The 144,179-nt window shown below is 45.1% G+C and overlaps 6 protein-coding genes and 1 pseudogene across 22 annotated transcripts in view; 3 read left to right on the forward strand and 4 right to left on the reverse strand.

The window, feature by feature from the left end:
* Nucleotides 1-13,090: 13,090 nt before the first annotated feature.
* LOC125546624 (uncharacterized) lies at nucleotides 13,091-20,955 on the reverse strand. 11 transcript variants are annotated; one of them, XR_015611257.1, is made up of 8 exons: nucleotides 20,465-20,955; nucleotides 19,376-20,383; nucleotides 17,891-18,014; nucleotides 16,043-16,109; nucleotides 14,415-15,962; nucleotides 14,014-14,156; nucleotides 13,839-13,924; nucleotides 13,091-13,765 (listed from the first exon to the last, which is right to left on the reverse strand). XR_015611257.1 is itself a non-coding variant. In XM_087536124.1 (8 exons), exons 1-5 carry the CDS (start codon nucleotides 20,801-20,803, stop codon nucleotides 14,462-14,464), a joined length of 750 nt encoding a protein of 249 aa, XP_087392250.1. In that variant the 5' UTR covers nucleotides 20,804-20,955; the 3' UTR covers nucleotides 13,099-13,765; nucleotides 13,839-13,924; nucleotides 14,014-14,156; nucleotides 14,415-14,461. The 11 variants fall into 11 exon arrangements, 4 of the variants coding, with proteins under 4 accessions (XP_087392250.1, XP_087392252.1, XP_087392251.1 ...); XM_087536124.1 differs by lacking the exon at nucleotides 16,043-16,109 and adding an exon at nucleotides 17,160-17,282 and having other exon boundaries at nucleotides 13,099-13,765; nucleotides 14,415-14,500; nucleotides 19,376-19,500; XR_015611255.1 differs by lacking the exons at nucleotides 16,043-16,109; nucleotides 19,376-20,383; nucleotides 20,465-20,955 and adding an exon at nucleotides 17,160-17,282 and having other exon boundaries at nucleotides 13,102-13,765; nucleotides 14,415-14,500; nucleotides 14,809-14,864; nucleotides 14,973-15,113; nucleotides 17,891-19,343.
* A 6,515-nt stretch (nucleotides 20,956-27,470) lies between these two features.
* Nucleotides 27,471-33,429, forward strand: LOC125523338 (premnaspirodiene oxygenase pseudogene; annotated as a pseudogene).
* An 11,395-nt stretch (nucleotides 33,430-44,824) lies between these two features.
* On the reverse strand, nucleotides 44,825-47,782 carry LOC125523635 (uncharacterized). The gene is made up of 5 exons (XM_048688680.2): nucleotides 47,631-47,782; nucleotides 46,625-46,839; nucleotides 46,300-46,535; nucleotides 45,975-46,119; nucleotides 44,825-45,040 (listed from the first exon to the last, which is right to left on the reverse strand). The coding sequence occupies exons 2-4, from the start codon at nucleotides 46,830-46,832 to the stop codon at nucleotides 45,994-45,996; spliced, it is 570 nt and encodes a 189-aa protein (XP_048544637.2). The 5' UTR covers nucleotides 46,833-46,839; nucleotides 47,631-47,782; the 3' UTR covers nucleotides 44,825-45,040; nucleotides 45,975-45,993.
* A 23,973-nt stretch (nucleotides 47,783-71,755) lies between these two features.
* Nucleotides 71,756-75,875, reverse strand: LOC125523410 (premnaspirodiene oxygenase-like). Its single transcript, XM_048688444.2, has 2 exons — nucleotides 75,377-75,875; nucleotides 71,756-73,017 (listed from the first exon to the last, which is right to left on the reverse strand). The coding sequence occupies exons 1-2, from the start codon at nucleotides 75,833-75,835 to the stop codon at nucleotides 71,950-71,952; spliced, it is 1,527 nt and encodes a 508-aa protein (XP_048544401.1). The 5' UTR covers nucleotides 75,836-75,875; the 3' UTR covers nucleotides 71,756-71,949.
* Nucleotides 75,876-100,928: 25,053 nt separating this feature from the next.
* LOC125524872 (uncharacterized) lies at nucleotides 100,929-107,189 on the reverse strand. 7 transcript variants are annotated; one of them, XM_087537376.1, is made up of 8 exons: nucleotides 106,932-107,189; nucleotides 103,528-103,620; nucleotides 103,369-103,441; nucleotides 102,595-102,684; nucleotides 102,293-102,507; nucleotides 101,973-102,208; nucleotides 101,675-101,796; nucleotides 100,929-101,212 (listed from the first exon to the last, which is right to left on the reverse strand). In XM_087537376.1, exons 5-7 carry the CDS (start codon nucleotides 102,498-102,500, stop codon nucleotides 101,680-101,682), a joined length of 561 nt encoding a protein of 186 aa, XP_087393502.1. In that variant the 5' UTR covers nucleotides 102,501-102,507; nucleotides 102,595-102,684; nucleotides 103,369-103,441; nucleotides 103,528-103,620; nucleotides 106,932-107,189; the 3' UTR covers nucleotides 100,929-101,212; nucleotides 101,675-101,679. The 7 variants fall into 7 exon arrangements, with proteins under 7 accessions (XP_087393502.1, XP_087393500.1, XP_087393501.1 ...); XM_087537374.1 differs by having other exon boundaries at nucleotides 102,293-103,441; XM_087537375.1 differs by lacking the exon at nucleotides 102,595-102,684 and having other exon boundaries at nucleotides 103,369-103,620.
* A 15,859-nt stretch (nucleotides 107,190-123,048) lies between these two features.
* On the forward strand, nucleotides 123,049-123,665 carry LOC147956810 (uncharacterized). Its single transcript, XM_087531461.1, has 2 exons — nucleotides 123,049-123,474; nucleotides 123,558-123,665. Exons 1-2 carry the CDS (start codon nucleotides 123,049-123,051, stop codon nucleotides 123,663-123,665), a joined length of 534 nt encoding a protein of 177 aa, XP_087387587.1.
* A 17,083-nt stretch (nucleotides 123,666-140,748) lies between these two features.
* LOC125525664 (sucrose:sucrose 1-fructosyltransferase) overlaps nucleotides 140,749-144,179 on the forward strand; it is a 4,260-nt gene continuing 829 nt past the window's right edge. The window contains exons 1-4 of the mRNA XM_048690662.2: nucleotides 140,749-141,263; nucleotides 141,460-141,468; nucleotides 142,080-142,918; nucleotides 143,896-144,179. The exon at nucleotides 143,896-144,179 is cut by the window's right edge and continues 829 nt beyond it. Of these exons, the coding sequence (XP_048546619.2) occupies nucleotides 140,840-141,263; nucleotides 141,460-141,468; nucleotides 142,080-142,918; nucleotides 143,896-144,179 (1,556 nt within the window). The 5' untranslated portion in view covers nucleotides 140,749-140,839. The remainder of the gene's footprint in view (nucleotides 141,264-141,459; nucleotides 141,469-142,079; nucleotides 142,919-143,895) is intronic.

The following is a 144,179-nucleotide window of genomic DNA, read 5'->3' on the forward strand; positions in this document are numbered from 1 at the left end:
AATGTTAATCAAGATTTTTTTAAAAGTTAAATAATGTTAATGAAGCATTTGAAAGATGTTAAATGTGTATAGAAAAAATATTGACAATGTATTAAAGAAAAGTTAATCAAGCATTTGAACAATATTAAATTTGTACAGTAGAAAAATGTTTACCCTGTATTAAAAAAATGTTAATCTTGTATTTGAATTTTTTTTTAATCGAGCATTGAAAATGCTAAAATGTGTTTATAAAAAATGTTGACAATGTATTAAAAAATGTTAATCTTGTATTTGAAAAATGTCTATCTAGAACTTATAAAAATACGTAAAATGTGCACATATTAAACCTTTATTTGGAAAATATTAAACGTGTATTAGAAACATGTTCTTGACGTAGATAAAAGTAATGTAGGATCAAAACCTAGCGATATCTGTCCCGCCGGCCGGCCCAACGCTTTGGCCTAACATCACGTGCGCGGGCCGAATAGTCTAACCTAGCCGCCCTAAATCACATCCACGCTACAAACACCGCTGACGCGGCCGCCTCTCCTCTCATCTTCTTCCGCTGCTCCCGAGCTCGGCCGACCACGAGCCAAACTCCATCGCCCGGCAAGCACCTCTATCCTCTGTCTTTCCTCTGTTTTTGATACAACGAGCAATGTTTTGATAAATGATGAGCTGATGACCCCTGTTTATTCAGATGTGCGGTAACATCTGAATCGACCCCTGTTTATTTCCTTGGTTCACTTGCCTTCTTTCTCTGAATCTGTAAACGCAACGGCCTGGCTAGGTGGTAAATCACGAAATTAAGTTCAGCGCTGTCTGCCTACATTGATCAAGCAATCATGCTTATGTGCTCATATGCTCTCTGCATGTTGTCAAGATTTCACAATACTTAGCACTAGTTGGCACAGGGGAATTGTATTATCGCAGGGACGAAGCTAGAAAAAATGTTTGATGGGGTCATCTCTATGACAGTGGGGTCATCTTGTCTAAATGGACAGTAATTAATACTAAACTAGTAAAGGACTAATGAAGGATTACCTAATTTCATTGGGGTCAATTGACCCCAATGCTTACATGGGAGCTCCATCCCTGTATTATCGGAAATGATATCCGGCGAACGTTCGTTGGGGACGTTTTCCCAGCGAACGCGCTGGTTACCGTCCCTTCTCCTAACGCAAATCATGGCGCAAGGCTTGTGCCATGTCAGCGATTCAGACTCTGTTCGCTATACACAGCGAAGTGGTGAACGTCATATCTTTTGTTCTCTTAAAAAAGACGAGCAATTTAAGTTCACTCTCAACTGATTGTATAGTTTCCCCTCTTCTATAGTACTCCCTATGTAAACTAATATAAGAGTGTTTAGATAACTAAAGTAGTGATTTAAACGCTCTTATATTAGTTTATGAAGGAAGTGGTAAAAAGCAGAGCTCCCGCTGATTACGGAAAACACAATCCAACACAAGAACAACATTACCACTACTTGCAAATAATAAATCAACAATGCACTAGCATATGCAGACCCAGGCCAAGCTACTATTCTTCACTCTTCAGGCATCGCATTACATGGAGAGGTATGCGATTCAAAGAAGGTGAACACTGGATTATCGAATAAGGATCGTCAAATGAAGGTTTCATCAAATTAAGTCTTAAAATATTTATGCATCAGAGTTCTTAGTAGAAGCGCGAATCAACGTGCAGATTTTTTTACACACCAAGGTTCTGAAATGAGGAGCGAAATAGATGCTAAAATATGCATGAAATTGGGGATTGTAACACTATTCAGCATCAGTGCCATAGGTAGCTAACATAGTAACTTTCTTCCATGCTTGCGAGTTGCCAGTGTTAAGTCATGGCCTACTAAGATGATGGCTTCCTTCCTCGCTTGCAACTGCTAGCACACGACCTGCGCGACTATAGAAGGTAAGTATGAGCTCGACGCGGAAACTTATGCAGCATAGGAACTCGATTCACAAGGCCAAATTAGCTCTCTTCTTTAGATAATGGAAGAGAAAACCTTCCTGGCCTGATATATGGCGTCATAAAGGTATTTATTAATATCAAAAGGTAATTGCGGCATACACAGAGCAAAAGGCACCAGAACCTGAAACTAGGATAGCTAAACACGCAACGCCTGCTTGCGTGTCATGTAATCCTTGCCCATAAAAGTAACATTCCTTTGATCCTTTTTAAGATAGGAAACCAAAAAGTATCCACAAATTCTACATGAGCCTACACATGAGCCTACATAAACCAGTTATCAAATCTAACTGGTTCTCATGTTGTTGCTTCAGACACCTACACATATTTTGTATCTCTACGGTCTATATTTTTGTACTTAATTAATACTCGCTCCATTCCATACTAGTTGTGGTTGATTTGGTACAAAGTTATACTAAATCAGCGACACACAAATATTCTAACTAGTATGAAACAGAGGGAATATTATTTTAGTTGTATATATATTTAAAATAATAAATGAATAGTTTTAAAAATTGAGTGATCATCTTTAAAGTAATGTATTTAATTAGTATGTATATAAGTATAACACACAAATATTCTAACTAACTTTTATTGTTGTTATAATAATTTATATATTTTCACAAATTTCTGTACACAAAGAATAAAAAAATCTAACATATCGATAATAGGCCGCACTGTGCACTGACATGTGGGATCCCAGCATTCTGAGCCCTTTTTTTTTTACCAAATTTAGTACTAATTCAGTGGGGGTTTCACAAAAATGCGATGCTCAGTCACTAACCATGGGCCAGCTGCCACGCTGGCACGCCAAGTAGGCACCGTCTATGGCTATAACCAAGAGTAGCAATGTATTTGCACCAAAAGACAAGTTTGAGCACCAGTTTTAATGTATTACTCCCTCCGTTCCTAAATACTTGTCTTTCTAGTCATTTCAACAAGTGACTACATACAAAGCAAAATAAATGAATCTACACTTTAAAATATGTCTACATACATACGTATGTAGTAGTCATTTGAAATGTCTAGAAAGACAAATATTTAGAAACGGAGGGAGTATTTAACTTTAAACACCAAAGTGTTCATCCTATGCAACTTGATGTACCACCAGTGTATTTGCCTCAAAAGAAAAGGAAGAAGAACTTACCTGTCGGCCCGGCACTGTAGTACGGCCCAGTCCAACTCCTCCTCGTCGTCTTCCTCAAGCACCTGCTTGGCGGGCGCACAGCTAGCCCAGCCGCGGCCACCTCCTGCTTCATTGCCACCGAAGCACCCCCGACCCTATCCTCCTCGCTAGGAGACATGCAGAAGCTCCCTCTCTCCTTCCCCTCCGCCTCGGGTTCCTCTCCTCCACCGTAGCCCCGATTTCGAGCTCATCCGAGAGCAGGCGGAGCATGACGTCGTCGTCCTTGTGGCCACCATCACCGCCTCGCCGTCTGAGAATGTCCAGTAGCTCCTAAGACGTCTGCAGCCTCTCCATGCCTATGAATGCAAGCCGACGAGCACCACGTCGCCCGCCATTAAGCTTGTCTTCCTCCTGTACGGCCGCCGCTCGTCGTCCTGGATTCGCAGGCTCCAGCGCATCCCCGACCTCTCCTTTGCCTCGTTTAGACTCGCGGTGAGCCTCTTCTCGTTTCCCCTCGCCGCTAGAGCTCATTCACGTGATGTAGCCATGATCCCCGCCATGTCCATGAGCTCGCTGCCGCTGCCACTGCCGCGTAGCCGCCGTCGCTGTAGCCGTGATCCCCGCCATGTCCCCGCCGTGATCCCTTCCAACTGAGCATGCTACCATGCTCCTGGAGCTCCTAGGAGGCCAAATAGCCCCTTAGCCAGCCTTTTTTTTTTTTAAAAAAAGTTAGCCAGCCTTTTCGTGCACCGCAGCCCCGCGCTCGGACAAGCCCGCACTGCAGCCGCCGCCAAACGTCGTCGCCGGCCGTATGTACGTACACAGACATATTTTGTTTCCGATGTTGCTTGTATGTTTGAGTGTAGGGTCACGTGACCTGAGAAATACACTTGTGTTCCTGGTTGTATATGCATCTTATATGGAATTTTTTTTAATATTTAATAAAAAGTCAAAATAGGTAAGAACTATTTTAACAAAAAACTTGACTTACTTTTGCACTATTATATAAATTTTCACGGAAAAAAATAAAAGTTGACTTCACAGCAAAAATGATAAAATTTATTTGCTATTATAAGTCACTATTGACACTATTTTAGTCAAAAAATTGTCTTTTTGAAAGGAAGTCAAAGGGATATTTTCTTTTTGTGGATTTTTTTTCTCATAAATGCAATAAAAGGTCAAGTTTATTTCAAAAATATTTTCAGAAATTTTGATTTTTTGTTGATCATTACTATTTTTTTCATATAGGGTGTAAACGTCCCCATAGACCACAAATCCGCCTTCCACGTGACCTTTGCTTTGAATGACTATGTTATGTTGGCTCTTCCAAGCCTTAAATAAATACTTTGAATCGTAAAGTTATATTGTGACGTCATTTTTTTAGAAAAGGAGGATGACCATCAGCCTCTGCATCTGGGCGATGCATACGACTACTTTATTAATTATTCCTACAAGAGATTACAAAGCCAAATAACAGCAAGACTAAAGCCACCGTCTAATGAACAACTGTTGCTACACCTATCCAGTTGATAAAAGGGGCGCAGATAGTCTGGGCCTAATACCAAACAGACATCGCAGCCAAACCTAAACATCTAAGACCCGAGGTCCCAACCAGGACGCCTGCCTGGTATGGGGCACCTACCAGTCCGGTGCACTCCTCAACCAGGACGCCTGCCAGGTATGAGGCTGCTGCAGCCACCTGCCACCAATCCATCTTCAGAGCTGTACTGTTGCATGTACCGTGCCAGGTCTCTCTGCCATCGACGCCACCACGACGCCCGACAACGTCGTCCTCCTGCGCGAGTCCATCCTCCCACAGCGAACTCCGAATCTGCACTGCGCCACGCCATCAAGATCCGTCGCCATCAGTGTGTAGGATGAATCACCGCTCCACCAAAGAATCCATCCTCTGGTCCCTCGATCACGTGTGTACCTCTAAGAATGACGCCCCCAAAGGAGGAACGACACCAGAGCGCCGCCGTCATCCGATCATCCGATCTAGGGTTTCCCCCGGAGGTAGCAGAGAGTGACCTTGAACTTCTCCACGACGATGCCTTCAAGAAGGGAACGACGCAGATAGCGCCGCCACCGCCGGCCTTAGCAGACGCCGAAGGCGATATTGTGACGTCATGACGTACCAACATATATCATATGTATATATGCTTTAATGCATGGTATGCATGGGTCTGACACCTAGTTGTACACTGCTGACGACTTCTCTTACATGGAAATACTTTGTTGTCCTTTCATTGAGCCCTAGTGGTTTGCTACTGTTCTGAAACACAGTGATTGACCGACATGCTTCTTGAGAGGTTCCTGTGTCTGTCTCTGTATGATAAGCCACCTTGGTTTACAACTAATCATGTCGAGCCAGGATCTTTCTTCATGTATTTGCTAGCGACATATTCATATAAGTTCCGGCCAAAAGACACAAATGGTCCTGACTCCTGACCGAGGTAAAGGAGCATCCGTTGTGTACCGTGCATGTGGAGTTGTGATGCTTATATGATATGTTGCAGACTATATGGGTTGAGCCAAAAGACAAACGGTCTGGCTAAGATAAAGGTTGCAACCGTTGTATGCATGAGGACTCATAGACTCATATGGTCTGTGTGGCTAGATCTACGTGCGTACACCCTGGATCTCGATAGAAGGATCCAACTTACAGACACACAGATGTAGGCGAACGAAGACCGGATCCAAACGGATCTACCAAAGACAAACATCAACCGGATCTATGAGATTCGCCTGAGACACATCTACTCACGCCCTTCAATGATGCTAGAAGAACTGTCGGGATGGGGGCTAAGCAGGGAGAGCCTTATTTTATCTTCACGGAGCCATCCCCGCCTCGTCTTTCTAAGCATGGCACAAACCATAACAAAACTAAAATAACATCTATAATGAAGTCCTTCCAAGGACCATAGAAGATGAGGCGGACCAGCGGTGGCGCCAGTTAGAGGCTGGAAAACACTAGCTGAGTGCCTTACCGCTACGACCACTCACGCATAGCTTGGGCGTGGTTCGACCCATCAAGTTACCGAGGGTTCGCCATTATGGGAACTTTTCGAGAGTTTCTTAGTCAGTTCTGCGAAGCTTCCAGGCTGTTTATTTATTTACTTTTTCATCCTGATTTTTAATTTAAATTTTTATTACTTTGCCTGTGTTTTATTAGTTTCCATTTTTTTCCACATTTGCAAACATATATTGATTTTACAAACTTTTTTGAATCTAAGAACTTCGTTTAAATTATGCAAGCAATTTTCTAATTCATGAACGTTTTCAAAATCATATATTTTCAATTGGTGAACATTTTGATTATCGTGATTTTTTTAATTCATGAACTTTATTAAAATTCACAAACATTTTCAAATTCATAATTTTTTTCAGCTCCCAATTTTTTGTATTTCTGTTTTTTTTACAAATTTACAAACATTTTTTAAATCTGTGCAATGTTTTTAAATTCATGTTTTTGGTATTTGAACACTTTTTTATGCATGAATTCTTTTAATTCGTATTTTCTGAATTATCTGAAAAAAATCCTGATCCACATTTTTTTAATTGGTGACTTTTTTTAATATCACAAACTTTTTTGGAATTCACGAACTTTTTCATTTCCTACATTCAGAAACAATTTTGTATTTGCGAAAGAAAAAATGTATTTGGGAAATTTGTTACGTTATTTTTTTGTTGGATTTAGGAATATTCTTTCTGAAAAAAGATGTTTAAAAAGGTAAAAAAATCTGGAGAACCACTCTTTGAAAACCTGTTTGAGGGATCCAAGCGCTGCCCGCCATTGGGCTATCGTCCCTGCCGCTAACACAAATAGTGTTGGAAATTCGTCCACAGAATTGATCACATCAAATCACACTAACACACGTATACAAAAAACTAATATCCAAAAAGTACATGTCGCATCCCTCTTTTCTTTTTCTTTATTTTTTTTCTCCTTTTCTCTTCATCTATCGGTTACAAAACTCACGGCTGCTGTTGCTTGTATAAATGCAGCCACGACCCCAACACAGGACCTAGTCGTAACGTTTACTACTAAACGTCTATAAACCAACACGGACACGGCTGCTACCTATTCCTAATTCAATTAGATGATATCCCCGTGCGTTGCCGCGGGAATTGTTAGTCTTATTCACATGATAATATATATATTGAATAACTTTACTTGCATATTAGATATCTCTTCTCTACTACTATAGTACACGATTTTTTGAATATTTGAATCTGCCCTCTTCTCTCATATTTTACCCGCCACTTCCAGAATCGAATCATCTGTGACCGTCAACTTATTAAATCCAACGGCCTGTGTCACTCGGATTCGCCACTCACGCACTCCCGCCAAACCTGAAAATGAGTCGCCCCTTCTGAAGAACTCCACAGCCCACGGTACCTCCACCCTCCAGGCTCTAGCAAATCGATTCCCTGCCAACCTCCCATTTTTCATCTCACGCTGGTCTTTCCCCTGGAATCTGGATGCTCCGTCTCCAATTTCTCTAGCCCGTGAGTCACACTCACACACCAGCAGCTCCATTGGTCCATCCCCGGTCCACACACCCTGCACGCCAGCACCTCCGAATCACCTGGCTTGCTTCGAAATTTGTTTCCGCCTGGTGATTAAAGGCTCATACGAGCTGGACATCCATCTACGGCCAGCTGACCATAGTGCCGTTGACCACAGGTGAGGTTGCTGATTCTTCTGTTCCTTTGAGATTTTGTTGCATGAGAATGTTGTGCAAGTGATTCTTCTTGCTGAGGATGATATGAAATACAGATCCACTGGTCTGACTGTAGCTTGCTGATTTTTCTACTTTTCTTGCACGCAAGGTGTTTGTGTTTATGTCCAAACAGTACACTATGAAAGGCAATGCAGCACATGTTCATTCTGTTCATCAGGGAATAGCTCCTGCAACACTAGAGTACTTGCAAAGCCAAATAAGGATATTGACCCATCAGGGAAAAGCACACAAAATATTGTCTACAAGGATGTTTTGCTATAATTCATGTGCGTGCTGTGTACTGCAGTGTGATGTTTCTAATATGGTTGTATTGATGTAAATAGTACCCAGGAAAATAATGTTATATAGGGCTTCAGTCATTAGCTTGTGCCTGTGAAAGTTGTAGACCAAAAGTTATATTTGCAGCGGTACTATTCTAGCATATACAATACTTTAACCATGTACTATTCCTTTTTCAGTTATTGCATATAGCAGAAATCCAGCAACAGAAGTGAGCAAATATCATTCTTTATGATACAGAGCCATTGGGCTTCAAATGTATATACAATATACTGACATTTTTCAGTTTTAACCTACAACAGAGACATCCTGTCAACCAAAGGGAGCACATACCATTTTGCTTTACTCATACGGAAACAGTTACAGAGTCATTGCAAGCGAACTCAACAATGGAGGGACATGCCCCATCCATAGATAGATTACTAATTCCAATCTGATGTGCCTTGGCAGCAAGACCATGAACAGAACCAGCGGATTGCCTACCAATTTTGAGAAATTACACAGGCGATAAACCCCGGCATATGTTGGGGACGAGGACGCAGGCAGCTGTTGTTGAAGAAGAGGTGGTCGCAGCAGATCGTGGTGCAGCAGCTTGAAGGCACGCCGGCAGGCGCTGTCTTCAAGGAGATTTATGCCCTCGCCGTGGTGCACGAGTTGTACAGGCTCTCCTCCAAGCTACAATGATCTCCTGTCTCCTATTGTGCACTCAAGAAGAGACGAACCAGCATGTTCTCACGAACATAGCTCTTTCTATGCCAAAGTTCAGATGTCTGTGGAGAAACTCAAGATTGATCCACCCAAAACATCTGTCGTACGTGGCCTTATATATTCTCCTTCTCAACTAGAAAATTTTATCCCTTGGCCAGCAAGTTTTCTTAGATAACAAGCTTAATTCGTTGGCCAAAATATCTTCTGAATTGCCGGATGGCCGGTCGTGCGCTGCGCCTGCGGCGTGGCAGTCCTCGGGTCAGCGGCACGAAGAAGGGGTGGCGGCGCTCTGCTCAACAGTCTTTTTTTTTATAAACTCCACTCGACAGCCAGAGGCAGGGAGCTCACCTGGTTCGCGTTTCTCAGTGGGTCTCCATACACGACAGTAAGGCATGACGCAGAAGGTCGAGTGGTCTCCCCTAAAATCAAAAAACAAAAATGTTTTTTTTAATAGAAGTTGAGTGGAACAGGCTATTCTCATGTTTTTGCATGAATTTTACGACATGCATTGTATATGGACTGATACATATCCATTTTCTTGCTCGCAAAAAAATATTGGATATGCATGGTAGAATGCATATTACATCCACCTACGTCCAAGTAATGTACGTAGAATGCGTGGAGATGATTATTTTCAGGACAAAATTTAATCCCATGACTTAACTTCTGTTTTGAGAATATTAACTGCAAGTTTGTCTTTTCTTTTTTTTTTTTGCTGGAAACTGCAAGTTTGTGAAATGTTAACCAAAATTACTCTTGATGTGTTTTGGAAATATAAAAAATCAAATTTTTCATGAACACCGTAAATCGGCAAGAGGTTGCGAAGCTAAAGCTCCATATAAAAAGTGTTTCATTTATACTTAAGAATTTTTTTTCTTGTATGGTCTTTTTATTAAGAATGCACACGTGCAAAGCACGTGCCTTCGACTAGTATGATATTAAGATGAAAATTTTGAAATGGACACATTATTACTGAGTATATTTTATAAAATTTGCAAAATGTCAATGATGCAATCTATTTTTTTACTAATATCATTTACATATATTTTAATGTTATAAACACATAAAGTGTAGGGATTCTGAAATGAAAATACTATGTGGGACTCTTATTATAAATCAACTTCATATCTGCATACTCTTCATACTGAGATCTACACAAAGAATGATAATTGCACTCGAATATTAGCCATTGTAATAGCTACATTTGAGTGATGGGGCTACAATATCAAAATAAGAACAAAACCAATTATGATCATTGGAGCAAAAGAATACCCATCCTTTTCTCACCTTGGAGCAAAACAGCATGATGACCTATACATAGATAAGCACCAAGGTCCAAATTATCATGTTACAGACGGAATTCATTTGCAACAAAAATAAATTACACATGACAATTTATAAGATACATTAAGCAAATTAAAATAGATATTGGACTATAGGCATATCCTGAACACAAATAGCATGAAGTTGGGCAATTAGATATTTACATGAAAATTACATGATTTGATCCGTCACATTAACTTCCCATCTATCTCTACTCCTAATGGAGCAGTTGGTAGTCTCGCTTCCAGGTTTTTTTTCGTCCCACCACTTTCGTCCGGGTTTTTTTCGTAGGTTAACCGTCGTAGATTTTTTTCGTAGCCTCCCCCACTTCATCGGTTTATTTTCACTTCACCCTCTCACACAACGAAAAAAACTGAACGGATCAGAACTTTCCATACTGACGCAAATTATTTAGTAATGTCTTTATGTAAAAGAATCAATCACAATCAATCTCTAAAGATCAAATCTAAATTAATTAATCTTCATAACGTTTGTTTCCTTCCGAATCATGTCCATAACTTTCCTTCCTTGTTTGGGCAGAAACTGTTTGGTAGCAGAGATTAGGAAGCTTCCTATGAGTGTAGTAATAGGAAGTATTCTTTTTCTTGATGATTCGTTTCCATGCATGATGATAGTAAATTAGGCCAACATTCACCACTATTTATCAACGTCATCAATCGTATCCATTCCTACCAGTTTTAAGGGAATCTGCTCGCTATGTCTTTTTTAAGGGGATCCGCTCGCTAAGTCGTCATCGCACGTTATTTTCACAAGCAATTCCCCTAAAAAAAAGGCGTGGGTATTGGTAGTTGAACGCCCGCTAGGTTTTCCGCCTGTCCCATCCTCGCGCTGTGCCGCCGCCACCCGCCGAATTTCCAGCCGTCCGAGCCCGTTAACTTCGCCAGCCATTGGGTCGACTGCCCCCGCCCCAAACCCCCATCCCCGAGCACTAGCTATCGCCGCGTTGCCGCCCCAAGCTCCACGCCACCGGGAACGAATCAAGCGCCGTCCCGACACCGCCGTCGCCGGCCCAGCACCTCCAGCCTTGCATGGACAGCTTCAATGTGCAGTCTCCCTTGCTGCCTCACCTTCTGCCAGCGCATGCAGCGGCGGGGTTGGACGCGTGCATGCTTGCTAGCTTGCTCTCCGTGTGTACGTACTTGCTCTGCGTGCGTCGCACCAGCCAATGCGCATGATGCGTGTGTGCCTGCTTTTCTGTATGTGTATGCCAGCGTGATGCGTGTGTGCGTTGCTGTGTGTGTATGATATAGATGGCCCGAGTGTGTGCATGCTGTGCTCTGCTCTCTGCTGATCTATGTGTTGGTGCTCCTGCTATATGTTCATGCCATACAAATGAAATTTCTGTTAATCTTCTGACATGTTGAGTTGGTTCTCTCTGTCTTCTGAGGGGGTGAATGCAAAGCAGTCTATTAAGCCAGACACTATTGCTGAGCTAAATTGACAAAAAAATATTGGTAGCCATAGTTGTAGTTTAAGTAGTACCAAGTTGTCTGATATGTATAAAAAGTCCGTTGCAACTGAGCCCGTTGCTAAATTGACAAAAAAGGTCGCAGTGTCACTTGATATGTATGAGAATATTAAATGTATTATTAACATGATTAATATTGAACTCTTAAAGTTAATGTGGCCCCGTTGCAACGCACGGGCGTTCTTCTAGTCTTGATCAATGTCCTTATGATCCTTCAATTGGTATATATACCATGGAAGTTTATCCCTACAATATACACTTGGAAAACAAAGTACCACCTGATTAGCAAATGAGTCGTCTCTATTATTGTGTCGGAGCAAACCTGTTTTCCTAAATTAACATCATGTCTTTGGAAAGCTCATCAAGTGCAGCTAGAGATAGTACCAACATGGCAACATTGAAGCAATGTGTCAATGTCATGTCCTAGTGGTGAACCTCCCAATATTCTTGTCTACTGCTGCATGTTTTCTTCATATAAAACATACTTTCTCCACGGCAAAGGTCGAATACTATGGAGACCATAATGGAAGCTTTCCCGTCCACAGATACACTATGAAGAATGAGATGAATATATTTTCTACTCTCCTGAATAAACTTCATGATATTATCCCTACAACACAAAAGGCAATAGAAAAGTTGTGTAAACATTTACTTATGACCACGAGCAAGGCGGAGAACTGCATATCCATCTTATTACTAATAGAATGCCCGTGCGTTGCTACGGGCTATAATACATATAAATAAAGAAAACAATGATAAAGTGTCTCTAAGACCGAAACTCATTTGTCTGTTGCTACCGGCTATAATATATATAAATGAAGGAAAGAAATGATAAACATTGTCTCCAAGGCCGAAACTCATTTATCCCTCATACGTCCGGATGTGTTCGGACGCCGAAACTCATTTATTCCTCATACATTCGGACGTGTTCGGACATCAAATGAGCACCCAACAGATTCTTCAAAATCCAACGGTCTGGACAGTCCAGACTACCCCAAATCCAGACCATACGTGAAGAAATACGTGGTTGTTCGGACGGGAAACATTTTCTATGCTTTCTTTGACTCTTTTGTTTCTTTATATGGGAAATTATCCTGAACACGAATGAATGGAGCAACACAAAACCCCCACCCTACGACACATCTTCTCTTTTTGCTACCTGACCCATCCCTTCCCGCTCCGTTTCCCACCGTAGCAGGACATTTCTCGCTGAAGCCCGCTCCTTTTAAAACCGGATGACCTCCACCTCACCTTCACCATGGCGTCCTCTCTCCTTTTCACGGTACTTCCCCATGGACCGCCGAGGAGTCCCCCGCCAACCGCCCACTCTCCACCATGATCCCTTCTCCACGTGTTTGTGTCGATCCTCCGGCCTTTATCAAGCGGGGGGGGGGGGGGGGGGGGGGGGTAGGCGTGCGCCAACCATGATGCCCCCAAGCAAAGAAGACAGATTCGATGTCTCCAGAGCCATTGCCACGGTCCGCTGTGTCCGTTATTAACCCTTGAAGCAACCAACCAATGCATTTACCTTTCTATCCTAACCAAACAAATTATACGACTTGATGACAAAAATATGAATCGCTCGATCATGCAATTTGCTATAAAGCCATCTCTAATGAAACATAAGTTGCCACGTTTTCTTGAGTAGGAAAATAATTCCGCTCAGACATAACTAAACAGACTAACCCCTACCCCCATCCACAACTGTCGCATAATATAAGTGGGAGGCATGCATGTGCCCTTGCCGCCTCAGCCCGCGCCGCGTGCTGGCTGCCGGCCAGAGCACCCGCCCGATCCAGATCTGGCCAGGACGCCCACAACTGCCACCCGCGTAGGCACGCCCCACCACGCCCCCGATGAGCAGCCGCCCGCGCCGCCAACCCAGGACGCCCATCGTGCTGCCCCGGCCGCAGCAACGCCGCACCGTCCTGTAGAACTGCGCGCCTCCGCTTCGAGTCGTCGTCCCGCGCCGGCCCACCATGAGGAAGGGGAAGATGCCCCGCCGCCACCGACGCCGGCAAGAGAGAGGGGGGGGGGGGGGCTGGAGGAGGCGCGCTAGGGTTCGCCTCGCCGCTCGCGGGAGCAGACGAGAAGGTGCACCAAAAATCACTTCCTTAGCTCGCAACCATCCTATATGAGGCATTATAAGTCGTCATCTTGGAGTATTAAAAAAATATAAAATTATGAAACAATGAATACTCACCCTGCAAATTGGTTGATTTAGTTCTTTCCCATGTCATGAGTGCATAAATTAAAAGAAAAATATCCCACTTTATGCATCGCTTTGGACTCCCTGCAAACTTGCACACAATCGTCAGAGGAAAAAAATATTTGCAAACATGGTGAAAACAATGATACATGATTGTAACAATAATAACTTACGGAAAAAATTAGGTCCAAGTAGTGATCAATGGTCTCTTTCAACATATGTTGCTTGTCGCATGCCACTACGCGCCCTGCCATGTTGAAAGACCCGTGGTCCATGTGCATCTTACGTATGTCTTGAATTTTCTCGAGACTTCTGCTAATTGGATAAGCTTAAACTTGAGAGAATATTATAATAATACCTAGTTATCTGCACTGAACACACATATAGAACTTCTACGGTTGATCTAACAAACTCCATCAAGTTGTATGTTGTACCGGCTACAGATATCTCACAAATTCAGTGGAGTTACTTGTTGTAGGTTCTTCTCATTTATGTCAATACATGATTTCTCACAAGCCACAGAGACCTCACCGATAAATATAAATCACAAGGGAAATTATGTAGGCTTACTTGCACAATCAAATCATCCTCGGGCAAATAAAGCTGTAGCTGTTCATCTAAGGCTGCAGACCTTGTAGTTTGGAAGGTGGAAGCACCTAGAAAATAAGCATAACATATTAGAAACACCAGTTTCTTTTCTAGCAGGTAACCGCACATCTCCACTACAGCAAAAGAAGATGGCATGCTAAAAAATCATTATTGATCACAAAAGGATGTATTTAACTAAAATGCCTAAGACCAAACAATACACCAAAATGTTAAATAGTAGGCATAATTGTTATTAGAGTAGTGCTAATCAGAAGGTAAAAATATTATGTTGATCATGCATACGTTAGGATATAATATAGTTTGGTCGAACCAAGATATAAAATGAAGAACATTTTCACTTATGCTATCATACTACCTTAAGTTTCCGTATTCACGCAAACTCGTGAATTACAGAATTGCTAGTTTCATTATCTGCACAGGAAAATAAAGAACCATTGACATATAATGTTTCCTTGTCTCTTCTCTTTGTAAGACTAATTCCCAAATTCTGGCTGGTAGTAATTAAAACATTTTCCAAACCTTCAGAATACTCGCATATTTCCATCATGAACTCAGTATATGTGTCTAGAATTCCAGTTGCAAACTGACCAAAGGCCCTAGTAGCGCAAGTATGCAAATTGGTATCAAGGCGAACTTATACAGAAATGGTGCAGGCTAATTCTGTATAAAGAAACAGTTAGCTTCCACTGTTCAGTACAATAAATAAAGTATCACGTTCAAGACAAATCTGATAGAGTGTGAATAAATCGATAAGTAAATCAATAAGCTGCATACTCTAAAAGCTCGGAGATCTTTGATGTCGTAGAAGTTATTAATCTTCTACTCGTTTCAGAAATCCCTCTAAGCTAGTGTTACAAAAAGGGAAAATCAGAGCTAACGAAGGGCATTGTCATATTGCAGTGCTCCTCTCTAGATCCCCTTGCTCATAGTCAGTAAAAGGCTTACAACAATCGATCTTGGCTCCGCATTTACTTTACCTTGTCAATGTTGAGAAAAACAAGGATTGAGCTGCAGGTGGTTCTCACCTACTTTAGCAGCTTTGTACAGCTAAAGGCCTAAAGCTTATCATGGCGCAGTCAACAAACAGAACTTGCAAGTATTATTTTACACTTAATCAGCAGATGTTTCTCAAACACAAAATGCAGGCAACTGTACAAGTAGGAACTAAAATTCGTGCAAGTAGTCAGAAGATTTCCAAAGCAAAATAAATAAAATGTAAATAAAGAATAGCTTATCTTCAGTACATGATTTCTCCTAAGAAGGCATGCGAGATGAACAAACTATGTAGCGCAATAAGGGGCCTGATGAATTAACAACCTAACAACAATGAGCGCATTGCGTGGACAGAGGAAGGGAACGGTGAGTCGACCAAATCGGTGAACTTATCGCTGGTGCCCTGCTTCGCCAGTCGGTCGCGCATCCTTGGGATGGTAATCAGCGAGAGGTCAATGCAGGTGATGCCGCAGGTGACGCCCTCCAGCAGATGCTCTTCCCAGAGTTGTGAAATTGCTGCACCCAATATTAACACAGCAACACGCAATAAACGTTGAAATTCAGGAACTTGCAGATCAGGTGTCCATCTCCTCTACCTTCTTCCTTGCTGCTTCCTTCTCCTCATCTGTTTGATCCCCATGAGGCTGACATGCGGCATATATGCTGCAATCGTGTGAAAAAACAGTCGTTTACAGTTAAATCAAATATCATATTAGATCAAATATGCTGACACATGACATGTGGCATATATGCAAGTATTCATGTTAAATCAACATTCATGACCATATCAGATAACCCTTTCCTGCCAGCATTCCCAGATGCAGAGGTTGTTGAGGATTTATAGTAGTAAGATGATCATATGCTTCCTCAAACTACCTGATTATTAGAGGGTGGAACTTGGTTCCAAGTTGATGCATTAGTTGGGGCTGCGACGCAGATTTCTACCAACAATAAAAGATCCAAAGAAATGAAAGCATCTTCAGAAATCATAGATATCTTCAGTTTGTACAAAATAAAATCCTAGAAAGAAAGGCTTGAATCACAGTACCTTAGCCTTGGCGAGATCCAAATGCACATAAATGTAGTACAGAAAGTGATGTGTAATATCATTGTAGTTGTTTACAAGCCTGACAAGAATTCATATAAAGTAAGATTAAAATGTAGCTAACCAATGTCAAATGGCTCATATAAAGTCTCTGATGGCACCGTCATCTTCTTCAGTTCTGTCTGACACCTTGAAGAAGACTAAGATCACCCTAACTTGGTACTGCATCGGCGACACCAGCACCGGGTAGAGAGAGAGAGAGAGAGAGAGAGAGAGAGAGAGAGAGAGAGAGAGAGACGAGTAGACCGCGACCAGATCTCATTCCCTGCTGCCACTGGTCCCCATTCCCGTCCGCCACCGGCCAGCGTTCTCCGGATCCCCCGCTGCCATCACTTGCACACAGAGAAAGGAAAGGCCAGGGCATCCCGGGCAGAGAGATGAGAGGAGGCGCCGACCTACATAGCTCGCCCTCACCACTGTGTGTCGCCACTCCAGAACGATTAGGAGAAGCTAGGGGAAATAATTTTGGTAGTGTGGGCTGATTTTCCAGGCGTTCGTTTTGGCAGGAAATCGGTAGGAAAGACCAAAGGCGGAGATGGGTTACGTTTGGAAAATATCAATGGAGTTCCTTCATTCAGAGGAACGAAACGAACGAAATCAAGCCATACCATCACCGCCGCAAACTCCCCTTTAGGAGTACAGATAATAGTTAATATTCCATAACAAACTAAAAACCGGACATGGGAGGATGGGCATCTGTTCCTAGAAAAATCGGTGGGAGTCAGGAATCGCTGCAAGGTTAAAAATAAAAAAAGAGGAGGTTAGGATCGATTGAGGTGGTGGAAACGACCTAGTAACTCCCCTTTAGTAACAGGCCATAAATTGGAAGGCAACCTTTTACAGGAAATATCACGTATATTTGTTTAAATGAATGATCATTAAATTCCATAAAATTTCTATCCTAAGAATATCTAACACATTAATCTTAAGAGCAACAGTAACTAAAGAACAACAAGCAGCTAGATGTCCTCAATGGTGACACAACAGTTGAGGTTGGGGATATGCAGCTTCATTTCTTTGAGAAGTCAAACAATCTGTACAACGACATGCATAAGCAAATAGGAATAATCTGAAAGGGGAAGGATTATACTATTTTGTCTTGTTGAGTTCGCTTCCCAGTTAAATATGTTCCATTTCTTTTTATTACAAAATCAGAGCCCCTCCATTTAGTAAGAGGCTCAAATTAACGCTGATAGTCTAGACATGCTACACAGAAATCATGGAAGGGCCTAACACTGATAACATTACCATTGTATATCTAGTCATAGTGTTCCAACTATCCCACCAAAAATAAAGGGAAGAAAATTAGAATACACATAGGCTAGAAAAAAATGATTACCATGATCTTAAATAAGCAAGCAATATAGCAGTGTCGTTCCCACAAAGGCAAATGAGAGAGTACAACAAAACTGGAAGTACCAATAATCATATCATGAAATGTGTTGTTTTCTTCATCAACGGATCTAACAAAAATGAATTGAGTTAGAAACCTGATCAGGTGCAAGCATGCAGTATAGAACAGTGGGTAAAAGAAAGGAATAAAATACAATATTGAATAATCTCCTCACTCATAAGGTGCTTTTGCAAGAAAGGAATTAAATTCAATATCGAAAAATCGATCTCTTGTTTTCAGCTTGACTTGATTCTATTGCTAACTGCATTCCCAAAAAATAATGCCCGCGTTCTAAAATTTGAGTCATCTAGCAAAACGTAGTTCAGTTTATAAAGTTGTTGGTGCAGGCATCCCATGATGGTCATATTTTTGCAGAATTTAGTTAGAACCATCAAGTGAGCTTTAGTTAACTCACAAGCTTATATGCATCTAGAACTTTAAGTTATACTCAAATCTACAAAGGTGCAAAAACATGCAGGAACTAAGAATAGATCATGTACTTCTAACAAAATCTCGAAACTGGCACATGAGGGGACATATCCCAATATTTAACGTAAGTCGGCATGAAGATGTCCCCAAGATACAAACTTCGTATAATTTATCATGAAAATTGTCCCTGGTAGAGTAAGTTCAAATTTTCATCAATCTTTATTATATCGAAAACTTTTGTTTTCTTCAATTAAATATGCATACCAGACCTCTCCAACAAGATGCACCTCTCCAAAATGCTTTATGAACCTGATAGATATAGAAAGCATGTAGCCATACCTATTCTTGCATGTGCATGTCGAGTTTGAAAAAAAAAAACAAGGTAGCAACATCTTTCCAATAGTTTGCTGAGTGCTAATCACCTTGCAGGCTGAAGAAACACGATGGTATGGGGTGCTAATTAATTCAAACACAAACAACATAAAAACCAAATTGAGATAGAAGCTACTGCACACATACTATTCTGAATTTGATGATCAATTAATTGGCGCCTTTCTATTTGTACACTTAGAGGGTGCTTGGATCCAAGGGACTATTTTTAGTCTGACTAAAAATAGTCTCTTTTAGAGGCTAAAGTTCCAAGCACCCCTGACTAAAGAGAGGCTAGGACTAGCCTTGAGGCTAAAATTTTTTAGTCATAGGAAACCTACTAAAATATGTATTAGCCCTCTCTCTCCTCATTTAATTCCTCTCCTTTAACACATGCGAGTTCTGGATTGGAGGGTTTGGAGGATAATAAATGCTCAATAACTTGATTTTAGTCTTTTTAGTATTTGGATCCAAGCATGGATGAGGCTAGCAAGTTTTAGTCCCACTACTTTTAATCATGGGACTAAAACGTATCCAAGCACCCTCTTATAGACATCTCAAACATCAAAAATCACAGTTCAGATTTTGTTCACATATAACCTAGTATGATCTTCAAAAAACAAGAAATAGAACCTGGTGTGTTGTCTCTTACTACAACGGGAAGCCATCTGCCTCCTTCCTGCTAGCTCTGAGAAACTGCATTTCCATTGTCGTTGAGCACAGGGCGCTTGATGTGGCCACTGCATCATCCATCCTCTCTGATCCATGGACACATAAAAAAGTCGCCATAAACACAAGTCAGTTTGTTGAGACAACATGAACAAATAAAAGTAGAAGACAACTCCATCACTCCTTATGCTGGCCTCGGCAAGTTTGCAGCCACATATTATAGCCACTTCGAACAATAACCCCTACATATTATAGCCACTTCGAACAATAACCCTGAATCACTCGCCTGCATTTCTTTTGGTTACAAAATTCAAATGAAGTAGCACTACAAATACAGTAGTAAATTGTAGGTACAACATGGACAAAGGGGAATTCTACAGATGCTGCTGTTTTAACCACCATGAATTATACAGACAGACTCTTATTCTGAAAATCAGATGGTAAGGTTCAGAATACCTGTGTACGGTCGGCAATGATGAGTGAACTCTTAATAAATTGAATACTTGAAAACACTTACTAAATCGAATATGCTTTATATGCATCATCTCAAATTGCTTTGCATGGTTCTTCAAATAAAATCTCATAGCTGCACATAACAGAACATTGGGGCATGAAATAAATCTGAACAAAATGAAGAAAAAGTACAGCAAAAGCTGGCCTAGTGACTTGGTGAGCAATATGATAACGTGATAATATCATGTAGCATAGCTTTGCCATCACGCACAGGAGGACCGGAGGAGTGTTGCCTTTGGAGTCAGCCATGACCTATGGATGAATATATAAGCTAGCTCTGATTTGCAAGAGGGGAGCAGCCTGGTGTGTTACAAATTCGGCCACCATAGGGGAATCTCATGAACTGAGACAGCCAGGGCGCCATATTCGTCATCGTCTACTACCACCTTGGCCCTGTCAAACTGTGGCGTCGAGCTTGCAGGCAGAGTGGCGAATGGCCACAGACAGTGGAGCCCTCCTCTAGTAACAGGAACGACACAAGCAACAACTATCTGAACACATTTGTGAATGATGAGAATAGGATGGTAAGGTTCAGAATACCTGTGTACGGCCGGCAAGTACTCCTTGCGACGATCGTCGCACCCTGCCCTGGGGTTCAGCGCAGGTGGCGGCGGCGTCTCCCCTCAAAGGTCGGCGGCGGCGGCGACGGCGTCTCCCGTCGGAGACCGGCGGCGGCGGCGGCTCCTCTAGGAGATTGGAGGCGGCGTCTCCTCTGGCAGGTCGGCGGCGGTGATCCCGGACGTAGGCAGCGGTGATCCCGGACGACCGCGGCGGCGCCTCCTCTGGGAGAGACGGCAGATCGTACCACGGCGGCAGCGAGAGACGGCAGATCGTACGTTGGCGGCGATCCCGTATCTCGGTGTCGGCGATCTCGTACATCGGCAGCGGGTAGATCGAACGGGATCGCGGCAGATCGTACGTCGGCGGCGGCAAGGAAGCTCTCCCGTACGTCGGCAGGGGCAACGAAGCTCTTCTTTCGATGAGATCGAGATGGGATCGAGAGAAGCGTTTTTTGTGTGGGGTGTGGGTTTTTTTTGGCTGCGTGGAATGGGGTGAGGGTGGGGGGAGGATGACGAAAAAAAACCAACAAAAATAAACCGCGCAGACTATTCACCAACTGCTCCATTAGAAGTAGAAGATTATGTATGAAACAATACAATCATTATCGACTTAGAATCAATATAAATGCAGATAGCTTACACCTAGATGATAATCACTTAGAAGTTCAATGTACACACATTACAGAACACTTGAGCACAAACACAATCAGCATGGATTAATTTATTTGGATTCATAACCAACATACATAAGCAAAAGAACACATGTAGATATACGACCCAGCACGGCTTAGTGAAAGGAGATGAGTGGCAACTATAAAAAAAAAATGCTTGGAACTTAAAGTGAGTACATGCCATAGATAACACGTGTTGCTGATGATATGTTCTATATCTACTTTTCTCTAGGAAGGAGCAAAATGATCGCACCCTCAGTTCCTCATGCATTTTTTTTGTAATTTATTTGAAGACATAAAGAACCACTTCCAATATGTGTGCATAATGTAGCAGCAACATAATAAAGGTCATATGCTAAGCAACATTAAGTACGTGAAGTCCATCGTAAGGATTTATATTCAACCTTCTTTGGACCTCTATAGAAATAATCTTGTCATGATTGTAGTCCTGGTATTAGAATCCTTCCATACAAATTATCAACTTCCAATTCTAAGGCGAGATTTCATAATCGTAAGGATGGACAAAAAATGACACTACATGGTCAACAATGATGCATTTTCATATTTCACAAAGCAAAGATACATTATGGGATAAAATAAACATATATAGCAGATCCACAACTCTCAAGAAAATCAGGGAAAATGACCATCTCATATCAATATCGTCAACCCTTGTCAAAAACAGATGTGTAGTCGTGTAGATAAAAGACCCCTCTGATTGCGGATGACCGGATCTTTGATCTATGTCCGGCGATGTATACCTTGAATCTGTTACCGGCAACGTCGTAAATCTTGGGCGGAACATCCATCCATCCAGATAAAATAGTCAATGGAGGATCATCATCCTGATGACCAAAGCCCAATGATGAGTCGGGGTGTGGCGACCAATTTGATGTTGGTTGATTACTACCAAACATAGAATAGACACCAATCGCCAGGGTCACCGATCGGGATGGGATGCAAGGGTTCACTTCCATAATTTTGAAACCACGCAGGCAAAGAAAAAACTCCAAATCTGGATTCCCAACTTATAAATAGAGTGTCCTCCCACCTTCCACATGAGCGATGACGGGCTGATGGCACCGCCGGCGACTTTTCTGCAAAACAAAAGAGAGGCTAATCCCAGATCCTGTTACTTCTCGTGTGGTGCTGTAGTGCCTACTAATTAATCAATCAAGCAGCTACATGTAGTGGAGCCGTGGAGCTGCGCCTGGATTATTGGCTTAGCTATATGTACGTACCTAGCTGGATTGAAGCTGCTGACCTTCTCGAGCATGACGTAGAACTTGTCCTTGAGCCTCTTGACTTTCGGCGTGTCCATAGCCTGGATCTGCGGCGACGAGACCTTGCCGTCGGCCTCGTCGTGCTGCTGTGTATGCAGCTGATTGGTGCGCTGTCGACGCGCGCGGACACTGCTGGAGTAGCGTGAGACGGGATCCCAGCCGCCGCGCCGGCCTATACAGAGGGGAAACGGGAATTGATGGGTACGACTATATCGAGGAGGTGGGGAGACGGGACGTTCTGTAATCTTGGTCAGGCTCTGGTCGGTCTCTCTTCCCCTGCTGGTAACGGGTCAATGACGTGGTTGTCAAGCTGATCAACCTGTTGTGGGTCCCACCTATAAGTGATTAATGGAACAATGATGTGGGAGTGTTGCTGATGTGGATAAGCTGCATGTTAAAGAGAAATACTATACTTTCTCTGTCACGGTTTAGAAGGCGCAGTTAAATTTGCGTGCATTTTCACAATAAACAAGGTTTATGGCGCATTGCATTTATTTCTAGTAGCTAATTAGTACTTCGATATACTATTTCTATATGCATGCGTAGTGTGAATGCTATTTTTTAGCCCATCCCACAACCAATAGATAACCACTTAGGTCCCAGAGAATTTTCAAGTGCGCCTTCTAAACCGTGACGGAGGGTTGAACTATTTAGATATTATAGATTATAGATTATAGATTAGAAGACTATAAACCGACTCAAGATAGCTTTCCTATTCTACGACTAACACACGTACACTTTTCAAACTAATTAACCCGCAACGTTGATCACTCTTAAACAAATCAGGCATTGTTTGGATTATTCTAACAATCATCAGTAATTCAAACATGCGACTCTTCATTTGACAAGACATGCAGACGACCTTCTATTTATCTTGTCATGTTGGTTGTTTTTGGTGACAATACTTACGAGATCACAACTTTTTTTTTTTGCAACGATGACCATCATATTATCATCATCTTTTTTTCATGCCGGCTGTCGCACTAGAACCAGCGGTTACCCGGACTACCGGCCACGTATCCACATCTTAGCGTGCTACATGCCGACTAAACACATAGCTTCATGTAGAAACTCAACTTAACTAGTGCATGTCCTCGTCACATTGATCTTCATCTTCTCGTCAATTGCTTGTGCATGGGGAGAAACATCTTTTTACCTGCCATATCTTCAATTTCTCATTGTCGTTGGTGGCATAAATTACCAAACGTCGCTCCCAGTTTGACCACATGCGAAAACGTAAGGCACAATTTCCTTTTTTCATCCGCTCTCACTCTTAATTCTCCTCTACCAGTGATGCATCTCAACTGCAGCAGACGAACCACACACCTAAGCTCTTGGACAAACCTTACAAGATCTCACATCCACAACTTGACGACGACTCAATTCTGTCGTCCCTTCCATGCTTCCCTGGACGACGATCTTGACGAGATCTTCTAGCGCCGCACCTCAGAAACTCCACCCCCGTCAACGATCTCTTTCCACCGACTTGCCGACGATAGCCTGTCGTCTCCCCAGTTCATTCTGCGGGACGACAATCACCTATCGCCTCGCTTGCGACAGAACGTCACCGCCTTCTTGTCGTCGCTCCGACGAACGACTACCACCCGATCCTCCACGTAACCGCTCGGACGAATCTTCCTCGTCGTTGCACCACCCAGCGACTATATCGCCCGCTCCTCCTCATTGCTATACCAGCGACTATATTGCCTGCCCCGAGGCGCTAGTCGGGTCGACACCCCAGGGCAAGCACAATTTCACCGTGACCTTGCTCTAAATATCAATTGTTGAAAATTCGCCCACAAGATCAATCACATCAAATCACACGAACACAAGTGCATGAAAAACTGATAGCCAAGGGCACGTGTGGCGCCCCTCCTTTCTTCCTTTTTATTTCTTTTTTCTTTTTCTCTTCTTCTCTCGGTTACAATACTCATGGCTGCTGTTGCTTATATAAATGCAGCCACAACCCCAACACAGGACTTAGTCGTACGTTTACTACTAAACCAACACGACACGGCTGCACTCTCTAAAAAAAACACGACACGGCTGCTACTGATTTCTAATTCAATTAGAAACCTGGCACACGTCCACGTACTAGGAAACTACAGACCGACTCAAGATAGCTTTTCTATTCTACTACTAACGAGTAAATTGCAAAAAATCACCACAATTATGCAAAAGTCATCAAACGCCCATCAATATGCATGTTTTCTAGTGGGTTTTTTCTAAAGCATTGAAAACTTCGACCCAATTATAATGGTTTTTTGCAATTTACTCACTACTAACACACGTACACATTTCAAACTAATTAACCCGCAACGTTGATCACTCTTGAACAAACTCAGACATTGTTTGGATTTATTCTAACAATCACCCCCTAATTCAAACATCCGACTCTTTATTTTACAAGGCACGCAGACGACCCCTGTTTATTTTATCACGCCGTTTGTATCCGGTGACGCGACTAGATTGCAAATTCTCTTTTTTCTTTTTGCAACAATGACCATCACTTTTCCATCATCTTTTTGTCATGCCGACTGTTAGACTGAAACCAACAATTATCCGGACTACCAGCCACGTTGCCATATCTTAGCGTGCTACATGTCGACTAAACGCATAGCCTCATGCAGAAACTCAACTTAACTGGGTGTGCGTCCTCGTCACATTGATGTCATCTTCTCATCGGTTGCTTGTGCATAGGGAGACACATCCTTTTACCCGCCACATCTTCACTTTCTCGTTGTCGTTGGTGATGCAACTTACCAAACGACGCTCCTTGTCCGACGGCATGAGAACTCGCCATTTACACACAACTTAACTTCTCCGTATATGAACTCGACGGAACTTCTTGATCAGGACGAAAATGTAAGGCACAATTTCCTTTTTCCATCCGCTCTCACTCTCAATTCTCCTCTGCCAGTGACGCATCTCAACTGCAGCAGACGACTCATACACCTGAGCTATTGGATGCACATTACAAGATCTCATGTGCACACCTTCACGACGACTCAACTTTGTCTTCTCTTTCATGCTCCCCCGGACGGCGATTTCGACGAGATCTTCTAGCACCGCACCTCGGAACCACGGCTCCAATCAACGATCTCTTTCCACCAACATGCCGACGACAGCCTGCAGTCTCCCCAGGTCGTTCCGCCGAACGACAATCACCTGTTGCCTCGCTTGCGACAGAAACTCACCGCCTTCTCATCGTCGCTCCGACGAACTACTACCGCCCGTCCTCCCCGTCACCGCTCGGACGAATCTTCCTCGTCGTTGCACCATCCAACGACTATATCTCCCGCTCCTCCTCGTCGCTATATTAGCGACTAATATCACCCGCCCCGAGGCGGTAGTCAGGTCGCCACCCCAGGGTAAGCAAAATTTCACCGCGACCTTGCTCTAGATACCAGTTGTTGGAAATTCGCCAACAAAATCGATCACATGAAATCACACGAACACACGTGCATAAAAAACTGATAGCCAAGAGCACGTGTCGCGCCCTTCTTTTCTTTCTCTTTATTTCTTTTTCTCTTTTTCTCTTGGTTACAAAACTCATGGCTGCTATTGCTTATATAAATTCAACCATGACCCCAACATAAACACACGTGCACGAAAAACTCATGGCTGCTATTGCTCGGACCTAGTCGTATGTTTACTACTAAACCAACACGGACACGGCTGCTACAGATTCCTAATTTAATTAGAAACCTGGCACACGTACATGTACTAGGAAAGTACAAACCGACTCAAGATAACTTTCCTATTCTACTACTAACACACGTCACTTTTCAAACTAATTAACCCGCAACGTTGACCATTCTTAAACAAACTCAGGCATTGTTTGGATTATCCTAACAATCACCTCTCAATCCAAACATCAGACTCTTCATTTGACAAGACACACAGACGACCTCTTGTTCATCTTGTCGTGCCGGTTGTCTCTGGTGGCGCGACTTACCGGACCGCAACTTCTCTTATTTTTTACAACGATGAATATTCGTTCATGCATACATACGAATGTACGCATCCCTGTAAACACACGCAAGCACATCCTTCCCTTACGAGAGCATCTACACACACGTACAACAGATCTGGTCCCTCAAACATCCGTAGACTCATCTGGGCGCGTTCATGAGCAGCGACCGGGCAGCCCTCAAATTTCCTTCTTAGCATCCTTCTCAGCGCAGGTTGCCTCATGTTCGTCCAAGATTTGGGTTGGATATGAGGGGTACCGGCCAGCCCAGGCGTTTGAGATCCGTTTGAGGCGCCCGGATGGATCGTTTTTTTTGCCGGTCAGTGCCCAGGCAGCCCGCCCGGGTGTTTGAGACTGGTTTGAGATGTCTGGTTGTAGATGCTCTAAGCACATTCAAGACTTAAAATCTTGAGATTGACGAATTCACCACAAACATTTTCGTAGTCTACGGAAACGTCTACTCCCACTGAATACACATCATCATCGTCAGAAGGCCTAAAATAAATTTAGAAAAATGCAAACAACCAGTGTCAGATCTAAAACTTGAAACTTGATAGACTAGGGATAGCACTATCCTCCCAACAATCCAACAGCCACAGATTAGTTCGCGTCTCGAGCGTGTGTCTAATCTAAGACATTCAGTTTCCTCGTCTTCGTTGTCCACGTCATGGCCAGCAGTGGCAACAAAAAAAAGACTGAACTAAAGAAAATAAAATCGGTCGGCAGTATTAATAGCAAACGTGATTCGCAAAAAAAATATTAATAGCAAACATGAAAGAGAAATCACACCCCCAAACGCTGACACACAAAAAGGTAGAACGTACGTGCACCTCTTCGGATGGGGCTTGCCTGCTCCCGCCTGCGTGCTCCCATCGGTGCTCCGCATCGTTCCTTTGCATCCTACCGTTCCATCATTTTCTCTCTCCCATCATCGTTTTTTTACTGCCAAAAAGATAAATCAAGAATACCCATTTATTACTTCATGCCATCCGTAATACACGCACATCGTTGAAACCTCCTTTCACAGCAGCCATGGACTGGACTCCGTTGGGAGCAGCCATGCCGATGTCGACGTTGTCGGCTAAACTCCGGCCAAAGCTCCAAGCGGCAAAGACCATCTGCACCTATCCCACATCTTCCCCTTGCCCGTGTAGAACCACACGGTGGGGCCCGGGCTTAACAGTTAGCCAACAGCCCAACAGCTGACAAAGAACTGACGATGGCCCCGCATCACCATCCGAAACCGATTGCTTGCAAGCCATCCTCCATCGGCCATCGCCCTCCTTCCCTATATATTACTCCTACGACTACGAGCAGCAGAGCAACCAGCTCCATCTCTTGGCCTCAAAAACAATTCTGGCCCTTATAGGTAACGCAGCCATGGACCCGGTTGCGCTGCTGCAGGTGCTGAAGGTGGCCCTGATGAACCCGGCGAGGGAGAGGGCGCCGCCAGGGCCGTGGAAGCTGCCGGTGGTCGGCAGCATGCACCACCTGGTGAACGTGTTGCCGCACCGCGCGCTGAGGGATCTGGCTGGCGCGCATGGCCCGCTCATGATGCTACAGCTTGGGCAGACGCCGCTGCTGGTGGCGTCCTCCAGGGAGACGGCGCGGCTGGTGCTCAAGACCTACGACGCTAACTTCGCCACGCGGCCAAAGATCCTCGCGGCCCAGATCGTCACCTACGACTCGGCCGACATCCTCTTCTCCCCCTCGGGCGAATACTGGCGCAAACTCCGCCAGCTCTGCGCAGCCGAGATCCTAGGCCCCAAGCGCGTGCTCTCCTTCCGCCACATTAGGGAGGACGAGGTATGTATGTACTCCCTCATTCTAAATAAAATTAGTACAAAGTTGAGTCATCTATTTTGAAATGAAGGGAGTAACTCTTACGGTATTACGCGCGTCCGTGCATGCCGATACATAGTTTATCTTCGTTTTCTTAGCAAATAATCTCACATACAAGGATGGATTAAAACGGGTTCTCTACGCGTGTGTATGGGGTTTTGGGTCATAAAATATCCTGCATGTGATTGCTTTTTGAAAATTTGTACTCCCTCTTTCTATCTATATAGGGCCTAATGCGTTTTTTAAGACCGCCTTTGATTATTGACAAAATTAATAGTACTTCCTCCGTCCAGGTGCATAGGGCGCCTAAGAAAAAGCTCTGCGATTTAGGTGGGTTGAGATTGGACGAGAGCGCGCGCAGGTTTCCCTCAAAATCGAAACTGAATTTGGAAATTAATCCTGTCATTAGTGTTGGAAAGGAGCGCCATGGGAACATGCAGCATGCATGATTGCTTTCACACAGGAAAAGAGGCGGTACAGAGGAGAGAGAAGAAGCAACATACATGTTGTTTGCTTTCACACCGGAGATTACTAGGAGGTGGACCGGTGGGAGATTAGGAGAAGGAGCGCGTCTTGGTAGAGCGAACAGAAAAAAAACGAGATGGTTTAGATAAACGAGGAGCATTTAATTGAATTACGTCTAACACTTTTGGAATTTTAGGATTCTCTTAGGTGCCTTATGCACCTGGACAGAGGGAGTACATGACATGCACAATGTGAAAATTATATCATTGAAAGCTCCTTTCACACACGAATTTAACGGTGTGCTTTGTGTAAGTTGCATGTCATATATTATTGCTATAATATTTGGTCAAAGTTAGTCTCGAAAAACGCATTAGGCCCTATATAGATGAAAGGAGAGAGTAGTCTAAATACTCTCTATATATGATGCAGTAGTAATATACTAGTATGATACTTTTTGCAAGGGGTGCTCTTGAATATTGAACTTACTAGTTACTACTCCCTCAGTCCCACAAGTATTTTAGTTTGCAAAATCATCTTACATTGAGTCACGATCGCAACAAAATTAAAGACACCAGAGTAAGCTCTAAGTAACACGAGACAATAGAGTCACGTGCCCAACGGCTATATGTAAGTTGTCTGAATTTGTAATTTGAGTAAGTTGATTTCGTGGGAGGAGGAAGAAGAGGCGAGGTGAGGCGGAGCTCCGAGGTTGAGCCCGGAACGAGTCAAAACAGGAGACGATGTGGCATCTCAGGTGGAGGTGACTCCGAGGGTTGACATGTGCGGGTAGGGGCAAGGTTTAGAGTTTCGAAATGACAAATCAATGAATTTTTTGTTTGAATTTTAACGATTTTAAATTTGAACAGCTAGAAAGAACAAAATGTAGCGCAGAATGGACGTAACGACATTTTGGTCATGATGGTTAGTTTGTTAATCAGCTAGCAACCGACTCGAACTTTAGACGCTGAGTTATGAAGAAAATTGACCTATCGTTGTGCAGTACTGAAATATATGTGAATATTCAATGATCCAAGTTCTTTTTTACACATATATTTAAACCAACTGAATTATTTTGAGCATCATGTTCTTCCACCCTTGAAATCATCAAAATTTTGTTGAAATCTTTAACCTTGGTGTGTGTGCTTTTGGGGGGGGGGGTGTTGGAAATATGCCCTAGAGGCAATAATAAAAGCATTATTATTATATTTCCTTGTTCATGATAATTGTCTTTATTCATGCTATAATTGTGTTATCCGGAAATCGTAATACATGTGTGAATAACAGACACCAACATGTCCCTAGCAAGCCTCTAGTTGACTAGCTCGTTGATCAACAGATAGTCATGGTTTCCTGACTATGGACATTGGATGTCATTGATAACGAGATCACATCATTAGGAGAATGATGTGATGGACAAGACCCAATCCTAAACATAGCACAAGATCGTATAGTTCATTTGCTAGAGTTTTCCAATGTCAAGTATCCTTTCCTTAGACCATGAGATCGTGTAACTCCCGGATATCGTAGGAGTGCTTTGGGTGTACCAAACGTCACAACGTAACTGGGTGACAATAAAGGTATACTACAGGTATCTCCGAAAGTGTCTGTTGGGTTGACACGGATCAAGACTGGGATTTGTCACTCCGTATGACGGAGAGGTATCACTGGGCCCACTCGGTAATGCATCATCATTATGAGCTCAAAGTGACCAAGTGTCTGGTCACGGGATCATGCATTACGGCACGAGTAAAGTGACTTGCCTGTAACGAGATTGAACAAGGTATTGGGATACCGACGATCGAATCTCGGGCAAGTAACATACCGATTGACAAAGGGAATTGCATACGGGGTTGCTTGAATCCTCGACATCGTGGTTCATCCGATGAGATCATCGTGGAGCATGTGGGAGCCAACATGGGTATCCAGATCCCGCTGTTGGTTATTGACCGGAGAGTCGTCTCGGTCATGTCTGCTTGTCTCCCGAACCCGTAGGGTCTACACACTTAAGGTTCGGTGACGCTAGGGTTGTGAAGACATGTATATGCAGTAACCCGAATGTTGTTCGGAGTCCCGGATGAGATCCCGGACGTCACGAGGAGTTTCGAAATAGTCCGGAGGTGAAGAATTATATATAGGAAGTGCTGTTTCGGCCATCGGGACAAATTTCGGGGTCACCGGTATTGTACCGGGACCACCGGAAGGGTCCCGGGGGTCCACCGGGTGGGGCCACCCATCCCGGAGGGCCCCATGGGCCAAAGTGGGGAGGGGAATCAGCCCATAGTGGGCTGGAGCGCCCCCCTAGGCCCACCCCATGCGCCTGGGGTTGAAACCCTAGGGGTGGGGGGGCGCCCCACCTTGGCTTGGGGGCCACTCCAGCCCTTGGCCGCCGCCCCCCCTTGGGAGATCCAATCCCCAAGGGGCCAGCGCCCCCCTAGGGGCCTATATAAAGGAGGGGGGGAGGGGGGGCAGCCATACCCGGCATCCTTGGCGCCTCCCTCTCCCCTGCTACACCTCTCCCTCTCGCGCAGACGCTCGGCGAAGCCCTGCTGCACGTGACGACTGCATCCAACACCACACCGTCGTGCTGCTGGATCTTCATCAACCTCTCCTTCCCCCTTGCTGGATCAAGAAGGAAGAGACGTCATCCGCTCCGTACGTGTGTTGAACGCGGAGGTGCCGTCCGTTCGGCGCTTGGTCATTGGTGATTTGAATCACGGCGAGTACGACTCCATCATCCACGTTCTAGTGAACGCTTCCGCTCACGATCTACAAAGGTATGTAGATGCAATCTGAATACTCGTTGCTAGATGAACTCATAGATGGATCTTGGTGAAACCGTAGGAAATTTTTTGTTTTCTGCAACGTTCCCCAACAGGGGGGGGCTTATATTATATTCCCGGCCGGATTAGACAGCACACTCATCGAAGGCGGAGGCACGCCAAAGACAAGAAGGGGATGTGGAATGGTACGGGAACAAAGGAAGCTGGGGGAAAAGAAAGAAAAGACTGCCTGTTAGATCTTAATCCAACGGTCTAGAAAATCAACTTACTCCAAGAAAAATTCCAGGCTCGATTAGCGTAAAAGAAACTTATAAGTACCATAAGTACGGCATTTATGTTTATCTTTCAAAATGTTTTAGATCCAACTTTCTAGAAAATCAACTTATTGAACAGGCAACTCAAGTACGACTTTAATTATGTTTGTGTTGCGAAATGCTTTCGGTCACAACATGATTTATGACTGAACAATCTAGACGAACCCAATGTAGACGAACGCCTCCAGAACCAGTAGATTTGCATCCAACTGTGGCATTTAAAAAAAATCCCACAATTTAAACAAACTGCCATGGCAATTTGCAAAATGCCACCCAGCCTCTCCCAATATACGTGAAACTGTTGTGTTCGCAACAGCGGAACGTTTGCTGGGGATTGGCATCCCTGAACAATACGTTTAATTCAACGGGTCATTTACCTTCAGATGAGGATGCGGGTGGAGCAGATCCGCCAGGCAGGGTCGTCGACACCCGTGAACATGAGCGTCATGTTCCATGGCCTGACCAACAACATCGTTGCGCGGGCAGCATTCGGGAAGACGCCGAAGAAGTCACCAGAGTTCCTAGCCGCCATCAAGTCCGGGGTGCGCCTGGCGAGCGGCTTCGACATCCCCGACCTCTTCCCGGAGTGGACGACAGTGCTCGCCGCACTCACCGGCATGGAGCGCAGCCTCCAGGGCGTCCACAAGACGGTGGATGCATTCCTGGAGGAGATGATCAATGAGAGGAACGCCGCCCGCGCCGACAAGATCAAGGTCGGCGGCCCCGAGAACGTGGACGAGAACCTCATCGACGTGCTCATTGGCCTACAGGAGAGAGGCGGCCTTGGGTTTGAGCTCGACAACAGTAGGATCAAGGCCATCATCCTGGACATGTTCGTGGGAGGCACGGGGACAGCAGCATCGTCGATGGAGTGGGGGATGTCGGAGCTGATGCGGAACCCGCTGGTGATGAAGAAGTTGCAGGGCCAGATCCGAGAGGCGTTCAAGGGTAAGGCCGTGGTGACGGAGGCCGACCTGCAGGCGAGCAACCTTCGGTACCTGAAACTGGTGATCAAGGAGGCACTCCGGCTGCATCCGCCGGCGCCGCTGCTGGTGCCCCGGGAGAGCATTGGCAGTTGCGAGCTGCAAGGGTACACGGTCCCTGCCAAGTCGCGCGTCGTCATCAACGCATGGGCCATTGGGCGGGACCCGGTGTACTGGAAGGATGCCGAGGAGTTCCAGCCTGAGCGCTTCGAGGACGGGGCTGTAGACTTCACCGGCAAGAGCTACGAGTTCGTCCCGTTCGGTGCTGGCCGCAGGATGTGCCCCGGCATCAACTACGCGCTTGCCATCATGGAACTTGCCCTCGTCGGTCTGCTCTACCACTTTGACTGGTCGCTGCCGGTAGGCGTTTGCGAGGTCGACATGGAGGAGGCCCCCGGCCTCGGCGTGCGGCGCCGCACGCCGCTGATGCTCCTCGCCACGCCCTTCGTCCCGGCCGCCCACGAGTAACTATGTTTGCTTGCAATGCAACTACACATATAATAAGCGTGCCCGTATCATCCAGTCGAAAAATAACTGTGCCTGTATAATAAGTGTGTGTCGTGTGTTTATAGAAATGTGTGTATGTGCATATCTATGAGTGTTTATGTTTGTATTGTGTTTGAAAATAAGTGTGTTACAGTGATGTCACCATGTTATCGACAAGCTAGCCTGTTCCGTTTTCCTCCTCCGTGTGAACTACTAGCGACTATGTCGCCAGCCTCAAGGCGTTAGTCGGGTCGCCTTCCCGAGGCAAGCACAACTTTACAGCGACCTTACTCTAGATACCAATTGTTGAAAATTCGCCCACAGAATTGATCACATCAAATCACACGAACACGCGTGCACGAAAAACGGATAGCCAAGGGCACGTGTCTCGCCCCTCTTTTCTTCCTCTTTATATTTTTTCTCTTTTTCTCTTCTTCTCTCGGTTACAAAACTCACGGCTGCTGTTGCTTTTATAAATGCAGCCACGACCCTAGGACCTAGTCATACATTTACAGATTTGCTATTTTACAGTCGAGTGTTTTGCAATTGGCCGTCATTCAAATCTATGTCTGTCCATTCTCGCGCGGAGATTCGCATTGGGTCCTGTTGTCTTCGGGTTGGTTTTTATATTATCGGGCGCGGTTTTCTTCTCAACCCGTATCCGCCGTTCCGCCCCGCCCCGACAGTGTTGGTTTTTGTCCTTTTGAATTTAGGAGCGGGGGTGTCGTTTCCCTTTCATTTTGGGAGGCTCTGTTTGTGTTTGGATAAGGCCGAGGGGAGAGAGCTCGAGCGGCGGAGCGGAGTAGGTGATTCCATATGTTCATGGCGAGTCCATTCCTCCACCGCAGGATTTTGATTTCTCATCCCTTTCTCTTCGATCTCCGGCTTCCGTGGTAGGTTGTTCTTGTCTCTCGCCCTGTCCCGTGGTCTGTGTGTTGTGGTCGTGTAGTTTCCAAATCTAGGTGATCTTTTTGTTTTGATCCGTGGTGGTGTATGTTGCTGCCTTGTTGTTGTAGGCTAGTTTTGAGAGGAGTAAATTGCAAAAAAACACCATATTTGTGGACCCTAAATAAAAAAACCGCCACGTTTCATTTTTTTTGCAAAAACCCACCACCATTGTACAGACAAATTGCAAAAAAGACTGATCAGTCAATAAGCAGCGATTGACGCCAAAACTGACCGATCGGTCCCACTTGGCAGGCTGACATGGCACCAAGTTTTCACACCGTTTGACTAGCCCATTAAAAGGTTCCCAGGGCCCACCCGTCAGCTTCTTGGCTTCTTTCTCTTCTCCGAGCCTCTTATCCACGGATGCTGGCCTCGCCGGCGCCGCTCCCCCACGCCTCCCTTGCTGGCCAAGCCTCCCCTCCCTCCCCTTCCATTGCCGGCAGCCACGGCAGTTCCCGTTGTCCCCGGCGGAGGCAGGGCCGGACGGAGGCTCGGTGGTCACGGGCTCACGGCGGCTGGAGGTAGCGGCGGTGCTGTCGCTGGTCGGGTCGAGCTCCCCCACGCCGAGCTCGCCGATGACCTGAGACCAGCACGAAGAGCTCCCCGACCTCCAGTGCTCCTTATTTCCCAACCCCGCGACCCGCCCCATACTCGATTATCCCCGTCGCTGTTGCAAACCTCGGCCCGCCATCGACGCCGTTCATGGTTGTCGCGGCCAATGACCACCGCAAATCACTGAAACTAGCCGAATAGACTTGTCGTCGTCTGAATACTCTCTTCCCCAGAGGAATCGGCGTGAGGAGCCAGGAACGGAGGAACCGTCGGCGTCGCTTTCATCTTCTCTGCCTCCGGTGGAGCTCCACGACGCGCTGATCTCCTCTACAACTAACCCATGTGATCTGCCTCAACTACATCTGCTTCGCAAGGACGTGCATAAGGCACTAATGCCTCTTCCTCGAGCTCTCTGCAAGGCCGCCCCCGCCCTTCACCTCTGCTATGTCATCCGCCGCCGACGTCGCGGCTAACTGCCGTGCTCCGCTGCTGTCCCCGTGTCCTGGACCCACCTAGGCGTGCTAATCCATTGATTTCCGCCTGCACATCGGCAGCTCACAGCCCCGACAGCAAACACACCGCGCGGCGAAGCTTCAGATTTGCTCTAGATCCAGCTCGTCGCCGCCCTCGCAGTTCATGTCGATGGCCACCTCCGGCGCCCGTTGCTCCTTCCCATCGCGTGCATGGCCACCGCCACGGCATCGGGCGGCTCGACTAGGAGCAGGTCGTGGCGGCGCGTCCAAAAGAAGAAGGCTGCGGCAGCCCAGCAGCGCGGGGCGGCGGCGCCGACAAGCGTGCGGGCGCGGGCGCGCTGTGGCCTGCGGGGCAGCGACTGGTTCGATTTTGACTGGTCAAACCTGACTAAGTTAGCGCCGTTAGTCCCTTCGTGACGGGCGCCGTCTCCCCCTCCGCCAGGTGGCATCTGACAGTGGGACCCAACGGTCAGTTTTGCATCAAACGGCTCTAATCAACCAATCAGCGTTTTTTGCAAACTGTCAGTACAATGATGGTGCGTTTTTGCAAAAAAAAACGAAACGTGGTGGTTTTTTGATTTAGGGTCCCCAAATGTGGTGGGTTTTTGCAATTTACTCGTTCTGAGAGTGTTCTATGTCATCTGGTGCTTGTGGTCGTCTGATTTTGTTTCCTCTGCTGTAGATGCAGGTGTAGCGGTCGCCTGATTTTCTGCGTGCATTTTATATCTGTTGTAGATGGCTTGGCCTGAGTTTCTGCTAGCTTGCGATGTAGATGTAGTGCTTATTTTTGTGTATCCTTCCTCTGAATTTGTTGGCTCCTGATGTGTTCAGTTGCCTGCTCATATTTGCTCTTGTAGGTCTTGAATCCCTCTTATATTGTTGTAGGTGTTTAGTTCCCCTGGTTTTGTCAGTCTTATATCATCTCTCTGAATTTATATGTGCTAGCCCTGTAGTGCTGATGTAGTTTAGTGTTAGTCCACGTTGTAGTCCCCACGCTTTTTTTATTTGTAATTACAGTGTAATATACTCTAGAATTATAGTGTAATTTAGCCCAGATTTTCAGTGTAGTCCCCATGGTTCTTTCTTTGTAATTCCAGTGTAATATGCCCTAGAATTATAGTGTAATTTAGGTCCGTTTTTTCAGTGTAGTCCCCATGGTTCTTTCTTTGTAATTCCAGTGTATTATTTCCTGTAATTACAGTGCAGTATACCCTATTTACTGTGTAATCCCCATGCCAGTGTAATTCCTGTGCCTTTTTAGTGTAATTTGCCCTACTGAATTGCCCACTGTAATTCATGTGCTATTCCACTGTAATTACCCTATATGTATACTGTCATTTTACTGTAATTTGCCCAAATGGCCCGCTGTAATTCCTGTGCTTTTCCTCTGTATCCCATATTTATTCTGTAATTTATATTCAGTTTTTAGCCAGTGTAATTCTTGTGCCTTTTTACCCTAATTTGCCTAATTTACTGTGTAATTTGGCTCAAAGTTTCACTGTATTTATAATGGTTTTTACACTATTTTTAGTGGTACTTTCAGTATATTATACCTGACATACTTACACTGTATTTCATCAGTTTTACGCTGTAATATGCCCAATTTGGCCTTGTAATTGCACAGACTTTTTGCACTATAATTTGTGTGGCATGCTCTGTAATTTTCCGCTCCCTTACAGTGTTTTTTGTTCTGAGATTTAGATTGTACTTCAGCCACATTGCTCTATAAAATTTTATTTATTTGTTTTGCTGTAAGATCAGTGTTTGTTGTTTCTGTTGCTGCTCTAGGATCAACATCTTCAGTCTCCTACTCTAAATTCATGTTCTCAAACAGGGCTTCTGCTGCTGCTTCTGCGGCTGTTGTATCTTGTTGATGCATTTCTTGCCATGTCTGCAGAGTAAGTTAATTTATTCTCTGTTATTTCTTTTCTTTTGTCCTTTGTATCTTTAGTGGAGGGTCTTTCCGGTGTATTTCTGCTTCTTGTTGATGCATTTCTTGCCACTGCAGATTAACTTACAATTCTCTGCGGATATTGGTCTTTTCGATGTATTTTAAATGTTCCTGGGTATTTCTAGCGTAGATTCTTTGGTGATTCCCACTGTATTTATTATGTTAGTATCGTTGTAGTTACTCTGTATTTTTAGTCTGTATTTACACTGTAAGTTCAGATGCTTTTACATTGTAATTCCATGGTTTTTCTAGTGTAAGTCCATGTGTTTTTACATTTCCCAGGAAGTTACAGTGTAAATATAGGGGCACTTTACACTATAATTCCTGGGTTATTTCACTGTAAACCCTGGATCATCAACATTCTTGCACTGTAGATGTTCATTTTTAGAGTGTAATTTACACTGTATATTCTAGGCGATTTCCACTGTATTTTTTGTGCTGTTACACTGTAATTCGTAGGTATTTTACAGTGTAAGCTGACAAGTTTTGGCAAGTTTAAATCTCTGGTACTTTTCAGTGTCAATTCTTGTGTTAATGTGGACTATAATTTCTAGGGGATTTACACTGTAAGTCTTGGACTATTGCAATGTTATTGTTAGGCAGTTGCAGTGTAAGTTGGCAAGTTCTGTTAGTGTAAATCTTGGACTGTAATTTGTAGGTGTTCTTGGACTCTTTTGCACTGTAATTCTTGATAATTTTCAGTGTCATTTACTTTGTCAACACAGTGTGTAGGCTCTGATTTTCTTTTTTCTACTCTTTGCAGCCTTGTTTTTGTATTATACTTTAGAAATGAGTTCCTGTCATTTTTTTTGAATGTTTCTAGGCTATTAGGTGCACACATTCTTTTGTATTTTTCTGCATGCTTTCACTAATATTGAGTCTGCAGTGTAATTTTCAACTACCTCAGGATTATAGTGTAGGTTCTATGATTTTTTGCCACTGTATTTCTTCATTCTAGACTTCAAAGTTTCTGTAATTTCGCAAGTTTCAACACTGCTAGCGATCACTCATTTCTAGAGTATCGTGTTTGTTTCTAATTTTTGTATCTAGTTTCTCTGATGCTTTTCTTTTTCAGATTTTCAATGTAAGAAGGTGAGGCGGGTGAAGGGGTTGAAGAATATGGGTACAAGTAGAAGTGTTTCTGACCTGGTGATCTTCCTGGGTTTTCCCCCAATGTTTTGGCTGTTTGGTGGGTCGCAAGCTGATGGGCAGTTGTTCGCTATGGTCCAAGGTATTGTGGTTCAGGTTTAGTTGAAACCGGGTAACAGTTTAGCCCGACCCGTTTTTTAGAAATAGAAAACATACAGTCGCCGGGATGGGGTTTTTTGGACATACAAGTGTCCTCTGTTTATCTGTCAGGAAATGTGAATGTTACCGAATTGAAAAACAGTCAAGTGCTAAATAGACACTCCCTACATTTACTACTAAACCAACACGGACACGGCTGCTACAGATTCCTAATTCAATTAGAAACCTGACACACATACATGTACTAGGAAACTACAAACCGACTCAAGATAGCTTTCCTATTCTAGTACTAACACACATACACTTTTCAAACTAATTATCCCGCAACGTTGATGACTCTTAAACAAACTGAGGTATTGTTTGGATTATCCTAACAAACAGCACGAGGCAGCCAGCAGGCTAATCCATGGGGCCCAGCCCGGCTGCGGCAGCATAGCCACTCGTAATTCAGATCAAAATATGACTTGATATAAAATATGGCCTGATCTAGAAAAAATGTTTCATTCATGTGACCTGAAGCATTATCCCTAGCAGCTGACTTAAACCTACGCCAGATCATTATTGCATTAGATGCATAATCGGTTGTCAAGCACATCAATGAAGCAAGCAGATGTATCTACAACCCAATTCTTCAAGAGATTAAACTGAGACGGCAGGAATTTGAAGATGTCCTGATCACCTTTGAAGGTCAAGCGTATAATATGAAGGCTCACAATTTTGTAAAAAGCGACCTTTCATTGTCTAATGGTTGAGATAAATGGCTGATGCAGCCTCATGATATACATTGTTTGTACCTTATATTTTATAGCGACCTGATCCTGATATTTTGGGTTCGCATATTGTTTGAGATATTAACATTCTGAACAATGCAAGTCTATGATCCAGAATACTACTACTTGGACAATACCAGTTGTTGTACATTTATTCATTTGGAAACCATTGATTTAGGTTACTAGGTCATGAATTAAATATTAAAGAACTGAATTCAAAAAGTTAAACTATAAATAAGAATAGTACTATAGTGAAAGTAGACCATGAAATTGACTTGAAGCAGGAAGGTTTTCAAACAACAATTATTTTGTTTAGAATAATGTAGAGCAATAATTATCTAAAAAAATCCGTGGTGTAATGTACAAGAATAAATAAGAACCCTAAAATTCAACGTGAATTCAGAAACAAAACAATAAACATGAAACAACGCCTCCGTTTACACTATAATCCGAACAGTCTAACCACTAAGGACTAGAGAATATTGCTGGTATTGAACATCTCACTGGTGTAAACCCTAAACCTTAACCCCAAACCCTAACCCTCAAAGGCCAAATTAGATTAACTGACAATATAGCGAATAAGTAGAAAGTTCTAAGGAATAAACCTTGAACCCTAAACCTAAACCCTAAGCTATAAGCCCTAATCCCTAAGCTTTAAACCGTAAGTCATAAATCCTAAACTCCGAGCCATAAAGCGTAAGCCGTAAACCTTAAACCCTAAGCCCTAAAGCTTGAACCCTAAACGCTTGTACTGTAAATAGCAAACAATAGGCGCCTGATAACAAAATTATAAACAAATGAAAACAGTAAAAGGAATTATGATTTAAGGAGTATATATTTGAACATATAATAAATATGTGTTGGTCGAAGTAGAGCATATGTATAATCAAATTTCATGTAATTGTGTATCAAAATGATTTGACTACAAATAGATAGATCGAAAGATGTGCATATATGGACAGAAAAGAAAATTGATTGGATATTTATTTCAAGAGTGCATGTTACAAGATGATAGAAATTAATTTCTTTATAAAATATATTTTGAAGCCTAAATTAAGATAATATGTGACATGAGAAGAACGATTGATTTGAATGAAATATAACTTCACTTGTGGAGGACACTGATAAGATAACAATATACAGTTACTTCACTAGTGCAGAACCGGGCAATAGCACCGGTTCGTAAGGCCCTTTTGTGCCGGTTCGGTAACCGGCACTAAAGTGTGGGCACTAAAGGTCCCCCCCCCTTTAGTACCGGTTCAGCACGAACCGGTGCTAAAGGGCAACCACGTGGCACGAGCCAGCTCCTCCCGCCTAGCCGTTGGAACCGGCACTAATGGACACATTAGTGCCGGTTCTGTTACAAACCGGGACTAATGTGTCGCACATTTGACCCTTTTTCTACTAGTGCTTAAAGAAAACAATACAAATTAACTTTAGCGCAATAAATAGAAAACATATTCAAAATAAATGCTGATTATAAGGATGAGAGGCAATTTGTTTGTAACTTTAGAGTTGCTCAAAGTGCATATGACTAGGACATATTAAACAATAGGTATCGTAATATGAATGGTGGATTTACACGTATGAAGAGATAGGGAGCCATTAAGTTTTGACTGTAAGTTTTTAAGAGGAAGTTTGGTGGAAACGAACCGAATAGGTATCGTAGTATGAATGCTGCATTTACACATGCGCACAATCCAAGGTAGTGTGGGAAGACATGATGTTTGGCCGGTCCACCTGCCTCTTGTAGTTAATGACCTATCACATATAATTAGAGTACTTTGTGGGGTAGTTCCTCACTTCATCACCGGGCCCTCCCTAATGCACTCTCCACTTGTACATCAATGGAGGACAGTGGCGAACATGGGGTTTCGCGAGATGAGCCTCTTTCAGAATTTTGGTGGAGTTGCATCTGCTATTGTAGGAGATTTGTCGGCTGCACGCCGAGGAGGAGAAGGCTCAGTCAATGGCTGAGTTTCGGGAAGACCTGGGCGTCGCAGGAAGAGAACATCAATGACATCTTTGGAATTGGTTTACGGTACTAGTCGGATTGAACACCGGGGTCCTGGGTGTGAGTGCGGAGTTGGTGTCGCTGGGGTCACACATGCTAGCATTGTTGCTGAGGATGAGGGGGCTTAGCTGGTGCCACCGCTGCCAGTCGTGGCGGTGGGGTCGACGGTGGCAGTGGCCGAGGTAGAGAGGTGATCTTGGTAGTGGCCGTGGCTGTGGAAGGCATTAGTGGTACTGTATGTACCTATCTATCATCATTTTATCTTTTCTATCAATGTAATTTGCTTCGTGAGAAGAAAATGAATGATTTGAACGTGTTCATGTACTCAACTATTATATCTTTGATTATTCTTGGTTTTTAAATACATTCGCATGGGATGAGGACTGATAGTAGGTTGAAATTTGTACACTAATCTAAGTTCCGCAAGATGAAACTAAGAGATTTATTTACATTATACAAGACGAAACTTACGGTAGACATATAGATTGTAACATAGTTTTATGTCAATGCAACATAAAGAATGTATTCAAATAGATTGTATTCCAGTTTTGAAAGTAAACAAATCACAACATTGGATTCCAATAGATTGAAGAAGAGAACACATCTTAGTAAAACAATGGTCGATAACAATTCACTGTTATGCAAATAGCACATCGCAGAACAGACATAACTAATATGAAGGGTATATCCATGCAAACAAAGAGAGAAATGATTCAAGAATGGCAGCGTTTTTGGCTGTTGTCGCACTTTAAAACTAAAAGTACTATAGTACTCCCCCCGTCTCAAAATGTAAGACGTTTTTCCATACTACCAAAGTGTGAAAAAACGTCTTACATTTTGGGACGGAGGGAGTAGAATCATATATAGCATAGTTTAAAACATTGTTTAGTTTATGAAATCTTTAATGTTTAACACTTACAGATAATACCATAATAACCCCATACAATATATTTGTCAAATACACTACTAGTACATTACAAGTATGCGCACAACATAACAAATTTTTGATCATTTTCTAAAATCTAAAACATTTTTAAAATTCATGAACATTTTATACTATTTGCAAATATTTGTTTTAAAACCGTGAACATTTTTTAACAATTTTATTGAATAGGCGAACATTTCTAGAATTGTTGAACATTGTTTTTGAAATTGGTGGGACAATTTTTGAAATTCAAGAACATTTTCTTGATTTGACAAACATTTTTTTGACATAACAAACCTTTTCTGAATCAGCAAACAATTTATGAATGAATAAACTATTTTGTAAGTCACAAACAATTTTTAAATTTTCAGATATTTTTCCATTCATGAACATTTTGTCAATTCATGAAATGTTTTTCAACTTCATTAATATTTTCAATAAACGAGGTTTAAAACAATCATGAACATTTTTCATTTCCCGAAAATTTGATTTTAAAATTTCGAACATTTGTTGAATAGGTAATTTGTTTTTACATAAAATCACAAACATTATCTGCAACAACATACATTTTATGATTTATTTTAAAATTTGATTTCATTTTTTAAATTTTCTGAATTTTATATCTCTAAATTATTTAAAGTATAACAAAAGGAAAATAAAAATAAAACTAAAACTAAAAAATGAAATATAAAAACAGGATGCCCGGACAAGGGCCGGCCCATATGGGCATGCTGAGTCTTCTCCCAGCATGCAGTGCGTAGTATAGAAGGTACCTACTGCATGTGCCGGCCATGGCAGAGAATTCCACTGTGTGAAACATTTTTTTAATCACTTATATATGGCATTGATGTGTAATATTTTGTAAATTTAGGGGTAATTTCGAAGATCTACCGCAAGAAGGAATAGCCCCATTAGTATTAGGTATAGCCCCTCTATTCGTTGATAATTAAAAAGTTTCGTGGACTTGAAGAAAACATTATGGATCAAAAAAATATTCATGAATTTGAAAAATAAAAAATAAAATAAAATGAGAAATAAAAACATGAAAATAAAATGAATAAATAAAAACCAGATAAAATAAAATGAATTAATAAAAACCAGATAAAATAAAAAAATAAGGAATTTGTTTTTGAGACAACAATAGAAAAAATGAGGGAGCCTCCTTGGAAGGTTCCCAAAACCAGTAATGGAGACAGATACATATGGGTTGGCCCAGTCAAGGAAGGGACGTTGGAGTCAGGTGACTTTTCCGCCTAAGGGGCCTCTCACCCCTGTCGACTCTCCCGGCGGCCTAGTGGGCCAGGCTGAGGATTCCATGTCGATTCCATCATGGGCCGCATCAGGCGGCCCACGGCATATACAAGAAAGATTCTAGAGAACTTGGCGTACAAGACAAGAGGCAGGAAGAAATTCGATCATGAATTTAAAAAATGTTAATCAAGCATTTAAACAAAGGTTAAAAAATTATTTGAAAAATGTTAATCAAGCATTTGAATTTTTTTTAAATGTGTTATCCATGTATTAAAAATAATAATCAAGCATTTGAAAAATATTAAATGTGTATAGTGGGAAAAATGTTGACCATGTATTAAAAACATGTTAATCTTGTATTTGAAAAATGTAATCAAGTATTTGAAAATGTTAAAATGTATTTAGAAAAATGTTGACTATGTAGTATAAAAAATGTTAATCTTGTATCTGAAAAATGTTAATCAAGCATTTAAAATATGTTTAAATTATGTATAGAAAATTGTTGACCATGTATTAAAAAAATGTTAAACCTGTATTTGAAAAAATTTAAACGCTGTTCCTGGCGATGTGGGCGCCTCTCCTCTCAGCTTCTTCTGTTTTTTATACAACGAGCAATGTTTGGATTGGCATGGATAAATGATGAGCTGATGACAGATGAGTCGATGATGTATGAAAGTAGCTCCATCTGACTGATTCAGATGTGCAGTAACATCAGAATCGACCCCTGTTTATTTCCTTGGTTCATTTGGGTTCTTCCTCTGAATTTGTCAACTCAACGGCCTGGCTAGATGGCAGATGCAAACATGGTAAATCTAGTAATTAAGTTCAGTACCTACCATCTGACTACATTGATCAAGCAATCATGTTTATGTGCTGATATGTTCTCTGCATGTTGTCAAGGTTTCACGATACTTAGCAGTGGTTGGCAGAGGGGAATTGTATTATCGGAAATGATATCCAGCGAACGTTCGTTGGGGACGTTTTCCCAGCGAACGCGCTGGTTACAGTCCGTTTTTCCTAACGCAAATCATGGCGCAAGCGTTCGCTATAGACAGCGAAGTGGTGAACGTCATATCTTTTTTTCTCTTAAAAAAAGGCGAGCAATTTAAGCTCACTCTCAACTGATTGTGTGGTTTCCCCTCTTCTATAGTAAAAAAGCAGAGCTCCCGCTGGTTATGGAGAAAACAATCTAACACAAGAACAACATTACCACTACTTGCAAATAAAGCAACAATGCACTAGCATGTGCAGACCCTACTGTTCTTCACTCTTCAAGCATGGCATTACATGGAGAGGTATGCGATTCCAAGAAGGCGAACACTGGATTATCGAATAAGAACCGTCAAATGAAGGTTTCATCAAATTAAGTCTTAAAATATTTATGCATCCGAATTCTTAGTAGAAGCATGAATCAAAGTGCGGATTTTTTTACACACCAAGGTTCTGAAATGAGGAGTGAAATAGATGCTAAAATATGCATGAAATGGGGATTGTAACACTATCCAACATCAGTGTCATATAGGTAGCTAACATAGTAATTTTCTTCCATGGTTGCTAGTTGCTAGTGTTTGTCATGGCCTGCTAAGTTGATGGCTTCCTTCCTCGCTTCCAACTGCTAGCACATGACCTGCGCGACAACAGAAGGTAAGTATGAGCTCGACGCGGAAACTTATGCGGCATAGGAACTCGATTCACAAGGCCAAGTTTGCCCTCTTCTTTAGATAATGGAAGAGAAAACCCTCCTGGCCTGATATATGGCGACATAAAGGTATTTAATATGAAAAGGAAATTGTGGCATACACAGAGCAAAAGGTTCAAGAGGTCAGGTCGAGGTTTAGAAGCTAACTGCTGTTCAGCTATGTAACTTCACCAGAACTGAAACTAGGATTCCTAAACCTGTACCGCCTGCTTGCATCCAAAGGTTTCTGTAATTCTTAACCATAAGTCACATTAAGATAGGCGTCATACCTGAAACCTATCAATTCTACTTTTGCTACTAATTCTTTTGATCCTTTCTCAGATAGGATCACACCAAAATGTATCTACAAATTTCACATGAGCAATTCAAGTCTAACAGGGTTCTCGTGTTGTTGCTTCAACCACCTACAAATATGTTTTCTATCTACGGTCTATATTTTTACTGTGGGAAAACAAAAATATTGACCTATTTTTGCTGAGCATATATACAGGTTGTATAGACAGAGACTATGCAGTATGTACAAAGAGAATAACAAATGGTAATTAGTAACAGCTTGGTGTTTTAAATAATTAAGGATAAGCTAATGCTCAAGCCAAAAGCGGCGATAAAACTAGTCCGATGCTCCAATCAGGAGCAAGGACTAACTTAATTAAATGTTGGCGTGCTCATATCATCTTATACTCCAGTATAATAGAATCAGCGAGATGGTTGTACTAAATTCAGAATCGCTGAAGCCATACCTGTATGTCTGTACAATGTATAAGCCACATCTATCTATATGCTCACAGCGAACTCATGGACATATAGTGTATGTAATCTGTAGGTAGATGATCAGTACAAATTCAGGGATTTATGATTAAACCTGGATCAGCTTTGCCTGATCACCTCCAAGTCACATCTTGGGTTGCATGCTGATAGGCCCTATGTTTCTTTTGGCGATGTCCAGCCGCATCGTTGCTCAACGACCCTTGGAGCACCATTTGCCGCTTATGTGCAGATCTTGTTACCTGCTTACACAGAGATAACGGTAATCAAAATACGACCCAACAAGAAAACAGAATACTAAACATAAAGTTATGCCTTGATTCTGCAGAAAAAATAAGCTTAAGCGTGCAGTATAAAAAGGTTGACAAGGCTAAAATATGAATGTGGCTTCCATGGAGAAGGATATATGCATTAGGTTTTACCCTTGTGGAAGGTACAGGTTCACTCTCTTGAAGCTTCTTCCTTAAATCCTCCAGCTCTTCGCTCCTTTGAGCAAGTTGTTGTTCTGTCGCCGCAAGGTCCTTCTTTGTTGCCACATGGCCATGTTTTTCTTCCTCAAGCTCCTTATTTGCTGCCACATGTTCATGTTTTGCTTCTTCAAGTTCCTTTTTTACAGTTTCAAGTTGCTCCTCCCTTTTTGTCATCTGCTCCTTGATTACTGCGCTACCAAATGAGTTAGCATAATAGACCAGGATCCTAGTAAATTAATTTTGGAGCAGAACTTGGACTATATGAAAGATCACAAACCTTGATAGTCATGCTGTAAATTTTCCTTTTCTTCCATGACCATATTAATTACATCCTGGAAGTCCACTTTCTCATCCTTGAGCTTTTTGTTCGCTTCTACGAGTTTATCAACCATTGTCTTGATTTCCAGGTAGTCGACATTGGCATCCCTATGATAGCATATCTTTGACTGGAGCTTAAGAACCAATGCATCAACAATATCATCCATATATAACCTGGAAGTTCAGTTGCTAACAGAATATCACAAAGATAGAATAGGTCATTTCGAAAGGATAGTTCGCATAACCAGTAGCAGAGCTTGTGCCAACATTTGTGACCCTAGCTCAGTAGTTGAAACAGAGCAACTACACTCTGCTTTTGTACTAATAGACAACAGTGTCACTGATGGATCAAATTCGGACTGTCAAAGATGGTAGCAGAATGGGCATGAAGCATAACAACAGAGTTTTCATTTGGACCATCCAGAATATTTCGTGTGCATGTTCATTATTGACCATTCCATGAATTTTAATTGACAAAAATGGCAAACATATGTCCTAATAACAGATTTGGGGGATTCGGACTAAATGTGTCCTTATCTAATTTACACAATATTAATGGAAATAGAGGAATCAATGTCATCTTGTGTTCACGAAATTATTATCTAAAAAAATTGATATTCAGAAAAGTAGCCAAGGCATTAGCACTGATCCGAACAATTGCAGGGCTACAAGCTAGCATGTTGTGCCCTAGAAACAGAGCCTGCCCAAGCAAGTAATGCGACCCAACAACAATCCACATGAACAAAAACAGTCGCACAAGTATACAGCCGAAATCTAGCTGAAATAACAAGAAATGGCAGAAAGCTAAGGGCGGAAGCCCGAGCAAAGGCTCGGTCTGTTAAAAAAACAGGGGCCAATCTTTACCCTCTACCTCTAGGAACAGCTAAGGAGTGAAAGAACTAATTATCTAGAAAACAAACTGAATCAGAGGCTGGGATGGTGCAACCAGAGCAGAGGAAGCTAACCTTTCACGATGCACAAATTGACGAGACCTAGACGTGTTACTAGAGAGCTTGGAAGTCTCTTGAACGCAGGAGCAAGACGAAGAGATGCAGTCAGTCACTCACCAACCAAGGGACAGTGTTGTGAAGGCTACCATATATTTTTCAGTACTAGCTCACCTCATCTCGTACTCAACGTATCAAAGGTGTGATGGCTTCTTTTATTGAGTGAATAATAATGGTGTGAAGTACGGAGAGAGATGACAGAATGGCATGTTGGTTGGTTCTTCAAAGGAAATACTCATTCATTAAAAAAGATCTGCGTCTTTTTAACCACATTTTTATACAGTATTTGCGCTTGCAAAAATCATGTGCCATATGCAAAAATGGAGGACAGGATGAGGATTTGCAATTAATTGTGCACCAGATTATTTTTCTCATGGCATTCACACAAAAGAGAACATTTTTAAGCGAAAATTAGCAATGAACATCGTTTTACAAACCAGGATGTCTTCGTTTATTCATACCGATTTTAAATGGCAAATAAAAATTTCAACTAAGTGGAAGCCAACTAATTTGTTTTTTTTTTCGAGAAAACTTCCGATTTATTTATCAACTGTCAAGGTAGTACAAAGAACACTAGAAGTAAAATTTATATCCAGGTCCGTAGACCACCTAGCGACGACTACAAGCACTGGAGCAAGCCGAAGGCGCGCCCCCGTCATCGCCCCTCCCTCGTCGGAGCCGGGCAAACATTGTTGTAGTAGACAGTCGGCAGGTCGTCGTGCTAAGAGCATCTCCAGCCGCTGGCCCCCCAGGAGGCGCTAAAAATCGCCCCCCGGGGACGCACCGGCGCAAAACGCACGCTGGAGGCGTGATGCCACCCAGTCGCGGCGCCCACGGGATTTTTTTGAACGGCGCAAACACGACGAGTTAATGCATATTTCGGCCACTTCAAACCAAATTCAACCAAACACGGCGCAAACACGCCCGCTCATACATATTTAAAGTATTTTACAAAAAGAAAAAACACACTACTAGGCCCGCCCGCCGTCTCGCTCGCCTCGCCGCTCCTCGCCGGCTGCCGCCCTTGCAGTTCTACATGTCGAGGAGGCTGTAGAACCGCGTGTAGTTGCCGCCGCCGTCGTCGTCATCGCCGTCCCTGCTGCAACCCTCCCCGGTTGGCGCGGCGGGTTGGACGGTCCGGCGGCGTCCTCGTCGTCGTCGCTGTCGAGGATCACGATGCCGTGCTCGTCCTCGCGCCCACGCTTGCAGGCGGCGATCTCCTCCAGGGCCCGGGTCTGCCGGGTCATCTCCGTCCGGAGGTAGTCATCGCGCGCCCACCGCAGGGCGTCCGCGTCGGAGAAGCCGCGCTGGGCTATCTCCTCGTACTCCGGGGGGAGACTGGGCTCCGGCTTGGGCGCGACGAGGACGAGGCGCCCGGAAGCGGGGGTAGAGTCGGCGATGCGGATACCGGAGCTGCGGGTGCGCCGATTGACAGGCGTGTCTTGGGGCTCCACCTTGACGGGCTTGTCCTGGGGCTCCGGCTTGACGGGGCGGAGGCAGGGAGAGCCGGTCGACCGACCGGACGAGGAGGAGGACGCCCCGGGGTCCATGCGCCTCGGCGTCCACGAGCTCCCACGGCGGCGAGAGAAGGACGTGGGGGAGGGGTACTCCAGGCTCGGCGTGTTGCCGCCCTCGATGTACTCGAGGACGGCCTCTAGCCTGCAGCCGGGCACGCCCCACCATCGGCGCCGCCCCTCGGAGTTGAGCCTGCTGGAGGGCACGGCGCCGTTGGTGGCCTCGAGTTGCTCGGCGTGACGGCGGCGGAAGTACGGCTCCCAGAGCGGGCTGTCGGGGACGTAGCGCGGTCCCTCCCTCGCCGCCCGCGGCAGAGAGGCGCGGATACGAGTGATCTCCGCACGACACACCGCCCCGGTGGGCGGTGGTGGCACTGGGACCCCGCCGGCGCTGATTCTCCACACCCCGGGCACCCGCATGTCCGGCGGGACCGGGTACTCGGCCTCGAAGATGAGCCGAGCTTCGTCCTCGTGAAGGTGGCGGCGGCCGAAGCCGTTCGCCGCCGCGCCGTCGCCTGGGAGTCGTTCGGCCATTTCCTTGAACTGGGGCGGCGAGGGGAGAGGGAGGAAGGGGAGAGAGGGCGCGTTGGCGGTGGGAGACTCTGTGCGTGCCACCCGCGTGCTGGGGTCGGCTTATATAGGCGGAGGCGGCGCGAGCACGCGTGGCCGCCTCGTCTACGCGTGGCATGCGCGGGGACGCACGTCGTCACGCCTTCACTGCCCCGCCCGTGAGGCATCAATGGCGGAGGCTGACCGGCGCGGCAGCGCGCGGCAGTTTTGGCATTGATTCGCCACGGGAAACGAGGCGATGAGGACGACGAAGCGACGAGAAGCGAGCCGAGTCGCTGGCAAGGAGGGCCCGCGGCTCTTTCGCGCCAAAAACGATTCGCCCGGCGCCCCCGAGCGCCCCCCAGTGCACCGGGTTCGGGTTGGGTCCGCCGATACCAATTTCGGCCTGAGCCGGTTAAAATTGGGCCCTTGGGAGCGCGTCTGAACCGATTTTTTGGCGCCGGCGGCCCAAAAGTAGCCGTGGGGGCTTTGTTGGGGGCGCGGCTGGAGATGCTCTAAGGCCCCATAAGACCAGCGCATCAGAACAACAACCGCCGCCGATAAAGAGAAGCGTAGACCAGAAAGATCCAACCTCCAGACACACAAACGTAGACGAACGAAGACCGCATCCTGTCGGATCCACCAAAGACAAACGCCAACCGGATCGCACGAGATCTGTCGGAGATAAACCTCCATACGCCTTCCGACGATGCTTGAAACATCACCGGGACGATGGCTTGATGAGAAGGACCTTATTCCATCTTCAAGAAGCCGCCGCCGCCTCGTCTTCTTGAGCATGACACAAACCCTAACAAAATTCAGAAAAGCATATAAAAACGGAGCCCTCCCGCCGGCGAGGGCTAGGATCTACCATGCCTTCATGGTCCAAAGATCATAGAAGATGAGGTGGACCAGCGGCGCCGGCGAGAGGCAAGGAAACCTAGACGAGAGTTTCGCACGTCTCTCTAGCTTTCTGTGCTTTGCTCGTGTTGGGTGGCACTCATGTGTCGCTCACGAGCAAACAACACGAGAGTAACCCGTAGGTTGTCGTCATCGCTTGCATGCACCATGCTAGCAGCAGGGATGAGTGGTTCCCGGCCTGCATGACGAAGTCCCAGGGCGGCTTCTCAAGGCATGGCAGATATCAGTGACAATGAGACAAGGGATCCAGAGAGCATTGTTCTGGCGGCTCGGGTGACGGTGCATGGGATATTCCAAAAATATTCAACGTCTATCTAAAAATATGTATAAGGTGCATTAAAAAATATTCACCGTGTACATGATTTTTGTTTTCAATGTGTGTTTGGAAAATGTTTAACATGTATTCAGAAAAAGTTCAAAGTGTAAAAAAATGTCCGTACACTAAACTGGACGGATTAAAGTAATTCATGGATTTTAAAAAATGGAAAAACAAGCCAAAAATAAAAAGAAAATACAGAAACCGGGAAAATTGGAAAGACCAAACAAAATTAGAAAACAGAAAGTAGCTAGGCCCATTTTTAGAATTGAGTGGTCAAATTGAGTGTTAAAGTTAAACCTCAAAAGGGGGGTGTGCCCTCGTTTTAGAATCAGAGGGAGTACATGATAATAGTGCAACTAAGCACATAGCTCATAGTATATCTTTGAAATACCTTCATATTTATATGTAGAATTCGATTTTTTGGGAAAAGAAATTACCCCCCCCCCCCCCCCCCCCCCCCACACACACACACCTCGCAACCGCCGCGCCCGGCTCCTCCACCCCAAGCTCTCCCTCTTCCTCCCCTCTCTGCCACCGGGCTTGGCCCGGGCGACCCTTGCGGCGACGGCCCTTGGCCATTCCCCTGTCGGTGGCGTTCTGGCGAGGGGTGGTACGGCTCCGGGGGGTGTCCATTGGCGGAGGCGGTCCAACGCGGCGACGAGGTGTCCTGGCGGCGCGCAGGGGACTTGCTGGGTGTCGCGGTGGCGCCCGCTCGGCCTAGATCTGGGCCCTTTGGGCCCATCTGGGTCTGGGCGGGCCGACAGCAGGGCGTGGTGTCTGCGTGGCTCCCAGGAGGCAGAGGAGGTGCGTCGGGCTGGTGGAGGGTAGCGGCGCTGGTGCTGTTGGTGCCACAACGCAGTGGCCGGAAAATTTGCTGGCCTGGCCGGGCCCGGGTGGCCTGGTATGCCCCGACTACCGCGTACGGCTGGCGACCACGACAGTGCTGGAGGCACATGCCTCTTGCGCGACGGCGGTGGAGGTGGTTCCATCCCGCGCGACTCCGGTGCTGCCGCCCTTGCTCCCTGACGCTGCATGTCTCTGTCCTCTTGGCCTCGTGTTGGCGTTCTCAGCGAGGCGGCGTAGATGATTTCAAGACCGTGGTGGCGCGCCCTGGCGGGTGGCAAACTGGTTGGGTGGCTCCGGATCGGGCGGGTAGTGGTGTTTCGGGTGCGTGAGAAATCACTGCCGGTTCTTCCGTCTTCGATGCGGTGACGCCTGCGGCTGCCGCCATTCCTTCCAGAAGGGTGTTTTTGTTATCTTCAACGCAACAAATTTGTGATACACACGGATCAGAAAAGCCTAGTTCATGTTGAGGAGCAGCGATTGTCGACACCGTGGCAACAAAAGGCATTCAATAAGCTCATGGGCCTCCCTTACACCACCAAATTTAAGAAAGGAGTTGAGAACAACGCACCTGATGCTTTGTCTCAAGCTACTCACACAGACCTACTACACTCCGCTTCCTCTTGTCGCCCAACATGGATGGAGGATATCATTACCAGTTATATCACTAACCCCCAAGCACAGAAACTTTTTAACTCGCGGTGCGCCCAGACTCCAAAGGCTGTTTTGCTCTGGAATAGGGTATCCTACACTTAAGAGGGTGTTTTTGGCTTGGTGGCAGCATCGCCATGTAACATCAAATCATTGCTGCCTTTCACCACACGCCCATTGGGGGCGGCTTTTTTTATTATGGGAAACTGTCGGTCTATTCATCTTTAACCATAGCAGTACAACGAACACCAGAAAATATAAAAATTACATTCAGATTCATAGACCACGACTACAGACACTAAAGCAAGCCGAAGGCGTGCCGCCATCATCGCCACCTCGCCGGAGCCGGGCACAACTTGTAGTACTAGACAGTCGAAAAGTCGTCGTGCTAAGGTCCCATAGGACCAACGCCCCGGAACAGCAACTGCCGCCGATGAAGAGAATTTTAGATCGGAAGGATCCAACCTGAAGAGACACGAACAAAGATCGGATCCACCAAAGACAACCATCGACCAAATCTCGCAAGATCCGCTAGAGACACACCTCCACACGCCCTCCGACGATGTTAGACACACCATTGGGATGGGGGCTTGGCGGGGAGAACCTTATTCCATCTTCAAGAAACTGCCGCCGTCTCGTCTTCTTGAGCAGGACACAAACCCTAACAAAACTTGAAGAAGTACCTGAAAATGGAGGCCTCCCGCCGACAAGGGCTGGGATCCACCGCGCACGCATGCCCTAAGGCCACAGGAGACGTGGGAGATCGGCGGCACCGCCGACGGGAGGCAGAAACCACTAGTGCAGAACCGGGCAATAGCACCGGTCATAAGGCCCTTTAGTGCCGATTCGGTAACCGACACTAAATTGTGGGCACTAAAGGCCCCCCCTTTAGTACCGGTTCAGCACGAACCGGTGCTAAAGGGCAACCACGTGGCACGAGCCAGCTCCGTGGGCGCGTAGGATACCGGTTGGTAACACCAACCGGTACTAAATGTTTGGGTGTGTTTTGGTTTTATTTTTTATTTTTACTTTAATTTTGTGTTTTTAATTTAATTTAGTGATTGTTTTACATATAATGAGTTGTTAAATCATTAGGTCAATGTACCGCAGATTAGTTTGACTGGATGCGTGGATCCTAGCTAAGTCATCAAGTATATGTCATATCCATATTATATATACTTGATCACCTAATTAAGTGATCGATGTAATATGGATATGGCATATACTTGATCACTTAGCTAGAATCCATCCAGTTGAAACTAATATGCAATTTCTTTCATAAATGATATAATAACTCATCATCATCATCATCATCATCATCATATTAATATAAAAACTCTTGCATCATATATATCATCACCAACAACAGTTTTCATAGCAAAGATATCATCGAGTTCAACATGGTAATGATATTATAAGCGTTCATAACACCACAAAAGCAAATCACTCTTTGAGATTAAGTTCAGGACGAAGAACACGGACATAAAAGGACAAGCACTAAGAGCATGAACTAGCTAATTAATCACTCCTGCTGCTCTCTCTCAGGTAAAATAGCATAGAACATGTATAGCTTTGCTGATTCATCATATTGGAGCATGTAGATGAACCTGTCTCCTAATCGTGGGTTGCGCTTCTGATTGCTGCCCCCTAGTACTTCTCTGTGATCGTTCACAATTTTGCTTCAGTCTTTTACTATTAAGCATTCCTCGCTATTAGAAATCCCGAATGCACTAAAGTGCATTGTAGGATATCTTGGCCGTAAGCTAACAATATTCATGATACCTTTAGTCTCGATCCAATCAGGCACAACATTCATCGGGAGTCCCTGTTGAAGAACATCGTATAGTAACATACTTAGCAATGCAGTTTAGCTTAAAAAAATAATGTATGCAAAAGATGCACTGAGGAGAAATAGTAGAAATCTTACCATCTTTCCTAAATATATGTGACCGTAGTTCAGTACAAACACTATTGGTCGCACGTTTTGTGTACTAACATTTCTAAATGCAGGAAGGAAATTTGTCTTGACAGTATCAAGATCCTCAAGCCATGAAACATAATGACTTGTCTCTGTAGGGCAACGTAGCAGAAATTCAAAATTTTGTACGCATCACCAAGATCAATCTATGGAGTAATCTAGCAACGAGGGGAAGGAGAGTGCATCTACATACCCTTGTAGATCGCTAAGCGGAAGCGTTCAAGTGAACGGGGTTGATGGAGTGGTACTCGTCGTGATCCAAATCACCGATGATCCTAGTGCCGAACAGATGGCACCTCCGTGTTCAACACACGTACAGCCCGGTGACGTCTCCTACGCCTTGATCCAGCAAGGGGAGAAGGAGAGGTTGGGGAAGACTCCATCCAGCAGCAGCACGACAGCGTGGTGGTGGTGGAGGAGCGCGGGACTCCAGCAGGGCTTCGCCAAGCACTACGAGAGACGAGGAGGGAGAGGGGTAGGGCTGCGCCAACAGGGAGATTGAATCGCGTGTTGGGCTGACCCTTTGCCTCCACTATATATAGGGGGAGAGGGAGGGCTGCGCCCCCACCTAGGGTTCCCACCCCAAGGGGTGCGGCAGCCCTAGATCCCATCTAGGGTGGCGGCCACAAGGGGGAGAGGGGGAGGTGCACCTAGGGTGGGCCTTAGGGCCCATCTGCCCTAGGGTTTGCCCCCTTCCCCTATTGGAGGCGCCTTGGGCCTTGGTGGGAGGCGCCCTAGCCCACCTAGGGGCTGGTCCCTTCCCACTATTGGCCCATGTAGGCCTCCGGGGCTGGTGGCCCCACCTGGTGGACCCCCGGACCCCTCCGGTGGTCCCGGTACACTACCGGTGATGCCCGGAACACTTCCGGTGGCCAAAACCATACTTCCTATATATCAATCTTTACCCCCGGACCATTCCGGAACTCCTCGTGACGTCCGGGATCTCATCCGGGACTCCGAACAACATTCGGTAACCGCGTACATACTTTCCCTATAACCCTAGCGTCATCGAACCTTAAGTGTGTAGACCCTACGGGTTCGGGAGTCATGCAGACATGGCCGAGACAACTCTCCGGTCAATAACCAACAGCGGGATCTGGATACCCATGTTGGCTCCCACATGCTCCACGATGATCTCATCGGATGAACCACAATGTCAAGGACTTAATCAATCTCGTATACAATTCCCTTCGTCCAGCGGTACAATACTTGCCCGAGATTCGATCGTCGGTATCCCGATACCTGGTTCAATCTCGTTACCGGCAAGTCTCTTTTACTCGTTCTGTAACACATCATCCCGTGATCAACTCCTTGATCACATTGTGCACATTATGATGATGTCCTACCGAGTGGGCCCAGAGATACCTCTCCGTTTACACGGAGTGACAAATCCCAGTCTCGATTCGTGCCAACCCAACAGACACTTTCAGAAATACCTGTAGTGTACCTTTATAGCCACCCAGTTACGTTGTGACGTTTGGCACACCCAAAGCACTCCTACGGTATCCGGGAGTTGCAGAATCTCATGGTCTAAGGAAATGATACTTGACATTAGAAAAGCTTTAGCAAACAAACTACATGATCTTGTGCTAGGCTTAGGATTGGGTCTTGTCCATCACATCATTCTCCTAATGATGTGATCCCGTTATCAACGACATCCAATGTCCATGGTCAGGAAACCGTAACCATTTATTGATCAACGAGCTAGTCAACTAGAGGCTTACTAGGGACATGGTGTTGTCTATGTATCCACACATGTATATGAGTTTCCTATCAATACAATTCTAGCATGGATAATAAACGATTATCATGAACAAGGAAATATAATAATAACCAATTTATTATTGCCTCTAGGGCATATTTCCAACAGTCTCCCACTTGCACTAGAGTCAATAATCCAGTTCACATCGATATGTGATTAACACTCAAGGTCACATCCCCATGTGACTAACACCCAAAGAGTTCTGGGTTTGATCATGTCATGCTTGTGAGAGAGGTTTCAGTCAACGGGTCTGCAACATTCAGATCCATATGTACTTCGCAAATTTCTATGTCATCTTGTAGATGCAACTACTACGCTACATTTGGAGCCATTTCAAATAACTGTTCTACTTGGAGCTATTCTAAATTGTTGCTCCATTATACGTATCCGGTATCTCTACTCAGAGCTATCCGGATAGGTGTTAAGCTTGCATCGACGTAACTCTTTACGTCTAACTCTTTATCACCTCCATAACCGAGAAACATATCCTTATTCCTCTAAGGATAATTTTGTCCGCTATCTGGTGATCTACTCCTAGATCACCTTTGTACCCTCTTGCCAGACATGTGGCAAGGCACACATCAGGTGCGGTACTCAGCATGGCATACCGTATAGAGCCTATGACAAAAGCATAGGGGACGACCTTCGTCCTTCCTCTTTCTTCTGCCGTGGTCGAGCTTTAAGTCTTAACTTCATACCTTACAACTCAGGCAAGAACTCCTTCTTTGACTGATCCATCTTGAACACCTTCAAGATCATGTCAAGGTATGTGCTCATTTGAAAGTACCATTAAGCGTTTTGATCTATCCTTATAGATCTTGATGCTCAATGTTCAAGTAGCTTAATCCAGGCTTCCCATTGAAAAATACTTTCCAAATAACCCTATATGCTTTCCAGAAATTCTACATCATTTCTGATCAACAATATGTCAACAACATATACTCATCAGAAATTCTATAGTGCTCCCACTCACTTCTTTGGAAATACAAGTTTCTCATAAACTTTGTATACACCCAAAGTCTTTGATCATCTCATCAAAGCATACATTCCAACTCCGAGATGCTTACTCCAGTGCTTAGAAGGATTGCTGGAGCTTTGCATACTTGTTAGCATCTTTCAGGATTGACAAAACCTTCCGGTTGTATCACATACAACCTTTCCTCAAGAAAATCGTCGAGGAAACAATGTTTTGACATCCTATCTGCAAGATTTCATAAATAATGCAGTAACCGCTAATATAATTCCAACAGACTCTTAGCATCGCTACGAGTGAGAAAGTCTCATCGTAGTCAACTCCTTGAACTTGTCGGAAAACATCTTAACGACAAGTCGAGCTTTCTTAATGGTGATACTTACCATCATTGTCCGTCTTCCTTTTAAAATCCATATGTACCTAACAGCCTTACGACCATCAAGTAGTTCTTCCAAAGTCTACACTTTGTTTTCATATATGGATCCTCTCTCGGATTATATGGCCTCGAGCCATTTTGGAATCCAGGCCCACCATCGCTTCTCCATAGCTCGTAGGTTCATTGCTGTCTAGCAACATGACTTCCAAGACAGGATTACGTACCACTCTGAAGTGGTACGCATCCTTGTCATCCCACGAGGTTTGGTAGTGACTTGATCTGAAGTTTCATGATCACTATCATAAGCTTCCACTTCAATTGGTGTACGTGCCACAGGAACAACTCCCTGTGCCCTGCCACACACTAGTTGAAGAGACGGTTCAATAACCTCGTCAAGTCTCCACCATCCTCCCACTCAATTCTTTCGAGAGAAACTTTTCCTCGAGAAAGGACCCGATTCTAGAAACAATCCCTTATTGCTTTCGGATCTGAGACAGGAGGTATATCCAACTGTTTTGGGTGTCCTATGAAGATGCATTTATCCGCTTTGGGTTCGAGCTTATCAGCCTGAAACTTTTTCACATGAGCGTCGCAGCCCCAAACTTTTAAGAAATGACAGCTTAGGTTTCTCTAAACCATAGTTCATACGGTGTCATCTCATCGGAATTACGAGGTGCCCTATTTAATAGTGAATGTGGTTGTCTCTAATACCAAACCCATAAACTATCGTGGTAATTCAATAAGAGACATCATGGTATGCATCATATCCAATAGGGTGCAGTTATGATGTTCGGACACACCATCATACTATGGTGTTTCAGGCTGTATTAGTTGTGAAACAATTTCCACAATGTCTTAATTCTGTGCCAAACTCGTAATTCAGATATTCATCTCTATGATCATATCATAGATATTTTATCCTCTTGTCACGACGATCTTTCAACTTCACCCTGAAATTACTTGAACCTTTCAATAATTCGGACTCGTGATTCATCAAGTAAATGTACTCAACATCTACTCAAATCATCTGTGAAGTAATAACGATATCCACTACACATCTTAGCACTCATTGGACTGCACACATCAAAATGTATTACTTCCAACAAGTTGCTTTCTAGTTCCATTTTACTAAAAACGAGGCTTTCAGTCATCTTGCCCATGTGGTATGATTTGCATGTCTCAAGTGATTCAAAATCAAGTGAGTCCAAACGGTCCATTTGCATGGAGTTTCTTCATGCATATACACCAATAGACATGGTTCGCATGTCTCAAACTTTTCAAAAACGAGTGAGCCCAAAGATCCATCAACATGGAGCTTCTTCATGCGTTTTATACTGATATGACTTACGTGGAAGTGCCACAAGTAGGTGGTACTATCATTACTATCTTATATCTTTTGGCATGAACATGTGTATCACTACGATCGAGATTCAATAAACCATTCATCTTAGGTGCAAGACCATTGAAGGTATTATTCAAATAAACAGAGTAACCATTATTCTCCTTAAATGAATAACCGTATTGCGATAGACATAATCCAATCATGTCTATGCTCAACGCAAACACCAAATAACAATTATTTAGGTTTTAATACCAATCTCGATGGTAGAGGGAGCGTACGATATTTGATCAACCTTGGAAATACTTCCAACACATATCGTCATCTCACCTTTTAGCTAGTCTTTGTTTATTCCGTAGCCTTTTGTTTCGAGTTACTAACACTTAGTAACCGAACCGGTATCTAATACCCTGGTGCTACTAGGAGTACTAGTAAAGTACACATTAACACAATGTATATCCAATATACTTCTATCGACCTTGCCAGCCTTCTTATCTACCAAGTATCTAGGGTAATTCTGCTCCAGTGGCTGTTCCCCTTATTACAGAAGCACTTAGTCTCGGGTTTGGGTTCTACCTTGGGTTTCTTCACTAGAGCAGCAGCTGATTTGCCATTTCATGAAGTATCCCTTCTTGCCCTTGCCCTTTTTGAAACTAGTGGTTTTACTATCCATCAACGATTGATGCTCCCTTTTGATTTCTACTTTCGCTGTGTCGCGAATAGCTCAAGGATCATATCTATCCCTGATATGTTATAGTTCATCACGAAGCTCTAGTAGCTTGGTGGCAGTGACTTTGGAGAACCATCACTATTTCATCTGGAAGATCAACTCTCACTCGATTCAAGCGATTATTGTACTCAGACAATCTGAGTACAAGCTCAAGATTGAGCTTTTCTCCCTTATTATGCAGGCTAAGAAAATCGTCGGAGGTCTTATACCTCTTGACGTGGGCACGAGCCTGAAATCCCAATTTCAGTCCTTGGAACATCTCATATGTTCTGCGATGTTTCAAAAACGTCTTTGGTGCCTCAATTCTAAACCATTTAGCATTACGCACTGAACTATCATGTAGTCATCAAAACGTGTATGTTAGATGTTCGCAACATCCACAGACGACGTTCGAGGTTCAGCACACTGAGCGGTGCATTAAGGACATAAGCCTTCTACTGTCTGCATAATTGCCACTATCAACTTTCAACTAATTTTTCTCTAGGAACATATCTAAACGGTAGAACTGAAGTGCGAGTTACGACATAATTTGCGAAGACCTTTTGACTATGTTCAGGATAAATAAGTTCATCTTATGAACTCCCACTCAGATAGACATCCCTCTAGTCATCTAAGTGATTACATGATCCGAGTCAACTAGGCCATGTTTGATCATCACGTGAGACGGACTAGTCAACATCGGTGAACATCTTCATGCTGATCGTATCTACCATACATGCTCGACCATGTGTTCCGAGGCCATGTCTGTACATGCTAGGCTCGTCAAGTCAACCTAAGTGTTTTGCATGTGTTCCGAGGCCATGTCTGTACATGCTAGGCTCGTCAACACCCGTTGTATTCGAACGTAAGAATCTATCACACCCGATCATCACGTGGTGCTTCGAAATGACAAACTTTCGCAACGGTGCACAGTTAGGGGGAACACTTTCTTGAAATTTTAATGAGGGATCATCTTATTTACTACCGCCGTTCTAAGAAAATAAGATGTATAAACATGATAAACATCACATGCAATCAAATAGTGACATGATATGGCCATGATCACTTTGCTCCTTTTGATCTCCATCTTCGGGGCTCCATGATCATCATCGTCACCGGCATGACACCATGATCTCCATCATCGTGTCTTCATGAAGTTGTCTCGCCAACTATTACTTCTACTACTACAACTAACAGTTAGCAATAAAGTAAAGTAATTACATGGCGTTGTTCAATGACACGCATGTCATATAATAAATAAAGACAACTCCTATGGCTCCTGCCGGTTGTCATACTCATCGACATGCAAGTCGTGATTCCTATTACAAGAACATGATCAATCTCATACATCACATATCATTCATCACATTCTTCTTGGCCATATCACATCACATAGCATACCCTGCAAAAACAAGTTAGACGTCCTCTAATTGTTGTTTGCATGTTTTACGTGGCTGCTATGGGTTTCTAGCAAGAACGTTTCTTACCTACGCAAAAACCACAACATGATATGCCAATTGCTATTTACCCTTCATAAGGACCCTTTTCATCGAATCCGATCCGACTAAAGTGGGAGAGACAGACACCCGCCAGCCACCTTATGCAACTAGTGCATGTCAGTCGGTGGAACCGGTCTCACGTAAGCGTACGTGTAAGGTTGGTCCGGGCCGCTTCATCCCACGATGCTGCCGAATCAAGATAAGACTAGTAAGCGGCAAGTAAATTGACAATATCGACGCCCACAACAACTTGTGTTCTACTCGCGCATAGAAACTACGCATAAACCTGGCTCATGATGCCACTGTTGGGCAACGTAGCAGAAATTCAAAATTTTTTACGCATCACCAAGATCAATCTATGGAGTAATCTAGCAACGAGGGGAAGGAGAGTGCATCTACATACCCTTGTAGATCGCTAAGCGGAAGCGTTCAAGTGAACGGGGTTGATGGAGTGGTACTCGTCGTGATCTAAATCACCGATGATCCTAGTGCCGAACAGACGGCACCTCCGTGTTCAACACACGTACAGCCCGGTGACGTCTCCTACGCCTTGATCCAGCAAGGGGAGAAGGAGAGGTTGGGGAAGACTCCATCCAGCAGCAGCACGACGGCGTGGTGGTGGTGGAGGAGCGCGGGACTCCAGCAGGGCTTCGCCAAGCACTACGAGAGACGAGGAGGGAGAGGGGTAGGGCTGCACCAGCAGGGAGATTGAATCGCGTGTTGGGCTGCCCCTTTGCCTCCACTATATATAGGGGGAGAGGGAGGGATGCGCCCCCACCTAGGGTTCCCACCCCAAGGGGTGCGGCAGCCCTAGATCCCATCTAGGGTGGCGGCCACAAGGGGGAGAGGGGGAGGTGCACCTAGGGTGGGCCTTAGGGCCCATCTGCCCTAGGGTTTGCCCCTTCCCCTATTGGAGGCGCCTTGGGCCTTGGTGGGAGGCGCCCTAGCCCACCTAAGGGCTGGTCCCTTCCCACTATTGGCCCATGTAGGCCTCCGGGGCTGGTGGCCCCACCTGGTGGACCCCCGGACCCCTCCGGTGGTCCCGGTACACTACCGGTGATGCCCGGAACACTTCCGGTGGCCAAAACCATACTTTCTATATATCAATCTTTACCTCCGGACCATTCCGGAACTCCTCGTGACGTCCGGGATCTCATCCGGGACTCCGGACAACATTCGGTAACCGCGTACATACTTTCCCTATAACACTAGCGTCATCGAACCTTAAGTGTGTAGACCCTATGGGTTCGGGAGTCATGCAGACATGGCCGAGACAACTCTCCGGTCAATAACCAACAGCGGGATCTGGATACCCATGTTGGCTCCCACATGCTCCACGATGATCTCATCGGATGAACCACAATGTCAAGGACTTAATCAATCTCGTATACAATTCCCTTCGTCCAGCGGTACGATACTTGCCCGAGATTCGATCGTCGGTATCCCGATACCTGGTTCAATCTCATTACCGGCAAGTCTCTTTTACTCGTTCCGTAACACATCATCCCGTGATCAACTCCTTGATCACATTGTGCACATTATGATGATGTCCTACCGAGTGGGCCCAGAGATACCTCTCCGTTTACACGGAGTGACAAATCCCAGTCTCGATTCGTGCCAACCCAACAGACACTTTCGGAGATACCTGTAGTGTACCTTTATAGCCACCCAGTTACTTGTGACGTTTGGCACACCCAAAGCACTCCTACGGTATCCGGGAGTTGCACAATCTCATGGTCTAAGGAAATGATACTTGACATTAGAAAAGCTTTAGCAAACGAACTACATGATCTTGTGCTAGGCTTAGGATTGGGTCTTGTCCATCACATCATTCTCCTAATGATGTGATCCCGTTATCAACGACATCCAATGTCCATGGTCAGGAAACCGTAACCATCTATTGATCAACGAGCTAGTCAACTAGAGGCTTACTAGGGACATGGTGTTGTCTATGTATCCACACATGTATCTGAGTTTCCTATCAATACAATTCTAGCATGGATAATAAATGATTATCATGAACAAGGAAATATAATAATAACCAATTTATTATTGCCTCTAGGGCATATTTCCAACAGTCTCCTCGCAGTTTAGTTCAGCCCCGAGACAGTGGACGGTCTTGTGTACCAAGCGCCGGACATGTTTGCTTGATTGGAAGTAAGCTGTCAATATAAATTGAGATCTATTAATTATTCAACTGGTTCAAATAATCTCATATCGAAGACATAAATATGGTTGAGAAACTCACATAATGGTAGAACTGGAGGCGTCTGCACATCGACCCAGATGTCTCTATTACCTTCAATATCATCTTCCGGACGAATATCAAAGGTGATAACCATATTAGGCTCAAATGCATAAGCCTTGCATAGTGCTTGCCAAGTTTTGCATTCAAAATAGGTGTATGTGTCTACATTGTATAATTTGACGTTGAAGGTATAACCATGCTCGGTCTTCAAGTAACTCTTTTTACCTCCATAGTTTCGTTAGGACTGAAACCTATCTTATCCAAGACAAAAATTCTTGCATGGCAGGGGATACGCTAGTAGAATAGTGAAAAATTAAAATTAAAAGTTGAAGCAAATGAAGCATAAGTCATGCTTAATTACGAAAAAAGACTTGTCGTTGTGACTTACTGTATCCACTTCGAAGTTCTCATCCAGCTTGATACTGAAGCGTCTATCATCAACTAGAAAATTTCTGCTGCACAGGCCGCGCTGGTCTTCGCAGTATTCGCACATAATGAAATCGTGTTCGTCGTCAGACGACATTCCTATGTTCATAGGTGAAACATTAAACACTTATTAGTTCTATTAATTCAACTAATTTTGTTAATTCAACTAGTTCAACTAATTAATTGAACTAATTCAACTAAGCACTTACAAAAAATATACCTAATTAATTGAACTAATTTAACTAACTAGTTCAACTAATTAATTCAACTAATTCAACTAAACTAGTTCTATTAATTTTCTTACTAAAAATAAGGTAGCTAGTTCTATATAATGAAATGTTAATTAGATAATGAAATCTCATATAACTAAATTAAATATATATCTAACATATAATTTATATCTAATTCATCTAACATTTGACATTAATATCTAACATATGTTCATATATAGGTGAAACATTAAACACTTACTAGTTCTATTAATTCAACTAAATAAACTAGTTCTATTAATTCAACTAAGCATTTACTAAAAATAAACTAGTTCTATTAATTTCTTACTAAAATAAAGTAGGTAGTTCTATATAGTAATATTTTGATTAGGTCATCAAATCTCGTATATACCTAAATTTTCTTACTAAAAATAAACTTGTTCTATTAATATTCATACTAAAAATAAACTAGTTATATTAATTCAACTAGTTCAAATCTCATATATATACCTAATTAATATCTAGCTAATTCATCTAAAATTGATATTCATATTTAACATCTTTTCCATATAATTCATCAAACATTAACATTCTAACATTATTATCCACGTAATTTATCTAACATTAATCTAAACAACAGAAAATAGAAAATAAGTAAAAATAATGTGTGTGTGTATGTGTGTGTGTGTACGAGCGGGGGGCGACGGCGTACGGGCAGCGGCGGGCGATGCAACGGGGACGGGCGGCGGGCGAGGCGGCGGGGGCGACGGCGGTGACGGCGACGACGGGCGGCGAGGGCGGCGCACTATGGGCGACGGGCGCAGTGAAGAAGTTGGATCGAGAAGAAGTGGTGGTCGATGAAACTGATTTTTTTCGTAAGTGTCATATATATATGAGGGGTCTTTAGTACCGGTTGGAGCTACCAACCGGTACTAAAGGCCAATTTTCGCCAGGCCAAGGGGCGGGAAACGGCCCCTTTAGTACCGGTTTGTGCCAAAAACCGGTACTAAAGGCCCAATCGTTAGTACCGGTTGGAGCTATCAACCGGTACTAATGGTTGTGCGCTGCCACCGGCGGTGCACAATGTTTAGTCCCACCTCGCCGAGCGAAGGGCAGCCGCACTGGTTTATAAACCCAGCCGCGGTTGCTCCTTCGAACTTCTCTATATAGCAGGCTTCTCGGCCTAACTAGGGCGCGCTGCCCTGTGAGTCTGCTGGCCCTTCTGGGCCTGCATTTGCACATCCTAGGTCTGGCAGGCCCACTAGGCAGCGCCCCAACAAATTTTTTATATAGTTTTTTTCTTTTCTGTATTATTTATTTTCTTCTATTTATTTTTGAGTAATTTTTTATACAGTTTTTTTTCTTTTCTGCATTATTTATTTTCTTCTATTTATTTTTGAGTAATTTTTTATATAGTTTTTTCTTTTCTGCTTTATTTTTTTTCTATTTATTTTTCAGTAGTTTTTTTGTGACCCTCTCTACTCTTTCGCACATGCTATGCGGGTGAAATGATAATACCATTGCAAGTTTCAACATTTTCAGAATTCATTTTGTAGTGATTTTCAATTTCACGGTCATTTAGCTCTCTAAACAATTAGGTAAATGACTGAAAAACAACAAATGATGTCAGAACATGTTGGAAATTGATGACGTCGCTTTGAATGTTGCATACTGAACACAAAATAAGTCCGGAGTTCAAATAAGTTTAAGAAACATTGAAGTGCCCGTGTAACAGATGAGTTCTCGTCCGAAACACTGATACTCCGAAAGAGTTTGTCCAGTTTATACACGAAGTGCGTCCAGTTTTTGCCGTGACCCTCTCTACTCTTTCGCGCATGCTATGCGGGTGAAATGGTGATACCATGCCAAGTTTCAACATTTTCATAATTCATTTTGTAGTGATTTTCAATTTCACGGTCATTTAGCTCTCTAAACAATTTGGTAAATGACCGAAAAACAACAAATGATATCAGAACATGTTGGAAATTGATGACGTCGCTTTGAATGCTGCATACTGAACACAAAAGAAGTCCGGAGTTCAAATAAGTTTAAAAAACATTGAAGTGCCCGTGTAACAGATGAGTTCTCGTCCGAAACCCTGATACTCCGAAAGAGTTTGTCCAGTTTATACACGAAGTGCGTCCAGTTTTTGCCGTGACCCTATCTACTCTTTCGCACATGCTATGCGGGTGAAATGATGATACCATGCCAAGTTTCAACATTTTCAAAATTCATTTTGTAGTGATTTTTAATTTCACGGTTATTTAGCTCTCTAAACATTTAGGTAAATGAGCAAAAAACAACAAATGATGTCAGAACATGTTGGAAATTAATGACGTCGCTTTGAATGCTGCATACTGAACACAAAAGAAGTCCAGAGTTCAAATAAGTTTAAAAAACATTGAAGTGCCCGTGTAACAGATGAGTTCTCGTCCGAAACCCTGATACTCCGAAAGAGTTTGTCCAGTTTGTACATGAAGTGCGTCCAGTTTTTGCCGTGACCCTATCTACTCTTTTGCACATGCTATGCGGGTGAAATGATGATACCATGCCAAGTTTCAACATTTTCAGAGTTTATTTTGTAGTGATTTTCAATTTCACGGTCATTTAGCTCTCTAAACAATTAGGTAAATGACTCAAAAACAATAAATGATGTCAGAACATGTTGGAAATTGATGACGTCGCTTTGAATGTTGCATACTGAACACAAAATAAGTCCGAAGTTCAAATAAGTTTAAGAAACATTGAAGTGCCCGTGTAACAGATGAGTTCTCGTCCGAAACACTGATACTCCGAAAGAGTTTGTCCAGTTTATACACGAAGTGCGTCCAGTTTTTGCCGTGACCCTCTCTACTCTTTCGCACATGCTATGCGGGTGAAATGGTGATACCATGCCAAGTTTCAACATTTTCATAATTCATTTTGTAGTGATTTTCAATTTCACGGTCATTTAGCTCTCTAAACAATTTGGTAAATGACCGAAAAACAACAAATGATGTCAGAACATGTTGGAAATTGATGACGTTGCTTTGAATGCTGCATACTGAACACAACAAAAGTCCGGAGTTCAAATAAGTTTAAAAAACATTGAAGTTCCCGTGTAACAGATGAGTTCTCGTCCGAAACCCTGATACTCCGAAAGAGATTGTCTAGTTTGTACACGAAGTGCGTCCAGTTTTTGCCGTGACCCTCTCTACTCTTTCGCACATTCTATGCGGGTGAAATGATGATACCATACTAAATTTCAACATTTTCACAGTTCATTTTGTAGTGATTTTCAATTTCACGATCATTTAGCTCTCTAAACAATTAGGTAAATGACTGAAAAACAATAAATGATGTCAGAACATGTTGGAAATTGATGACGTCGCTTTGAATGCTGCATACGGAACACAAGAAGTCCGGATTTCAAATAAGTTATTAAAAATAAAAAAGAGGTGCAATGCTGGTTAATTTGCTTCAAGCCTTTCGGAATAGTGTAGACTGCACTGCACATAGCTCAGTGCAATCTATGCTATTCCGAAAGGCTTGAAGCTAATCAACGTGCAGGTGAGCATTGCACCTCTTCGTCATTGTCTTTGCACTCATGGCTTATAAACCGCTCATACTGCATGTCTCTTGGCGAGGTGGGACTAAAAATCAGCTTACTAAGAAACTCTAGTACCAGTTCATGCCATGAACCGGTACTAAAGGTCTTCGTGGGGGCCCTAGCCTGACCACAGCCGCACTGGCCTCATTAGTACCGGTTCGTGGCATGAACCGGTACTAAAGGTTGCCCACGAACCGGTACTAATGATGCCCGCCCGCCTAGCCGTTGGAACCGGCACTAATGGTCACATTAGTGCCGGCTCAAATTCAAACCGGCACTAATGTGCTTCACATTTGACCCTTTTTCTTCTAGGGAACCCTAACCGCCTTTTCTTGGTGGAGGGACAAAGGGAGGAGACAACAACTAATATGCACGTCAACTGTTCGCATGGCCCAAAATGAAAACTCACATCCTCTAATATGTGAAGTGTTGCCAGGTATGTCAACATGCCAATCCTGATAGAGCTGCCTACCCAGGTCTGCTCGAGCCCTTGCTTGTGCCCAAGGAGTCGTGGGAATTCATCAACATGGATTTCATTGATGGATTGCCTTAGTCTGGACACGCCAATTACATACCGGTTATCGTGGACAAATTCATCAAGTTCGCCCATTTCTTGGCTCTCTCTCATCCTTACACGGCATCAAAAGTGTCCCTGCTCTACATGAATCACGTCTATTGCCTGCACGGCTTTCCTGGGGCAATCATATCAGATCGTGACCCCATCTTCACAAGCCACTTTTGGCAAGAATTCTTCAAATATCCTGGCACCGGTCTGCCGATGAGTATTGGCAATCACCCACAAACAGACGGGCAGACGGAGTGAGTCAACCAATGTCTCGAGACATTCCTCAGGTGCTTCACTCAAGCCTGTCCTCGTCGCTGGAGCTACTGGATTCCTTTGGCACAATATTGGTACAACTCGTCGTTCCACTCAACTATTGGTATGTCTCCTTTCCGAGCTATGTACGGGCACGAGCCCCGGCAATGGGGGCTCACAACAACCTCGGCCTGCTCTGTTCCCGCTCTTCGCTCGTGGCTCGATGAAAGGGCTACGATACAACATCTCCTACAACAGCAGCTTCACTGTGCTCGCAATCTCATGAAACAGCAAGCAGACAAGAAGAGATCTTTCCGAGCCTTCAATGTAGGCGATCAAGTCTTCCTCAAGCTCCAACCTTACATACAGACGTCTGTGGCAAACAAAGCCAACCACAAGCTCTCGTACTGATTCTTTGGACCGTATCGCATCATTGCACGTATCAATGAAGTCGTCTACAAGTTGCAGCTACCAGAACACTCAAGTGCGCCTTGTCTTCCATGTGTCGCAGTTGCGGCGTGCACGGATCCTTACTTCTTCGACTACCGACCTTCCAGAGTGTTCTGACATTCCTTCTGTTCCAGCATCGATTATTGATTACCGATGGCGCAAGCACCGTGAAACTATGGTGGAGAAAGTCCTGGTGCGCTGGTCCAATCCTGCAGCAGTGCCGGACTCGTGGGAAGACAAGGAAGCTCTTTGCGCTCGGTTTCCTGTAGCAGAGGCTTGGGGTCAAGCCAGGAGAGGGGATGTCAACAACTCTGCCAATCAGGTCCCAGCAAACAGTGACTTACACACATCTATGGTAGACCTGCGCCCACAACGCACCAGGAGGCCCAACCCACGAGTCGCTGGATCGATGATTTTTGGTCGTGGGTTCATGAGAAAAATGAAGTTTTCACCATAAGGTCCGCCTACCTATGCTTGCTGAGACAAAAAATGCGGAGAGAGGCATGGCTTGAAGGGCGGTCAGATAACTCTAATAATGAACGGGAGTCTAAGCTATGGGGTAAACTCTAGAAGGTCAACGTCCCATCAAAAGTTAAGGTCTTCTTATGGAGACTTTCTCACCAGTCAATCCCTACATCGGATGTACGCCACCACCGAAACATGTCGACCACCACTATATGTGGGTTGTGCGGCTCCGAAGACTCCTGGCAACACTCCTTGCTGCACTGCACTATTGCGCGATGCGTTTGGGCTTTACAGGATCCTGACCTGGTAGAAGCTTTGAACAATGCAAGGGAACCTGATGCCAAAAGATGGCTATTTGCCTTGCTGTACATGCTATCCACGACTGAGTTTATTCAAGTTGCAGTAACCCTTTGTGCACTTTGGTACTCAAGGAGACAAGTCTTGCATGCAGATATTTTCCAAAGCCCATTTTCTACCCATAATTTCATTATGAAATACATCCGGGAACTAGAAGAGTGCAAGCCCAAGCGGGTTCATACAGGAACAGTGGCAAATCAGCGTCATGTCCCTCCAACATTGGATTCCTCCGCCACCTGGTTTTGTTAAAATAAGAGTGGATGGGGCTGTTGCTAGAAATCAGAATGAAGGTTCTTTTAGTGCGGTCTGTAGGGATTCGGCGGGAGTTTACTTGGGCTCATCTGTCATCAGAATTCATGGAATTACAGACCCGCCGACGCTAGAAGCTCTAGCTTGCTGTGAGGCGCTTGCTCTAGCTTCAGACCTAGCATTATCGCATGTGATTATCGCCTCGGACTGTCAGGGTGTCGTCACGGATATACATAACCAAACTGGGGGAATGTATACAAGCATTGTCAAGGAGATAGTAGAGGCGGCAAGAACGATTAATGATTGTTCCTTCATCTTTGAAGGTAGAGCCTCCAACCTCGAGGCATATAGCCTCGCTAAGCACGCTTTCGATCTAGATTTTGGGCACCATGTGTGGCTTTTAAACCGATCAGATCTTCGATGTATTCCTATGAACATTATTGAGTAATAATAAAGTGTGTTTAGACTCATAAAAAAAAACTACTTCTACAAGCAGGCGCGACGCTCTGGGCATCCAGAGGATCAGGCACGGCACTGGCGGCGGCTACCTATTGTTCTTTCCCCGTCTGCAACTCCCCAATGTCAGGCAGTTATTTTGTCACATGCAAGATGTAAAACAAACTAGGATGCGTCTAGCGGGCAAACAGCTGCCCTTTAGCGCTGCGTGGCGGCCGGCTATTTTAAAATTTTTTTGTCCCCTTTCCTAATTAATCATTCTAATTAAGAAAGTTTTTTATCTGGATTTTAAATGTCTGCACAACCATCCCTTCGGTGCATGCGTTTTATTCTTTCATGTATTTAATTCGTGGCTTCAAAAACTAAAAAAGCATAACTTTTAATCCGCTTGTCGGAATTAAGATTCATTTTCACCGCTGGAATCCACGCGACGTGCTCTTCAAAACTAGATACCGCATGGGGATGTTTCGACGAACTAGTCTTCCTGCCAACTAAACATCAATGTGTGTGCAACTAGATTAGATTGCCGCGCCAACTGAGTATATGCGTGTGTGCCAAAAAAAGTCCTGCCAACTAAACATCAATGTGGTGTGCAACTAGACTACATTGCCGCGCCAACTGAGCATATGTGTGTGCAACTAGTGTCCTGCCAACTAAACATCAATGTGTGCGCAACTAGACTAAATTACAAGCCAACCGAGCATATGTGTGTGCAACTAGTCTTCCTGCCAACTAAACATCAATGTGTGTGCAACTAGACTACATTACAAGCCAACTAAACATCAATGTGTGTGCAACTAAACTACATTACAAGAGGAGGTTACACATCGAGTTTCGTCGAGGCAATAGACTAGTTGCACATCAAAGTTGTCGTGGTTGCTAGGTTGCAACCTCATACGAAGGTGCAGCTTCAAACATTAGTTTTGAAAAAAAGTTGTACGATGTAGTAATAAAGTTGCACAATACAGTAATAGAGTTGCACAATATAGCATCAAAGTTGGCATCAAAAAAATTTCGTCAAAACATACCCATGCGGGATCTAGTTTCAAAGATCTCGTCGCGAGGATTCTAATAATGAAAACGGATCTAAATTCCGAAGCACGGTTTAAAAGATATGGCTATTTAAAAATTTGAAAACCCGAATAAATGGACATGCGCATCCATGGAATAATGCGGTGTCTTGCCCATATGACCATCCTAGTAGTACATGCCACGTCACGAATAAAGACAAAATTTAGACCACAAAACTACATGCATGCGTGCGTAAGACCGGCCGCTCGTTTTCTCTAATTAGTGTGTATGCACCTTTTAGAATTTAGGAAGACACGTACAGAACATGCTTACGAGCATCAGACCACAACCGAAATAAAATATTCGTGAATAATTTCTTTTAACAAGGTATAATAAAGATGCCTACATACACACACATATCACCGTTATGAACGCACCCACAAGCCAAGACATTGGATGCATGTGTAGTCGACAACATGGTGTCTCCACTGGAGGACGTCACTTGTCGCACACTTACTATACGGACGAACACACATGCATGTGTAGTTGCACTGCAAGCAAACGTAGCTACGCCAGGGCGGCCGGGACGAAGGGCGTGGCGATGAGCATCAGCGGCGTGCGGCGGCGCACGCCGAGGCCACGAGCCTCCTCCATGTCGACCTCGGAAACGCCTTCCGGCAGCGACCAGTCAAAGTGGTAGAGCAGACCGACGAGGGCAAGTTCCATGACGGCGAGCGCGTAGTTGATGCCGGGGCACATCCTGCGGCCGGCGCCGAACGGGACGAACTCGAAATTGTTGCCGGTGAAGTCCACGGCGCCGTCCTCAAACCGCTCGGGCTGGAACTCCTCGGCGTCCTTCCAGTACGCCGGGTCCCGTCCGATGGCCCACACGTTGATGACGACGCGCGACTTGGCAGGGACCGTGTACCCTTGCAGCTCGCAGCTGCCAATGCTCTCCCGGGGCACCAGCAGGGGCCCCGGCGGGTGCAGCCGGAGCGCCTCCTTGATCACCAGCTTCAAGTACCGGAGGTTGCTCTCCTGCAGGTCGGCCTCCGTCACCACGGACTTACCCTTGAACGCCTCCCGGATTTGGCCCTGCAACTTCTTCATCACCAGCGGGTTCCGCATCAGCTCCGACATCCCCCACTCCATCGACGACCCTGCCGTCCCCGTGCCTGCCGCGAACATGTCCAGGATGACGGCCTTGATCCTGCTGTTGTCGAGCTCGAACCCAAGGCCGCCTCCCTCCTGCAGGCCGATGAGCACGTCAATGAGGTTCTCGTCCACCTTCTCGGTGCCGCCGACCTTCATCTTGTCAGCGCGGGCGGCGTTCCTCTCGTTGATCATCTCCTCCAGGAATGCGTCCACCGTCCTGTGGACGCCCTGGAGCCTGCGCTTCATGCCGGTGAGTGCGGCGAGCACTGCCGTCCACTCTGGGAAGAGGTCGGGGATGTCGAAGCCGCTCGCCAGGCGCACCCCGGACGTGACGGCGGCCAGGAACTCTGGCGACTTCTTCGGCGTCCTCCCGAATGCCGCCCGCGCAATGATGCTGTTGGTCAGGCCGTGGAACATGACGCTCAGGTTCACGGGTTTCGACGGCCCTGCCTGCCGGATCTCATCCACCCGCATCCTCATCTGAAGGAATAAATGACCCATCGAATTAAACATATTGTTCAAGGCCGTCAATCCATAACATATTGTTTAAATTGTGGGCTTTTAAAAAAAAAAATCACCGGCGGATGCAAATCTTATTGTTCTGGAGGCGTTCATATGGATTGGACTCCTGACGAACATTCGCTAGATAACATTCCTGATAGTTCAGTTGTAAATCTTGTTGTGACCGAAAGCATTTCGCAACACAGATATAATTAAACAGTTTTACTAAAGCACATCTAGATAAGTCAATTTTCTAGAAAGTTAGATTTATAACATTTGGAAAGACCGACATAAAAGTCATACTTGTGGTACTTATAAGTTTCTTTTACGCTAACCGAGCCTCGAATTTTACTTCGACTAAGTTGATTTGTCCTCCAGCTTTCTAACAGCCAGCCTTTTGTTTTTCTTTTTCCTCCAGCTTTCTTTGTCCTCAAACCATTCCACATCCCGTTCTTCTCTTTGGCGTGCCTCGCTGCCGTCCGCTGCACCGTCCCCGCCTCCGACGAGGGCGATGTCTAATCCGGCCCGGAATATACTATAAGCCCTTCTCCCCCTACCAAGGTTAATTTTTTGATGATTTCAAGGGTGGGCGAACATGTTGCTCAAAACAATTTGGTTGGTTTAAATTTATGTGTAAAAAGAACTTGGATCGTTGAATATTCACATCTATTTCAGTACCACAGCAATAGGTCAGTTTTCTTCTTAATTCAGCATCTAAAGTTCGAATCAGTTGCTAGCTGATTAACGAATTAACCATCATGACCGAAATGGTGTTTCGTCCATTCTGTGCTACATTTTTTTTCTTGCTAGCTGTTCAAATTTAAAGTTGTTCAAGGTCAAACAAAAATTTCGTTGATTTGTCTGAAACAATTTTCAAAATTTCGACCTATCATTTCGAAACTCCAAACCTTGCCCCTACCCACACATGTCCACCCTCGGAGTCACCTCCACCTGAGATGCCACATCGTCTCTGGCTTCGACTCGTTCCCGGCATGACCACACAGAGCCCCGCCTCGCCTCACCTCTTCTTCCTTCTCCCACGAAATCAACTTACTCAAATTGCAAATTTAGACAACTTGCATATAGCCGTTGTGCACGTGACTCTATTGTCTTGTGTTGCTTAGAGCTTACTCTGGCGTGTTTAATTTTGTTGCCACGTTTAATTAACTAGTAATTAGTAAGTTCAATATTCAAGAGCACCCCTTGCAGAAAGTATCATACTATAGTATATTACTACTACATCATATATAGAAAGTATTATACTACAAATTTTCAATCTCTATATATTAGGGGGTCCGGGAACCTCAATCGCATGAAGGATATTTTTATGACCGAAAACCCCAAACACACGCATGGAAAACCCGTTTTAACCCCCAAATATCCATTTCTGAGCCCAGACTCATCTGCACCTGTGCTGGAAAAAATCAAAACAAACACTAGAAAAATTCAAAAAATTCTAAATTGTTTTGCATGGTAGATAATTTGGTACGTGAGGTCCGCTCCAATTTTTAGATCATTTGGACATCCAAGAAGCTCTCGGCAAAAAATAAATAAATCTGGGGTCTGTAAAAAAGTTTATTGTTCATGTACTGCTCTAACCCTATTTGTCTTTTTTGCTAAGAGCTACTCATATGTTCAAATAATCTCAAAAAATTAGTGGACCTCACGCAATAAATTATCTATCATGCAAAAAAATCAGAATTTTCTATGAATCATTTTCTGACCGGGTGCCGATGAGTCTGGGCACCGAATCGCTACACTCTTTTAACCCCTCCTTGTATGTGAGTTTTTGCTAAGAAGCCGAAGATAAACTATGTGACTTGTAGTAGTAGCCTCCGCAAGTGGGGGCGGAAGCATTGAAGGACTTCTTTGTTGGTGGTGCTCCTTTGGGTACTGAGGTGTGATTTTTCAGGTTGAAAACCCAAGGTCTGGTTTTTATTGGTTGTGCCTGGCAGTGACCTCATTGAAGGCATTGGTTTGTGAGCGCGGTCTTTCTTCAGGATCAAAACCTACGATTTTTGATCGGGCAACGACAACGCTTGTGCATTGTTTTCTTTTTGGATGCGTTGCTTTTTAAAAACTTTCTTTCTAGACGGGTTGTTGTCTTTTGTGGTGGTTAGAGTGTTACTACTGCGGGTGATTGATTGCCGTGGCAGGGTCATTTTTCTCCTTTTTCTATTTTTATTTTTTTTAGCTGTGTGCCTCCTGAATATTTTATGCATCTTGTTGGTGCAGAGGCTGAGTGTAATTAGTATCTAATTGACATCAATATATTTTATTTTTAAAGCAAAATTGTATCAGCATGCATGGGCGCACGTAATAAGAGCTACATACATACCTCGTCCTCCCTAATGTGGCGGAAGGAGAGCACGCGCTTGGGGCCTAGGATCTCGGCGGCGCAGAGCTGGCGGAGTTTGCGCCAGTAGTCGCCGGAGGGAGAGAAGAGGATGTCGGACGACTGGTAGGTGACGATCTCGGCGGCGAGGATCTTTGGCCGCGTGGCGAAGTTAGCGTCGTGGGTCCTGAGCACCAGCCGCGCCGTCTCCCTAGACGAGACCACCAGCAGTGGCGTCTGCCCAAGCTGCAGCATCATGAGTGGGCCATGCGCGCGGGCCAGATCCCTCAGCGCATGGTGCGGCAGCACGTTCATGAGGTGGTGCATGCTGCCGATCACCGGTAGCTTCCACGGCCCTGGCGGCGCCCTCTCCCTCACCGGGTTCAGGGCCACCCTCAGCACCTGCAGCAGCGCAACCGCCACCGCCGCCAGCACCAGCGATTGGACATACAGCTCGTCCATGGTTGTGTTACCTAGAAGTGCCGGTATAATTGTTGTGGCCAAGAGACCTTGGGTTTTCAAGCTGGTTGCTCTGCTGCTCGTAGTCCTACTCGTAGGGGTAATATATAGGGCAAGAGGGCGATGGAGGATACGTTGGAAGCAATCGGTTTCGGATGGTGATACGGGGCCATGAGTTCTTTGTGAGCTGTTATGTTAAGCCAAGGGGAAGATGTGCAAGCACGTTCTACGTTTTGTGTGTCATTGTGTTGGGGGCATTTCTCTTTCATGTTTGCTATTATTATTATTTTTGCGAATCACGTTTGCTATTAATACTGATGACCGATTTTCTTTTCTTTAGACGAGGAAACAGATTAACCCGAGCAGATGGAGGGCCCTCGATTAGACAGGCACTCGAGACGCGCACCAACCAGTCGTCGGGTGGCTGGGAGTACAATGGTATTCCCAATCCCAACTCACCAAGGTTTAAGTTCTAGATTTGACACTGGTGTTTGCATTTTTTTTCTGAAATTATTATTTCAGGCTTTCCGGCAAGGTGCGTTTAGTGGGAGGAGACGTTCACGTCGACTACGAAGACGTCGGTGATGACTTCGTCGGTTTTATAATGATGTACCGGTTCAATATCGCAAATATGCTCAGAGCATCTACAACCAGCCGGATGTCTCAAATCGGTCTCAAACACCCGGGCAAGGGGACCTAAAATTTTTTGGAGTTGTAGTCACATTGTTTGTAAACATGGACATTTTTTCCAGAATTTTTTGGGACACTTAAAATTGATTTATTTAAAGTTGGAGCATGGGGAGCACCCCAAGGATGGGAATACTCGATATTTCCCTGGCAAGGGGAAGATGTGCACGCATGTTCTAACTTTTTGTTTGAACATCAGTAAAGGCGCAAGCGCTCATACATACGTACATACACTCACTTCTATGAACGCACACTCTACCTTTATGAGCACCTCCGAGAGACTGAGTCGGCATGTCATCTTGAAATTTACGAAGTCATCGTAGGCGTCTCGTGGTCGACGGGAACATCTTCTCCCACTGAAAGCTCATCGCCAGAAATCCTGAAATAAATCCAGGAATAATGCGAGCACCAGGACTTGAACCCCCTGGTGGACTGGGGATACCACTGTCCCTTTAACCATCCAGCCACAGGTTGATTCGCCATTCTACCTCTTGTGTGTCATTGTGTCGGGCGCATTTCTCTTTCATGTTTGTTGTTACCATTTTTTTTTGCAAATCACGCTTGCTATTAATACTGACGACCGATTTTCTTTTCTTTAGTTTAGTCCTTTTTTTGCCACTGCTGGCCATCACGTCCTCGATGAAGACGAGGAAATAGATTAACCCGAGCAGATGGAGGGCCCTAGATTAGACAGGTGCTCGAGATGCGAACCAACCAATGGTCAGATGGTTGGGAGTACAGCCACCAACACTACTAGGAAAAGGCCTACTAATGGCGCACCTAATTTGGCCATTAATGGTGCATTAGTGGTGCGCCATTAGTACCACGCCATTAGTATATTTTACTAATGGCGCACCACTGATGCGCCATTAGTATTTGGTATATAATGGCGCACCTCGGATGCGCCATTAGTATATACAGCAGTACGCCATTAGTATGCCTCCCAGGGGGCCATGTATACCCAGGTGCTTTGGCATACTAATGGCGCACAACAACAAGATGCGCCATTAGTAAGTTCGGCATACTAATGGCGCACTGTTTAGTGATGCGTCATTAGTATCCTTTGGCATACTAATGGCGCACTATGATGTGATGCGCCATTAGTATGAATATTAGGGTTTTTTTATTTTTTTTATTTTCTGTTTTTTGCACAGGTTACAAAATGTATAATTGGACAAAATATAGACAGCACACATCAACAACAGATTCATCGAATAAAATAGAAGATTAGTCTCTGAATACAATTCATCATTTTAGTCTCCGAATACAATTCATCATATTAGTCTCCGAATTGAAAAGACCAAACAAAGATAGAACATTATATTACAAGTCTCGAGACCGCAAGTTTGTCTTGACATTACAAGTCGATATCGATCATCTAAACTACCATCACATAGAAGAGAGCTGCAGTCATCACAATGAGCATCATCACGATGAAACTCGTCTTCATCCGGTTCCTCCAACGCTCCCTCCCCTCTCCCGCTAGATAGCGGGCGTATCTAGATTCGGCCTCGGCCCTAGTGTTGTACCCTTTGTAACTGTTACCGCTGAATCGGTGAACCTGTCTCCGACACTCCTCCCAGTCGTTGTAGACTCCGGGAACCTTACCCTTGTACACGACATACCACGGCATCTCTATGCAATAGTCAAACGAAACGTTAGTACCAATTCACAGACAATACATAAGCAATATATAAGTATGCAACAGAACGATCGGAAGAGAAAAGCAAAACATTAATAGCATCGATTACATCTAAGTTGAACGACTCTCGAAACCAAAGAGACATACTACAAGTTCATTAAAGTTTAATTACAACATGAGCCAATCGATGTTTCAGAACTAGACACAACATCACTGTTTTCGACTCGACTCAAGGGGCCGGAGCGTGGATGAAGCCGCCGTCTATCGTGGGAGTCATGAAACAACGGGCGTTGTCAGCCTGCATTTGTAGGATTGTGTCGATGTCACTGTTGGACGGTTGATTTCTAAGGTTGAACTGCCCCGAGGTACGAAGGACATCTTGATGGATGATTTCCGCAAACTCCGACTGGATGCGAAAGAATTCTTGTCTGATGTTCGCGTCCTGGATTGCCGACACGCTCGCAGCCCAATCTTTGAGTCAACTCGGTAGCAGAAGTTGATGATGGTCCCGTACGATCGCCCGCATGTGATGGATGGCGTAGTAGGCACCCTTCTGACCGCCAGTTGGCTGCTTGACGCAGCAGAACGTCGTATTGTGGGAGAACACGTGCTTGCCGTACTTACGAATAGGCCTGGTGAAGGTGCCTCCAGATTTGACGTAGCCGGGGAGAACATCATCAAGAACCTTCTTGACATTTGTGTAGTCTACGTTCGACTGACGGTCCGGGTCGAAATATGTGGCCATGGAATATTTGGGGCTTAGGAGGATGAGCGTGCAACGTGTGTCACTGCAGAAAACACGGAATGTTAAAAGAAAAACGATCGAAATCTAAGAATTCATATGTTACGGGGCGGTTGAGGGGAGGACTTACTCGGGAAAGTAAGGCATGAGGAAATTATCCTTATCTTGGTTTGCCAGAATGACGCCTTCGAGGTAAGAACTCGCGACTTGCCGGTCCCCATCACTGCCCAAGATCTTGGCACGCATGTAGAAGGGGTCGACTATCACGATGTCCGGGGTCTTGTCGCGAATGATCCGCATCTCCATACTCAGCGAAAATAGCCGAACGAAGGTGTAGTGCAGCGGATGGAGGTTCAACATAGCGTGGATGTCATCAAACCGCAGGACGATCGTACCCCCGATGGAGTTATCCACAAAGCCCTTCCCCTCTGGCACCTTGGCCGCGAAAACCGGGTATGCCACATCCTTCTCTCCGAGACGCCGCTTCTCCAAAGAAAGAACACTGTCATGCAGACTCCGCATAGCACCGGTTGCAGCATCGAGCATATTTCTCGGTAGCATCGGCCTACCCGCCACATGCACCCTCCTCGAGATATCCTCAGGTGAAGGTGGCCCGTCCTGAGCACGGATCGTACTCGGTGCCGGTTGGCCCGCACCCTTGTTAGTCTTTCTTTTGCGTGCCTTCTTCTTCTCCTGTAATGGGACCGAGTTCTGCTCACAGACCGCCTTCTTGAGTGTGTTGGGGCTGATAATATTTCGCACCTCGCCTATCTGAGGCTCGGTGAAGTCGGCAGCTGGAGGCGTCTCCTGAGAGCTGAACGGCAGACGACGCCTGTTGCAACTTGGCTTCTCCGCGGTACCAGCTAGATCGCGCACGTCTTTTGTTGGGTTGGGTTCTTGAGAAGGAGGCCCCACGAAGTCGCCACCGTACCCATGATCGGCAAAGTACTGATCGACGTTGGCAAATGTATCGTCGTCATCGTCGTTCTGATCCTGTGCCATATGCATGTTTGGATCCAGTGGCATAGGGATGTCCGGCACCGTTGCGGCGGTCTTGCCATGGGGCCGACTTGGCGCCGGCACGACTGGCGGTGTTGTCTTTGGGGTGGTGTCCCCCGCCCCCAAACGAATCTGGCTCTTCGGCCAAAGCAGGGGCCAGCTCAGGCAGGCACTGAGGGTCATCACGTCATCATCGTCGGCCCCGACGGGTCGAATCGGAGGTAACAACTCGTCGTAGCCTGGCAGCACCCGAACCAGTTGAACCCTAAACAAGTTGGGTGGCATCTGGGTACCGTGGAACAAGGGGTTGCCCGGTTGAACGATTTTGCCCTTGGCGACATCGACCAACTCGTTGTTCACGAAGTGCAGGAGAGTGCACGGAACGTCGGCGGCGCCCTGCGAAAACATGTAGGGCGTCAGGGATGCCCAGTCAAAGGCAAGGAGATGAAGTCCTCGGCCGAGAGAGGCTTAATTAGTTACCGTGATGATGGCGTCGAGCTCGGCTAATGTCGAGGCACCGCCAACGGCGGGCGTGCAGTTGACGGAGGGGCCGCTTGCTGCAGAGGTGCCGGCCGGCGTACACCCGGGTGCATTAAGCTCCCGTGCCGGCGTCGGAGACACCAATGGCCCCGCCATCGCGTTCTGCGAGTTGCTGGCCGTGAAGCTAGGAATCGGGGGCGGCCCCTGTTGGCCACCCGCAATCCACGCACTAATCCCCTGGATCAAGGTAGGCACAATGGCGGTGATCGTCCTTCCGAGTTGTTGTTCCACTTGCTCTTGGACCATCTTCGGAATCCGTGCCACCTGTGCCCTGAGTTCTTGAACCTCGCGCGCCTAGCTTTCCGAGCTGGTCTTTTTCTCCTTTCGCCCACCAGTGTTATAGTATGACGACCATTTTGTCGACAAGCCTTTGCCGGCCACACGACCAGCTGACGTCGGCTTACTGAGCTTATCCTTGTTCTTCATTACATTCAACGCCCTATTTAGAGTGGTGTCCCAAGGGTTGCTCTTAGTCGACCCCGCGCTACTGCTTTCAGTCGCCTGTGGAAGGAATGTGAACCATTTAGAAATTTGGCTTCATTAATTAGAATGCAACCATATGAAGCTAATTACGCGGGGGTGTATTCCTTACCAGAACAAGCTCAAGCTCCCTGGTCTTCGGATCCGTGGTAAGCTCCTTTGTTTTCGGGTCCTTCTTGTACCGGGCCCTGACAAAGTTCCTGGTCTGCTTGTCAACGTATTTATCGAAGAGGGCGGTAGGCCTTGCTCGGCACGGTCCGCCTCCTCCTTGTCCCATATAGGCTCCGCCACTCTGTAACCGCCGGGACCGAGTGTGTGTTCCCCTAAGTTCAGCTCCCGCATTTCTTTCCCCCACTTACTTGATTCGGAGCTTGCGGTGCTCGAGCAATTGATCTTGAAGTTGTTGTAGTCATCTTCGGTGATCGAAGGATTTTTCTCCTTGATCTTCTCATAACTCTCACCTTTCTCGATCATTCTCTTCACATTGCTTTTCCAAGTAGACAGGGCCGTGCTCATCTTCGTGAGGGCAGCACTGTTCACTTTATTCCCTTTGAGGCTTGTGTTTTCAAATTCAGCGGGGAACTTGTATCGTTCGTGCAGCTTCGTGAAGAGGAGGTTGCGCAAATTCCCTCGGTCAGGATGCCTGAGGTTCTCGGTGTTGATCGAGACGGTGCTCCGGAGAATGCACCCGAGCTGAAGCGAGTACCCCTTGACTATTCGTTCGGGCGCCGTTGGATTCCTATCGGAGTCCACTTCAGTAACTTCCTCCTTGAGGGTGCGGAGCACGGTCGGGCGTCGGTCCTTCCGTTGCCTCTTCGGTTGGCTGCCATCTGTGCGTGCGCCGCCATCATCAGTGATGGCATCCTCGGCGGCACATCAGTGGTGGCATCAGTGGGGTCATCCTCGGCGGTACCATCAGTGGTCTCAGGATCGGTGGGGAAGGCGGCGGCCTCATACAAGTGAGGTTGTTCCTCCATCTCCTGGGACAGCTCCCAGAATGCCTTGACGCCCGAACCCCCGGCCTCATCGTTGTTGGCCATGTTTCTCTCTAAATAGGAACAAAGTTTGGTCAAAAAGTTGGTTATTGTCAAGGAACAAGATCTCTAAGTTGACCAAATAACCTAATTCTCGAGGAATGTCGCCAAAAAGTTGGTTATTGTCAAGGAACAATTGAGAGATGTTTGTGATATTGTCTAGGTGTTTTGGGATAGAACCTGTTAGTGTGTTGTTGCTAAGGTCCAAGTCCACGTTCTCAGGGTAACGTAGTTCTTGAGGGGTGTGTCTAGAAAGTTGGTTGCTGCAAAGATACAAGGTTGTGAGTTTGGTCAAATTGCCTATGATGTTTGTGAAGGAAATATGCCCTAGAGGCAATAATAAAGTTATTATTTATTTCCTTATAATCATGATAAATGTTTATTATTCATGCTAGAATTGTATTAACCGGAAACATAATACATGTGTGAATACATAGACAAACAAAGTGTCACTAGTATGCCTCTACTTGACTAGCTCGTTAATCAAAGATGGTTATGTTTCCTAACCATGAACAATGAGTTGTTATTTGATTAACGAGGTCACATCATTAGTTGAATGATCTGATTGACATGACCCATTCCATTAGCTTAGCACCCGATCGTTTAGTATGTTGCTATTGCTTTCTTCATGACTTATACATGTTCCTATAACTATGAGATTATGCAACTCCCGTTTACCGGAGGAACACTTTGGGTACTACCAAACGTCACAACGTAACTGGGTGATTATAAAGGAGTACTACAGGTGTCTCCAATGGTACATGTTGGGTTGGCGTATTTCGAGATTAGGTTTTGTCACTCCGATTGTCGGAGAGGTATCTCTGGGCCCTCTCGGTAATGCACATCACATAAGCCTTGCAAGCATTACAACTAATATGTTAGTTGTGAGATGATGTATTACGGAACGAGTAAAGAGACTTGCCAGTAACGAGATTGAACTAGGTATTGGATACCGACGATCGAATCTCGGGCAAGTAACATACCGATGACAAAGGGAACAACGTATGTTGTTATGCGATCTGACCGATAAAGATCTTCGTAGAATATGTAGGAGCCAATATGGGCATCCAGGTCCTGCTATTGGTTATTGACCAGAGACGTGTCTCGGTCATGTCTACATTGTTCTCGAACCCGTAGGGTCCGCACGCTTAAGGTTACGATGACAGTTATATTATGAGTTTATGCATTTTGATGTACCGAAGGTTGTTCGGAGTCCCGGATGTGATCACGGACATGGTGAGGAGTCTCGAAATGGTCGAGACGTAAAGATTGATATATTGGAAGCCTATGTTTGGATATCGGAAGTGTTCCGGGTGAAATCGGGATTTTACCGGAGTACCGGGAGGTTACCGGAACCCCCCGGGAGCCATAATTCCTTAATGGGCTTTAGTGGAAAGGAGAAAGGGGCAGCCCAAGGTGGCTGCGCACCTCCCCCCTCCCCTAGTCCTATTAGGACTAGGAGAAGGTGGCCGGCCCCCCTCTCCCTCTTTCCCCTCCGAGGAATCCTAGTTGGACTAGGATTGGGGGGGGGGGGGAATCCTACTCCCAGAGGGAGTAGGACTCTCCTGCGCCCTCCTCCTTGGCCGGCCAGCCCTCCCCCTTGGATCCTTTATATACGGGGGCAGGGGGCACCTCTAGACACACAAGTTGATCCACGTGATCTATTCCCTAGCCGTGTGCGGTGCCCCCTGCCACCATATTCCTCGATAATACTGTAGCGGAGTTTAGGCGAAGCCCTGCTGCTGTAGTTCATCAAGATCGTCACCACGCCGTCGTGCTGACGAAACTCTTCCCCGACACTTTGCTGGATCGGAGTCCGGGGATCGTCATCGAGCTGAACGTGTGCTCGAACTCAGAGGTGCCGTAGTTTCGGTGCTTGATCGGTTGGATCGTGAAGACGTACGACTACTTCCTCTACGTCGTGTCAGCGCTTCCGCAGTCGGTCTGCGTTGGGTACATAGACAACACTCTCCCGTCTTGTTGATATGCATCACATGATCTTGCGTGTGCGTAGGAATTTTTTTGAAATTACTACGTTCCCCAACAGTTTGTGATATTGCCTTGGATCTTGAAGGCACTGTTGCATGATGCCTTCCTAACCCCCTTCTTCTTGTCTCCTCTCACTATCTCTCTCACACACATGGCAAGCAAGGGTGTCTGAGTGTGTGAAAAAATTACTAAACTAATCCAACCACTAAAGCAAATTAATTTTTATTTCGGTTGAGAATCGGGCACCTTCTAGGTCAAGAAAATTGGGCATGACCTTTGCTAATTTTCTTGACCTAGGAGTGCCCCATTTCTCAACCGAAACGGAAATTAATCAACGTTTCAGGAGAAAGGGGTTATTTTAGAAGATCACAAGTAGCAGCAGCATCACTTGACAAAATCACAACTAGCAGCAGCAACTCGCAGATAGCAGCAGCAGCATCACTTGACAAGTTTCAGACCACATAAATAGCACAAGTGACATGAAAATTCACTTGTAGTGTACTGATAGCACAAGTGACATGAAAATTCCTTTTACTGTCAAAAAACTACTAATAGCACAAGTGACATGAAAATTCAGGAGTAGGAGATCACAAAGGCCATGTCATGCTTGGCAATATTTGTTTACTGAAACTAAATGAACATTTTACTGTCAATAAAAATGTTTTACATATCCTGCAGACAAGTGCAACCACCGGTAGAGGAGTTTCAACTGTTTCTTTGAACATTTTACTGTCATCACTTACTGAACCTTGTACATATGCACAGGTTTTAGCTAATTTGAACATTTCACAAGGAATGCCATCACTTACTGAACCTTTTACATATCCTGCAGACAAGTGCAACCACCGGTAGAGGAGTTTCAGCTGAGATGGCTCACGTATGGAACAAGTGAAGCACTACTCCCTGATCACGGCGTTGTTGTGCTAAATTAAGACACATGTGCTCTGCCATTTCTCAGTACCAATGGTTGATCATAATGCTTTCTTTTGCTTTAAAACTGCGTGTGGAGGACCAATGGCGCCCTCTTGCTACACATTGTCCCCAGATGTATCATGGATTCAGGGGCTACAACCTAACCCTGTTAAAATGTTTTATTGCTGAAGTTATTATCTGGTCTTAGTAGTACATCTTATAGTAAACAGGAGATGGCACCATCATCGTGATTTTGAGTGAAATGCACTTGCAACCTAACTGGAGATGGTACCATCCTTGTGATTTGAGTGAAATGCACTTGCAACCAAAAGGCCGAAAGGCAGGCCGGTTTGCTCTTCTATGAAAATGGCACACCTTTTCATGGCATATTGTACGAAAGACATAACTATGGGGGTTTTACATATCTGTTTCTTTGAACATTTTACTGTCAATAAAAATGATGTACTGCTGCTTTCAGTTAATTCAAATTAGCTAAAACCTTTTACTGTCAAATAGTGCTAATGTTTACTCTATGAAATAAACTACTCCTCCTCTCTTCTCTTCTTCAGTTAATTAGGAATAGTTTTAGAGGTAACTAACTGAAACTATTTATCATGTTGACAACAGTAGCATGTGGACCTATCATGGGGATTCCACTAAAAATGCCACTTGCAAATACAGAAACAGAACTGAATTGTTTTCTTTATTTTTATACCAACTATGGGAAGCACATAATACCAATGCTTACAGAAAAGAAATCTGTGTGCTCAACAAAACTTAGGCATTGATCCTATAACTCATCGCGCCAGAGAGAGAGAGGGGGGGGTCTGACCTGCTGCTGTGCGTCCGAGGCACGGTGCGTGGGAGGTTTGCCGGTGATGGATGTCGCCTGCCTGCCGGTGACGGATGCCGCCTGCCTAGATGCAAATGGGGGTTGAGTGAGTCACAACAGGCCAGGGGAAGGTACATGAATGGATAGAGAGAGAGAGAGGCTTACTGACCTGCTGCTGTCCGGCGGCGGCTGGTCCAGATCCAGGAGCCTCTGTGGCCGTGGTGAGAGGGCGAGGCGGAGGTGAAGAGCGGGATGGGGCGCGGGGAGGATGCCGGGGAGTGGGGCGCGGGGAGGATGTCGGGGCGGCGGGGCGGGGTCGAGGCGGCGTCGGGGCGGCGTCGGGGCGGCGTCGGGGCGGCGGGGCAGCGTCGAGGCGGCGTCGGGGTGGCGGGGCAGCGTCGAGGCGGCGGGGCAGCAGTGTCGGGAGAGGAGAGGGGAAAGGGATCGAGGGCGAGGGCGAGGGAGAGAGAGGGGCCGGGGGGGGAATATGGATGGGGCCGGGCACAGTACTAATGGCGCACCACCCCTCGGTGCGCCATAAGTACATCCATACTAATGGCGCACCTCACCGTGGTGCGCCATTAGTATTTTTTTTCTTATAGCAATGGCACAATACTAATGGCTCACCACCCCTCGGTGCGCCATAAGTACATCCATACTAATGGCGCACCTCACCGTGGTGCGCCATTAGTATTTTTTATAAGACAATAATAAATTTTTAAACTAGTTTAAATCATAACAGTAATATTTTTTATAAGACAGTAACAGTAATATTTTTTTATAAGGCAGTAATAATTTTTTTAAAAATATAATCAAATAGTAATGCCGGTGGAGCGGGGGAGGGTGCGCGGGGTGCGGGGGGTCGGCGGCGGCGGTTGAGTAGGGGAGGGGTGCGGGGGGTCGGCGGCGGCGGTTGAGTAGGGGAGGGGTGCGGGGGGTCGGTGGCGGCGGTTGAGTAGGGGAGGGGTGCGGGGGTCGGCGGCGGCGGTTGAGTAGGGGAGGGGTGCGGGGGGTCGGCGGCGGCGGTTGAGTAGGGGAGGGGTGCGGGGGGTCGGCGGCGGCGGTTGAGTAGGGGAGGGGTGCGGGGGGTCGGCGGCGGCGGTTGAGTAGGGGAATCGAGGGTGCGGGGGGTCGGCGGCGGCGGCCGGTGGACCGGGGGGTGCTCGGCGGCGAGGGGGGCCGGATCTGGCGAGGTGGGATAGCGATCGAGATGGAGGGGGATCGAGATCGAGTGTCCATGAAATTTAAAAATATTCATGATAGTTCAAAAAGTGCCCATGAAATATAATCGAGAAATGAAGGCTACGATTTAAATACAATCGATCTTAGCTAGCTATCTGTTCACAATCTTCTTGCCCTTCTTTTTCGCAAATGGAGTTCTTCTGTGGAACGGACGTCCTTTAGGTAGGGTGGTCCTGCTTCTTCTTGTGGTGTATGCTGCTACTTCATCATCATCGTCATGTTCGATCCTCGGGTCGCCGTACTTGTCGAAGTCTTGCTCATTGGCTACTCCATCCATTCCGATGATCTTCCTTTTGCCTCTCCTCACGACAACACGACTGGGCTTTGACGGGTCGGTAATGAAGAAGCATTGGTCCACTTGGGAAGCCAGTACCCATGGCTCATTTTTCGCGGTGACGTTTGCGCCCGCGGTCTTGGATTTGGTTTCGGGTATAACCATGGTGGTGAAATACCGGTCTTCTTTTAGGACGCTCTTGGCCCATCTGACACGGAACATCGGGACCTTCTCTCCAGCGTAGCTCAGCTCCCAGATCTCCTCGATCCTTCCGTAGTATCTGTCCTTGTCGTTACCGGTGTAGGATTCCATCGTTACCCCGGAGTTCTGATAACCATCGCTCTTCATGTCCTTGGCCTCGGTGTAGAATGTGTAGCGTTGATATCGTACGCCTCATAGGTCATCAGGTTGTGCTCGGCGCCCTGTGACAAGGCGAATATGAGTTGTTCTTCCGCGGAAGAATCCTCATGTAAAGGGTACGACAGAAGCTTCTGCTTGAATCAACGCGTGAAACATGAGTTGTGCTCTTTGAGTATATCTCCGTCCGTCCTCTGTTGGCCTCGGTCATTGTACGTCTTCTTAATAAAGGTTTTGTGCTCTACCACCCAAGGATCGACCACGTCTATGTGTTGTAGCGCGACTAGGTTTGCTCTTTCAAAGTCGGCGAGTCGACCCTCGAAGTCGACATGCATTTCGCGACGACCCTCACGGTGACCCCATCCAGTGAGCCTGCCGAGGTGCCTGTTGACGGGCAGACCAACGGGGTTCTCGATGCCTAGATAATTCGTGCAGTAGGAGATGCACTCTTCGGTCAGAAAGCCCCTGGCTATGCTTCCGTCTGGACGTGACATGTTGTGAACGTATCCTTTGATGACACCATTCATCCTTTCGAACGGCATCATGCTGTGCAGGAACGTCGGCCCGAGTTGGATGATATCGTCCACGATATGGACCAGCAGATGCACCATAACGTCGAAGAATGCGGGCGGGAAGTACATCTCAAACTCGCATAGTATCACCACGATCTCTTCCTGTAGCCTTCTGAGTTGCCTCACGCCAACAGACTTCCGAGAGATGACGTCGAAAAAGTTGCATAGGCCAAATAGGATTTCACGGACGTGCGCGTCCATGATCCCACGGATTGCAACTGGAAGTATCTGCGTCATCAGCACGTGACAGTCGTGAGACTTCATCCCGCTGAACTTCTGCTTCGCTGGGTCTAGGTATCTGCTTATCTTCCCCGCGTAACCGTAAGGAAGTTTTACTCCAACGAGGCAGGTGAAAAACTGCTCGATCTCCTCCTGACTTAGAGTGAAGCACGCGGGAGGGTAGTCATTTCCGGTCTTCTTGGCCTTCTTGCCTTTGCGACGACTTTCCGTGTCCTGCTTCGCCTCATCATCATCATCATCATCATCATCATCATATATAGCGTGAAGCTCCTGCCTGATGCCCATTGATTTCAAGTCTGCCCTTGCTTTCGGCCCATCTTTGGTCCTCTCTGGCATGTTGAGCAGGGTACCAAGCGGACTCTCGCACACGTTCTTCGTGATATGCATGACATCAAGGCTGTGAGGCACACGGTGGATCTTCTAGTACGGCAAGTCCCAGAAAACAGACCTCGTTTTCCATACCTTCAGCAGCGGCTCTGGCGCCTTTCGCTTCTTTCCCGGCTCTGGCGCCTTTTGCTTCTTTCCCGACAGTGGGCAGTCTTTCCAATTTTTCAACAGCTCGTCTATTTCCTCGCCGCTCCTCGTACGCGGGCGTCCTCGGGGTTCGGTTTCACCATCGAACAGATCCTTGCGTTTTCTCCATGGGTCATCGTCGCGAAGCCACCTTCGATGTCCCATGAACACGGTTTTCGAAGACCCGGGATCTCTATCTAGCTGGCGATACGTTGTGTCATCCATGCACCTGACGCATCCAGAAAATCCGTGGACCACCTGCCCCGCGACATATCCATAACCGAGATAGTCGTGCACCGTCGTGAGCAGCGCGGCTCTCATAGGGAAATATTTTTCTCTGCGGCATCCCACGTATTGGCTGGCGTTTTCCACAGCGTGTCAAGCTCCTCTTTCAGCAGCCCCAGATACAGATTGATGTCGTTCCCTGGTTGTTTCGGTCCTTCAATTAGCATACTCATGTGAATGTACTTCCTCTTCATGCACAACCAGGGGGGAAGGTTGTACATCCACACAAACACAGGCCAGGTGCTATGTGTGCTTCTCTGGCTGCCAAACGGATTGACTCCTCGGTGCTCACGCCCAGCACGATGTTCCTTGGATCGTTCCCAAATTCTGGGTATTCGAAGTTCAACGCTTGCCACTGGCTCGCATCCTTAGGGTGACTCAGCATCTTGTCTTTTTTATCTATCTCCGGATCATTTGCGTCATCTTCTCGCTTCTTCTCCTTCCTATCCGCGTGCCAACGCAGGAGCTTTGCTACCTTAGGGTCCGCGAAATACCGCTGCAGACGAGGAGTGATCGGAAAGTACCACACCACTTTTCGAGGAGCTTTCTTCCTCTTCTTGTATCGAGTGACGCCGCACACCGGACATATGGTAGACTCCGCGTGCTCGTCCCGATAAATGATGCAATTGTTCATGCACACATGGTATTTCACATGCGGTAAATCCAGAGGACACACGATTTTCTTCGCCTCCTCCAAACTGGTCGGGCACTTGTTCCCCTCGAGAAGACGTTCGTGCCAGAATGACATGTTCTCGTCGAAGCATGCGTCGGTCATTTTGTGTTTTACCTTCATCTCCAGAGCCATGAGCGTTACTTTCAGGCGGGTATCCTCGGGCCTGCATCCTTCATATAATGGAGTAACCGCGTCTAACTCAAGTTGATCCATCTTGGCTTTCTCTCGGGCGGCAGCTCTTGCGTTATCCGTCTGCTTGAGAAGCAGCTCTTGAATATGAGGGTCCTGCACCCAGCCCATCGATGGTCCAGCGTCGTCTGCTCCGCCGGCATCATCATCTTCATGATCATGCCCGTCGTCTGCTCCGGCATCTTCCTCATCATCATGTCCTGCATCTTCTACATGATGACTGTGTACAGCATCACCGTCGTGATCATCTCCTGGGGATTCTTCGTCTTCTCGCCCGCCCGAGCCGCGGTGGTTGTCTTGCTGCCCTTCCTCATTTCTTGCCCGCCCCCCATGGACGACTTCGTAGTCATCTTCATCACCTTGCCACCGATAGCCATCCATGAAACCACGCAAGAGCAGGTGGTCCCGCACCTGCCCGGATTCCGGGTCCGCAATAAGGCTCTTCAGCTTGCATCTTCGACACGGACATCTTATCTCCGTCTCGTTCTTTTGAAGCATCTCGGCCTTCGCGGACCTCAAAAACCTATTCACGATGCCTTCGGTCATCATGCGGACCATGGTCGCCTGCGGGGTAGAGCAAAACGATATTTTAGAACCAAGAAAAAATTTGGCATGACTTTCCCTAAAAATAGGACCAAAAAGAATGCTTAATGCCAAAATTCTCGCCAAAACGGAAATGAATCAACATTCCGGCAAAATATTGGCAACTATCGCATTTCAAATACCGGTACACCTCCAAACACAAACACATATGCAACACCACAAACATATGCAACACCACGAACATACATAGATCTAGCTAGGGCATAAAAAGTGCATGTGCACATTGTTGTAGGGAGAACAACATAAATATAGCTTCCCCCCTTACTTACCTATCAAAACAAGGTAATTTAACCACTTAAATTGAATGCATCTATGGTGGAAATGAGGTGAAAAAGAGGAGGCACCCGAGACAAGGAGGAGGTGGAGAGAATGAAGTGGGGAGAAAGTGAGTGTGGGTAGGAGAGGCTCTCCAAAATATCTTGTTGCTGCCCACTTACTAATGGCGCACCAAAGCCAAATGCGCCATTAGTAATCCAGGTTACTAATGGCGCACCTTCTGGTGGTGCGCCATTAGTAGTTTTGTAAAAAAAAAATTGCTAATGGCGCACTGTCCCACACTGCGCCATTACTAGTTTGAACTAGTAATGGCGCACGGTTGAACAGTGCGCCATTAGTAGTTTTGCAAAAAAGGGAATAAAAAATATAATTAAAAAAACAACATTAGTGGCGCACTTTCCAACAGGTGCGCCATTACTAGTTACAACTAGTAATGGCGCACTGTGTCCGGATGCGCCATTAGTATGTTTGGACAGGCGCAGTAGTTCAAAAAAAAATATTTGATACTAATGGCGCACCTTGGGCTAGGTGCGCCATTAGTAGTTTAAACTCTAATGGCGTATCAGAAGGTGGTGCGCCATTAGTATATACTAATGGCGCACCGCTTGTCTGGTGCGCCATTACTGTCAATCCCATCTATAGCCCTTTTTCTAGTAGTGCAAGGTTCAAGTTCTAAATTTGACACTGGTTTTTGCGTTTTTCTAAAATTATTATTTCAGGCCAACATATTTGTGATAATGCTGAACAAAAGAAGGGGATGAAAGGTCCCCTTTGCGATGACTCTTCTGGGAACTACCAATAACATCATTGACTTTGATGGCCACACTACCGCCAAAGACGAAACTATCTACACATCAACACCATTTTGACTTGAACCCCCTTCATGCAGAGAGTTTGGAGAAGCCAATTTTTAAGATGACTCCGCTCAACTTTTTCCGGTGAAGCTCATGTACGGTTTAATGCAGCACAACAACTCTATCGAGTATGTTACGGCCTTGCTTGAACGTTATTTGAGTGGGGCAAACCACATGGTCAGCCACCTCATTCAACTGGTTGCAACCTTTGTAAAGATTTTAAAGTTAGCACTTAGGAGGCAGATCGGTTGATATTGGTGACTACAACTTGCGTCCTTAGTCTTGGGTAGAAGAATAGTTTTCCTAAAGTTTAAACGGGCAATGTCAAGGTTTTCCATATGCAATTGGATAAAAAACTGAACAAGTTTGCCTTAATCATGTCCCAGGAAAAATTATAAATTTGGTCGGAAAACCGTCCGGCCCTAGAGCCTTGTTGGGTTCAATTTGAAACACTTGACATTTCCTCCTCGGTGAATGGAGCGGTTCAAACTCATTTTCCGCCGCAGAGACATTAGGAATGTCATGAGTAATAGACTCGTCCAGTGAAAATGAACTTTCAACTGAAGGTCCAAAATATGTTTGAATTATGTAGTAATAAAATTTCCAAGCGTGCCATCCCCTCGATAAAGCCCTCATCCTGGTCTAGGGCAAAGATATGTGTCTTTCTATGTCTACCATTGGCTAGCATATGAAAGTATTCCGTATTGTCATCTCCTTGAACAAAGAACTGAGCCTTGGATCGTTGGTATCATCTGATCTCTTTCTCGCGTAAAAGGCGGGCAATCGTTAGTTCCATTTAGCGAATCCACAAAGGGATCGTCGCAAGGTGTGATGATAAAATCCGTTGTTGGATGGGCGTACTACCCCAGGGTTGCCGCGCCCAAACTTTCTTAACCAAGTCATAGAATCTTCCCTAGCAAACCATCGCACTTTGAATTTTAAATTGTGGGCGGTTAGAATTTGGAGTGGTTTGACCAAAATCGGTTAGCAACGGAGCATGATCCGATAAGACCTCTATTCTTTCCCGTGCCCGTACTGAAGCAAGGGGAAATTTATATTCCCAGATGATATGCTTCAAATGTGGGATCTCTCCCTGATTTCCCAAAAAGATATGCGTGCTGTGTGTGTGAAAACAGATGATATGCTTCAACTTTTTATTTATTTAGATGACCATAGGGAATGCATAGCTGTGCTGATTTTCTAAGTCACGATAATAAATGATCTCTTAGATTAGAGTAGTATTGTCTTTGGTAGCACTATAATTGGGGCATCGGTACTAGGCTTTCCGGTCAATGACGGTACTAGGCGCGTCCCCCGCGATCGGACGATCGCATCCGATTTGCTCCCGCGTGGACGATCGCATCAGGATTAGGTCGCTTGAATGAAACACCTTTTTTCGATTCTATTTTCGAGGATTAAACGCCTTTTTAGATCAGGCCGCATTTTCGATCAAGTCATATTTTGATCTGAATTACGGGCTGGCCGGATTCGGCCCCATGGATCAGCCTGCTAGCTGCCTGCGTGCTGTTCGTGTTAGCCGCGCGCACGACAAACCAATGACAGAAATCATTAATTTAATAGTACCCCTTTCAAAGATCACTTCCATCTTTTTAGGTTGTGACAAATGGGATATTGCATGTGCGCCACATGTCGCAACCTAAATGTTTTTCTTTTTTTGTAGATTTGTTTATTCAAAAGGTTTTATATTTTAAATCATGCGTCCAAATCTAAAACTGTTTTCACCCCGTTGGATTTCTCGCGTCGAGATCTTCCATACTAGATCCCATGTTGATAGGTTACAACAAAACTTTCTTTTCACGGAAAAAAAGATGAAAAACCGAACCGAGAGCACTTCTTTTTTCTTTTTCCGAAAGCCGTTTCCGAGAGGCCGTGCCTCTCGGGGAAGAAAAAAAGAAAGAGAAAATGCATTTTTTTTTCATTTCCGAGAGGCACGGCCACGGAAGCAAATCTATGCCTATCGCGGAAGTAAAAACGTGCCTCCCATGAAAGAAAAGAAAAAAAAAGAAAACATGTTTTTTTCGTTTCCGAGAGCGGAAGCAAAACAATGCCTCTCGCGAAAAAACGTGCTTCTCACAAAAGGAAAAAAAACTTTTTTCATTTTCGAGAGGCATGGCCGCGCTTCTCGCGGAAGCAAAACTGTGCCTCTCACGAAAGAAAAAGAAAGAGAAAACACGTTTTTTGTAGTTTTCGAGAGGCACGGCAGTGCCTCCCACGGAAGCAAACCCGTGCCTATCGCGGAAGCAAAAATAAAAAAACACGTTTTGCGTGCAAAAAAATTGGAAAAAAAAAAGCTAAAAAAACCAACCTAAAAGCTGAAAACGCGTGGGGAAAAATGAAAAAACAAAATTCGGAGGAAGCACCCAGGGGGCGACACGCGGCGGCGGCTGAGAGCGCGTCAAGTGGCGCGCTCCCAGCCACCCGCAAGTGATCATTGTGAGGCTCCCGAAGAAGCGCTCGTCAACTAGTTGCTTTCACCAATGGTGGGCAACACTTGGATCCCTCAAACAGGTTTTTAAAGTGTGTTTTCCAGTTTTTTGCTTTTAAACAGGATTTTGAGAAACAAAATTCAAAAATTCAACAAAAAAATAAACACTTAAATTTTCACAAACTAAAAATTGTTCCTGAATGCAAGAAACGGAAAATGTTCACAAACTTGCATAATGTTCACGAATAACAAAAAAGTTCGTGATATTAAAAAAATCACCAATTTAAATAAATGTTTGTGAATTAGGAAAAATGTTCTGGAAATTTGGAAACTATGAATTAACAAAATTTCACAAATTAGAAAGTAGTTCATAGTGCAAAAATGTTCATGAATTCAAAAATATTCCAGGGATTTGAAAAATGTTTGCGAATTTTTTAAGCTTTTCACAAATTCAAAAAATGTGAATTGGAAAACATTCATGAGTTTGAGAATGTTTGCAAATTTGAATAAAGTTCATGAATTCATAAAACATTCATGATATACAAAATGTTCACAAATTAAAAATATATGATTTTGGATACATTCATGAATAAGAAAAATGCTTGCATATTTCAATCAAAGTTCTTGAATTCATAAAATTTTGTAAATTCAAGATATGATTGTAAATTTAGAAAAGATAAAATGAAAAGAGAAATGACTAAAAATGCAGAAAGAACAATAAAAATTAAATGAAAACCTAGGAGGAGAAGAATTAATAAACGGTCTGGAAGCTTCCCAGTACCGACTATCAGACTCCCGAAAACTTCCTAGAATGGCGAATGCTCTGGAACTTGATGGGTCGGACCACGCCCAAGCTACGAGTGAGCGATCGTAGTGGTATGTATCGCAGGAGCCGACATATTTCACTCCTCCGTCATGTGATCAGGGCACTCGGCTAGGGTTTCCTACCTCTCGTCGGCGCCGTCGCTGGTTTGCCTCGTCTCCGACGGTCTTTTGGAGGGCTATGTTTTTAGGTGTTTTTTTAGGGTTTGTGCCATACTCGGGAGGACGAGGTAGCGGAGGCTTTCTGAAGATGGAATAAGGTTCTCCACGACCAACCCCCATCCCGACGTCGATTCTAGCATCGTCGGACGTTGCGTGTGGAGGTATGTCTCCGGCAAATCTAATGGGATCCGGGCAGTGTTTTTCTTTGGTGGATCCCCTTTGATCGAGTCTTCGTTCGTGTACATCTCTCTGTGTGCAGGTTGGATCCTTCTGATCTGCGCTTTTTTCATTGGAGGTGGTTGTTGTTCTACTGTGCTGGTCATATGGGGCCTTATCATGACGACTTCCTGACTGTCTACTATAACAATATTTTTTCGGCTCCGATGAGGGAGGGGCGATGACGATGGCGCGCCTTCAGCTCACTCGAGTGCTTTTGGTCGTCCCTAGGTGGTCTTGGGACCTAGATGTGATTTTTACTTCTAGTGTTCTTTGTACTACTTGATAGTGATAAATAGATTTCAAGTTTTCTCGAAGAAAAAACAGTCGATACATATCAGTTGCGGAGGTAATATGTATCCCTTCCCCATCACTATGCTCATAACATGCGCCTCTCATGGGATGGCCCAAGTAGCGCAAAATGCTTTTTCTTTTTTGGTTTGGGTATGACCTTTGGGCCCACATATCGTCTAGTGTTGGTCCTCTAGTGAGTAGCAAAGGTATATTAGAATATTATTTGAAAATGCACCATATGATTTTTAGGGTGTTTTTTTGTTGCAAAATGCAGCCTACATAACATCGGTCAACTTGCCACATGGCTTGTCAGATGATAATCCCCAAGTGCAAGTAATTATCATAGTACTTTTCAATGATGAAGGTGGTAAGTATAGAGTGTCGAACCCACAAGGAGCTAGAGGTAGGATTGGTTTTCTCTCAGGTCCTATCTGCCAGTAATACAACCCTACGCACATCAAATATTTGCTTTACCTAGAAACAAGAAATAAATCTATGCTTCCTGTATAAAAGGATAGGTTTTGCAAGATACTTAATAATTTATAAATAAATCTTAGATGTTGTTTAAATAAAAGTATAATATAATACAAACAACAAGTGTGCAAAAGTGTGAAAAACTGATACAACCCTAGGCAATTTTGCTAAGTTACTAGACCGGTTATCATCATTGCAGTTTTATATGTGGGAGAGCCTATGCTAACATACAATCCATGCCTGATGTATTTATGATTGGAACTTTTGCGAGCATGCACAAATACTAACACGTTCATTAAGATAAAATCAACCATAGCATTAAGATATATTGGTCCCTCTTCAATCATATATGTACTAATCCCTACACCCAGCCTCGGTAATATCTATCACTTGGTCGGCCTATGCATAGTTCTCTTCAACATACAACTAACCCAAAGGTGTGATCCACACGCGCACTCATATGATGGGTATCCAAAGACAGTAACATAATAATCATGCAACTCAAACCAACCAAAACAAGTCACCAATTAAACCATAGGCAAAAATAATATACTCAGACATAAAGAAGATGCAAGACATCATGATATAATAATTAATAGCATCCAACACCATGTTCAAGTAGGGGATTACAGCAGGTTACGGGAGAGTGAGCCACGTAATAGGGGTGGAGGAAGGTGATGGAGATGTCGGTGAAGACGACGAAGTTGATTTTGATTGGTACTTTGTTTTTAAAGTCTTGTTTGATACTTCTTTTATTTATACATCATCTTCCGTTATGACGAATAATCCATGCTATAGTACAATGTGTCTTAAAAATTTCACGAGGTAATACAAGAGCTGAAGGACCCAAATATACACCTTGGTCATTCATCCATACTGCAGCAGCTGCACCAATTATGGGCACACCTATTTCTTGTTTCAAGCAAGCACATGGGGACAAAAACACTCTTCAAAAACACATTTTAAAAACTATTGAACAAGTATTTGAAAAATATTGAATAAATATTAAAAATGTTGAAAAAGTATTTGAAATATATTAAACAAGTATTTGAAAATTTTCAATAAATATTAAAAATGTTGAACAAGCATTTAAAAAATGTTGAATAAGTATTAAAAATTGTTGAACTGGTGAAAAATGTTTAACCAGTATTTGAAAATGTTGAATAAGTATTTGAAATTCTTAACCAGTATTTGATATTTGTCAAAAGATATTTTAAATGTTGAAACAAGTATTTGAAAATGTTGAATAAGTATTAAAAATGTTGAACAGTATTTTAAAAATGTTGAACAAGTATTTGAAAATATTGAATAAGTATTTAAAATGTTGAACAAGTATTTGAAAAATGTTGAATAAATATTGAAAATGTTGAACGAGTATTCGAAAAATATTGAACGAGTATTTGAAAAATGTTGAACGAGTATTAAAATGTTGAACAAGTATTTGAATTTTTTTTAATAAGTGTTTGGGCAATGTTGAACGTGTTTATAAATATTTGTTTATGACTTTTTAAAATATCTTTTAACATATACGAAATTGTAGAGTGGAAACAAAAACAAACATTAAAAAACGCAAAAATATGGTGAATAAATAACAAACAAAAATTGGAGAAGGAAACCACAAACATGATAAGAAAATGAAAAACGAAAAAAGGAGAACTAAAAAAGAAAAGCGGGAAAGGAAGAAACTAGGAGAAAAGCTAATCAAATGAAGAAAAATAAGAAAAAAATGGCAGTAAAAAAGGGAAAAGAAAAATGGACCAGTGTGAAAAAACCGGCTCTTTTCCCTTCTATTAAGGGCGTGTTCGGTAGTCCACCATGGCTGCTAAATCCTCAACTCCGTCGCCGGTAGCCAGCAGCCAACTTCTCTCGTTAACTCCCGGAGCCAGCATTCTGTTCGGTGCGCTAGTTTCTTGCTAAAATCGATCCGCCAGGCCGGAAAGCCCACAAACAACGAATCTGGCCCACACATAGCGGCATAGCCCATCTATCTCTCCATCTCCTGGTCAACGAAGAACATCAGATGCCCACGAGCGGGCTGAAAGATGAGCGATGCAGGAGGCCATCGGGACAAGCTTCTGTCTTTTCCCCGTCAAGGAGGACATCGAGGTCGTCAGGAGTCAGGGATGGGAGCAGCGGCCGTGGCTCCCACGCTGCTCCTAGCGGATTGGAACGGCGGCAGCGGAGGAGAATAGGGACCGCAGGCAGCGAGCGGGGAGGGCGGCGGTCAGACTTGTATGGTCAATGGGCTCGGCGGCCTCCTCGCTGGCTCCCTTGGGTTGGTGTGAGGAACGAGAGAAGGAGGAGAACGTGGGGATAGAGCGGTCGTGCGGGAAGAGCTCGAATCGGTACGCCCGATGTTCACTTGGCGGTGGCAATCGCTGGTAATTTCAGTCAAACTCTAGCTCCTTCGATTTCTTAGAGCTCGATTAATCCAACTCCACGATTCCGCTGAATTTGCACTACGCTCGTAGCCAGCTTCTGACTCCGATAGCCAGGTTTTGGACCGTTCGGCTGGGCTCCTCGTCTGGAGTTGGAGTTGAGAAGCTGGAGGGCTACCGAACACACCCTAAGTCGCGTCCTAGCAATTGTACGTGAAGTGGATGGTAGCTTACTGGTTTGTGGTGCTTTGAGGAAACAAGGAGATCTTAGATTTTTGACGAAATCACTAGTTAAGGAGTACTCGTTGCAAAGATCACTCCAACTTCCACAGGTTGAGTCAAGTGACGCGTTGCATGTGCACCACTTGTCGCAACCTGAAAGTTTTCTATTTTTTTGTAGATTCGTTTATTCAAAACATTTTATCTCTTTAATCGTACATCTAAATCTTGAACCGCTTTCATCGTTGGATTCCTCGCGTCAAGATCTTCAAAACTAGATTTCATGTTGATAGGTTTTAACAAACTTTTTTTAACGAAAAAAACCACGAAAAAACCGAATTGGGAGCACGGGTTTTTTTCCTTTTCCGAAAGAGACACGCCCCTGCCTCTCGCGGAAGCAAACCGTGACTCTCGCGGAAGGAAAAAAAAACGAGAAAACGTGTTTTTTTTCGTTTCCGAGGAGGCGTCGTGACTCTCGCGAAAGTACAACCGTGCCTCTCACGGAAACAAAACCGTGACTCTCGCAAAAGGAAAAAAACAAAAAAACGCGTCTTTTTCCGTTTTCGAGAGGCATGGCCGTGACTCTCGCGAAAGCACACCCGTGCCTTTCGCGGAAGCAAAACCGTGACTCTCTCGAAAGAAAAAAAAATAGAAAACGTGTTTTTTCCGTTTCCGAGAGGCACGGCCGTGACTCTCGCTAAAGCACAACCGTGCCTCTCGCAGAAGCAAAACGTGCCTCTGGCGGAAGCAAAACCGTGACCCTCGCGAAAGGAAAAAACAGAAAATGCGCTTTTTCCCGTTTCCGAGAGGCACGGCCGTGACTCTCGCGAAAGCAAAACCGTGACTCTCGCGAAAAGAAAAAAAACAGAAAACGTATTTTTTTTCGTTTCTGAGAGGCATGGCTGTGGCTCTCACGAAAGCAAAACCGTACCTCTCGCGGAAGCAAAACCATGACTCTCGTGAAAGGAAAAAAAACAGAAAATGTGTTTTTTTTCGTTTCCGAGAGGCACGACCGTGACTCCCGCGAAAGCAAAACCGTGCCTCTCGCGAAAGCAAAACCGTGACTCTCGCGAAAGGAAAAAAACACGTTTTCCATGCAAAAATAAATTTTGAAATTTTTTCTTATCGAAAAGCTAAGGGAGACCGGTGGAAAACCAAAACGTCGAAGAACCCAAAAAAAAACAGTTTAAAAAGCCGAAAACGCGTGCGGAAAAAAAAAAAACAAAATCCGAAGAAAGCACCCAGAGCGCGACATGTGGCGAATGGCTGAGAACGCGCCAAGTGGCGCTGGTCGTTGCGAGGCTCCTGAAGGAGCGCTCATTAACTAGTTTGAACCCTGGCTAGCGCAAAAAAATGCGCTAGCGGGCCGGCACGTTACTGTAATCGCCAGGTACGAGAGATCCCGTCCGTCTCGCTTAACGCGAGAAATAGACGCCGCGACCAATTATGCCTGACCTCCTACCGTCGATCGCCTGCCGTGATGGAGTCACAGGGCACAACAATCTGGTCCTGGGCCGGATAACAGCGCACCCACACAGCCTGCTCAGCTGGCGACACATGCGAGTCGTCGGACGAAGATCCAACGGAGCGCTTGCCATCGACGTCCTCTCGCCGGAGCGCGCGTGCGGCCTTGGCCTGCACGCGGTTCCGTCGAGCGGCTCTCGGCGGTGCCCTCTGCGAGCACGGCCGGGTGTCCTCGCAGCGGCGACGTCGGGCTTCGCCATATCCTCCACGGCGATGACAAGGGCGTGAGGAAGGACGACGAGACCGCTCGGTTACAAGCCCGATCACGCTCACTAAACTGAGGGGTGGTCATGGAGGCTGGTGATGGCCACCGTGGTCCTAAGGCAAGCACATCTGCCACCTTTAAGCACTTAGTCCTTAGCTCTCTGATGCGGTGGGGAGCAAGTTTACGCCAAAAATTTGAGCAAGCAAAGGCTGAACAAGGGCTAATCTTGAGCCAATTTAATTAAACATAATCATGCACAAACATGAACTGAAAGAACCTGAACTTTAGAGGATAAGCTTAGCTTCACTTGAAAATGAATCAACAATACACTAGTATGTGCAGATCCAGTCCAAGGGACTATTCATCACTCTCCAGGCATCACATTACACTGAGAGGACACTGAATAATCGATTAAGGACCGTTAAATGAAGGTTTCATAAAATTAAGTCATATAATATTTATACATCAGTTACTAGTAGAAGCGCGAATCAAAGTGCCAAATTTTTTACACACCAAGGTTCTGAAATAAATTCTAAAATATACATGAAATGGGGATTATAACACTATTCAACACCAGCGTCATAGGTAGCTAATATAGTACAACTTTCTTGCATGCTTGCTAGTTGCTAGTGTTAGTCATGGCCTGCTACGACGATGGCTTCCTTCCTCACTTGCAACTGCTAGCACACACTGTTCCACCTCGACCTGCGCAACAACAGAAGGTAAGAATGAGCTCGACGCAGAAACTCATGCAGCATAGGAACTAGATTCGCAATACCAAACTTGCTCCCTTCTTTAGATAATGAAATATTGACCTCTTTTTACTGAGCATGTATACATGATGTCTAAACAAACTATGCACAAACAGAATAACAAATGGTAATTAGTAGCAGCTTGATCCCTTAAATAATTAAAGACAAGCTAATGCTCAAGCCAAAACCGGCGATAAAACTAGTCCGATGCTCCAATCAGAAGCAAGGACTAACTTAATGAAATGTTGGCGTGCTCATATCATCTTATACTCCAGTATTATAATAGAATCAGCGAGATGGTTGTACTAAGTTCTGAATCACTTAAGCAATACATTTATGTCTGTACTCATTGATTTAGAGTGTATGCAGTCTCTAGGTAGATGATGAGTACGAATTCAGGGATCTATCATTATACCTGTATTAGAGTGTATGGCTTGCATGCTGATAGGACTTATGTTTCTTTGGGCGATGTCCATCCGCATCATTGCTCAGCGATCCTTTGAGTAGCATTTGCCGTTTATGTGCAGATCTTGTTACCTGCTTACACATAGACTTCGATAATCAAATTATGAGTCAACAAGATTTTTTTTTACTGAACATAAGTTATGCTTTCATTCTGCAGAAAAAATGCTTAAAGCATTCAGGATAAAAAGGTTAACAAGGCTAAAATACGAATGCCTTCCATGGAGAAGGATATATGTATTAGCTTTTACCCTTTTGGAAGGTACATGTTCACTCTCTTGAAGCTTCTTCCTTAAAATCTCCAGCTCTTCGTTCCTTTGAGCAAGTTGTTGGTGTGCCGCCGCAAGCTCCTTCTTTGTTGCCACATGGCCAAGTTTTTCTTCCTCAAGCTCCTTCTTTGCTGCCACATGTTCATGTTTTGCTTCATCAAGTTCCTTCTTTACAGTTTCAAGTTGCTCCTCCTTTTTTGCCACCCGCTCCTTGATTACTGTGCTACCAAATGAGTCAGCATAATAAATCAGGGTCCTAATAAGTAATAAACTAATTAGTGCGCTACCTAAAGATCACAAACCTTGACAGTCATGCTGCAAATTCTCCTTGTCTTCTGTGACCATATTAATGACATCCTGGAAGTCCACTTTCTCATCCTTGAGCCTTTTGTTCGCCTCTACGAGTTTATCAACCGTGGCCTTGATTTCCAGGTAGTCGACACTGGCATCCCTATGATAACATATCTTTGAGTGAAGCTTGAGAAGCAATGCATCAACAATGTCATCCATATATAACCTGCAAGTTCAGTTGCTAACAGAATTTCACAAAGATAGAATAGGTCATTTCGAATGGACAATTAGCATAAGCAGTAGCAAGGCTTACTTGTGACCCTAGCCCAGTTGTTGAAACAGAGTAACGACACTCTGTTTTTGTACTAAAAGACAATAGTGTCTCCGATGAATGTAGTTTGGACTTTCAAAGATAGGAGCGGAATGGACATGAAGCATAACGACACTTATTTCATTTGGACCATCCACAATATTTCATGAATATTAATTGACAAAAATGGCAAACATATGTCCTAATAACAGATTTGGGGGATTCGGACTATGTGTTCTAATCTATTTTACACAATATTAATGGAAGTAGAGGAATCAATGTCATCTTGTGTTCACAAAATTATTATCTAAAAAATCGATATTCAGAAAAGTAGCCAAGGTATTAACAGTGATCCGAAAAATTGCAGGGCTACAAGCTAACATGTTGTGCCCTAAAAACAGAGCCTGCCCAAGCAAGTAATGCGACCCAACGGCAATCCATGTGAAGAAAAACAGGTGGACAAATACACACTGAAATCTAGCTGGAATAAGAAATGCCAGAAATCTAATGTTGTGTGTGTGTTTTTCCTTGAAAAAGGAGAAGGGGCATGAAATTCACCAACCGAGCAAAGGCTCAAACACAAACAAGAACACTTCCTTCAACCCTGTGAAAAAACAGAGGCCAGTCTATACCCTCTAGGAATAACTAACTGGTGAAAGAACTAATTATCTGGAAAACATACGAGAAACAGAGGCTGGGATGGTGCGATCATCGCCCTATCAACAGGAACAACCATAAACTAGGGCAGAATAACAATGGCACAGCGAGAAAGCTAACCTTTCACGATGCAGAAATTCACGAGACCAGAGCAGCAAGACAGGAAAATTAGATGAGGAACTAGAGCTTGGAGCTTTCTTGCACACAGGAGCAAGAGGAAGAGATGCACTCAGTCACTCACCAACCAAGGCTACCATATATTTTCCAGTACTAGCTCACCTCATCTCGTACTCAACATATCAAAGGTGTGATGGCTTCTTTTATTGAGTGAATAATGGTGTGAAGTATGAGAAAATGGCATGTTGGTTGGCTCTGCAAAGGACATACTCATTTATTAGAAAAGATCCGCGTCTTTTTAAACCACGTTTTTATACAATACCAGATTAATTGTCCACCAGATTATTTTCCCATGGCATGCACACAAAAGAGCGAAAATTAGCAATGCACATCGTACTACAAACCAAGATCTCCTAGGCCTTGAACACTCTGGGCCTTGAACACGTGGTCCAGCTTCTTACTGCTTATTGTAACCTTAGGCCTTCTTCCTGGGGTGAGCCCAGCAGGCCGGTAACTACTATGTATCGCTCCTAGCGAGCAATACGACGACGCATCGCTTGCAATCACGCTTGAAACCGTTCAGTAAGCGCCCCTGCAAAGGGCCTGTCCCAGCATACTCACGCATGCACCACAGCCAGGAACTTGCATGTTTTTCTTTCTCACTTAAGATTTTTTCTCCCTTTGTTTTTATTTTAATTTGAAAAAGTTAATGAATATGAAGATATTTTCACAAATATAAATATTTTATGTTAATTTAAAAATCTTTTCACAAGTTAAAAAAATGCCAACAAATTTAAAAAGTGTTCACGATTTTGAAAAACAATTCAAAAAAGTTTGTGAATCTGCAAAAAATGTTCATGAGTTCAAAAAAATGTTCTTGAATTTGAAAATGTTGATAGTTCAAAAAATGTTTAGGAATTGAAACTCTTCATTAATTGCAAAAACTTCACATATTTAAAATATTTTAATGAATTTGATAAACATATATTGAATTATAAAATGTCCATGAGTTTAGAAAATGTTCAAGAATTGTAAAAAAATGTTCTTTAAGTTGACAAAATTCTTCACACATCCACTAATTGTTTGAACTGGAAAAAATTCTTGTGAATTTGAAAAAAAATCACGAACTAAAAGAATGTTTGTGAATTTGACTAATCTTCACCAATTAAAAAGGAAAAAAGAGAAAAAGAAAGAGAAAACTGAAAAAAAATCGGAACCTTCCCAAAACCAGGCAGAATGTTCCATAACCTTCCTAAAACGGGTTGAAATCTTGTCGCAACAAACCGCTGCCTCCCCCAAATCGGCAGCGCTGGTTGCCGACCTGTATGATATGTATCTTTATAGGCGATACATAACAAAGGTGCAGCAGGTTGAGCATTGGACGGATTGAAATTGACAATCCTTTGTTGATTGGCCTGGCCAGACATGGTCCACCTAGTTGGATGCTCCTCAGGAGACCTGCGGGCGCGGCTCTATCTCACTTATAGTGAGGCAACCTTTCGACTCGTTGAAGTTGATCGAGAGTATGGGTCAGCCCAGTGGGCGGCCGAGGGAACAGTTGTCTGAAAGGGAGCGCTAGATGGGCCGGCCCAAGCGCACGCTTAGCCATAGCCTCATGTTTTTCAAATGTAGACAAAATGTTAATGAAGCATTTAGAAAATGTTATTCAAGCATTTTAAAAAATTAAATGTGTATAGAAACAATGTTGACTATGTGTTAAAAAAATGTTAATCATGTATTTGAAAAATGTAAATCAAGAATTTAAAAAATGTTAAATGTGCATAGAAACAATGTTGAATATATGTTAAAAAAATCTATATATGAAAAATATTGATCAAGCATTTGAAAATGTTTAAAAGTGTGTATAGGAAAAATGTTGACAATGTATTCAAATAATGTTATTCTTGTATTTGAAAAATGTTAATCAAGCATTTGAAAAATGTTTAAAATGTGTATAGAAAAAATCTTGACCATGTATTCAAAAATTAATTAAATTTGTATTTGAAAAATGTTAATCAAGCATTTAAAAAAAGTATTTACCATGTATTCAAAAAATGTTAAATTTGTATTGGAAAGAATTTAGACATGTATTAGAAAAATATTCTTGAATATACAATAAACGTAGAATGAGATTCAAAAGAAATGAAGAAAATCCTGAAAAATGAAAACCAAAAAATAAATAACATAAAAAAATGAAAAATAAATGTGAAGAAATAAATGCAAAAAGAATGGAAAAACTGCAGAAATCTATAAATAAACAAAGAATAACAAAAAAAATTTGAAACCAAGAAAGAAATAAAAAACTGGAGATAAAAGCCGGAAAATGAGCAAGAAAAGAAAAACGGAAAAAACAATGAATGAAACAATGAAAACCAAAAGAAAAACAAAAACCCGAAGAAGAAATATGGACCAAACCAAAATACAAAAGAAAACATTTTAAAAATAGAAAACCAAATAAAAATGTAGCAAAAAGAAAGAACATGAAAACAAAGTTAAAACAAGGAAACCAGGAAAAGCCAGTTGAAACTGGGCTAGTTTCGCCTCAAGTATTCCGCGACGTACTTGATCATCAGAAACCCGAAGCGAGCCCGGTGGCTAGCACCGCTCCCAACTATCCAGGAGACCAGGGATCTTTTATTTAAGCACTAGATCATAAAAGCACGCGTTGCCGCGCCCATCTATCTTGAGGACATTTTTACAAAAGAATGATGGAAATATCTAAGATAACGTAGAAATTGTACTATTTGGAACCATCGCAATTTAGCTATATCTCTAACCAAAGTATTTATAAAGTACGAAGTAATATGCATCTAATTTAGGGTACATCAATAAGTTATACCGTAGTATGCCATGCCACATAACAGAGCTGGCTACAGGTTATTAGAATGAAGCCATCCAACTTAACATGACATACAACAGTACTTGTGTAATAAACTCTAAGGATGATCCTAAGTAACAAAGGAATAGTTAAACTGATTACAAGCATGCAGGTTGTCATCAGTTGGCGATGTCTGTCTGATACAAGCTGTAGCAGCAAGAATACCAAACACACATGTAGAAAGGCTTGAAAAAAAATGCTAATAGGCAAATTAAGGTTGCAGCATGTTTTGCAACATCAGTGACAGTGAGTATATAGAAATGAGCTGTAATAGCTTACATGGTGCTCAAAGCCCCAGCTTAGGAGAACAAATACAGAAAACTCGTGTTCTAAGGTCAACTAAATGAAACAAAGTGCATTCATTAGAACTTCAGCACGACCATTTATTAAATGGTCTACCTGTTAGACCAAACATCCTGAACCTATGGAATACATGTTCTGAAATATTGGGGTTCAATGTATTTCATACTTTGTGCAAAGAGGGAAAGGACTACCAAAAGAAAATGAACACCACACACCATACTTATGAGCATGTATTCAGTTCTCCAGATTGAGTTGAATTGATGAAATAATACCATGCTATCAGAAGTACTTGCAGCTACTAAGACAACACGTTATGGAAGAAAAAGTCATTCTATATATATAAATCCGCCATGTCCATAGGTAAGTTAGGCAACCGGTCATTTACCTCTTCTAGTGGTAGTGTATATGGACGAAAAAATAGGCGTTATCTTTGATCTGGATGCAACTCGATGTTGCGACTGGCCGCCTATCTAGGTGGCTACTGCACCATCTTCTCACCCTCCACGGTGTTCCTCAATCCTCGTCAATCAAGAAGGGCGTGGTTGGGGAGACAGCAGTTGCCACTGCTGCCACCACCCGCACTCCTGCTAGCCCCAGTGGATAAACAAGAGAAGCGATGGGAGGTCAATGGCGCCACCATGGCCTTCCCCTGCCGCCCCTCTGCCTTCTCGATTGGAACAGATGAAGAGATGAGAGAAAAACATTGAACGGGCCTCACGTACACAGTCGTAGGCCCGATTAACGCGTTTTAACAATTAAGCCCAATTAACGTTAGAGTGCTCAGGTCACTCTGCAGAGCAGCGGCCTATTTACCGTGAGGAGCAGGCCTGGTTACGCTAGATAATAGACATATGAGTACGGTGGGACGATCAAAAAAGAATAAGAGATCTGGTGTGTTTGGTAACGTAATCGGACGGTTAAGAAGTCTAAATCGCTGTGAGGGCTCCTAGCTAGCTCTGTTTTACTGTTTAGTAATTTGCGAGTGGGCCATCCCCATTACTGTAGATGCTTCACGTGACAGATCCTTCGATCTCGCTTGCCACCTTTGGTTCCACCACATCAGCTTTCCCTCATTTGCTAAAAAAAAGACCCAGCTTTCCTCAAAGAAACTGAAGAATGTGATAACCAGCCGAAGTGGAGCTTGCATGTCGTCCATAGACATGCATACGCATGCAGACAGACACATGCCCCGCTACAATTAATCAAGCTGGTCGATGGCACCGGGAAGGGAATCAAATTTCAGGAAAATGAAGTGGATGTGGCAAACCGCAACATGCATGGATTCACCCATGCATGTGCCGGCTCCAGGAAAGTTGGTTATCCGCTTGCTTCCTCCTCATATAATTTCATTTCACTTTGCCATGCATGGATGATGGATCGGATCGGATCGCATCGCATCGGAGGCACTCAACTCACGTACTCAGCACAGCACTGCCCACCGGCCGGAAGGCACATGCATGCATGCACAAGTCGCCATTGATTTGATGGATCTCCACGCATCCGTCTCAACGTGGCGTTGCTCCTCCGGACAGAGACAGCCGGCGTGAACTACCCCATCATCCAATCCATATACGCTCATCGGCTCATGACCTCGCTGATTGGCATGTGATGATAGGCATACCCGAACGGGCAACTTGATCCATCACTTGCATGCTCGACCGATCCCTAATCAATCAGTGTAGATTGCTTGTACCTGGAGTTCGCAGTACGCGCGCACGTAACGACCGATCCATCCAGTGGCACATGCAGCTCATCAGCTCTATACCGCCATCATCCCTGACAGATCAAGGGTAATGAAAGAGACGAGACGGAAAAAGTAAGCTGGCCACATGCATGGCCCTCAATATGCTAGCTAGTGCCACATACATAGTTACAGTTTTACTAAGTCTCAATCGATACTATATTCCTTTGATCTTGCATTGAGATTCATACACAAATTTTCTTTTCAGTATTTTCTTCTTCTTATACTATATCACTTAACTGAGACTTGATTAAGTCTTTTTTAGAGTACGAGATCTAAGCATACCATAGCTTAATAGAAGGTAGAATAATAGTTACAATAATGCTACCACTCGGTGCGAACAAAGAGTGTAGCACGAACACCACACCTGTCTGGACCAAGGACAAACACCACGCCAAGCGAGTTACAATGCAAAAGAACCTATCCTAGAGAGATACACAGAACCGCGTCTCGACCGACGCCCGGAACCTCCGAGACCACCAACTGCCGCGGAACATCACTTGCCGACGCACCATCCACCCTGAGCGCCTAGAAGAAAGTGGCAAATAGATGGCAGGACTCGATCCGCTTCGGAAGCCATCGTCTTGGACACACCGACGACGGGCGTACATAGCGCCACGGAGGATTAAACGAGGACATCGGCGAATACTGGAGGAGAGCATCGAGGAGCCAGCGCGTCTCCAAACACAATGCTCTCAACAGAGGAGCGACGTCGAGGACGCCACCATTGTGTTGATCCAAGAGCCGAATCAAGGCTTTCGCCCGGAGACATCCACCAATTCCAAGAGCGTGAGGGGATCGAAAGGCAAACACGCTGGCGATGCCTCCAAGGAGGAGAATGACATCCACGGGTGCCATCATCGTCGGCCCGGCAGAATCCGTGCAAGATTTTCATCTGCGCGTAGCCCCTCTCCACACCTCCATGGAATCAGAGGCACTGCCCAAGAAACCTCACACCGCCGTCAGCACAACACTTGCCGATGTTGCGGGGTAACCACGGCCACTCCACCAACTCCCAACCTGCACGAGGACCGTAGCCAACCAGCACCTCCGGCCAGGTTCGGGACGCCCGCGGCGGCTGTCGCCCACCAAGGGACAACCTTAACTTGATTAAGTCTCACTCGACTGATACCTAGCTACACCCAGTTAGTTAACATCGTCTGTCCAGTTGGTCCATAATAATTAGCCACCATGCTAATTATATAGTTAACATAATCCATACGTTACGTACATACGTACTTAGCATGCCCGATCCATCCAACACTCATGTTTAACCTCAGAAGCATGGATCGACCCTACCCAGGCATGCATCATCCATTCAATTTCTTTCCTCAATTATGCACCGTCTTCTCTTCTCTGTACACAAGTTGCATCATGCGCCGATATATAATTATTATGTATATATGCTCCCACGACATCTTCAACGATAATATCTCATAATTGCTCCGTCATACATTTTGATCTATTCTGAGGCTAGTCATAGTGGGAGTAACCTAGCTAGTAACATAGCACACTCTAAAAAAATTCTGCTTATGTGGCAAGTAGTTAATGAGAAGTGGTAACATAATATAACATAGCGCTTTCCAAGACAAGATGAATCTACAAGCTAATAAATGAAGTCATCTATAACACTACTACTATGTTACTTTGCACGAAGGTAGTAACTTAGACTAGTGTCATATGCATGACACTAGTATAAGTTACTTCCCACTATGACCAGCCTGATCCAACAAGCATGCCGGTGCATCTATCATATTAATTCAAGCCCACAATAGTAAGCATACCCCACGCCACATGTACTCCGAGTCAGCAACGTGCCACTTGGTGATCTCAATGGGCCAGCCAATCACATCACATCCATGTCTCTGCCAGCCTGACACTTCGCGACCCCATGAGCCACCCACGTGGCTTCGCTGATTACTCAATGCATGCACTGCTCATGGACCGGCGCTGGTTGACCCGGACGAAAGAGACAAGCCAACTTACCACCTGGAGGCTTGGAGCAAGACCAACGTGGCACCACCTGGCAAACCATTATTATATATATATATATATATATATATATATATATATATAAATATAAGTTTCTTCTCTTACATGTTCCATCTATGGTATTGGCTTTCGCTTCTCCCATATGTATGCACTCTTTTTCTATTAGATCCATCAGCATTATTGCACTAGTTAATTGCTGATTTGAATCTTGACAGTTTGATTCCGGTTGGTGGTCGTCGTCCATCAGGCAGATGGATAACCCGGAAGCAACCAACTCCGCGATCTCATGGGCCCCAAGCTATATCCATGATCTATTATTGCACATTTTTTTAAGTCTCTTTGTATTATCAGTCCATCCAAAATCGATGATGTGTAGCAATGTTCTCCATGTAAAAGAAACATGCATGTGATTTACGATCATGTCCAATAGCTACCTTCGTGTATGTGGCAGTACGCCAGTACCCTCATTTTTTCTCGAAGAAAATAGACAGGTGGTTCACGGTCACCTCTAATCAATAACCGTGTTGACAATTTCAACTTCTAGATTAATCGTTGTTGTGTTGGTGCTCCGTGTTATTGCTTCATTTATGGACTTCGTACGTGGCATTATATTTTACTTTTGCACGCGCACGCACTTTCCGGACACACATTTTTCAATTTCTAATTGATGAAGTCGGCCGTGACCTCTTCAGGAGGCAATTTCCAAAAGCATTGGTCCACAATGCCCTCGACCTATTCACCCATGATTACTTCTTCTCCGTCCTTTAGGTTTGTCCCGAGCCATCACCTTGGACATCGATAAGATCTAGGGTTGTCCCGAGCCATCAACTCGGACATCGGCGGGATGGTGAGTTTGCGTCGGGTTGACAATGGTGGTGCATTGGGAGACTCTAGCTAGCTACGTCACTGTTGATGTAGAAATAGAAGAGCACAAACAGGCCCACATATGTCACCATCTTCAACCTCGATGTCTTCTCTACGGCACACCTTGCTCCTATCTCCGACCGTAGAAGGGGAAAAAAACAACTTTGAAGCTTCCGCAAGAACCACCGTCCCGAAAGGAGCCCACCACCACCGCAAACTTCTGAACCCGTAGGGGCATCGTGGGACAGCCCACCACCACCGCAACAAGCAAAAGATGTGGAAGAGCATGAACATACTCGAGGGACGATGAAGAAGTAGCCTAAGAACACTAAATTGCTGAGCGCCTTTTTCACCGCCATCATCACCCGGAAACGGCAACGGACACCTACACAGAGGAACCAGTGGGCAGACAATCATTGACCTAGTGGAAAGCAACAAACAAATTTACCTGTTGGAGGAAGAGAGACACTAGTACATCCAAATCCGGTTGCTTCTCTTCGTTCTATTGGCTATACTTTGTCTCATCTACTGCGGCTACATTATTTTCGTTTGGAGCTATCAGCATTATTGTACTAGTAGTAGTTAATTGTGCTTTGAATCTTTGACAGTTAGATTGATTCCGGCTGGTGGTTGTCATACATAAGCGAGATGGATATAAGTGGATAACATGACCTGGAAGCAACCGGTACACACAAGATTGTGGCCCTGAAATTGCATCCATTATTGTTTTTTAAGCTCCTTGTACATGAGTCCAGAACTCCCAGGCCCATGATGCAGCAATGTTTTTCGTGTAAAAGAAGCATGCATGTGCTGCACGACCATGTCCAATAATTGTCTTGACAACTTGGGTTTCCAAATTAATTTTAGTTATAGTTTTTCTTCCTTTTTTCTGAAATAACCCATCATCCATTATATTAATTAAGATAAAGTTATACAGTCGCTTATTACAAAACACGGAGTATGTCACACAGGATGGAACAGACCTACCCAAAGCTCATCACCTCTAGTATTTGTAAAGAAATTAGCAATCTCATGGGCAACACTATTGCATCTTAACCATGACCAAGGAAACTTGTTGTAGGAGCTGGATATCCCCAACGCCCCTTACTTTAAATCGACAAGGGCTGACCTCTAGTAATCTTTTGAAGCCACATTGAAAGACACCCAAAGATTATCTAGGAACATGATACATTGTCAAAATGGACGCCTTGCCATCCCCAAATATAGCATTAGAAGATAACACCCACTAATTATCCGTGTCTGCGGACTGGTCCTCTCTGTCCACAGACGGATGCGGGAGGAAATTTGGGCGTCGCCGTTGGAGATGCCCTAAGAGCATCAACAACAGGACTTGGCAAATCCGACCCCTCAAACGCCCGCGGACACGACCGGGCGCGTCCGCGGACAATAATCGGCCACGCCTCAAATATTTTATTCTATAGCGAGACACTTCAAATTAGAAACCTCAAATCCATATTATTACATGTAACGTAAACAAATCTTTAAGCGAAGCTCGTCCGGCTCCGCCGTGCCCATGTCCGGCGGCCGGCTGTGCTTCCCGTAGTGTTGGTCCGGTCGCTGGCAAGGTAGAGTAGGGCATGTGATACGAGTTGGCTCAAGGGACTCAAGGCACCGCCGCCACCCATGCCCTACTCTTTCTCATCGGAGCTCAGAACCCAAATGGTGTCGGTGGACATCAGATCGACGATGGATCCATCCTGGGACGATCTGGCGACATCCACCATGACACGATTGCGGCACCCGGATTGGTGCACCAAACGGGGCGCCAGAGAATGTGACTCCGCCTCGCCGATGTGCACCTCCGCGAGGGCTGCCGCCACCTTGCGCGTCTGCTGCCTCGCACGATGGGCACGCCACCCCATGTTTGCGTCAGACGACGCCCATGGTGCGTCCATGGCCTCGGTGCGCCAACAGAGGGGTTGCACGCCCCCCACCAAGTTCAAATGCCAAATGGACCGCACCACCTGTGGTGAGGTAGCGACGACACACCTAGCGCCGGATCCATGCGTTATTTGGGCGTACATAATGGATTCTCGACAGAAGGAGTGCGAGTGCTGCCTCGCACGGGCCTCCTCCTGGGAGTGGCGGAGGGCAAGCCGGATGGCCATCTCCGACGTGGCGGACGCACCCAGGCTGTTGGGTTCCGTAGTAATTTCAAAAAAATTCCTACGCACACGCAAGATCATGGTGATGCATAGCAACGAGAGGGGAGAGTATGATCTACGTACCCTTGTAGATCGACAACGGAAGCATTTGGTTGATGTAGTCGTACGTCTTCACGGCCCGACCGATCAAGCACCGAAACTACGGCACCTCCGAGTTCTAGCACACGTTCAGCTCGATGACGATCCCCGGACTCCGATCCAGCAAAGTGTCGGGGAAGAGTTCCGTCAGCAGGACGGCGTGGTGACGATCTTGATGTACTACTGCAGCAGGGCTTCGTCTAAGCACCGCTACAATATTATCGAGGACTATGGTGGAAGGGGGTACCGCACACGGCTAAGAATATGATCACGTGGATCAACTTGTGTTGTTCTGGGGTGCCCCTGCCTCCGTATATAAAGGCTCAAGGGGGGGGGGGGGTGCGGCCGGCCTAGGAGAGGCGCGCCAGGAGGAGTCCTACTCCCTCTGGGAGTAGGATTCCCCCCCCCCAATCCTAGTTGGAATAGGATTCGCGGAGGGGGGAAAAGAGAGAGGGGGCCCGACCCCCTCTCCTTATCCTATTCGGACCAAGGGAGGGGAGGGGCGCGCGGCCCATCTAGGGCTGCCCCTTCTCTTTTCCACTAAGGCCCACTTAGGCCCATATAGCTCCCGGGGGGTTCTGGTAACCTCCCGGTACTTCGATAAAATCCCGATTTCACCCGGAACACTTCCGATATCCAAACATAGGCTTCCAATATATCAATCTTTATGTCTCGACCATTTCGAGACTCCTCGTCATGTCCGTGATCACATCCGGGACTCCGAACAACCTTCGGTATATCAAAATGTATAAACTCATAATATAACTGTCATCGTAACCTTAAGCGTGCGGACCCTACGGGTTCGAGAACAATGTAGACATGACCGAGACACGTCTTCGGTCAATAACCAATAGCGGAACCTGGATGCTCATATTGGCTCCTACATATTCTACGAAGATCTTTTATCGGTCAGACCGCATAACAACATACGTTGTTCCCTTTGTCATCGGTATGTTACTTCCCCGAGATTCGATCGTCGGTATCCCATACCTAGTTCAATCTCGTTACCGGCAAGTCTCTTTACTCGTTCTGTAATACATCATCCCACAACTAACTCATTAGTTGCAATGCTTGCAAGGCTTAAGTGATGTGCATTACCGAGAGGGCCCAGAGATACCTCTCCGACAATCGGAGTGACAAATCCTAATCTCGAAATACGCTAACCCAACATGTACCTTTGGAGACACCTGTAGAGCTCCTTTATAATCACCCAGTTACGTTGTGACGTTTGGTAGCACACAAAGTGTTCCTCTGGCAAACGGGAGTTGCATAATCTCATAGTCATAGGAACATGTATAAGTCATGAAGAAAGCAATAGCAACATACTAAACGATCGGGTGCTAAGCTAATGGAATGGGTCATGTCAATCAGATCATTCAACTAATGATGTGATCCTGTTAATCAAATGACAACTCTTTGTCTATGGTTAGGAAACATAACCATCTTTGATTGACAAGCTAGTCTAGTAGAGGCATACTAGTGACACTCTGTTTGTCTATGTATTCACACATGTATTATGTTTCCGGTTAATACAATTCTAGCATGAATAATAAACTTTTATCATGATATAAGGAAATAAATAATAACTTTATTATTGCCTCTAGGGCATATTTCCTTCAGTCTCCCACTTGCACTAGAGTCAATAATCTAGATTACACAGTAATGATTCTAACACCCATGGAGCCTTGGTGCTGATCATGTTTTGCTCGTGGAAGAGGCTTAGTCAACGGGTCTGCAACATTCAGATCCGTACGTATCTTGCAAATCTCTATGTCTCCCACCTGGACTAGATCCCGGATGGAATTGAAGCGTCTCTTGATGTGCTTGGTTCTCTTGTGAAATCTGGATTCCTTCGCCAAGGCAATTGCACCAGTATTGTCACAAAAGATTTTCATTGGACCCGATGCACTAGGTACGACACCTAGATCGGATATGAACTCCTTCATCCAGACTCCTTCATTTCCTGCTTCCGAAGCAGCTATGTATTCCGCTTCACACGTAGATCCCGCCACGACGCTTTGTTTAGAACTGCACCAACTGATAGCTCCATCGTTTAATGTAAACACGTATCCGGTTTGCGATTTAGAATCGTCCGGATCAGTTTCAAAGCTTGCATCAACGTAACCGTTTACGATGAGCTCTTTGTCACCTCCATATACGAGAAACATATCCTTAGTCCTTTTCAGGTACTTCAGGATGTTCTTGACCGCTGTCCAGTGATCCACTCCTGGATTACTTTGGTACCTCCCTGCTAGACTTATAGCAAGGCACACATCAGGTCTGGTACACAGCATTGCATACATGATAGAGCCTATGGCTGAAGCATAGGGAACATCTTTCATCTTCTCTCTATCTTTTGCAGTGGTCGGGCATTGAGTCCGACTCAACTTCACACCTTGTAACATAGGCAAGAACCCTTTCTTTGCTTGATCCATTTTGAACTTCTTCAAAATCTTGTCAAGGTATGTGCTTTGTGAAAGTCCAATTAAACGTCTTGATCTATCTCTATAGATCTTTATGCCTAATATGTAAGCAGCTTCACCTAGGTCTTTCATTGAAAAACTTTTATTCAAGTATCCCTTTATGCTATCCAGAAATTCTATATCATTTCCGATCAGTAATATGTCATCCACATATAATATCAGAAATGCTACAGAGCTCCCACTCACTTTCTTGTAAATACAGGCTTCTCCAAAAGTCTGTATAAAACCAAATGCTTTGATCACACTATCAAAGCGTTTATTCCAACTCCGAGAGGCTTGCACCAGTCCATAAATGGATCGCTGGAGCTTGCACACTTTGTTAGCTCCCTTTGGATCGACAAAACCCTCCGGTTGCATCATATACAACTCTTCTTCCAGAAATCCATTCAGGAATGCAGTTTTGACATCCATCTGCCAAATTTCATAATCATAAAATGCGGCAATTGCTAACATGATTCGGACAGACTTAAGCATCGCTACGGGTGAGAAGGTCTCATCGTAGTCAATCCCTTGAACTTGCCGAAACCCTTTTGCGACAAGTCGAGCTTTGTAGACAGTAATATTACCGTCGGCGTCAGTCTTCTTCTTGAAGATCCATTTATTCTCAATTGCTTGCCGATCATTGGACAAGTCAACCAAAGTCCACACTTTGTTCTCATACATGGATCCCATCTCATATTTCATGGCTTCAAGCCATTTTGCGGAATCTGGGCTCACCATCGCTTCTTCATAGTTCGTAGGTTCATCATGATCTAGTAGCATGACTTTCAGAACAGGATTACCGTACCACTCTGGTGCGGATCTTACTCTGGTTGATCTACGAGGTTCAGTAGTATCTTGTTCTAAAGTTTCATGATCATTATCATTAGCTTCCTCACTAATTGGTGTAGGTGTCACAGAAACAGTTTTCTGTGATGCACTACTTTCCAATAAGGGAGCAGGCACAGTTACCTCGTCAAGTTCTACTTTCCTCCCACTCACTTCTTTCGAGAGAAACTCCTTCTCTAGCAAGTTTCCGAACTTAGCAACAAAAGTCTTGCCTTCGGATCTGTGATAGAAGGTGTATCCAATAGTCTCCTTTGGATATCCTATGAAGACACATTTCTCCGATTTGGGTTCGAGCTTATCAGGTTGAAGCTTTTTCACATAAGCATCGCAGCCCCAAACTTTCAGAAACGAAAACTTTGGTTTCTTGCCAAACCATAGTTCATAAGGCGTCGTCTCAACGGATTTTGATGGTGCCCTATTTAACGTGAATGCGGCCGTCTCCAAAGCATAACCCCAAAACGATAGCGGTAAATCAGTAAGAGACATCATAGATCGCACCATATCTAGTAAAGTACGATTACGACGTTCGGACACACCATTACGCTGTGGTGTTCCGGGTGGCGTGAGTTGCGAAACTATTCCGCATTGTTTCAAATGTACACCAAACTCGTAACTCAAATATTCTCCTCCACGATCAGATCGTAGAAACTTTATTTTCTTGTTACGATGATTTTCAACTTCACTCTGAAATTCTTTGAACTTTTCAAATGTCTCAGACTTATGTTTCATTAAGTAGATATACCCATATCTGCTTAAGTCATCTGTGAAGGTGAGAAAATAACGATATCCACCACGAGCCTCAATATTCATCGGACCACATACATCTGTATGTATGATTTCCAACAAATCTGTTGCTCTCTCCATAGTACCGGAGAACGGTGTTTTAGTCATCTTGCCCATGAGGCACGGTTCGCAAGTACCAAGTGATTCATAATCAAGTGGTTCCAAAAGTCCATCAGTATGGAGTTTCTTCATGCGCTTAACACCGATATGACCTAAACGGCAGTGCCACAAATAAGTTGCACTATCATTATCAACTCTACATCTTTTGGTTTCAACATTATGAATATGTGTGTTACTACTATCGAGATTCAATAAGAATAGACCACTCTTCAAGGGTGCATGACCATAAAAGATATTACTCATATAAATAGAACAACCATTATTCTCTGATTTAAATGAATAACCGTCTCACATCAAACAAGATCCAGATATAATGTTCATGCTTAATGCTGGCACCAAATAACAATTATTTAGGTCTAATATTAATCCCGAAGGTAGATGTAGAGGTAGCGTGCCGACTGCGATCACATCGACTTTGGAACCGTTTCCCACGCGCATCGTCACCTCGTCCTTAGCCAATCTTCGCTTAATCCGTAGTCCCTGTTTCGAGTTGCAAATATTAGCAACAGAACCAGTATCAAATACCCAGGTGCTACTGCAAGCATTAGTAAGGTACACATCAATAACATGTATATCACATATACCTTTGTTCACCTTGCCATCCTTCTTATCCGCCAAATACTTGGGGCAGTTCCGCTTCCAGTGACCAGTCTGCTTGCAGTAGAAGCACTCAGTTTCAGGCTTAGGTCCAGACTTGGGTTTCTTCTCTTGAGCAGCAACTTGCTTGCTGTTCTTCTTGAAGTTCCCCTTCTTCTTCCCTTTGCCCTTTTTCTTGAAACTAGTGGTCTTGTTGACAATCAACACTTGATGCTCCTTTTTGATTTCTACCTCCGCAGCTTTCAGCATTGCGAAGAGCTCGGGAATAGTCTTATTCATCCCTTGCATATTATAGTTCATAACGAAGCTCTTGTAGCTTGGTGGCAGTGATTGGAGAATTCTGTCAATGACGCAATCATCTGGAAGATTAACTCCCATTTGAATCAAGTGATTATTATACCCAGACATTTTGAGTATATGTTCACTGCCATAACTGTTCTCCTCCATCTTGCAGCTATAGAACTTATTGGAGACTTCATATCTCTCAATCCGGGCATTTGCTTGAAATATTAACTTCAACTCCTGGAACATCTCATATGTTCCATGACGTTCAAAACGTCGTTGAAGTCCCGGTTCTAAGCCATAAAGCATGGCACACTGAACTATCGAGTAGTCATCAGCTTTGCTCTGCCAGACGTTCACAACATCTGGTGTTGCTCTAGCAGCAGGCCTGGCACCCAGCGGTGCTTCCAGGACGTAATTCTTCTGTGCAGCAATGAGGATAATCCTCAAGTTACGGACCCAGTCCGTGTAATTGTTACCATCATCTTTCAACTTTGCTTTCTCAAGGAACGCATTAAAATTCAACGGAACAACAACACGGGCCATTTATCTACAATCATACATAAACAAGAAAGATACTCTTAGGTACTAAGTTCATGATAAATTTAGGTTCAATTAATCATATTACTTAAAGAACTCCCACTTAGATAGATATCCCTCTAATCCTCTAAGTGATTACGTAATCCAAATCAACTAAACCATGTCCGATCATCACGTGAGATGGAGTAGTTTCATTGGTGAACATCACTATGTTGATCATATCTACTATATGATTCACGCTCGACCTTTCGGTCTCCGTGTTCCGAGGCCATATCTGTATATGCTTGGCTCGTCAAGTATACCTGAGTATTCCGCGTGTGCAACTGTTTTGCGCCCGTTGTATTTGAACGTAGAGCCTATCACACCCGATCATCACGTGGTGTCTCAGCACGAAGAACTTTCGCAACGGTGCATACTCAGGGAGAACACTTCTTGATAATTTAGTGAGAGATCATCTTATAATGCTACCGTCAATCAAAGCAAGATAAGATGCATAAAAGATAAACATCACATGCAATCAATATAAGTGATATGATATGGCCATCATCATCTTGTGCTTGTGATCTCCATCTCCGAAGCACCGTCATGATCACCATCGTCACCGGCGCGACACCTTGATCTCCATCGTAGCATCGTTGTCGTCTCGCCAATCTTATGCTTCCACGACTATCGCTACCGCTTAGTGATAAAGTAAAGCATTACAGTGCGATTGCATTGCATACAATAAAGCGACAACCATATGGCTCCTGCTGGTTGCCGATAACTCGGTTACAAAACATGATCATCTCATACAATAAAATTTAGCATCATGTCTTGACCATATCACATCACAACATGCCCTGCAAAAACAAGTTAGACGTCCTCTACTTTGTTGTTGCATGTTTTACGTGGCTGCTACGGGCTTAAGCAAGAACCAATCTTACCTACGCATCAAAAACCACAACGATAGTTTGTCAAGTTGGTGCTGTTTTAACCTTCGCAAGGACCGGGCGTAGCCACACTCAGTTCAACTGAAGTTGGAGAAACTGTCACCCGCAAGCCACCTATGTGCAAAGCACGTCGGGAGAACCGGTCTCGCGTAATCATACGCGTAATGTCGGTCCGGGCCGCTTCGTCCAACAATATCGCTGAACCAAAGTATGACATTCTGGTAAGCAGTATGACTTATATCGCCCACAACTCACTTGTGTTCTACTCGTGCATATAACATCAACATATAAAACCTAGGCTCGGATGCCACTGTTGGGTTCCGTAGTAATTTCAAAAAATTTCCTACGCACACGCAAGATCATGGTGATACATAGCAACGAGAGGGGAGAGTATGATCTACGTACCCTTGTAGATCGACAACGGAAGCGTTTGGTTGATGTAGTCGTATGTCTTCACGGCCCGACCGATCAAGCACCGAAACTACGGCACCTCCGAGCTCTAGCACACGTTCAGCTCGATGACGATCCCCGGACTCCGATCCAGCAAAGTGTCGGGGAAGAGTTCCGTCAGCACGACGGCGTGGTGACGATCTTGATGTACTACTGCAGCAGGGCTTCGCCTAAGCACCGCTACAATATTATCGAGGACTATGGTGGAAGGGGGCACCGCACACGGCTAAGAATATGATCACGTGGATCAACTTGTGTTGTTCTGGGGTGCCCCTGCCTCCGTATATAAAGGCTCAAGGGGGGGTGCGTCCGGCCTAGGAGAGGCGCGCCAGGAGGAGTCCTACTCCCTCTAGGAGTAGGATCCCCCCCCCCCCAATCCTAGTTGGAATAGGATTCGCAGAGGGAGGAAAAGAGAGAGGGGGGCCGGCCCCCTCTCCTTATCCTATTCGGACCAAGGGAGGGGAGGGGCGCGCGGCCCATCTAGGGCTGCCCCTTCTCTTTTCCACTAAGGCCTACTTAGGCCCATATAGCTCCCGGGGGGTTCCGGTAACCTCCCGGTACTCCGGTAAAATCCTGATTTCACCCGGAACACTTCCGATATCCAAACATAGGCTTCCAATATATCAATCTTTATGTCTCGACCATTTCGAGACTCCTCGTCATGTCCATGATCACATCCGGGACTCCGAACAACCTTCGGTATATCAAAATTATAAACTCATAATATAACTGTCATCGTAACCTTAAGCGTGCGGACCCTACGGGTTCGAGAACAATGTAGACATGACGGAGACACGTCTCCGGTCAATAACCAATAGCGGAACCTGGATGCTCATATTGGCTCCTACATATTCTACGAAGATCTTTTATCGGTCAGACTGCATAACAACATACGTTGTTCCCTTTGTCATCGGTATGTTACTTCCCCGAGATTCGATCGTCGGTATCCCATACCTAGTTCAATCTCGTTACCGGCAAGTCTCTTTACTCGTTCTGTAATACATCATCCCACAAATAACTCATTAGTTGCAATGCTTGCAAGGCTTAAGTGATGTGCATTACCGAGAGGGCCCAGAGATACCTCTCCGACAATCGGAGTGACAAATCCTAATCTCGAAATACGCCAACCCAACATGTACCTTTGGAGACACCTGTAGAGCTCCTTTACAATCACCCAGTTACGTTGTGACGTTTGGTAGCACACAAAGTGTTCCTCTGGCAAACGGGAGTTGCATAATCTCATAGTCATAGGAACATGTATAAGTCATGAAGAAAGCAATAGCAACATACTAAACGATCGGGTGCTAAGCTAATGGAATGGGTCATGTCAATCAGATCATTCAACTAATGATGTGATCCTGTTAATCAAATGACAACTCTTTGTCTATGGTTAGGAAACATAACCATCTTTGATTGACAAGCTAGTCTAGTAGAGGCATACTAGTGACACTCTGTTTATCTATGTATTCACACATGTATTATGTTTCCGGTTAATACAATTCTAGCATGAATAATAAACTTTTAACATGATATAAGGAAATAAATAATAACTTTATTATTGCCTCTAGGGCATATTTCCTTCACAGGCGTGCCCGGGCGCCGCCATATCTGGGTTGTATATGACGGATGCTGGTCAACCTGGGCTTTTGAGGCCCATTTGAGGCACCTGCCTGGGTCGAAATTTCATGACTATGCAGTGACCAGGTCATCCGCCCGGGCGTTTGAGGTGGGTTTGGGGTGCCTGGCTATAATGCTCTAAGGGCATGTACAGTGGTTAATAAGACAGGCTTATCTTAAGAGCATCTCTAGCAGTATCCGCAAACTGGGCCATCCGCTAAAATAACCGCTGGTTTGGCCCAGTTTGCGGGATGTATCCTGTATCACCGGCTCGAGCAAATCCGCCAAATCGGCCTGTCCTGGAATTTTGTTTTGTGGAATCACTCTTCCGTGAGCCCATTTCCTCCATATGTGCGGGAATCCACCCGATTTTGCCGAATCCCCTTTCGGTTGGCGCATAGCACTTCTGTCGGCTTCCGTTTCCCACCTTCCGCCCTGATGCCGCTGCCCATCCGTCCTGCGACCTCGCTGTCTGGCCTTCCCGCGCTGGAATCAGCCGGATAGACACACCGTCGCCCCCGGATGCGCCATATCATCCTCCGACGCTGCTGGTCCATTCGCCCGGGCCTCCCACGGCTCCAACTCCTCCTGCTGCCTCTCCAATCCCTCCCGCCCCCGCCACCCTCAAGAGGAAGCGGCAAGGCAACCATCTCGTCCAAACCGGCGCACCCACGCGGCATCACCGAGCGTCGCCCCCGCTCCGGCTCCACGCCCCCAAGAGGAGGAAGACCGCCTTGACCGGCCCCGCCGGTGCGCGGGCGAAGCCTCCGAGGAAGAAGGTGATCACGTCAAGGGGTCATGCTCCTCCTCTGCCTCCGGCCGACCCCCAGCATCCACATTGATGGCCAAGCCGCTGACCATGCCTACAAGGTGTTCGATGAAACAGTTGGGAGGTAAAAAAATCTTTTGCTTGCTTTGCACAGGTCATCTCCATTTTCGGTCTTTCGGAACATTTGCTTGAGCTATGGCCGTCGTTTTTTGTAGCCAAAACGTGCCCTACACATATACAGAGATGTTGGCCAAGAGCACGGTGAATTTGAGTGCCCCTCTTGGTGATTTCGATGCATCATACGTTGAGGTTGACACGGAGGTGCACGATGAGAATAAAGATGATGATGATGTGCAAGAGATCCTGGAGGCCGACTATGATGCTAGGTTGGGAAGGACCAGCAACTACACCGAGACAGAGGATGTGTGCTTAGTTAAAGCATGGGAAAGCATCTCTCTTGACTCCATCACCAGCAAGGATCAAACGTATGGAAACTATTGGCAAAGGATCGAAGATAAATTTCATCAAATGATGTCATTCCCATCCGGCCGGAACTTGAAGGGCCTTCAAGGCCATTGGGACACCATCAACAAAGCTTTCTCCCGTGGGCCTGGATGCTTGGAGCAAGTGCGGAATGCACCACCAAGTGGCTCCACTATTGATGATTATGTGAGCATTTCTTCATCTTCAAGTTCCTAACCGTGTCCATAGGAATATTATAAGCTTATACTTGTCTCAATGTTTGTTTGTAGGATCGCATCGCCAATGTGTACTACAACCAAATCCCGGCCTCCAATGGCCGGTCATTCAATCTTCAACATTGTTGGAAATGGTCCATGATAAGGAGAAGTAGAGGGTGAGGGACAAGGAATCCCCTTCAAAGAGAGACATGAAAGTGGACTTTGAGGATGATGATGATTGTGATGATGCACCAAGAGAAGGAAGAAACAAGGGCAAGCCGGATGGAACCAAGAAGGAGAAAGCAAGAGTCGAGGGGACTTCTGAGGCAATCACTTTGAGGGACCAAATTGGTGAGATGACGAAGATAAAGGAGGCTATGCTAGCCAAGCATTGAGATGCAAAAGTTGACATGGCTGAGAAGAAAGAGAAGCACAAAGAGGAGAAATGGAAAAGGAGGTGTGCTTTCGAGGAGCGCAAGGTCTTCCTAGAGGAGCAAAAGAGGAAGGACGAGAGGACCGCTGGGGAGGGACGGTTCATGATGATGAATCCGGAGGGCATGGATGCAATGGTAAGAGAATTTTTTGAAATAAAAAGAATGGAGATCATGCTCCGGAGGAAGACGGAGCTCCAAAATCTTATGGCCGGTGGTGGTGTTGTTGGGGAACGTAGTAATTTCAAAAAATTTCCTACGCTCACGCAAGATCATGGTGATGCATAGCAACGAGAGGGGAGAGTGTTGTCTACGTACCCTCATAGACCGAAGCGGAAGCGTTGACGCAACGTAGAGGAAGTAGTCGTACGTCTTCCCGATCCGACCGATCCAAGCACCGTTACTCCGGCACCTCCGAGTTCTTGGCACACGTTCAGCTCGATGACGATCCCCGGGCTCTGATCCAGCAAAGCGTCAGGGAGGAGTTCCGTCAGCATGACGGCGTGGTGACGATCTTGATGTTCTACCGTCGCAGGGCTTCGCCTAAGCGCTGCAACAATATGACCGAGGTGGAATATGGTGGAGGGGGGCACCGCACACGGCTAAGGAACGATCACGTGGATCAACTTGTGTTGTTCTGGGGTGCCCCTGCCTCCGTATATAAAGGCTCAAGGGGGGGGTGCGGCTGGCCTAGGAGAGGCGCGCCAGGAGGAGTCCTACTCCCTCTAGGAGTAGGATTCCCCCCCCCCCCAATCCTAGTTGGAATAGGATTCGCGGAGGGGGGAAAAGAGAGAGGGGGGCCGGCCCCCTCTCCTTGTCCTATTCGGACCAAGGGAGGGGAGGGGCGCGCGGCCCATCTAGGGCTGCTCCTTCTCTTTTCCACTAAGGCCCACTTAGGCCCATATAGCTCCCGGGGGGTTCCGGTAACCTCCCGGTACTCCAGTAAAATCCCGATTTTACCCGGAACACTTCCGATATCCAAACATAGGCTTCCAATATATCAATCTTTATGTCTCGACCATTTCGAGACTCCTCGTCATGTCCGTGATCACATCCGGGACTCCGAACAACCTTCGGTATATCAAAATGTATAAACTCATAATATAACTGTCATCGTAACCTTAAGCGTGCGGACCCTACGGGTTCGAGAACAATGTAGACATGACCGAGACGCGTCTCCGGTCAATAACCAATAGCGGGACCTGGATGCCCATATTGGCTCCTACATATTCTACGAAGATCTTTATCGGTCAGACCGCATAACAACATACGTTGTTCCCTTTGTCATCGGTATGTTACTTGCCCGAGATTCGATCGTCGGTATCCAATACCTAGTTCAATCTCGTTACCGGCAAGTCTCTTTACTCGTTCCGTAATACATCATCTCGCAACTAACTCATTAGTTGCATTGCTTGCAAGGCTTAAGTGATGTGCATTACCGAGAGGGCCCAGAGATACCTCTCCGACGATCGGAGTGACAAATCCTAATCTCGAAATACGTCAACCCAACATGTACCTTTGGAGACACCTATAGAGCACCTTTATAATCATCCAGTTACGTTGTGACGTTTGATAGCACACAAAGTGTTCCTCCGGCACACGGGAGTTACATAATCTCATAGTCATAGGAACATGTATAAGTCATGAAGAAAGCAATAGCAACATACTAAACGATCGGGTGCTAAGCTAATGGAATGGGTCATGTCAATCAGATCATTCAACTAATGATGTGATCCTGTTTAATCAAATGACAACTCTTTGTCCATGGTTAGGAAACATAACCATCTTTGATTAACGAGCTAGTCAAGTAGAGGCATACTAGTGACACTCTATTTGTCTATGTATTCACACATGTATTATGTTTCCGGTTAATACAATTCTAGCATGAATAATAAACCTTTATCATGATATAAGGAAATAAATAATAACTTTATTATTGCCTCTAGGGCATATTTCCTTCAGTCTCCCACTTGCACTAGAGTCAATAATCTAGATCACATCGCCATGTGATTTAACATCAATAGTTCACATCTTTATGTGATTGGTTCACATCTCCATGTGACTAACACCCAAAGGGTTTACTAGATTCAATAATCTAGTTCACATCGCTATGTGATTAAGACCCAAAAAGTGATCATGTTTTGCTTGTGAGAGAAGTTTAGTCAACGGGTCTGCCACATTCAGATCCGCATGTATTTTGCAAATGTCTATGTCAACAATGTTCTGCATGGAGCTACTCTAGCTAATTGCTCCCACTTTTAATATGTATCCAGATTGAGACTTAGAGTCATCTGGATCAGTGTCAAAACTTGCATCGACGTAACCCTTTACGACGAACCTTTTGTCACCTCCGTAATCGAGAAACATATCCTTATTCCAGTAAGGATAATTTTGACTGTTGTCCATTGATATACTCCTAGATCACTATTGTACTCCCTCTCTTAACACAGTGACTAAGGCATAGGGAATGACTTTCATTCTCTTTGTATCTTCTGCCGTGGTCGGGCTTTGAGTCTTACTCAACTTCACACCTTGTAACACAGGCAAGAAACTTTTTCTTTGACTGTTCCATTTTGAACTACTTCAAAATCTTGTCAAGGTATGTACTCATTGAAAAACTTATCAAGCGTCTTGATCTATCTCTATAGATCTTGATACTCAATATGTAAGCAACTTTACCGAGGTCTTTCTTTGAAAAACTCCTTTCAAACACTCCTTTATGCTTTGCAGAATAATTCTACATTATTTCCGATCAACAATATGTCATACACATATACTTATCAGAAATGATGTAGTGCTCCCACTCACTTTCTTGTAAATACAGGCTTCGCCGCAAGTCTGTATAAAACTATATGCTTTGATCAACTTATCAAAGCGTATATTCCAACTCCGAGATGCTTGCACCAGTCCATAGATGGATCGCTGGAGCTTGCATATTTGTTAGCACCTTTAGGATTGACAAAACCTTCTGGTTGTATCATATACAACTCTTCTTTAATAAATCTATTAAGGAATGCAGTTTTGTTTATCCATTTGCCAGATTTCATAAAACGCGGCAATTGCTAACATGATTCGGACAGACTTAAGCATAGATACGAGTGAGAAACTCTCATCGTAGTCAACACCTTGAACTTGTCGAAAACCTTTTGCGACAATTCTAGCTTTGTAGATAGTAACACTACTATCAGCGTCCGTCTTCCTCTTGAAGATCCATTCATTTTCTATGGCTTGCCGATCATCGGGCAAGTCAACCAAAGTCCATACTTTGTTCTCATACATGGATCCCATCTCAGATTTCATGGCCTCAAGCCATTTTGCGGAATCTGGGCTCATCATCGCTTCCTCATAGTTCGTAGGTTCGTCATGGTCTAGTAACATAACTTCCAGAACAAGATTACCGTACCACTATGGTATGGATCTCACTTTGGTTTACCTACGAGATTCGGTAGTAACTTGATTTGAAGTTACATGATCATCATCATTAGCTTCCTCACTAATTGGTGTAGGTGTCGCAGAAACAGTTTTCTGTGATGTACTACTTTCCAATAAGGGAGCAGGTACAATTACCTCATCAAGTTCTACTTTCCTCCCACTCACATCTTTCGAGAGAAACTCCTTCTCTAGAAAGTTTCCGAACTTAGCAACAAAAGTCTTGCCTTCGGATCTGTGATAGAAGGTGTATCCAATAGTCTCCTTTGGATATCCTATGAAGACACATTTCTCCGATTTGGGTTCGAGCTTATCAGGTTGAAGCTTTTTCACATAAGCATCGCAGCCCCAAACTTTCAGAAACGACAACTTTGGTTTCTTGCCAAACCATAGTTCATAAGGCGTCGTCTCAACGGATTTTGATGGTGCCCTATTTAACATGAATGCGGCCGTCTCCAAAGCATAACCCCAAAATGATAGCGGTAAATCAGTAAGAGACATCATAGATCGCACCATATCTAGTAAAATACGATTACGACGTTCAGACACACCATTACGCTGTGGTGTTCCGGGTGGCGTGAGTTGCGAAACTATTCCGCATTGTTTCAAATATACACCAAACTCGTAACTCAAATATTCTCCTCCACGATCAGATCGTAGAAACTTTATTTTCTTGTTACGATGATTTTCAACTTCACTCTGAAATTCTTTGAACTTTTCAAATGTCTCAGACTTATGTTTCATTAAGTAGATATACTCATATCTGCTCAAATCATCTGTGAAGATCAGAAAATAATGATACCTATCGCGAGCCTCAATATTCATCGGACCACATACATCAGTATGTATGATTTCCAACAAATCTGTTGCTCGCTCCATTGTTCCGAAGAACAGAGTCTTAGTCATCTTGCCCATGAGGCATGGTTCGCAAGCATCAACTGATTCATAATCAAGTGATTCCAAAAGCCCATCAGCATGGAGTTTCTTCATGCGCTTTACACCAATATGACCTAAACGGCAGTGCCACAAATAAGTTGCACTATCATTATCAACTCTACATCTTTTAGTTTCAACATTATGAATATGTGTGTTACTACTATCGAGATTCAAATAAGAATAGACCACTCTTCAAGGGTGCATGACCATAAAAGATATTACTCATATAAACAGAACAACCATTATTCTCTGATTTAAATGAATAACCGTCTCGCATCAAACAAGATCTAGATATAATGTTCATGCTTAACGCTGGCACCAAATAAAAATTATTTAGGTCTAATATTAATCCCGAAGGTAGATGTAGAGGTAGCGTGCCGACTGCGATCACATCGACTTTGGAACCGTTTCCCACGCGCATCTTCACCTCGTCCTTAGCCAATCTTCGCTTAATCCGTAGTCCTTGTTTCGAGTTGCAAATATTAGCAACAGAACCAGTATCAAATACCCAGGTACTACTGCGAGCATTAGTAAGGTACACATCAATAACATGTATATCACATATACCTTTGTTCACCTTGCCATCCTTCTTATCCGCCAAATACTTGGGGCAGTTCCGCTTCCAGTGACCAGTCTGCTTGCAGTATAAGCACTCAGTTTCAGGCTTAGGTCCAGACTTGGGTTTCTTCTCTTGAGCAGCAACTTGCTTGCTGTTCTTCTTGAAGTTCCCCTTCTTCCCTCTGCCCTTTTCTTGAAACTAGTGGTCTTCTCTACCATCAACACTTGATGTTTTTTTTCGATTTCTACCTTTATCAATTTCCGCATTACGAAGAGCTTGGGAATCGTTTCCATTATCCCTTGCATATCATAGTTCATCATGAAGTTCTACTAACTTGGTGATGGTGACTAGAGAATTATGTCAATCACTATCTTATCTGGAAGATTAACTCCCACTTGATTCAAGCGATTGTAGTACTCAGACAATCTGGGCACATGCTCACTAGTTGAGCGATTCTCCTCCATATTTTAGCTATAGAACTTGTTGGAGACTTCATATCTCTCAACTCGGGTATTTGCTTGAAATATTAACTTCAACTCCTGGAACATCTCATATGTTCCATGACGTTCAAAATGTCTTTGAAGTCCCGATTCTAAGCCATTAAGCATGGTGCACTAAACTATCAAGTAGTCATCATATTGAGCTAGCCAAACGTTCATAATGTCTGCATCTGCTCCTGCAATAGGTCTGTCACCTAGCGGTGCATCAAGGACATAATTATTCTGTGCAGCAATGAGGATAAACCTCAGATCACGGATCCAATCCGCATCTTTGCTACTAACATCTTTCAACACAATTTTCTCTAGGAACATATCAAAATATACACAGGGAAGCAACAACGCGAGCTATTGATCTACAACATGATTTGCAAAATACTACCAGGACTAAGTTCATGATAAATTTAAGTTCAATTTAATCATATTACTTAAGAACTCCCACTTAGATAGACATCCCTCTAATCCTCTAAGTGATCACGTGATCCAAATCAACTAAACCATGTTCGATCATCACGTGAGATGGAGTAGTTTCATTGGTGAACATCACTATGTTGATCATATCTACTATATGATTCACGCTCGACCTTTCGGTCTCCGTGTTCCGAGGCCATATCTGTATATGCTTGGCTCGTCAAGTATAACCTGAGTATTCCGCGTGTGCAACTGTTTTGCACCCGTTGTATTTGAACGTAGAGCCTATCACACCCGATCATCACGTGGTGTCTCAGCACGAAGAACTTTTGCAACGGTGCATACTCAGGGAGAACACTTCTTGATAATTAGTGAGAGATCATCTTAAAATGCTACCGTCAAACTAAGCAAAATAAGATGTATAAAAGATAAACATCATATGCAATCAAAATATGTGACATGATATGGCCATCATCATCTTGCGCCTTTGATCTCCATCTCCAAAGTACTGTCATGATCTCTATCGTCACCGGCATGACACCATGATCTCCATCATCTTGACTATATCAATGTGTCGTCACACGGTCGTCTCGCCAACTATTGCTCTTGCAACTATTGCTATCGCATAGCGATAAAGTAAGGCAATTATTTGGCGCTTGCATCTTATGCAATAAAGAGACAACCATAAGGCTTTTGCCAGTTGCCGATAACTTTAACAAAACATGATCATCTCATACAACAACTTATATCTCATCACGTTTTGACCATATCACATCACAACATGCCCTGCAAAAACAAGTTAGACGTCCTCTACTTTGTTGTTGCAAGTTTTACGTGGCTGCTACGGACTTAAGCAAGAACCAATCTTACCTACGCATCAAAACCACAACGATAGTTTGTCAAGTTGGTGCTGTTTTAACCTTCGCAAGGACCAGGCGTAGCCACACTCGGTTCAACTAAAGTTGGAGAAACTGACACCCGCCAGCCACCTGTGTGCAAAGCACGTCGGTAGAACCAGTCTCGCGTAAGCGTACGCGTAATGTCGGTCCGGTCCGCTTCATCCAACAATACCGCCGAACCAAAGTATGACATGCTGGTAAGCAGTATGACTTATATCGCCCACAACTCACTTGTGTTCTACTCGTGCATATAACATCAAACCATAAAAACCTAGGCTCGGATGCCACTGTTGGGGAACGTAGTAATTTCAAAAAAAATTCCTACGCTCACGCAAGATCATGATGATGCATAGCAATGAGAGGGGAGAGTGTTGTCTACGTACCCTCGTAGACCGAAGCGGAAGCGTTGACGCAACGTAGAGGAAGTAGTCGTACGTCTTCCCGATCCGACCGATCCAAGCACCGTTACTCCGGCACCTCCGAGTTCTTGGCACACGTTCAGCTCGATGACGATCCCCGGGCTCCGATCCAGCAAAGCGTCAGGGAGGAGTTCTGTCAGCACGACGGCGTGGTGACGATCTTGATGTTCTACCGTCGCAGGGCTTTGCCAAAGCGCTGCAACAATATGACCGAGGTGGAATATGGTGGAGGGGGGCACCGCACACGGCTAAGGAACGATCACGTGGATCAACTTGTGTTGTTCTGGGGTGCCCCTGCCTCCGTATATAAAGGCTCAAGCGGGGGTGCGGCCGGCCTAGGAGAGGCGCGCCAGGAGGAGTCCTACTCCCTCTGGGAGTAGGATCCCCCCCCCCCAATCCTAGTTGGAATAGGATTCGCGGAGGGGGGAAAAGAGAGAGGGGGCCCGGCCCCCTCTCCTTGTCCTATTCGGACCAAGGGAGGGGAGGGGCGCGCGGCCCATCTAGGGATGCCCCTTCTCTTTTCCACTAAGGCCCACTTAGGCCCATATAGCTCCCGGGGGGTTCCGGTAACCTCCCGGTACTCCGGTAAAATCCCGATTTCACCCGGAACACTTCCGATATCCAAACATAGGCTTCCAATATATCAATCTTTATGTCTCGACCATTTCGAGACTCCTCGTCATGTCCGTGATCACATCCGGGACTCCGAACAACCTTCAGTATATCAAAATGTATAAACTCATAATATAACTGTCATCGTAGCCTTAAGCGTGCGGACCCTACGGGTTCGAGAACAATGTAGACATGACCGAGACACGTCTCCGGTCAATAACCAATAGCGGGACCTGGATGCCCATATTGGCTCCTACATATTCTACGAAGATCTTTATCGGTCAGACCGCATAACAACATACGTTGTTCCCTTTGTCATCGGTATGTTATTTGCCCGAGATTCGATCGTTGGTATCCAATACCTAGTTCAATCTCGTTACCGGCAAGTCTCTTTACTCGTTCCGTAATACATCATCTCGCAACTAACTCATTAGTTGCATTGCTTGCAAGGCTTAAGTGATGTGCATTACCGAGAGGGCCCAGAGATACCTCTCCGACGATCGGAGTGACAAATCCTAATCTCGAAATACGTCAACCCAACAAGTACCTTTGGAGACACCTGTAGAGCACCTTTATAATCACCCAGTTACGTTGTGACGTTTGGTAGCACACAAAGTGTTCCTCCGGCACACGGGAGTTACATAATCTCATAGTCATAGGAACATGTATAAGTCATGAAGAAAGCAATAGCAACATACTAAACGATCGGGTGCTAAGCTAATGGAATGGGTCATGTCAATCAGATCATTCAACTAATGATGTGATCCCGTTTAATCAAATGACAACTCTTTGTCCATGGTTAGGAAACATAACCATCTTTGATTAACGAGCTAGTCAAGTAGAGGCATACTAGTGACACTCTGTTTGTCTATGTATTCACACATGTATTATGTTTCCGGTTAATATAATTCTAGCATGAATAATAAACCTTTATCATGATATAAGGAAATAAATAATAACTTTATTATTGCCTCTAGGGCATATTTCCTTCAGGTGTTGGGTTTGGAGGGGGCTTTTCTTTCAGCAATGGTGGTGGTGGCTTCGGCATGGGTGGAGGAGGTGGTGCTTCAGCAAGCCAAGTGAATGGTGGTGATGGTGGTCGTGCTCAATCTCCGGTCCAAGTGGATGGCGGTGATAGGGGTGCGAGCTCTCCGGTTCAAGTTCATGAAGATGGTGGTGCGAGCTCTCTGGGTCAAGTTCATGAAGATGGTGGTGCGAACTCTCCGGTCAATGTGAATGATGGTGATGGAGGTGCTAGGGGCGGTGTTGGTGGCAACGTTCTTCGCAACATTGAGAATGTTGCTTGATTGATCTATGTCCTTTGAGCATCCTTTTCCTTGTTCTATCACGCATTCATGAACCTAAACTTGATACCTCGTTTGTTGCGCATGATTTTGGATGTGAGGAACTAGTATGATGATCAACTAGTGATGTATATATATGATGATGAACTTGATAAATATTTGATTATTATTGTATTTACAGGACGGCGAGCCCTCTGGCGCGGAATAGATCCCTCAAACGTGTCCCGCAAAACATTTGCAGGACAGGTTTACGAGAACTGTTCCGCCAGAGGGCTCACCGTCCCGTAAATATTTTTTGTGGGAGCCCTCAAACGACTTTTGCGGCCGACCATTTGTGGGATCTGCTAGAGATGCTCTAAACCTTGCATATAATTTCGAGATGACAATAAAAACATGTCTACAATAGGGTATCTCTTAGCCTTATCTTAATTAACTATCTACCCCTAAAATCATGTTAAGACATATTGTGTTAAGAGGTCATCTCTTAAATAAGGGAGAGGCAGCTGTTGTACGTGCAAGCCCATCCTCTCTCCCCTCACGACCCTCGTGTCGCCTCCCCTGGTGGCGGGGGGGGGGGGAACCCTAGCCGCGCCGCCGCGGCTCCCTCCCCACCTCGTCCCACCTCCTCGCCGCCACCGGGCAAGCCCGGGGCGCCAAGGATGGTGGCGGCGGGGCCTCGGTTTCCCTACTTCTGCGTGGGGAACCCCGGATCTGGAGCAGCGACTTCATTGGCAAGGCACGGCCGGCTAGCAGCCGTGCGGGTGGTGGATTTGGTGTACTGACCGCGCGGGCGGCGGGATCCGATGGTCGTTGGCGGCCGGCGGCGGCCAGCGCACGCGATCTGGCGCCTCCCCTCCTTCCCTATTCATCGTGCGGGCCAGCCTGGTCGGGCTGTGCTTCCTTTTGGTCGCAGGTTCTATACAGGAGGCGCTGCTGGTGGCGGGGACCTAGTTCGGGCGAAATCCCTGGCCGACCTTGACCGGCCGTGCCGATGGTGATGCCTGAGGGCGCCGTTCCCCTCCTTGGAGGCGTCGGTATGGACCGATCTCCTCACTTCGCCTTCCCCTAGGTCTCCCGGGCAAAAGCCCTAACTTTGTTGGGCGGCGACGGCGCTCGCGACGCCGTTCCCTTCTTGAAGGCGCCGCTTTCGCAACCTTGAGGTTGGGTGGCGCTTGTGGGTGGTGGGCGGCGGCGTTGGTGCGACTCTATCCTAGCATGGATTTACTTCTGTTGCTTGGAGATGGACTCACGTAGGTGGAGGTCATCGGCTGGCGTCGTGGTGCCGTCAACGGTGGAGGACCCGCCGAGGCTCGCGTAGGTGGAGGTCATCGTTTGGCGTCGTGGTGGCGTCGATGGCGGAGGACCTGCCAAGGTTGTCACCTCAATCTGCTCTGAAGATGGACTAGTGAAAGACGACGGCGACGAAACATGTGAGTGCGTCAGACCAGTTTGAGCCCCGAACCTGGCAGATGGCTCGGTCGGGGCCTCCGGCTTTAAATGTTAGGCTTAGGTGAGAGGTCTGGGTATGTGGCCCAGTTTGCAACCCTTCATCGTTTGGATAGGAATAACGGCAGATGTTGCCAAGATGGCGGATTTAGGCATATTGTTGTTCTACTTTGTAAGGTCCTCGAGAATAATTAATAGAATGGCTGCATGCATCTCCCAGATGCAGAGGCCGGAGGTCATCCTCCTTTTCCAAAAATCTCTTAAATAAGAGAAAACAAACATTTTCTTGTAAGTTCTTTCTCCACCTCAACATTTATCTTACTACATAGCACTCCTAAGATAGTATCATTGTAAATGCCCTAATCTTCTCTTCCGTTTACTGGCCTCGCTTCTCCCACATGTACTGTACCAATGCAATGTTTTTCTATAAGATCCGTCCGAGTTAATTGTTGCTTTGAATCTTGACAGTTTGATTCCGGTTGGTGGTCGTCATGCATCAGGCAGATGGATAGCCCGCAAGCAACCGATTCCGTGATCTCGTAGGCCCCAAACCATATCCATTGCGCATTTTTTAAGGCTCTTGTGTTTGGTCCAAATCGATGGTGTCTACTAGCAGTGTTCTTCATGTGAAAGAAACATGCATGTGATGCACGATCATGCCCGCCCAATAGCTCACTCAGAGACGGATCCTGACGGCAGATCGGCTGCTGGCACGGCACTGGCCAAACTCCTACTTTTGCCCGCTATGCTATCGCAGCTTGGAGACGGCAGCGCACTTGGCCATGAAATGCCCATGGGCGCGGCAACTTTGGTCGCAGGTGGCTGCCAGATTCGGCGTTCCTGAGCTCCAGCCAGCCGCGCCGTTTAACCCTCCCTCTCTCACGACCTGGCTCAGCGAGTTGAGTGGCGGCCCGACTACGACAAAATTGGCACGGTCGGTGGCCCTGCTCACCTTGTGGTGGATCTGGAAGGAGCGTAATGCTCGCATCTTCGATGGCGGCGTCGAGCGTTCGACTACACAGGTCTTGCACCTCCTTCTAGCGGAGGCGCGCGATTGGGCGCTGGCCGGTGGCCGGCATTTATTGCTGCGAGAATAGGTCTTTTGTAGCTGGCTCTCTAGCCGTCGGGTTGTCTTTCGTTCTTTTGTTTTGGCCTGCTCGCTGGCTTTTGCGCTAGCTTGCAACCTGTAACCGGCTTCTTTGCCCTTCTTCTAATCAATCGAAATACGCAGCTCTCCTGCGTTTATTTCAAAAAAAAAGCTGTTTTCATGCAGCAGTGCCAACATTTTTGTAGAAGAACACATGTGGTTTACGGTCATCTCTAATCAATAACCGTGTTGACAATTTCAACTTCGTGATTACAGTTAAATAGTATAATGTTGCGTATGAAAAGTGCCTAACTCGAGGTGATAACACGGACAACCAAGATTAAATGTGCATACGCATACACTTACCTTACACACATGTGTATTTTTAGTCTTCATTTTTCCATGGGAATGTGTATTTTTTTTAGTTATGATGAAGTCGGCCGTAACCTCCTTCAGAGAGTAATTTCTGAAACGTCAGCAAGACAAAAAATAGGCCTCGACCTGATTACATCTTCCCCGGGCCCAAGGATTGTCCAAGGCTCGAAGCCATCACTCCAGAGGCTCCGACCGACCGTCAAGGTGAGATGGTGATTTTGCATTGGTTGACAATGGCGGTGCATGGATGCATGGGAAACTGCTACTCCCTCCGTAAACAAATATAAAACGCTTTAGAGACTTGACACGTAGTAGCTAGCAACATAACCGTTGACTGTTAAGAGGGCTAAAGACCAGTTGAGCCGGAGAGAACAAAGAAGCTATGGATCGAAGAAGCAAAAGGCAAATAGAGGAGAAGGATCACAAACGAAAATGACGAGGTCACGAGGAAGCAACATCTCATCTGACCAGCACCCTTTGCCAGCGGTGATTGACCACGTGGAAAGCAAGAAAACCAATTTACCCGTTGGAGGAAGAGGAACACTGGCACACATCCGACGTGGCACCACGGTACTAGCCACTATGCACACATAAGCCCAAATCCGGATGCTTCTTCCCTTAGTTCTATTGGTTGGGCTTCTCTCACTATCCGTTGTGGCTGCATTATTTCCGTTTGGATCTATATCAGCATTATTGTACTCCTAGCAGTAGTTAATTGTGCTTTGAATCTTTGACAGTCAGACTGATTCCGGTTGGTGGTCGTCATGCATTAGGGACATGGATACGTAGATAACATGACCTGTAAGCGACCGATACCCACAAGACTGTGGCCCCGAAATTGCATCCATTATTGTTTTTTAAGCCCCTTGTACATGAGTCCAGAACTCCAGGTCCATGATGCAGAATTGTTCTTCGTGTATGTGCTGCACGACCATGTCCAATAATTGTCTTGACAACTTGGGTTTCTAAATTAATTTTAGTTATAGTTTTTCTTATTTATTTTTCTGAAATAACTCCTCACCCATTATATTAATTAAGATAAAGTTAGTATTTATTAAAAAATAGCAATATCATGGGCAACCCTATTGCATCTCTGTTAACCTTGACCAAGGGATCTTGTTGTAGGAGCCGGCTATCTCCAACGCCTCTCAGTTTAAGTCCACGAGAGGGCTGACCTCATAACTTTTTGCAATAAGGCAGTCAGAGTCCAAGATGATAGGATTATGCATCGCCGAAGCAACATTACATCCTGCCAAGCTTGCATGGAGCTCCGCTTCCTCCACACTCAACACGCTATGTGGAAATCACACGGTGACAAAAGGACCACCCCCTCATAATCTATCACCACAACTCCAATGCTAGCAAAACCTTCATCGGCCATGAAGTTAGCATTGACATTGATCTTGATTATCCCTACAGGAGGCGCCTCCCAGGCCATACATAGTAACATGTCTAAAGGGATGCCAACCTGCTCAACAACCAATTTACCTTTATCAAGGCCGGAAGCAAACGTATCTTTTGAAGCCACCTTGGAAGACACTCAAAGATTATCCGGAATGTAATCCATGTTGAAATAATTTTTGGGACAGAGGGAGTAGAAGTTAAGAAGCACAACAACAATTCGGAGCTAGGACAACTACCCCCAAATTACAAAGAAGCGTATGCAGGAAAAAACGCACACGAACAAGCCCACATAATTGACACAACTTGGCAAGCCAGTATATATATTGGTTTCGCTTCTCCCACATGTACTGTACTGATGCATTGTTGGTTTTCTATTAGATCCATCAGCATTATTGCACTAGCTAATTGTTGCTTTGGATCTTGGTAGTTTGATTCTGGTTGGTGGTTGTCATGTACTCCTACTGTATTACGGAGATGGATAAACCGGAAGCAACCGATTCCGCGATATTGTGGGCCCCTAAACGATATCCATTATTGCACATTTTTAAGGGCCTTCTATTAGTCCAAATCGATGATTTGGTTCTTTTTGTCAACAAAACATGTGATGCACGATGGTGACCAATAGCTGTCTGCATGTAGCAGTACCAACATTTTTTCTAGAAGGAAACATGTGATTCACGGTTACCTCTAATCAATAACCGTGTTGACAATTTCACCTTCTAGATTAGTTGTAGTTATCACGATGTACCTTGTTAGTTGTTACACCGCCTTGAGTTAGGGACCTTTCATACGCGACAATATATATTTAATTCCACACATGTATTTTTTTGAAGTTATGAAGTCGATCGTAACTGATAAAACTCAAATGGTAAGCAACTACAATATATATGTCCATGAATGGACGCATTGCACAAACACGACGATTACATAGAGGTGTGACAGTTGTGGAGAGAGAGAGAGAGAGAGAGAGAGAGAGAGAGAGAGAGACGTGTCGGTTTCCAAAGGGCATACGACAGTTGACAAGGGGAGATTTTCCATGTCAATTCATCATAATCCCTTAGAAAAGAATATACTTCCTTCTTCTCAAAGTATAAAGCACGCTTGACTATGGTGAAACAATAACCTCCTTTGGCAACCACCTCCTGGTATGCGGGCAAGACGAAAAATAGGCCTTAACCTGGTTACGACTTCTCTGGCCTCTAGGGTTATCCCAAGCCATCACTCTAGACGCTCGGGAAGTGACATGATGGCGAATTTGCATTGGCACCACATGACAAGGCACTATGCATAAGCCGATTCCGGATGCTTCTCTTCGTTCTTAGGGCTGTGTCTCTCTCGTCTATTATAGCTGCATTATTTTGTGTTTGGAGCTATCAACATTATTGTACCATTAGTTAATTGTGCTTTGAATCTTTGACAATTAGATCGATTCCGGTTGGTGGTTGTCATGCATTAGGGAGATGGATAAGTGGATAACATGACCTGTAAGCAACCGATGCCCACAAGATTGCGGCCCCGAAATTGTATCCATTATTGGTTTTTAAGCCCCTTGTACATGAGTCCAGAACACTCCAGGCCGATGATGTAGCAATGTTCTTCGGTAAAAGAAGCATGCATATGCTGCACAACCATGCCCAATAATTGTCTTGACAACTTGGGTTTCTAAATTAATTTTAGTTATAGTTTTTCTTATTTATTTTCCAGAAATAACCCCTCACCCATTACATATTACTTAAGATAAAATTATACAATCGGTTACTACAAAATATGTCACACAGGACGGAACAGCCCTACCCAAAGCCCATCAGCTCTAGTATTTGTAAAAAAGTTAGCAATCTCATGGGCAACCTTATTGCATCTCTTAACCTTGACCAATGAAACTTGTAGGAGCCGGATATCCCCAACACCTCTCATTTTAAATCCATGAGGGCTGACCTCATTAGACAAATAATTTTTGCAATAAGGCAATCAGGGTCCAAGATGATAGGATTTTTTTTCAAAAACGGAATGACCCCAGCCTCTACATCATCATGATGCACACATTCATCAGATGACAGGATTATGCATCGCCGAAGCAACATGACGTTCTGCCAAGCTTGCATGGAGCTCTGCGTCCTCCACACTGTGTGGAAATCACACGGTGACAAAAGGACCACCCCCTCATAATCTATCGCCACAATTCCAATGCTAGGAAAACCTTCGCTGGCAATGAGGCTAGCATTGACATTCTACAGGAGGCGCCCCCGAGGCCATACATAGTAACAAGTTAAAAGGGGTGCCAACATGCTCAGCAACCAATTTACCTTTATCAAGACGGGAAGGAAGAGTATCTTTTGAAACCACATTGAAAGGCACCCAAAGATTATCCAGGAAAATAATACATGCCAAAATGGATGCCTTGCCGTCCCCAAATATCACATTACAGGATAACATGTCACTAGTGATCATCTATAACTGGTAATTGTGTTGGCATTTTGAGTTTACATATACATAATTTTTTAGGTTAGGGGATCCTTATATTTCGTCGACGTCCGTTACACACATATGTAGTTTTTAATCAAGGAAGTCCTCTTCGCCAAGCATTTTCCAAAAGCAAACAAGGAGATAAAATGAATTGCCGTCCATGTGTTCACTCACGGTTGTATCTCCTTCCATCTATAGGGTGCTCTGAACCCCACACCTGTCGACTTCCACTCGGCAAGCAACTAGACAATGTAATATTGGTTAACATTTGGTATCGAACACACATGCACACCCTCATTAGAAAAATACAGGTACGTGCAATAGTGAGGTCGGTCAATGTAACTCTTCACAAGTTATTTCCAAAAACGAATCCGATAAAACACGCCTAAACCTATTCCTTCATGATTACATCTTCTTTGGGCTTTAGGATTGTCCCAAGCCACGACTTTAGATGCTTGGGCCGCGTCAGAGTTGGAGAATTCATGGTTGTTGTCAAAGGTGATGTGCATGGAGGAACCGGTTGTCAAAGACCAATAAAACACGCGTCTGGTTGTAAAATTGAACATAGTAGCCAACTCAAAACTAAGATAGGAAAGAAATGTCCAAAAGCTATCGAGCAATGTACATGCGCGCGCACACATACATGGAGAACCAACCTGTTGTTGGATGATGATACCAGTAGCTGTATACAATCTTTTCTCCTCCCTATTCGGAACCTAATTAATATAGGGTGTCTAGCAATGGACTGGATCGCAGCAACTTTCCTAAAACGAAATGGATCCGCCGATCTTCTTGGGTCAATGCCCCCCTACCCTTGATCCAGTTCCCTTCTAAAAAAAATACTGTGGAATGGAAAATAAAAATGGCCTTCCTTTTCCTTGGCATCCCTGGTCTGGTTGGCCCACGCAGAGGCTAGTCGCCGCATCCTACGCACGCGCTTGCATCCCGCGCCTTGCCATTTTTACTCTCCCCGCCAACTATAAATCGCGCTCGCCGGGGGGAGCCATGCCTATCCATTCCTTCCACCCGTCGACCGATCCGCCGTAATCGATTCATAGAAATTTTCTTGGAAATCGTCGTCGATGGAGTCCCGGGCCATTAGCCCCGGCGAGACGGCGCTGCCGTACGCGTACGCGCCGCTGGCCCCGTCCGACGTCGCGGAGGAGCGCCGGGGCGGCGGCGGTGGGGTGAGGTGGCGCGCGTGCGTCGCCGTGCTCGCCGCGTCCGCCGTGGTGGTGCTGGTCGTGGCCAGCGCGCTGGCCGGGTCCGGCAGGGTGGACCGGGTCGTGGGCGGCGACGTGGTCGCGGACATGCCGCCGCTGGCGGAGACGGCGCGGAGCCGCGGCCGGGACGCCGGCGTGTCGGAGAAGACCTCCGGGGCGGCGGACGAGATGGTGGGGCTCCTCGGCGCCGGCGGCGACGCCGACGGGTTCCCGTGGAGCAACGCCATGCTGCAGTGGCAGCGCACCGGCTTCCATTTCCAGCCCGAGAAGAACTGGATGAACGGTACGTGCACGATCCATCCATTCCTCCATTAATCCCTTCCTTTTCCGGCGATTCAGATTCACATGAATTCCATTAATTTCTACGCGTTGTTAATCCGATCGATCAAGAAGCTGACTGGCTTTGCTCTTTGTTTGCTGGCGGCGATCGGCGGCGGCCTCCTCCCACTCCGGCGATGGACATGGATGCATGCATGCAGATCCCAACGGTTAGTACTCCTCGTCAACCGGTCCATGGATAGAATATTCTCGTTCAGCATCTCTTTTACCACTCGCTCGATGGCCGGCTGTCGCGGAAATTATTACCGATCGGAGTAGATAGATAACTCAAGCATCTTTTTGGGTATTTTGACTGAATCTGGATCGAGCTTGCAACGGCAGGTTAGTTGGTTTGGTTAGTTGTCAGAAAAGAAACCGAACGCAGAAATAAAACCGCGCGTGCGTCCGTGTTGCATGCACGTCTATAGCTACCTAGCTAGCAACGTGCCAGCAGATCCACAACAAAAGGTAGAAATAAAAACGGCCAGCACAGTGATCATCATGTGTCTCTCATGTACATACACATCTGTTCAAACTTCTTATTTGCTGTTGTAAATTACATCTGTTCAAACTCCTTTTTGTATTCAAACTCGATAGGTCATGCATGCACATCATATGGGTCCGCCAACGCAGCTACAGAGATGTGCCAACAAAGCACCCGTGATCATCTCGCAAAAAAAAGAAAATCCGCCACCCACATGGGCGCGCACGTCCACCTAATCACCGAATCGATCTTTAATTTCATAATGATCTAATTTGATTTCTTTGTGTTGCATCGCAGGTCCCGTGTACTACCGCGGATGGTACCACCTCTTCTACCAGTACAACCCGGAGGGGGCGGTGTGGGGGAACATCGCGTGGGGCCACGCCGTGTCCCGCGACCTCATCCACTGGCGCCACCTTCCCCTCGCCATGGTGCCCGACCAGTGGTACGACATCAACGGCGTCTGGACCGGCTCCGCCACCGTGCTCCCTGACGGCTCCCTCGTCATGCTCTACACCGGCTCCACCAACACCTCCGTGCAGGTCCAGTGCCTCGCCGTCCCCGCCGACCCCAACGACTCCCTCCTCCGCAACTGGACCAAGTACGAGGCCAACCCTATCCTTGTCCCGCCGCCCGGCATCGGCGACAAGGACTTCCGCGACCCCACCACCGCATGGTTCGACGAGTCCGACAAGACCTGGCGCACCGTCATCGGCTCCAAGGACAACCACGGCCACACCGGCATTGTCATGACCTACAAGACCAAGGACTTCATCAACTACGAGCTCATCCCCGGTCTGCTCCACAGTGTCCCCGGCACCGGCATGTGGGAGTGCATCGACTTCTACCCCGTCGGCGGCACCGATGGCTCGGAGGAGCTGTACGTGATGAAGGAGAGCAGCGACGACGACCGCCACGACTGGTACGCGCTCGGGAGGTACGACGCCACGGCCAACAAGTACACGCCGATCGACGCGGAGATGGACGTGGGCATCGGGCTGAGGTACGACTGGGGCAAGTTCTACGCGTCCAAGACCTTCTATGACCCCTCCAAGAACCGCCGCGTGCTCTGGGGGTGGATCGGCGAGACCGACTCCGAGCGCGCCGACGTCGCCAAGGGATGGGCGTCCCTCCAGGTAACGAACCAATATTTGTGTCAAATTCCTTTTACCATGCGATATAGTCGTCGCTGTTCTCTCTGTCATGCATGCATATGGATTGGATTGGGTTGAAGAACATGTCGCTGTAGCTCGCGTGCTTGATTAGCTAGCTGTCGCGGTCTCGTCGTTGCACGTTTCTTTCTTGCTTAACCACCTACCAATAGCAGCTGGTTGTAGCTAGGTCGCTGCTGGAGATTGAAATCTTCAGCTTTAAGATGACAGCTACAACGACATGGTCGGTCGCCCGGTCGTGATCGTACTACAATTTACTGGAAAAATGTTTTGAAAACGTGCATGCATGTTCCCTCCAAACTTTTGTTAATTCCAGTTGACCAAACAACAAACAAACGCGTAGTACATTTTCTTCTCCAATCTGTACAAGTTTGCCCTTTTTGTGAATCTTTTAATCCTCGTGGTACGCGAGACATGTTAATTATCACTAACCTACTTATCAATGGATCTCTAACATATTAGGCCGGCTGCCTTTGCTCTGATCGATAGGTTGGTTAATGAGTGCAGATCAAGCCTGCTTGTTTCTCTCCAAACACGGCAACTTGTGCAGCCCTACGGCTACGACACATGTGCACGCCACGTCGATCCCACGTGTAACCATGTGCCTTAGATAAATATATGGATTGGGTGTTGACCGTTGCTATGATTGAGGGACGACGCAACCGTATCTTAATTTGTCCGGTCCCGGCTAACCACCAAATTCAAACTTTATGTCTGGAGTTGTGGATCTCTATGTTACCCTACTTAAATCAATTATTACCACTTGGTCGTGCAACCCCATTTTCTATGCTTATGTGTGAGGCATCTCACACCATTGCTATTCATGTTTCTTTTTCCCCAAGTTTTTGTTTCCAACGTGCTTTGTTCATGATTGATTCGATGGTACGAGTGACAGGATGGTTTATCTAAAACTAATCTATGTATGTGCATTTGTCATGCAGTCGATCCCGAGGACGGTGGAGCTGGACGAGAAGACCCGAACCAACCTCATCCAGTGGCCCGTGGTCGAGATCGAGACGCTCCGCATCAACTCCACCGACCTCGGCGGCACCACCATCGACACCGGCAGTGTGCTCCCTCTCCCGCTCCGTCGCGCCACCCAGCTCGACATCGAGGCCACCTTCCACCTTGACACCTCCGCCATCGCTGCCGTCAACGAGGCTGACGTCGGCTACAACTGCAGCACCAGCGGTGGTGCTGCCAACCGTGGCGCTCTCGGTCCTTT

The sequence above is a fragment of the Triticum urartu genome, chromosome 7A (genome assembly GCF_056163025.1).
Source record: "Triticum urartu cultivar PI428250 chromosome 7A, HENAU_Tu73, whole genome shotgun sequence".
In the NCBI taxonomy this organism is placed as follows: Eukaryota; Viridiplantae; Streptophyta; class Magnoliopsida; order Poales; family Poaceae; genus Triticum; species Triticum urartu.

Bases quoted from the DNA above. Each gene is read 5' to 3' on its own strand.
- LOC147956810 (XM_087531461.1), top strand. From the start codon at position 123,049: ATGTTGGCCAAGAGCACGGTGAATTTGAGTGCCCCTCTTGGTGATTTC. The intron at 123,475-123,557 runs GTGAGCATTTCT...GTTTGTTTGTAG, and splicing joins GCTCCACTATTGATGATTAT to GATCGCATCGCCAATGTGTA.
- LOC125523635 (XM_048688680.2), bottom strand. From the start codon at position 46,832: ATGGATGATATTGTTGATGCATTGGTTCTTAAGCTCCAGTCAAAGATA. The intron at 46,536-46,624 runs GTTTGTGATCTT...TTGGTAGCGCAG, and splicing joins TTTACAGCATGACTATCAAG to TAATCAAGGAGCAGATGACA. The intron at 46,120-46,299 runs GTAAAACCTAAT...CTGTGTAAGCAG, and splicing joins AACCTGTACCTTCCACAAGG to GTAACAAGATCTGCACATAA.
- LOC125546624 (XM_087536124.1), bottom strand. From the start codon at position 20,803: ATGTACGAGATCGCCGACACCGAGATACGGGATCGCCGCCAACGTACG. The intron at 18,015-19,375 runs GTTCTATTTCTT...CATTTTTGTTAG, and splicing joins AGTAAGAGACAACACACCAG to ATCCGTTGATGAAGAAAACA. The intron at 17,283-17,890 runs GTAATCATTTTT...TTAACCTTGCAG, and splicing joins CTTGCTTATTTAAGATCATG to CGATTCCTGACTCCCACCGA.
- LOC125524872 (XM_087537376.1), bottom strand. From the start codon at position 102,500: ATGGATGACATTGTTGATGCATTGCTTCTCAAGCTTCACTCAAAGATA. The intron at 102,209-102,292 runs GTTTGTGATCTT...TTGGTAGCACAG, and splicing joins TTTGCAGCATGACTGTCAAG to TAATCAAGGAGCGGGTGGCA. The intron at 101,797-101,972 runs GTAAAAGCTAAT...ATGTGTAAGCAG, and splicing joins AACATGTACCTTCCAAAAGG to GTAACAAGATCTGCACATAA.
- LOC125523410 (XM_048688444.2), bottom strand. From the start codon at position 75,835: ATGGACGAGCTGTATGTCCAATCGCTGGTGCTGGCGGCGGTGGCGGTT. The intron at 73,018-75,376 runs GTATGTATGTAG...TTATTCCTTCAG, and splicing joins GCCACATTAGGGAGGACGAG to ATGAGGATGCGGGTGGATGA.